At 43.4% G+C, this 144,179-nt stretch overlaps 1 protein-coding gene across 1 annotated transcript; it reads right to left on the bottom strand.

The window, feature by feature from the left end:
• Window positions 1–27,799: 27,799 nt before the first annotated feature.
• api5 (apoptosis inhibitor 5) lies at window positions 27,800–82,083 on the bottom strand. The gene is made up of 14 exons (XM_068046448.1): window positions 81,887–82,083; window positions 75,023–75,184; window positions 73,658–73,751; window positions 69,155–69,220; window positions 67,556–67,707; window positions 63,960–64,166; window positions 62,456–62,560; window positions 61,624–61,713; window positions 61,019–61,200; window positions 57,208–57,301; window positions 56,955–57,011; window positions 56,503–56,579; window positions 41,392–41,525; window positions 27,800–40,807 (listed from the first exon to the last, which is right to left on the bottom strand). Exons 1-14 carry the CDS (start codon window positions 81,953–81,955, stop codon window positions 40,728–40,730), a joined length of 1,569 nt encoding a protein of 522 aa, XP_067902549.1. The 5' UTR covers window positions 81,956–82,083; the 3' UTR covers window positions 27,800–40,727.
• Window positions 82,084–144,179: the final 62,096 nt, after the last annotated feature.

Raw genomic sequence — 144,179 nt, 5'->3', positions numbered from 1 at the left:
CACACTTTGCTCTGCCACTCATCTTAGTGTCATCTGCAAACTTTGACACCTTACACGTGGTCCCCAACTCCAAATCATCTGCATAAATTGTAAATAATTGCGGTCCCAACACCAATCCCTGAGGCACACCACTAGTGACTGATTGCCAACCAGAATAGCACTCATTTATCCCCACTCTCTGCTTCCTGTTAGTCAACCAATCCTCTATCCATGCTAATACTTTACCCCTAACGCCATGCATCCTTATCTTATGCAGCAGCCTCTTGTGCGGCACCTTGTCGAAGGCCTTTTGGAAATCTAGGTACACCACATCCACTGGGTCCCCATTGTCCACCTTGCTTGTAATGTCATCATAGAATTCCAAAAGATTTGTCAAACATGACCTGCCCTTCATGAACCCATGCTGCGTCTGCCCAACGGGACAATTTCTATCGAGATGCCCTGCTATTTCTTCCTTGATAATAGACTCAAGAATCTTCCCCACTACAGAGGTTAAGCTAACTGGTCTATAATTCCCCATCTTTTGTCTACCTCCCTTTTTAAACAGTGGCGTCACATCTGCTGTTTTCCAATCAGCTGGGACTACCCCAGAGTTCAGCAAATTTTGGAAAATTTCCGCCAGTGCACCTGCTATTTCTCCCGCCATCTCTTTTAGTACCCTGGGATGCATTCCATCAGGGCCAGGAGACTTATCAATCCTTAGCTCCATTAGCTTGCCCAACACTACCTCTTCCGTAATAATGATTGTTTCCAAGTCCTCACCTACGTTTGTCTCTTTGTCAATTACTGGCATGTTATTAATGTCCTCCACTGTGAAGACCGATACAAAATACCCATTCAATGCCTCGGCCATTTCATCATATCCCATAACTAAATTCCCCTTCTCATCCTCTAAAGGACCAACGTTTACTTTAGCCACTCTTTTTCGTTTTATATATTTATAGAAACTTTTGCTATCTGTCTTTATATTCTGTGCTAATTTTTTCTCATGTTCTATCTTACTTTTCTTTATAGCTCTTTTTTTGTGGCTTTCTGTTGACCTTTAAAGTTTTCCCAATCTTCTAGTTTCATGCTGCTTTTGGCCACTTTGTATGCCTTCTCTTTCAATTTGATAGCCTCTCTTATTTCCTTAGACACCCATGGCAGATTACCCCTTTTTTTTTAGATTTAGAGATACAGCACTGAAACAGGCCCTTCGGCCCACCGAGTCTGTGCCGACCATTAACCACCCATTTACACTAATCCTACACTAATCCCATATCCCTACCACATCCTCACCTGTCCCTATATTCCCCTACCACCTACCTATACTAGGGGCAATTTATAATGGCCAATTTACCTATCAACTTGCAAGTCTTTTGGCTGTGGGAGGAAACCGGAGCACCCGGAGGAAACCCACGCAGACACAGGGAGAATTTGCAAACTCCACACAGGCAGTACCCAGAATTGAACCCGGGTCGCTGGAGCTGTGAGGCTGCGGTGCTAACCACTGCGCCACTCAGTCCTTTTCTTCCAGTCCTTCCTTTTCACTGGAATATACTTTTGCTGAGCACTTTGAAAAATTGCTTTGAAAGTCCTCCACTGCTCGTCAACTGTCCCACCATAAAATCTTTGTTTCCAGTCCACTCTAGCCAAGTCCTCCCTCATTCTATTGTAGTCCCCCTTGTTCAAGCGCAGGACCCTGGTATTGGATTTTATCTTCACACTCTCCATCTATATTCTAAATTCAACCATACTGTGATCACTCCTTCCAAGAGGATCCCTAACTATGAGGTCATTAATTATTCCTCTCTCATTACACAGGACTAGATCTAGGATAGCTTGCTCCCTCGTCGGTTCCATTACATACTGTTCAAGAAAACTATCACGGATACACTCAACGAACGCCTCCTCAAGGCTACCCTGACTGAGCTGGTTCGACCAATTTACATGTAGAGTAAAATCCCCCATGATAATTGCCGTACCATTTTTACAGGCATTAGTTATTTCTTTGTTTATTGCCCGCCCCAATGTGATATTATTTGGTGGCCTATAGACTACGCCTATCAATGACTTTTTCTTCTTAGAGTTTCTAATTTCCACCCAAATGGATTCAACCTCATTCTCCATAGAACCTATATCATCTCTCAGCACTGCCCTGATGTCGTCCTTGAATATCAGAGCTACACCACCTCCCTTACCTTCCTGTCTGTCCTTCCGAATAGTCTGGTACCCCTGGATATTTAACTCCCAGTCATGACCAACCTGTAACCATGTCTCCGTAATGGCTACCAAATCATATTTATTCGCGATGATTTGTGCCGTTAACTCATCAACCTTGTTACGAATGCTACGAGCATTCAGGTAAAGTGCCTTTATGCTAGCTTTCTTACCCTCATGATTCCCAACATCTCTCATAATAACTCCTGAGTTATCCTTCCTTTCTGCTTCTTTCATAGTCTGCCTTGAACTTAAACCCTCCTGCACACGTTAACCTGCTGCTTACCTTTTTATTTACCATCATACTCCCTGTCGTTTTCCCTTTCCCTTCCCCCCCGAGTCACTAATTTAAAGTCCTAGAGACCACCCTATTTATCCGTTTCGCCAGAACACTGGTTCCAGATCAGTTCAGGTGGAGACCGTCCCATCGGTACAGATCCCCCCGGTTCCAAAACTGATGCCAATGCCCCATGAAATGGAACCCCTCTTTCCCACACCACTCCCTTAGCCATGTGTTTACTTCCCTAATATTCTTATCCCTAAGCCAATTTGCACGTGGCTTGGGCAGTAATCTGGAGATTATGACCCTCGAGGACCTGTTCCTTAATTTTGTTCCTAGTGCTTTATAATCCCCAAACAGGTCCTCCATCCTAGCCTTGCCTATGTTGTTAGTCCCAACGTGGACCACAACAACTGGATCCTCCCCCTCCCGCTCCAATATCCTTTCAAGCCGGTCAGAGATGTCCTGCACCCTGGCACCGGGCAGGCAACACACCATGCGGGACTCCCGATCCGGCTTGCAAAGGATACTATCTATCCCCCTATTATAGAATCCCCTATAACTACCACTTGTCTTTTTGCTCCCCCCTCTTGAATGGCCTTCTGCACCATGGTGCCACGGTCAGTTGGCTCATCCTCCCCGCAGCCCTTTTCCTCATCCACACAGGGAGCAAGTATCTCGTACCTGTTGGATAAGGTCAAAGGCTGAGGCTCCTCCACTCCTGAACTCAGGATCCCCCTACCTGCCTCACTTGCAATCGCACCCTGTTGTCCCTGATCACTAACTGAATTTGAATTACTTAATCTACCAGGTGTGACTGCCTCCTGAAACAAAACGTCCAGGTAACTCTCCCCCCTCCCGGATGTGCCGCAGTGTTTGAAGCTCAGATTCCAGATCATAAACTCTGAGCCGGAGTTGTTCCAGCAACCAACACTTGCTGCAGACGTGGTCCCTGCCGTTCACAATGGGGACAGCCAGCTCCCACATCATACAGCTACAGCACATCACCTGCCCAGCCATCTCTACTTAGTTAATTACTTTATTACTTTATATAAATTTATGAGTTAAATACTTTGATACTTCTCTGCTATAGTCTTTTTCAAATAACCAATTAATAGATAAATCAAAAAAAGTAAAAAAAAAAGTAAATTTTTAACCAATCACACGATACAGAAGAAATAAAAAAGCTTACCTTATCAACACACCAGAGTCCTTTTTTTTGGTTAGAGGAGGAGGGCGGGTGGGAGACACTACACGTGTAGTGTCTCGGGTTCAGCCACTGCCAAAATATATAAGTTTTTACTTACCCAGCAGTCCTCTGGTCCACCGAAACAAACGGTAATCTACTTTAAGTTGAAACTGACTTCCCAGCTGATCACTCGCTCGCACTATCTCTGCTTCCGAAAAAGCTGCCAGCAGTCCCCGGGTCCACTGAAACAAACGATAATCTACTTTAAGCTGAAACTGACTTCCCAGCTGATCACTCGCTCGCACTACCTCTGCTTCCGAAAAAGCCGCCAGCAGTCCCCTGGTCCACCGAAACAAACGGTAATCTACTTTAAGCTGAAACTGACTTCCCAGCTGGGGGAGGTTATTGGGTGTAGGCGGTATTGTGGAGTTGAGGTTACAATCAGATCAGCCATGATCTTGTTGAATGGCGAAGCAGGTTCGAGGGACCGAGGGCTTACTTCTGCTCTTAATTCGTATGGAACATCTGATCTCTTCAGTACTTTGGAGATAGACATCGGGTTCAGCTAACCAGTCCTCTGACCACTGACGGAAAAAGTACCCACACAAAAAAAATGAAAAACGCATTTGAAACTGTGGTTGTTTTCGGTTTGTAATTAAATACAATCGCTGGTTAATATTATTGACAGAATTTGGGGGGCTGTTCACATAACCAAAAGTCACTTGATCAAACCTCCAAGAATATGGCCAATGGGAGTTGGCAGCCTCTTGTTAGGGTGGTTGTGAAGAAAATGTTTTCACTTGTGGATGGTTCCAGAACAATGGGGCAAAATAGAAGAAAACTACAACAAATCAAATGAAGAGCTTTAGAGCAATTTCTTCACACAGAGTGGTGACAATGTGGAACTCGCTGCCAGATAGTTTTGCTGCATTGAAGACTTGATGTGCATACGAGGGCTACGTGGCAGTATCGGAATTGGTAATTAGAGTAGGAGAAGGCTTCTGTATCACAGAATCGTTACAGTGCAGAAGGAGGCCATTCGGCCCATCATGTCTGCACCGGTTCTCCAAATGAGCAATTCACCTAATGTCATTCCCCGCCTTCTCCCAATAACCCTGCACATTCTTCCTTTTCAGATAACAGTCTAATTCCCTTTGGAATGCTTCAATTGAATCAGCTCCACCACACTCTCAGGCAGTGCATTCCAGATCCTAACTACTCGCTGCATGAAGTTTTTCCTCATGTTGCTTTTGCTTCTTTTGCCAATCACTTCAAATCTATACCCTCTTGTTCTTGATCCTTTCATGAATGCTAACAGTTTTTCCCTATCCACTCTGTCCAGACCCTCATGATTTTGAATACCTCTATTAAATCTCCTCTCAGCCTTCTCCTCTCCAAGGAAACAGTCCCAACTTCTCCAATCTGCCTTCATAACCAAAGTTCCTCATCCCTAGAACCATTCTCGTGAATCTTTTCTATACTCTCGCCAATGCCTTCACATCTTTCCCAAAGTGCAGTGCCCAGAACTGGATGGAATACTCCAGCTGAGGCCGAACTAGTGTCTTATACAAGTTTAACATAACCTCCTTACTCTTGTACTCTATGCCCCTATTAAAGCCCAGGATACTGTATGCGTTATTAACTGCTCTCTCGATCTATCCTGCCACCTTCAATGACTTATGCACATACACCCCAGGACCCTCTGCTCTTGCACTCCCTTTAGAGTTGTACCCTTTGTTATATTGTCTCCATGTTCTTCCTAACAAAATGAATGACTTGACATTTCTCCGCACTGGACTTCATCTGCCACTTGTCCGCCCATTCCACCAACCTGTTTGTGTCCTTTTGAGGTTCTACACTATCCTCCTCACAGTTCACAATTGTTCCAAGTTTCGTATCATCCACAAATTTTGAAATTGTGCCCTGTACACCAAGGTCTAGGTCATTAATATGTATCAGGAAGAACAAAGGTCCCAACATTGATCCCTGGGAACTCCACAACAAATCTTCCTCCAGCCCAAAGAACATCCATTAACCATTACTCTGTTTCCTGTCACTCAACCAATTTCATATCCATGTTGCTACTGTCCCTTTTATTCCATGAGTTATAATTTTGCTCACAAGTCTGTTGTGTGGCACTTTATCAAATGTCTTTTATATAAAACACTGGTATAGATCATTTGGGTCAAATAGCCTGTTTCTGCATGGTAAATGGTATGCAACTCGGTGTAATCACTATTTACTGCTGCAAATTTTAAATAAACTGCTTAACTTCCCTGGGTGTGAAGAAAGGATGAATAAAGAAGGTTGGGAGTGGTGGAGCATAGAAAACATGGAATGAGAAAAGGCCATTCCTTTCAGGGTTGACACTTGCTCAGAGCCATTGAGATGCAAGAGTAGAATTTCACCTTCATTGCCTGGACAGTAATCCAGTCAAATTTTCATTCCATTGAAATATTCAACCCAACAACAAAAAACAACTTGCATTCTATAGCATCTTTAAAAGGTGGGTACATAAAAGATTCAAGGCAACTCAGAGTCACAAGGAAGAATGGATGCCAAACAAGGAGATATTAACAGCAATAACCAAAAGCTGAGTCAAAGAGATGGGTTTTAACTAGGACATTAGGAGGATAGAGAATTGGAGATACAGAAAGTAGATCGTTTGCATTAATAAATTTGTACAATTTGGCTTGCTATACACATGTGACCTCTGACATGTAAATAAAGGCTTTTGGCAGTAGCCATTTTATGCACTGCATGGAATATGGTGACAGAAGTGTGTAGCTGGGATGAGAGGATTTTGATAACTTAAGACAGACAGTGATGTGGAAAACCTCAGAGTTTAAAATAACTCCTTACTGCAACTTTGCACAGGGCATTGACAGCTGGGTAAGTCATTATGGGTTAGAATTTTCCAGTACCTGCTGCTATGGACATGAAGGGAAATTTGAGAGGGAGTCAACAATTCTGCCATTGAGACTGGAAGAATTATGATATTGCCATGGAGTTGGACAAAAAAAAAAGAGTAGCAACTTTATCAGTGATGGGGAAGGAGTGTTACAAGCTGTATTGCATTCTAGATCTCACTGAGAAGAAAAGCAAGACTTGGGAGATTTTGGAGACCTTGAAGACCCACTTTGAATCCTCTCTATACTAATATTATTTATAAACACTGTGTGTTTAACACTGGAGCTCAGGAAGAGAGGGAGAACATTGATCAGTATGCGACTGTACTGAGACGTCGAGTTGAGTCTTCAGAGTTTGGGCAACTGAAGGATGATCTCATCAGAGATAGGTTTGTCTTAGGAATAACAGATCCCACTGTGAGAGCAGTCTGCTGAGAAAAGCTTACTCTCAAGAAAGCTATTGACACGTGCAGAAGCTCTGAGGTGTATAATTAATGGATGAAGAGTGTTGATGGGAGAACCAATGAGGCTGTACACTATGCTGAGGTAATCCAAATCTTCCAAGCAAAAGTCAATAATGTAAAGGACGGACAACTTTCAGAGGGCCAGCAAAAAGATCAAGGCCAGAATACTGGATACAAGTACTGTGGGGGACACCACAAGGAGGAAAAGGAAGCATGTCTAGGGTGAGGAAAGCAGTGCTCTAACTGCAAGAAACCGAACCACTTTTCATGCAAATGGTTTGCTATAAAGCATGTAAAGATGGTTGATGAAGAGATGATGATTCTAACAAATCACTCGACAACCTAGATGTTGAAAGGTCAGGGGCCTGAAATGTTAACTGTTTCTCTCTCCATAGATGCTGTCAGACCTGCTGAGTGTTTCCAGCAACTTGTCACTTTAATAAAACTGCCAAATCATTGCCAGAGCTAAGAGTTGGAGAGTCAGAGTGCAAAGATTCAATGCACTCAAGAAAAATGTGCCCACTTGGCAACTTAGGACTTGCAGGAAGTCATCGTCACCTGGATCATACCAGGTGAAGGTGAATGACCAGATCTATTGTCGCAACTGCAGATATCTATGCTCAAACAGAGAAACTGCTCCTTCATAGCAAACGGCTGATGAGACAGGTCTGAGTTCACCAACTGAACAAGGAACTGAATGACCATCAGTCCTAGAGGTCAACCCTACTCCAACCAGCACAACAGATGAGCAGCAACAATCACCACAGCAGCAGCACTCACTGCAGCAACAACATTCCTCAGAGAAGGAACATCAGCAACATCACTCAAGGAACCAGCAGACACCAAATGAATAGCCAACAACTCGCATGAGTACCATAAAATGACCTGTCAAGACAGAAATTTGAAGGGGCAAAAATGAACAGACGTTTTATGAAAAGGAGAATGTTTGGATACTTTTGTACACTTGTGACCTCTGATGTCATGATATTTAAATAAAGGCTTTTGGCAGTAGCCATTTTATGCACCACATGGAACACAGATGAAGCATGGAAATGGCAAAATGTGATCTTGTATCCAAGGCTAGAACACAGCATTTATCATTTGCATTCCTTTTCAGTCTAATATCCAAGACATATTTCTTTAAAAAGGAAATTGTGATATATATTAAAAGTTGCAAAAAACAAGTGAACAAACTTCATCTTTATTATAGATACAAGAACAGCAGTTAGCTATTCAGCCCATTGAACCTGCTGCAGAATGTGTATTAGCTATGACCAATCTATCTTTTTCATCTCAATTTCCAGCCTCTTTGTTTTTACATATTCCTTACTTCCCAATTAAGTCTCTCTTCTAAACATTTCAATGACTTTACATCTATGATCTGGGCAAAGTGTTTTACACACTGACAACAATGTGTGAAGATGTGTTTTGCACATTCACTTTTAAGCATCTTAACTAAAATACTAATATCGCAAAGTTACATACAGATGGGAGAAGCCATTTGACAAATCTAGCTCATCCTTCATAAAAACAATAATTTCCCCCACTCTGTTCAGTCATGGTATTTAACTGCGTCTTAAAGAATGCACTAATTTGTCTCTACTATCCTACACAGATAATTATTCCAAGATTTAATCAGCATCAAATTTGCCATTCACAGTTTTTACTTATTTCTACTTGCATTTCAATTTTGTTTAACTTGAAATAGTACTCAAGATTAACTCTCTTCCACTTGGGAGCTAATTATACATCCACAATGTCCCGTCTCATTCATTTCCTTAAGTTTGAAGTTTTAATAACATTCTCCTTACAGAGGAATTGAAACTCAAGAACTAAGAGCAGTGAAGCCCAAAGATCCAAGAAAGGGGAAAAGGTAAATCTCTGGGATCAGTGCAGATGAGGGAACTGGTTGGAAAAACAGTTTGAGAGGTGAGCAGCATAGTAGATTGGGAGCAACAGGAGTTCGAGGAGCTGGTCCAACCCAACCAAGTGAAGAGTGATGGAGGAGTTCTGAAGGTTGAGTGGAGTAAAGAAGAATCTGCAGCCACAGGAAGCAAGCAGATTTCAACAAAAGTAGAAATCATTCAGCAGTATGGCAGCAGAATCCAGAGCAGGATGGGAACCAGCAGGAATGGATCATAGTTAGTCAGTGTCGAGTGAAAAAGTCCTAGTGTGCAGGAAACTGAACGCACAAAGCAAGCCTGGCACTGCAAAGGGAAGCGAGATAACTAAATGAGGGAGAAGGGAATAGTGATGCTGATGGGTTAGATGAAGTGGTGGTGGTGGGGGGGGCACGTGGGTCGGTGGAGGTGGCGTGGGGAAGCTCACCTGGCGCATAAACACTGGCATCGACCAACTGGGCTGAATGGCCTGCTTCTATGCTGTAGATTCTATGTCATTGAGGTAATCCAGAGAATAGTCTCAGTTAAAAATGGTGGTGAATGTGACTGGCACAGTAAAGCCCAGGAGACAGCAAAAGAACAGAATCCAGGAGGAAGTGGAATTCTGGGTGAGATGCAATACACAGCAATAGAGTAATGGCAAGAAGCCAGCAAGTACAGTCCTGAAGCTCAGCAGGTAACAACAGCAGGCAGGGAATGGGCACTGTAAGCTGGAACAGGTTACCTTAGTCATAGAGTTATACAGCACAGAAACAGGCCCTTTGGCCCATCGTGTCTGTGCCGGCCATCAAGCATCTAACTATTCTAATCCCATTTTCCAGCACTTGGCCCGTAGCCTTGTATGCTATGGTGTTTCAAGTGCTCATCTAAACACCTCTTAAACGTTGAGGGTTCCTGCTCTACCACCTCTTCAGGCAGTGCGTTCCAGATTCCAACCACCCTCTGAGTGAATTTTTTTTCCTCAAATCCCCTCTAAACCTCCTGCCCCTTACCTTAAATCTATGCCCCCTGGTTATTGACCCCTCTGCTAAGGGAAAATGTTTCTTCCTATCTAACCTATCAATGCCCCTCATAATTTTGTATACCTCAATCATGTCCCCCCTCAGCCTTCTCTGCTCTAAGGAAAACAACCCGAGCCTTTTCAGTCTCTCTTCATAGCTGAAATGCTCCAGCCCAGGCAACATCCTGGTGAATCTCCACTGCACCCTCTCCAGGGCAATCACATCCTTCCTATAGTGTGGTGCCTAGAACTATACACAGCACTCCAGCTGTGGCCTAACTAGCATTTTATACAGCTCCACCATAACCTCCCTGCTCTTATATTCTATGCCTCGGCTAATAAAGGCAAGTATCCCATATGCCTTCCTAACCACCTTTTCCACATGTACTGCTGCCTTCAGTGATCTATGGACAAGTACACCAAGGTCCCTCTGTACTTCTTAGGGTCCTACCATCCATTGTATATTCCCTTGCCAGTCCTCCCAAAATGCATCACCTCACACTTCTCAGGATTAAATTCCATTTGTCACTGCTCCGCCCATCTTACCAGCCCATCTATATCGTCCTGTAATCTAAGGCTTTCCTCCTCACTATTTATGACATTACCAGTTTTCGTGTCACCTGCGAACTTACTGATCATACCTCCCATATTCACGTCTAAATCATTAATGCTTAATAACCTTAAACTTAGAGATTGAGTGGCAGAGCAGCGACCCAAGCAATGTAGTCTAGCAGAGCAGTGGACTCCTGGGCCATAAACTTTGGCCCAATAGCACCCCTGGTACTGGCACTATGGAAGTCGGAAACTCATAAAAATGTCGGCTGGAACGCTTCTTGCACAGCGCACCCTGACTGTAAGGACACTTGCACAAGTGTGCTGTACATGTGCTGGAAACATGCAGAATGGGTAGATCGAGACATTAAACAGCATCTAATGTTGATTTAGCACCTGATCTGCCATTTTGGTAGGTCCTGTTAATACCCCCTCAATCACTCCCAGCTGAACACGTGCTCAGTTGCACGAGGGACCACCCATCTGCCCGAGAGCTATTTAAAGGGACCAGCATTTAACTTTCAGGTGAGGTGCATTTGAATTTCTTCTGCTGCTGCGGAGTTAGTGGAAAAACTGTGTTGAGTGTTGTCGGAGGAGTTGACAGAAGCTTTTGGATTCACAGGGGAGTGGTGCTGGAAGGCCTGTCAGGAGATAAGTTCCTTTCAGTGATGGGACTATGGTTGCAATCCCTCTTTGGCTGCAGCATGACTTGAGATGCAGCACAGGTAGCAGAGAGGGAAAGCTGTGCAAAAAGGAGGAAGGCATTCAATAGAAAGCCCTACCTACCAAGAGTCTTCAGAGAGCACTTCTACCTCCATCTCAGCCAGCAGCAAAGCACCTAAGTTTCACCAAGGAGGAGGTGACTGAACAGTATCACCTCCTGCAACCGAACCTGCAGCCACACAGCAGGGTGAGGACTGCATTGCCAGTGACAGTGAAGATAACCTTAGTTCTCAATTTCTATGCCAGCTGATCCTTCTAGGCAGGAGCAGTGACATTTCCAAAATTTCACAGTTTGCAGTACAACGCTGCATCAGGGAGGCGGTCAAAGGCCCTGAAGGAGAAGAGACTTCATTGCCTTCTCTCCTGCTGGAGAGAAGCAGGAGGAGGGAGCATGTGGCTTTGCCAGGCTTGCAGGATACCCGATGGTGCAGAGCACCATTGACTGCACTCAGGTGGCTCTGCAGACCCCGCATATCAATGGGAAGATGTATTGCAACCGCAGAGGCCATCACTCCATGAACGAGCAGCTGGTATGCAACCATGCTCAGAAGATCGTGTTGGTGAATGCCCACCATCCTGGCAGCAGTCATGATGCAGACTGCACCAGTCAGCCGTGCCTGCCATCTTTGAGCCGCCATTAAAAAACAGACACTGGCTGCAGGGTGACGAAAGATACCTGATCTACACCTGGTTCATGGCTCCGTCACCATGTGACCTTGCATGGACAGAGCCTACAATGAGAGCCACATTGCAACAAGAAAGGCCATGGAGCAAACCATCGGGGTCCTGAAACAACAATTCTGCTGCGTGGACTGCTTGGGACCCCTCCAGGACTTTCCAAGATCGTGACAGTCTGCTGTGTCCTCCACAAGCTCGCCCTCATGAGGCCACAGGAATTGCCACCAGGCCTTTGGAGACCACCTTGTGAAGAGGAGGATGAAGGGAGGAGGCATCTGGGGCCTCTTCACTCCAGACGAATCATCAGTGAGTGGATACTCAGATGCCAGTTGCTCCAACATCTCATTACCACATCACCATTGCTCCATAATTCCCACCGTTCTATCCACCTGATATGTATCATTACAGCATCTTTTTAGCCAAAATCCTGAAATAAAAGCCACCACCAAAAAAACATTCCATATCAAATTATCCAACATTTCCAATAATACTTATGAAACTGAACTATTCACACCCTTGTGCATTGCCTTAAGTGCCTGTCTTGCAAATACCTTGGCCTAGCTGAGCAGTCCTACGCAGTGTTACCCCAGTAGTTGGAGGAAGGCTTCAGTCTTTCAGTGGGGGTGGGGTGGGGTGGGGGGCAGGAGGCAGCAGATGATCTTGCAGTAAAAACAAGAAACGCTGGAAATACTCAGCAGGTCTCACAGCATCTGTGGAGAGAGAAGCAGAGTTAACGTTTCAGGTCAGTGACCCTTTTTCAAAACTGGTGACCTTGCAGATGTCGAGTAGCTCTGGCTCTAAAAGGCACAACTTCAGACTGCACCTCCTCAGCTTGGGCTGCAGCAGTCTGGGCTGACTGGCTGAGAGGCATCAGCAGGGGCACTGGCAGAGTGTCAATGGTGGGAGCACAAATGCTGTCATCTAGAGACAGGACAGCAGATTCACACACCACAGAAACAGTACCACTCCCCAGAGGTGGTGCCTCAGCAATCCTAGCAAGCTACTGAAGGACAGATTGCTGTTCAGTGTCTACATGCCACTTTGAGCACTGTTATCCACTTGATGGCAACATTCTGAGTCTGTATGGCACCAAGCTGGACTTGCATGACAAGAAGTAGTTATCTCATGACTTCAGTCTGAGCTTCCACTGTAGCATTGAGACATTGGATGATTTCTGTCCCTGCTGAAATGGACACTGCATTACCCTACTGCATAAGGGTGGGTCCACAATACTGTTATTAAGTTAGCTACCACTTCCATGTTGGAAAGGATAGGCTTCAAACTCTGCGAGAAGCCCTGTGCAAAGTTGAAGCTGGACTCCTCCATGCATCTTGATAGTGATACGTGGCTCTGTGGCAGGCCTGCCAATGCCCCAAGCATCTGTGCGCATGCCCACCAGCATTCTTTTGTATGCCACCCCATCGAAGTCCTCATCGGAGTTCTCTGCAGCACAGAGGAGGCGGTGGCATAGTGGTATTGTCAATGAACTACTAACTCAGACCCAGGGTATTTCTCTGGGAACATGGGTTCAAATCCCACCACAGCAGAAGGTGGAATTTGAATTCGATTAATAAATCTGGAATTAAAAAGCTAGTCCAATGATGGCCATGAAACCATTGTCGATTGTTGTCAAAACCCATCTGGTTCACTAATTTCCTTTCGGGAAGTGAATCTGCTGTCCTTACCTGGTCTGGCCTACATGTGACTCCAGACCCACGGCAATGTGGTTAACTCTTACATGCCCTTTGAAATGGCATAGCAAGCCATATCTAACCACTACAAAGTCAATAAAAAGGAATGACACCGGACGGACCACTCGGCATCGACCTAGGCACCGGAAACGAAAACAGCAAACCCAGCCCTGAAAAGTCCTCCTTACTAACATCTGGGGGCTTGTGCCAAAGTTGGGAGAGCTGTCCCACAGACTAGTCAAGCAACAGCTTGACATAGTCATACTCACGGAATCATACCTGACAGACAATGTCCCAGACATTGCCATCACCATCCCTGAGTATGCCCTGTCCCACCCGCAGGACAGATACAGCAGAGGTGGCGGTGCAGTGGTATACAGTTGGGAGGGAGTTGCTATGGGAGTCCTCAACATTGACTCTGGACCCCATGAAGTCTCAAGGCATCAGGTCAAACATGGGCAAGGAAACCTCCTGATTACCACCTACCGCCCTCTCTCAGCTGATGAGTCAGTACTCCTCCATGTTGAACAGCACTTGGAGGAAGCATTGAGGGTGACAAGGGCACAGAATGTACTCTGGGTGGGGGACTTCAATGTCCATCACCAAGGGTGGCTTGGTAGCACCACTACTGACTGAGCTGGCCGAGTCCTAAAGGACATAGCTGCTAGACTGGGTATGTGGCAGGTGGTGAGGGAACCAAAAGAGGAAAACATACTTGACCTCGTCCTCACCAATCTGCCTGCCACAGATGCATCTGTCCATGACAGTATTGGTAGGAGTGACCACTGCACAGTCGTTATGGAGACGAAGTCCCGCCTTCACATTGAGGATACCCTCCTTCGTGTTGTGTGGCACTATCACCGTGCTAAATGGGATAGATTTCGAACACATCTAGCAATGCAAAACTGGGCATCCATGAGGCGCTGTGGGCCATCAGCAGCAGCAGAATTGTAATCGACCACAATCTGTAACCTCATGGCCCAGCATTTCCCCCACTCTACCATTACGATCAAGCCAGGAGACCAACCCTGGTTCAATGAAGAGTGCAGGAGAGCATGCCAGGAGCAACACCAGGCATACCTCAAAATGAGGTGTCAACCTGGTGAAACTACAACACAGGACTATCTGCATGCAAAACTGCGTATGCAGCATGCCATAGACAGAACTAAGCGATCCCATAACCAACGGATCAGATCGAAGCTCTGCAGTCCGGCCACATCCAGCTGTGAATGGTGGACAATTAAACAACTAACTGAGGAGGTGTCTCCACAAATATCCCCATCCTCAATGATGGGGGAGCCCAGCACATCAGTGTGAAAGATAAGGCTGAAGCATTTGCAACAATCTTCAGCCAGAAGTGCCGGGTTGATGACCTGTCTTTCACAGATGCCAGACTTCAGCCAATTCGATTCATTCCGCATGATATCAAGAAACGACTGAAGGCACTGGATACTACAAAGGCTATGGGCCCTGACAATATTCCAGCAATAGTACTGAAGACCTGTGCTCCAGAACTTGCCACGCCCCTAGCCAAGCTGTTCCACTACAGCTACAACACTGGCATCTACCCGGCAATGTGGAAAATTTCCCAGGTATGTCCTGTACACAAAAAGCATACAAGTCCAACCCAGCCAATTACCGCCCCATCAGCCTACTCTCAATCATCAGTAAAGTGATGGAAGGTATCAACAGTGCCATCAAGCAGCACTTGCTTAGCAATAACCTGCTCAGTGACGCTCAGTTTGGGTTCTGCCAGGGCCACCCAGCTCCTGACTTCATTACAGCCTTGGTTCAAACATGGACAAAAGAGCTGAACTCAAGAAATGAGGTGAGAGTGACTGCCCTTGACATTAAGGCAGCATTTGACTGAGTATGGCATCAAGGAGCCCCAGCAAAACTGAGGTCAATGGGAATCAGGGGGAAAACCCTCTGCTAGTTGGAGTCATACCTAGCGCAAAAGGAAGATGGTTGTGGTTGTTGGAGGTCAATCATCTGAGCTCCAGGACATCACTGCAGGAGCTCCTCAGGGTAGTGTCCTAGGCTCAACCATCTTCAGCTGCTTCATCAATGACCTTCCTTCAAACATCAGGTCAGAAGTGGGGATGTTCCCTGATGATTGCACAATGTTCAGCACCATTTGTGACTCCTCAGATACTGAAGCAGTCCGTGTAGAAATGCAGCAAGACTTGGACAATATCCAGGCTTGGGCTGATAAGTGGCAAGTAACATTTGTGGCACACAAGTGCCAGGCAATGACCATCTCCAACAAGAGAGATTCTAACCATCTCCCCTTGACATTCAATGGCATTACTATCGCTGAATCCCCCACTATCAACATCCTAGGGACTACCATTGACCAGAAACTGAACTGGAGTAGCCATATAGATACTGTGGCTACAAGAGCAGGTCAGAGGCTAGAAATCCTGTGGCGAGTAACCCACCCCCAAAGCCTGTCCACCATCTACAAGGCACAAGTCAGGAGTGTGATGGAATACTCTCCACTTGCCTGGATGAGTGCAGCTCCAACAACACTCAAGAAGCTCTACATCATTCAGGACAAAGCAGCCCGCTTGATTGGCACCCCATTTACAAACATTCACTCCCTCCACCACCGACGCACAGTGGCAGCAATGTGTATCATCTACAAGATGCACTGCAGCAACGCACCAAGGCTCCTTAGACAGCACCTTCCAAACCCGTGACCTCTACCAACTAGAAGGACAAGGGCAGCAAATGCATGGGAACACCACCATCTGCAGGTTCCCCTCCAAGCCACACACCATCCTGACTTGGAACTATATCACCATTCCTTCACTGTCGCTAGGTCAAAATCCTGGAACTCCCTTCCTAACAGCACTGTGGATGTACCCATGGACTGCAGCGGTTCAAGAAGGCAGCTCACCACCACCTTCTCAAGGGCAATTAGGGATGGGAAATAAATGCTGGCCTAGCCAGCAATGCCCACATCCCATGAATGAACAAAAAAAAATTAATCTGTGACCCCACTCCACAATGAGCTGGTGCACGTGCTATCCTTTCCCCCAGTCTTGCTGCAGCCCACTCATGCCCAGTGACTCATTACATGCTGATCCTGACTCTACTATTTGCTAAGGTATGCACAGCGCCAGTATGAGCTGGTGGCTGAGAGTGTCAGATCAAATGATGGCACTTCATCAGGGGTTCGGTGTTGCCCTTGCCCTTCATGGTTCGGATGCACTAGTTGACCAGACTGCAAACCTTGGGTATCTGAAAGCAAAAGTGCAGAAAGGAGGATTAGACCAAGGGAAGAGTGGGAGGGGTGGAAAGCAAGAGGTCCTTGGTCACACCACTTGCAGCTTGCACTTCATACCAGCTAGCAGGATAGGGTGAGAAGAGGTATAAGGCAGGCACATACCATCATCCTGAATGTTCTTGGCGATGCCAGATGCAACGGCTTCAGTCACAGCCAGTCTCATGCTGTGGAGCACCGTCTCCTCCAAAGGGCTCAGGTGATGCGGGCGTGCCTGCCCACCATCAGTTCTCTGCTGCTCCCTGTGGTTATGTGTGACCTTGTCCTGTGAGAGAGGGGGTAGGTGGTCAGTGAATGTGTTGCAATGTGTTTGCACAATTTGTCTGTCATAGCTGAAGGTACATGGAAATTGAAAGGTAATAGAGGCTGGCAGCATTGGCAAGTGTGCAAGGGTGAGGTGGAGCGTCTCACTGTTTAGGCATGAGTCCTGATTGCTGATGGGTAAGTGATGAGGCTGTGGTGCATCAAGCAGCATCAGATATTGGTGGTGTGAATGGGTAGATCTCGTCATTTGAAGATGCATTTATCGATATTGACTACACTGTGAGGCCATTGAACTGCAGCAAGTTCCTCAGGGCCAGCCTCTGGAAATTGACCACCCTGGCCACCTGCTCCCAGAATGTGTTTTGAGGGTCCCCTACAGGAATATGATCGCTCTCTCCTTTTTCACCTCCATCAGCACATCCAAGAACCTGAAAACCTCTCTGCTACTCCATTACTTGTCCTTTCCCTTCCACCAAAGCCTTTCTGACAGTGTTCCAGTAGCTGTTGTAGCCTGAGTGCACCTCCCCTTTAAGAGGGGCAGACTGAATTTAAGAAGTGCACGCTAGCTGTGTTGTGCAAGCCTGCTGGGCCCCCTGCTGAGTGTGTAGCCAGTCAGCAGCACATTTCACACTGGGCTGTATGCTACATCACATCGATGAGCAGCAGGACATGGTGTGGGTAATCGCACATTGCGATCCCCATGCCCGACATCCTGCCTAATTGCATTTCCTCCCCACCCCCCCCAATGGCAGTGTCATCCAGGGGTCTGGGGAATCAATCATAAGTGGACTCTTAGCTGCTAAAAAGATTGCAGGTAACAAGCAGGGTTGAGTGATTCGCAATATGTTCTGTATAGATAGGTGCACTTTGTAGCTTGAACTTTAAATCGAGCTGAAGAGTATCCATAATAGGCTGCAGGCTGACTTAAGCAGCAAATAATAGGAGACTGGGGGGGAAAGGGGTAAAGGATGGGTATGGATAGAGTTAAAAGGGATGAGCTCAGTTACAAAGTGGCCAGTCTGGAAGCTATCTCCACCTAATAATTTCTATTCTGAATTCCTATGTATATTTATAATGGAAATTGCAGCATCTCTATCAGGAGATTTTAATTGCAGAATTATAAGCTTACATTTGCAGTTTCATTTATAAATGCAGACATAAGAAAGCAGCGAAAAAGCTCAGATGAGATGCGCACAGAATGTACAGAACAGACAGGAAGGAAACAACCAGCTGTTCCATGAAGACTAGATAGCATCACCCCCACCCTGTCCAAAATCAGAAAAAAACCAATGCCAAAAAGGTCAAAATTTAGAAAATTTCTCTCCAACCCTACCAGGTGATCAAAATCAGTCCAGGAAACCAAATTGACTATGAAATAGCTAATTGGTAAATAACTTACCATTTATAACATGTAACATCTGCATCAGCCAAGTAGTCCAGCTCTCTTTTGTAGGTGTGCCAAGAGTCAGTACACAAGCAGTCAACTTATTCCAAAGGTCCACTACTCTCTGGAAAAAGAACCACCTAATATCTGGCCTATTCCTACTTGAGTAGTTTAAATGCATGACTCCATGTCCTTCCAATCTGTCAAATTGAAATAATCTATCAGTGGATACAAAATTCAGCCCTTTTATTATTTACTGGGCAATTCCTGGGATCTGCAGTAGTAAAAGGAGGGGGGAGACTTCCAGGATTTGGCAAAGGTGTGGGGAGGATCCTATTGTATGGCAATTGTGACTGTACACGTATATGTGCATTCAGGAAGAATTGGATATGGTGGCATGCTCTGTCAGCATTAAGCAGAAAAGGTCCCAAAATGTGGCAGCACTAAGTAGTGCCCAGGTCTGGAGCACTAACAAAGGGCTGCTTTAACTGGAGATCTGAGTCTCTGGGGAATCTGGTTGCATGATTTGGGAGTATTAGGGAGAAGTAGTGGATTGTCTGGAAATAATAGGTCTGGTAGCGCTAGGGAGGAAAGGGTCTCTGGTTGTAGGAGAATTGAGATGGGCACAAAAGTCTGGGTAGCATTGGCACTGGGCAGATATGGAAGAATGTAACCCAATCTGCAACCAGTTTTGAAGTGCAAAATATGCTGTTACTGTATTCAACTGTTTCCTAGCACAACAAATTCAGAGTTCTCTGTGCTTAAAACCAGCTTCAGGTTGGTTCCAAGTGGATGGCCCAGGACATAATGGCAGCAACTGGTCAGAAACTGGGAGGTGTGGAGTGCAAAAGGAGACATGGGCATGGTGGGGGCGGGGGGGAGGGGGCGTGGTGGTGTCAGAGGGCAGGATGGTTGGGAAGGACAGGATGGTTGGGGAGGGCCCATACCTGGGAACGCATCACCTGTGACAGACATAGTGGCTGAAACTTGTCTGGGGTGAGATAGTTGACCTGAGATCCAGGAATAAGTCACTATAGGCTTTCTCCATTACATTGCCACTCTTCCAATTTTGCTCACAGTCACACATGAATCTATTTGTATTTCTCTCCATTTCTTCTTTTATCATTTCCTCTTAGTTGTTTTCTGCTTTTCTCTCTCCCCTTCCCCCATACAAAATTACTGACCAAGGCTAAAGCATGGTATAGAGGGGACTCCCTACTAGTCACTTTGTGAATCGTTATAAAAAAAAATGTCAAAATAGCAAACTGGACTGAGGTATCACTGGACGGAGTAAGGAGAAGAGGTCGACTTCAGTAAGTCAGTGAGTGCCCTGGCCAGCAAAGCGCCCCCTACATTGGACATGCAAACTGCGACAGAATTAAGCTCAAAAGTGTTACAGGAAGTGTTACAAGTGTTATACATGAAAAAAAAAACAAAGTGATTATCGACAACGCATCCGGCAGCTGACTTCATCAGACTGCGCCAATCTGCGCACATGCGCAGATTAGCTCCTACTCTCTGCGCATGCGCTGCGTTCCGCATGCCAAGACTGGTTGGCGCATGCGCAGATTACGTCATCGAGTAACGCGTGCAGAGAGCCGGGTTGGGGCAAGCGGGGAGAGAGCCGGGGTGAGGGAAGCGGAGAGAGCGCAGCCGAAGACCTTGGTGGTGGCGGCGGGTGCACTCTCCTCCTCCATCCCCGCAGGCCCGCCCGCTACCCCCTCTTGCCAATGTGTAGGTTCCCTCAGTGTGATTATTTGAGCAGTGCCATCTTTAGTCCTGGCAGCTGCTGACGTCGCACACTTTGACGTTTTAGTGGCACAGGCTGCATTTGTGCATGTGCCACTGCAGCGCCACCTAGTGGTAGCGTTGTCAGCAAACGCAGCCAAAAAAAAAGTTAAATTCTTGACATTGGCATGACATCGATGCTATACATTAAACAACTTTTTAGTGACACCCAAAGTCTGGGACAACTAAATAGTGCAAAAGGACTTTTGCTTGTAATCCCCAGTTGCTGTTTCACATTTGGTTCCAGAGTGTAATGCAGAATTATCTGAAGTTGGAGTATAAATACATCCGTAAAAATCTTGAAGAACGAAAGGTATTTAGACAGGAGATCAAATTTCAATCTGATCACAAAATGACAACAGAATATCATGAATTGCACAGCAATCAATAGCCATTTTTAAAGTGTTGTCATAGAGTCGTAGAGTTATACTGCACAGAAACAGGCCCTTCAGCCCATCGTGTCCATGCCAGCCATCAAACACCTATCTGTTCTAATCCCATTTTTGAGCACATGGCCCATAGCCTTGTATGTTATGACGTTTCAAGTGCTCATCTAGATACTTCTTAAATGTTGTGAGGGTGTCTGCCTCTACCACCCCTTCAGGCAGTGTGTTCCAGATTCCAACCCTGGCCTATCCAGTCTTTCTTCATAGCTGAAATGCTCTAGCCCATGCAACATCCTGGTGTATCTCCCCTGCACCCTCTCCAGTGCAATCACATCTTTCCTATAGTGTGGCGACCAGAACTGTACACAGTACTCCAGCTGTGGCCCAAATAGCATTTTATACAGCTCCATCATAACCTCCCTGCTCTTATATTCTATGCCTTGGCTAATAAAGGCAAGTATCCCATTGTGAAACTTAAGAATAATTTCTAAGCTATACACGAACCTGATCAGAACAATTATACTTAAATAATTACTAGTCGATCATCTGTAATGCAGCACAGGAGTCAAAAACAAGTTCAGTCTTCAGGTGAAGCAAGGAATAATTGGACCATGTATTTGAATAGAATTCAGTTCCATTTTTAAAGTCAGGCATTCTGTTCTTTCTTGATATATTTTGGTTTTATACTTGGTTAAATAGCAAAACATGTAGCAATTTGGGAAGCAGTGTTATGAGCTCACAGGGCAACAGTCTTGTTTGTACTGCGCCTTTATTGAACTGCCATCTGATGGATGCCTGCAGTGAGTGCCTCATGGTAGAGGTCACATGACTACAGCAGGCCAGGAGGCACATTAGTATGGTATTGCATTTCTATCCCAAACATCCCCCCTTTCATACAAAAAAAATGCCTGCATCATTTACACTGAGTTGCCCAAGTTACTCACTATGCACACAACTGTTGTCATGCATTAGCAGTTCATTATTCTCAGTCTCTGCACATGCTTTGCACACACAGTCTTTAAATCATGCCAGTCTCTTAATGGTTCGCATGTGTGGGGCCATTGGCTGTTCATCTAGATGATTTTCCTTCTCTGGCAAGTGTCGTTCCTGTGTCACTTGTTGCCATGGTAACTGTTCTATTTCCACTGTTGAGGTGCTGTGGACCTCTGGGACTGATAGTTGATCTGTGGTCTGTGCAGATGGTGAGTTCTCATCGTCCTGATTTTCCGACTGCAGCGAAGGAACAGCTTCTCCAGTTGTGTGTATGTGCCTGCAGTTGCGACGGTATATCTGGTCGTTCGCTATCACCACGTACAATCGAGGTGACAACAGTTCTGTGCAGGTCTCAAGTTGCCACTTGGGCTGACGCTTGTTGAGAGCTTTGAAGGTTTGTACCCCAACTGGCTTTCCAATGCTCAATTCTGGCAATGTTTTGGCAATTTTGTCAAAATGAAATTTGGCTGCCATTTTACCTGTTACTATTTCTGACTCTACTCTTCCAATAGCAAAAAAGCTCCTAGTTTGGGTGCAGCGTGACATTAGTCTTTGTACTGGAGTACTTTCCATGCATTCAGTAGGTGTCTTTCTCCACTCAAGGATAGCCTTGCATACATCTGTGCTGGATTTGCTCGATTTCTTCGATTCCTTTGGCGATTTTCACCGCCCCCTCAGCCTTTCTATTTGACTGGGGATAGTGTGGAGATGAAGTATGGTGTTGAATTTCCCAATCCTTTATGAAGTGGCTGAATTCTTCACTCGTGAACTGAGGGCCATTATTGCTCATCACAATGTCTAGATTCCTGTAATGACCAAAGTGTGCTTTCAGGCATTCTACAATCTCACCGGTAGTCATTGACGTTAGCTGGTCTACCTCCCAGTCGTCAGAATAGTAGTCTACGGTGACAAGATAATCAGTTCCTGTGAGAGTGAAGAGGTCTACTCCCAGCTTTATCCATGGTCTGTCTGGGATGTCATGTGTCATCAGCAGCTCTTTATTTTGCTTAGCTTGGTACTCGTTACATGCACTGCATTGGCTGATGTGGTCCTTCATTTCATTGCTCATGTGTTGCCAGTAGAGCACTTCTCTTGCCTTCCTCAGTGGCTTGCATGGATATACTTTAGCATCTCTCTTCTCAACTTCTTAGGGATAATGACTCAATTGCCTTTGCACATGATGCCATCTTGGGCTGTCAATTCATCATTGTATGCCCAATACGCTCTTGTGACCACAGGAGTGCCCTTGATGTTTTCAGGCCATCATTTCATCACTAATTCGTGCAACACTTGAAGAGTTGCAACTTGTTGGGTAGTTCGCTTGATTTGAGCAATGCACTTGTCTGTCAGATTCAATGTCTCTGCTGGGTTGATGACTTCCAGAGCATGTCGAGCTGCAGCTTCACTTTGGATCTGAAAGATTGCATACACTGTCATAACATCCTCTATTTTCTTCATAGGGAACGCTGCTCTCGACAGCTTGTCAGCGATGTACATGTTTCTTCTGCTTGTATGTCATGTCCAGATGATATCTCTGTAACCGGAGTAACATTCTTTGCAGACGCTTCGGAGCAGGTAGTAGCGGTTTGAGGAAAATACTTTGAAGTGGCTTGTGGTCGGACTCGACTGTCACTTTATCTCTTCCAAGTAGGTATTGATGAAAATGTTCACAAGCAAAGACAATGGACGGGCACTCTTTCTCGATCTGACAGTAGTATTGTTAAGTTTGCATCAATGCCCTGGATGCAAATGCAACCAGTTGTTCTTGCTGCATTAGGATTGCTCCAAGTCCTGTCTCACTGGTGTCACACTGCAGGGTGACTTCATCATTTACATCACGGTATTTTAGCACCGGCATCACCGTCACTAGTTGCTTGATTTTAGTGAACACTGCCGAGGACATGCAGTGGTATTGGGCACAGACAAGAAGCAGTGAGTTGGCATAATGGTTCACTGTCCGATGACAAATTGGGCAAGAATTTTGCTAAATAGTTGATGAATCCAACAAATTGTTGCAGTGCTTTTACATCTGTTGGTCGCCACATCACTGCTACGGCTCTCACCCTTTTGGGATCCGGGCAAAGACCTTTTGCAGTCAGTACATGACTTATGTACTTTACTTCGGGCATCTTTAATTGCAATTTTTTCTTGTTCAGCTTCAGGTGCAGGTTCACTGGTGAGCTCCGTCTAGCAGTCGCACTAGATTTTGATCGTGGTCAGTAATGGCTTCTTCCATTGTATCTCTACATCCATAAACTAGACCATCCACTATAGCTTCCTGTTATGACCAAGTGAGAAAGGGGTCTGGGGTGCCCTCTCAACCTTTGCCTGGTTTAGCCGTAACAGGGTTTAATTTTAAAAACACCATGCTTTTAGCTCCCCCTCAGTGAATCCTCGTTACTGCTTTTCAATTGTAAGGCAAAGAAATCAGACAGGTTTTCTTAGATTTAAACAAGAAAGGTGGAAGTTTATTAATCATGAACTTAATTCGGTTAACGACTATGAATAGACAAAATTTGGTTGCCACCAAGTTTTGCCATTCCACTGGGGCCCAGTGCACGCTTTAAAACTTGTTCCAATGTAGGAGTCTTTTCCCTCGAGGTTTAAGTGACTTCAGTGGATCCGGAGATTAGTGAGAGAGAGAGAAAAAGCCCGACAGGAGAGAGGCTCTCTTCCAAGTTCAGTTGCAATCCGCAGTCTCTGTCTTCAAATTATCCTGTGAGCACAATTCAAAACTCCAAGTTGGCCAGCAGGTTAGTCATGTGACTAACCTCTTATTTGGGAACAACCGCTCCTGCAGTTTGTGGATTTCAAAGCTCTCGGTGGTGGGGTGTAGTGATGTCTCTTACACCAAGATGTAGATCACTATTGCCCAGACCAATCTCTGTTAATTGAATCAGTGAGCAGTTCCCCTCGTCTTTTCCTGATGGCTGTCTCTTAGAATGCAATTTTTTTACAGCCACTGCTGATCTACTTGAACAAGTCACCTGTCCACTCCAGCAGCAGTTTAAAATGAATGCTTGTGATAAAATTAATATGCCTCATTCTTGGCAGGTGGGGGTCTTCATGACATTTCCACTCCAGGAAGATCATTAACTATCTCATGCTGTCTGCATTGATACTCCTCTGGAACCATGGAAATGCCAAATGGCATGCGCAACCATCTGTATTTCCTGAATGGAGTTAGCTGCTGCTTTCATCCAGCTTCACTTGCCAGTAACCATCCTTCGCATCTAGGTTAGTGATTTGTGCCTTTGCAAGTTGTGGCAAAATTCCTTCGATGGTTGGCATGGGGTAGTGAGATCTCTTCAGAGCTTTATTTAGATCCTTTGCGTCAATACATACTTTCAGCTTTCCAGGTTGTTTCTCTGCTACCATGCTGCTAATCCATTCTGTAGGAGTTGTCACTTTGATTACTCCTTTCTTTTCCAGCTCTTCTACTTTGTCTTTCAGGCTGGCCTTGAGGGCAGCTGGAACTTTCCTTGGCAGATGCTGAATTGGTCTTACCCTCTCATCTACTTCAAGATGATGTTCTCCAGGAAGCTATCCTAAACCTGTAAGTACATAGTTGTACTTGTCTAGGATCTGTTCTGTGGTCAATGGTTTAGTGTGCTGCTACACGTTGCAAATCTCTTTTGGCTTGTTGAGGATTACTAGTCCAAGCTTTAGACTTGCTCCGGCTTAAATAAGTGGTTTTTGCCTTCTGTTGCTACGACCAGGTGAGAAAGGTGTCCAGGGGTCCCTCTCAGCCTTTACCTGGTCTTACTGTAACAAGGTTTAATTTTAAACACAGCTTGTTTTTTTAGCTCTCCCTTGGTGAATCCTTGTTCACCGCTTTCCAATTATAAGGAAAATAAACCAGAACAAACAGGCTTTCTTAGGTTTAAAGAAAAGTTGAAATTTATTAAACTTAAACTCTAATTCGGTTGACGTCTATGGATACACGGCACACCCACGCTAGCATGCATACACGATACACACATGCAATAGAGACGGAAGAGAGAAGAAAAATAAAGTGGAAAGGTTTGAGGCAATATCTGAAGAGTTTTTGTTAAGGTTCTTTGAGCTCACTGTAGAGTCCTTGATTGTAGGCAGAACTTGCTTTTCGTTGAGGCCCAGTATTCTTCTTCAACCTTGTTCGCTGTAGGAGACTTTTATCTCTTGGGGTTCAGCGGATTCAGAGGATTGAGAGAAAGAGATGGGAGAAGGCAGACAGGAGAGGCTGTGGAAAGCCAGCTAGGAGAGATCTTCTCAGTCCAGAAGCATTCTGCTTTTTTGCCCAAACTGTTTGTACAAATTAAAATTCAGGTTGCCCAGGTTAGTCATGTTACTAGCTGGTTTGACCATGTCCTTTTGTGTAGACATCTTAGCAGTCAACCTGGAATGCGAGCTCCCCCACCTTCAACGTCTGGTGATCAAAAGTCCATTGTGGGTTGAATGTGTCGGGGAATGGCTGCTTTGCCCTTCCAAACTGTCTGTTAATATGCAAATATATTTTCCAGCCACGGCCGATCTGTTTAGCAAGTCCTTTCTTTACTCCAGTAACAGTTTAAAATCAATGTTCATGACAAAATTTATGTGCCTCATTCTTGGCAGGTGGGGGCCTAGCATGACATTATGTATCAACTGGAACTCCAGCTCTTTGTTTGTCATTGCATTGGGCTCTCAGAGTAATTTTCCCTCTCGACACAAGTATGGTGCCATCATATAGCCTCAACCTTACTTTCGCGGGCTTCAATTTTGGATTGCCATGTTGAGCCACTTCGCACAGATCTGTGAAGGTCATGATGTTGCATGATACACCAGTGCCTGACATTTTATGGTGACTTGCTGTTCTCCTTCTGCACTCATCATTCTAACAGACACCACCCATTTATCACCTATCGACCTGACTGAACCAACCTGTTGCATGGCACTTAGCAATTCGTCCGAATCTTCGGATGACATCTCGCCAGTGTACCTGTTTGTTATGCTTCCTTCTAGCCTTCTGCTTTCCCCACACTGGACATGCCATCTTTTCCTTTGTGTGATGTCCTCCGCAGCATTTGCATCCTGCCCTTTGTTCATGATCTTTCTGCCCTTTCAGCCTGGAATGTATCAGTATAATGCAATGCCTGGTCTGTTCTGCCATGAATATGTTCCAGCTGCTGATTTACCACCTCAGCACTTCTGCATGCCAAATCACTTTTGAGAGTAAGTTTCTCCTCTCAGATGTGCTCTTACTGCTGAATCTCTTAAGCCTAATACAATCCTGTCTTTAATTAAATTATGTTTTAGTTGCAAATTCACAGGATTCTGAGAGCTGTGTTAATGCAGTCACATATTGATCACCTTGGGCCCAGATATTGAACACATACCCTTCATAAGTTACGTTTACTTGAGGTTCGAAGTGTGCCTTCAAGGCTTTCAAAACTTCTGCTGCCAATTTTTTTTGTTCTTTGGAGAGATTTAGGGTGGAATACAGTTTGTAACAGACTCTCCCCAACAGTGATAAAAGTGTAGCTACTCTGGTTTGTTAATTAAATCTGTCACTTTCCTAATTTTGCCATTAAGTAGAAAAACTGCCAGTTCTGCTTCATTTCAACCGGCGCCGGGAGAGGAAGATTTGCAGCCACTGTGTCTTACACAGTGATTTCAGCACTTCTTTGTTCCTTTTCTGTGGTTTTTAGCAGCTCTGAACATTCCTATCTTCCTCTTAGTAGTTGCACTTCTACACAGCTCCACTCTGGAACCATATTACTAGCTCATAGTACAAGCAAGACTTGTTCTGTGTCTTTATTGAACTACCATCTGATGGATGTCTGCAGCGAGTACCTCATGGTAGAGGTCACATGACTACAGCAAGCCAAGAGGCACATTAGTACAGTATTGCATTTCTATGCCAAACACAGAGTACAGCTGGTTGGAACAGATGAGTTTCTCTGCAGTAAAAGCAGAAATGCAAAACTGTGGTACTATGTCACCACTACTGTCACGGTGGTGTAATTACAGTGGGACACATTTGCATAGGCAGTTGATTATAAATGTGGATTCGGGAAATTCTAATGGCAAAAGTTGACAAATGTGAAAAGTAACCTTTTGCAGACAGGAAGTGTGCGCAGACACATGGTTAATATAGTAAAGATATATGGATAGTTTATTTTTTGTACATCAATAATTCAATTGCACATTGCATAGAAGATTAAACTCCACACAATATGAAATCTGCGCAACCATGGAAACAGCTTATGTTCACCTTGCAATTCCTACACAAGAAAACAATTTTCTTACTACAGGTTTTAAAATTTTCAAAAATAATAAAAGAAAAACTACTTTTATCCAAGACATAGCAAACTATAGATAATTTACATTGTTTGATGTCCTGTTCTCATTTGGCTCAATGGAATGAATTTCTGAAGTCTAAAAAGTAAAAGCAACTTTGTACAAATTATTTTTAAAAAATAAACATACCTTCATTGATTTTCTGAATGTTCTTTTACAATTATATTGTAATAATTACTAGCCCATTCTGAGCAACTGCTTATTTCAGGGGATACACATTTTGGGTTGACTCATTAATGGGGTAGCATTAACTTTGTATGAGTGTAGAACAGATGATAGCGAGTTGCCAGCCCGTTTACATATCTCCTTTAATTATTTTCATTGCAGACTTGCTGTTGCCCCTTCTACACTTGCAAGGTCAATATCTAGCCTGCTGAGTACTACCCACTTATCCTCAAATATCCTCACTTTTATCTACTCGTGGAAGATTTGTACTTTCCTTACTAGCTATAATTTTCCTTTAAGCTTTTTGATCAGATAATGTTTGTATATTTTCACCTTCGTTCTGCCATGATCTCTGAATTGTAAACATCTCATAGCCTGCATTTTAATTTGGATTCTTTTGATTGCTTCCTTAAGTTTATTTCCTATAGATGACTCTTTGCAGGTGCTTCCTTTATAATTTCAGCTTTCCCTTTTAGTTTCTTGTATGCATTCCCTTTTATTTTCCTTCTTGCAGGCACTCTTCATTGGTTCAGGTTTAGAGTTTATAGATGAAAAACATGACTGCTTCAGTGTGTCAGAATTCATTCACATCTTGACCTGATGTACATAAATGACCCAAAGTACTAAAAACACCAGCCATGGCATGCGCATGAGATAGCAACCACCGAATGATTAAATTCAATATGATTTGAAATTCTGAAAATAAGGAGCCAGGTGTACAATCGAGAAAGGGCTAACTTCAGGTAAAAGGAAATTGGTTGGGTGTGGTTGTTCCACAACTGGTTGATGAGTGGAACATCTTTAAGGAACAACGCAAGGCATGTGGGATCCATACATGCCGAGAATCAACAAGCACAAACTAGAAGAGTATAAAACTAAATGGAATAAACAGCAAGTGAAAGAGGAAAAATGACCACAAATTCTGCCAGGAGAAAATCAAAGGTGTTTAATTGGATTAAAATATGAACATGCAGCAAAACATGAAAATGATCAGAAGGCAAAAGAAATCCTGGAACAGAAACATAACTGCAGGGGCAAAATGTAACCCTAAGGGAATCTTTCATTATGTCAACAGCAAGAGTGCAGCCAGGGAATAAGTGAGAACCAGGAAGTATGTTAACTGACTGGAAGAGGATAAGCATGGGGTAATAAACACCATGAATGATCATTTCATCCAATTATTCACAAGGGAAGATGCTAGCAATATTCCACTCTGAAATAATTCAGACAAAATTAATGATTCTGATCTGTAGGAAATGGAAGTACAGAACAAACTAAAAGGGCTTCAAAAACAGTAAATCCTCAGTGATAGTGCTCTTGGGTAAATACCATCCAAGAGAAACCAGGGAGATTTTTGAGGTATTGACATGAAGTCAATGATGTTGGAGATGGAAATTGGAAACAGGCCATATTCCAAAAAAGGCAAAAACAGACACAGGAAACTACAGGCCCATTTATCTTCAATTCTGTGTAAGACTGAAGTTTATCTGTGTAAGAAGAATAAAACAGCAGTCAACATAGGCTCAGAATGAGAGTTTCTGCCTGACCAAGCTCCTTGATATCTTTGAGGAAGTAACATTCCGGATTAGACCAGAAGTCACTAAAACATTTTCATTCCCAGCCTCCCAAAGGGTGTTTGATAAAGTCTCACATGAAAAGCCATTTGTTCAGCTCAAAGCTGCAGAGATCAAGGAAAATTGCATGAAGGGTAGAAAACAATGGATACTTGTTAAGATGAAAAATGTTGGGATGGGGGTGGGGAGATTAAGTAGAGTGCTTTAGGGATCCTAGCTGGGTTGGGACCATTAACATTTCAAATTTTCAATGAATAATTTTGATTCAGGAACTCAAGAGAATGCAGCCAGAACAAAGTCCATGGCACCACAGGTGGCTCAGCTGCACGGGAGGGGAGGAGGAAGAGTGCAGGAGCACCAGTGATAGGGGATTCGATAGTCAGGGGATCAGACAGGCATTTCTGCGGCAGTAAACGTGGCTCCAGAATGCTGTGTTGCCTCCCTGGTGCCAGGGTCAAGGATGTCACGGAGCGGCTGCAGGCCATCCTTCTGGGGGAGGGTGAACAGCCAAAGGTCATGGTTTACATTGGTACCAATGACATAGGTAGGAAGAGGGATGAGGTCCTGAAAGCAGATTTTAGGGAATTAGGAAGGAAATTAAAAAACAGGACCTCCAAAGCAATAATCTCAGGATTATTTCCAGTGCCACTTGCTAGTGAGCATAGGAATTGCAAGATTGATCGATTGAACACGTGGCTAGAGAATTGGAGGGAGGGCAGATTTCTGATGCATTGGGACTGGTTCTGGGACAGGTGGGATCTGTACAAGATGGACAGGCTACACCTCGACAGGACTGGAACGAATATCCTCACAGGGAGATTTGCTAGTGCTGTTGTGGAGGGTTTAAACTAGCTTGTCAGGAGGATGGGAACCTGAGGGGTAGCTCAAATTGGAAAGTAAAGCTGGTAACAGGAGGTAGAAAAGTAGCAAGTGACATTAGAAGGCAAGCAAAACAAAGGCAAGCATCAACTAGGCTTAGAATGCAGAATATCAAGATGACAATGTTAAGGGCACTCTACCTGAATGCATGCAGCATTAGCAACAAGGTTAGATGATTTAAAGGCCCAAAAAGGTAAATGGGTATGATCTAATTGCCATAACAGAAACATGGTTACCAAGACTGGGAACTGAATATTCAAGGTTATTTGACATTTAGGAAGGACAGGCAAGAAGGAAAAAGGTGGTGTTGTTGCACTGATAAGGGATGGGATCAGTACATTAGAGAGGATCTCAGATCGGAAGAACAAAATGTGGAATCTGTTTGGGTGGAGCTAAGAAACAGCAATGGGCAGCAAACATTGGTAGTTGTTTATAGGCCACCAAACAATAGTGGTAGTGTGGGACATGGTATGAGTCAGGAGATTGACTGGGTAAACCTAATGAGCACTAATTCTGTGGAGGACAAGTTTCTGCAGTGTGTTAGGGATGGTTTTCTAGAGCAGTATGTTGAGGAACCGACTAGAGAACAGGCTATTTTAGATCTAGTTTTATGTAATGGGAAAGAGATAATTAATAATCTTGTTGTAAAAGAACCTTTAGGGATGAGTGACCATAATATGATAGAATTTGTTTGAAAGTGAGGTAGTTCAATCTGAAGCCAGGGTGTTAAATTTGAACAAAGGAAATTATGAAGGTATGAGGGGCAAATTGACTGAGGTGGATTGGGAAAATACATTAAAAGGTATGACAGTACATATGCAATGGATAGTCTTTAAAGAAATATTACATAGTTTATAGCAAATATTTTATTTTTATTTAGAGATACAGCACTGAAACAGGCCCTTCTGCCCACCGAGTCTGTGCCGACCAACAACCACCCATTTATACTAACCCTGCAGTAATCCCACATTCCCCATCACCTACCTACACTAGGGGCAATTTACAATGGCCAATTTACCTATCAACCTGCAAGTCTTTGGCTGTGGGAGGAAACTGGAGCACCCGGCGAAAACCTACGCGGTCACAGGGAGAACTTGCAAACTCCGCACAGGCAGTACTCAATCAAACCCAGGTCCCTGGAGCCGAGCCTGCAGTGCTAACCACTGCGCCACTCATATATGCATATATATTGCATCAAGGCACAAAAATCCCAAAAGTAAAGGCAGTCAACGGTGGATAACAAAGGAAGTTAAGGATTGTACAAGATTAAAAGAAAAGGCCTACAAAGTTGTCAGGAATAGTAGCACATCTGAGGATTGGGAGGATTTTAGAATACAGCAAAGGAGGATGAAGAAACTGATAAAGGGAGAATAGAATATGAATGTAAGCTAGCAAAAAAAAAAAAACGGACTGTAAAAGCTTCTACAGTTTCGTAGAAAGGAAATGTTTGGCCAAGACAAATGTGGGTCCATTTTAGGCAGTCAGGAGAATTTATAATGGGGAATAGAGAAAAGGCAGAGAAGCTCAATGATTACTTTGTGTCTGTCTTCAGAGGAAGATACAAGAAATCTCCCAGAATTAGAGATCCAAGGGATTAGGGGAAACAAGAAATTGAAGGAAATTATTAGTAGGAAGGTTGTATTGGAGAAATTAATGGGGCTGAAAGTTAAGTTGCCAGGACCTGATATTCTACATCCAAGACTGTTGGAAGAGGTAGCTATGGAGATAGTGGATGCATTGATCATCTTCCAAAATTCAGCGGTTCCTGCAGATTGGAAGATTGCAAATGTCACCCCTCTATTTAAGAAGGGAGAGCGAAAACAGGGAATTACAGACCTGCTAGCCTTACATCAGTCATTGGGAAAATGCTAGAATCTATTCTAAAGGATGTGATAAATGGGCACTTGGATAATAATGATCTGATTGGGCATAGTCAACATGGATTTATGAATGGGAAATCATGTTTGATGAACTCTTGGGAGTTTTTTTTTTGAGGATGTTACTAACAGAATTGATAAAGGTGGTCGTGGTATACTTGGATTTTCAGAAGGTTTTTGATAAATTCCCCCACAGAAGATTTTAGCAAAATTAAAGCACATGGCATAGGAAGTAATATTAAAGCACATGGCATGGATTAAGGATTGGTTAACAGGTAGAAAGCAGAGAGTAGGAATAAATGGATCATTTTCACATTGGCAGGCTGTGACTAGTGGGGTTCCACAAGGATCAGTGCTTGGGCCCCAGATGTTCACAATATATATCAATGATTTGGATGTGGGGACCAAATGTAGTATTCCCAAGTTCGCGGATGACACAAAACTAGGTGGGAATGTGTGTTCTGAGGAAGATGCAAAACAGCTTCAAGGGGATTTGGACAGAGTGAGTGGGCAAGAACATGGCAGGTGGAACATAATGTGGAAAAATGTGAGGTTATCCACTTTGGTAGGAGGAACAGATGTAAGAGATTAGCAAGTGTAGATGCACAAAGGGACCTGGGTGTTCTTGTCAATAAGTCACTGAAAGCTAACATGCAGGTGCAACAAGCAATTAGGAAGGCGAATGGTATGTTAACCTTCATCACAAGAGGATTTGAGTACAGGAGTAGTGAAGTCTTGCTTCAATTGTATAAAACCTTTGTTAGAGCGCACCTGGAGTACTGTGTGCAGTTTTGGTCCCCTTACCTTAGGAAGGATATTATTGCCATTGAGGGAGTGCAACCAAGGTTCTGCCCTGGTTGGGGAGTCTGGAATCAGGGGACACAATTTCCAACTATGGGGGAAGCCGCTTAGGACAGAGATGAGAAATTTCTTTACTCAGAGGATTGTGAATCTTTGGAATTCTCTACCCTAGAGAGCTGTGGAAGCTCAGTCGTTGAGTATGTTTAAAGCAGAGATTGACAGATTTCTAAATACAAATGACATGAGGGGATATGGGGGATAGTGTGAGGAAAAAGGCATTGAAGTGGATGATCAGCCATGATCATATTGAATGGTGGGGCAGACTTAATGGGCTGAATGGTCTACTCCTGCTCCTATGTTCCTAAAGCAAATTGGCAAAATTTTCAGATGAAACCAAATTTGATGGGAAATTGAAATTAAAGGAGGCAGCTCAGAACTTACAAAATTGAATGAAATGTTAAGTGGGCAGAAAAATTGTAGTTGAAATTTAATGCAGAGAAGTGTAAGGTACTACACCTAGGAAGGAAAAGTGGGCAAAACAAACAATTCATGAATGGTTTTGAAGCAGCCAAGGATGATGTTGAAAGAGATATTTGTGTCTTAATATTCAACATATCCAATCAGAGCAGTGACCAATAAAGTCAGTCAAATGTTGAACTAAATAGCCACAACATTAGAACACAAGTCAGAGGAAATCAAACTATTGTTCCCTGGTCCGACTACACCTTGAATGCTGTGTCCAGTTCTGGTTACCGAAACACAAGAGGACATTCAAACACTTCCATAAAGCTTTTGCTTTTTCAGAAAAAAGTCGGCTCTTTTTCACAAGCACCAGGAACTCAACATTTAGAGAAATCACAGGCACTAACATATCCTAATATAGGAAATCACTGTGCCAAACAATTTTGCGTGTCATCACCATCAGGCTAGGATATTTAAATATCTAAATAAATAGTAGACATTTAGTAGTCTGGAGGCAGTTGCAACTTACCTAAGCAGCAAAAAATGCAAATCTTTCTAAAGCAGACAGGACTATTGCTTTGTCCAGAAACCCATGAAGCTTCACTTACCAACCTTGCCTACATAAAAAAAAGTTTCTGCTTCCACAGTAAAGGTGCAGCTAGTAGGGTTTACTTTGTACTGCTAATCTATGTTCCTCTTTGCCACCCCCTAATGATTCACAGGTACTGAGAGTACAGAACATGGTTTGATGCAAGGCAGTGTGGGAGGGTAATATGGTGAAGTGGCTGTGATTGGAATGAAGCTTTGAAAAGGAACACTTTCCCCACTTTTCCATTAAATGTAAATTGCCAGTTCATGTTTAGAATTTAACTTAGGAAATAATTTTGTGAATGATCAGATCAAATTGCGCACAGCCAAAAAGGTATGCAGTACATATACTGCAACTAAATGAACTTAATGTTTTAGTATTATTCAGGAAGTTGCTGAAGCCACACTGGAGTATTACAGCAAGGCACTAGAGTTTCAAGTAGCTTTAATGCAAAGAAAAAAAATTCTGAAGTAGTTTTTCAGGTGAAATATATGCTCAATTTCTTTTGTACAATTACTGTACTTGCATATTATTACATTCCAATTAACCATTCATGGCTAAGGGGTAAGCTAATTGCATTTTAAATAACAATCATATTGGATTTAACTTTGTAATTGCACAAATGAGATTAAGACTTGATGAACCTACCCTCAAGTACCACAGATTTTGATTCTTCACTCATGTAAAAGTTAGAATGACTTTAAGCAATATATGATACAATGCATGTTATATGGGACAAGGAAAATATTGCAATTTTCAGAATCAGAACCGTCACAGAATAGGAGGCCATTTGGCCTGCTGTGTCTGCGCTGGCTCTCTGAAAGAGCAATTTATCTAGTACTACTCCCCTGCCTTCTCCCCGTAACCCTGCACATTCTTCCTTTTCAGATAACAATCCAATTTCTTCTTGAATGCCTCGATTGAACCTCCCCTCCACCAAACTCTCAAGCAATGCATTCCAGATCTGAAACACTTGCTGCGCGAAAATCTTTTTCATATCGCTATTACTTTTGCCTATTATCTTAAATCTGTGCCCTCTTGTTCTCAATAGCTCCACCAATGGGAACAGTTTCTCCCTACCCCTCATGATTTTGAATACCTCTATCCAATGTCCTCTCAACCTTCTCTTCTCCAAAGAAAACAGTCCTAATTTCTCCAAAATATCCACGTTAACTGAACTTCCTCATCCCTCGAACCATTCGAGAGTACCTTTTCTGCACTCTCTAATGCTTTCATATCTTTCCTAAAGTGTGGCATCCAGAACTGGACACAATACCCCAGGTGAGGCTGAACCAGTGTTCTATACAAGTTTAACATAACTTCCTTACTTTTGTACTTTATGCCCCTATTCATGAAGCCTAGGATGCTGTATGTTCTATTAACCACTCTCAACCTGCCACCTTCAATGATTTATGCACATATACGCCCAGGTCCCTTTGCTCCTGCAGCCCCTTTGGAATTGTACCCCTTACTTTATATTGTCTCTCCTCATTCTTCCTATCAAAATTAATCACTTCACATTTTTTTGAATTAATGGTCATCTGCCACTTGGCCGCCCATTCCACCAACTTGCCCATGTCCTTTTGAAGTTCTACGCTATCCTCCTCACAGTTCTCGATGTTTACAAGTTTTGTATTAGTTTAGTTTAGAGATACAGCACTGAAACAGGCCCTTCGGCCCACCAAGTCTGTGCCGACCATCAACCACCCATATATACTAATCTTACATTAATCCCATATTCCTACAACATCCCCACCTGTCCCTATATTTCCCTACCACCTACCTATACTAGGGGCAATTTATAATGGCCAATTTACCTACCAACCTGCAAGTCTTTTGGCTTGTGGGAGGAAACCAGAGCACCCGGAGAAAACCCACGCAGACACAGGGAGAACTTGCAAACTCCACACAGGCAGTACCCAGAATTGAACCCGGGTCACTGGAGCTGTGAGGCTGCGGTGCTAACCACTGCGCCGCCCTGTACACCAAGATCTAGGTCATTAATATACATCAGGAAGAGCAAGGGTCCTAACACTGACCCTTGGGGAACTGCACAAAAACCTTCCTCCAGTCTGAAAAACATCCATTAACCTCTACTCTCCGTTTCCTGACAATCAGCCAATTTCGTATCCATGTTATTACTACTGTCTCTTTTATTCCATGAGCTATAATTTTGCTCACAAGTCTGTTGTGTGGCACTTTATCAAATGCTTTTTGGAAGTCCATGTACACTACATCAACAGCATTGCCCTGATCAACCTTCTCTGTACATCAGAAAACACCAGCAAGTTAGTCAAATACTATTTGCCCTTCACAAATCCATGCTGGCTTTCCCTAACTATCCCCTATTTGCCCAAGTAACTATTAATTTTATTCAGAATTATTGTTTCTAGATTACCACCAAGATTAAACTGGCTGGCCTGTAGTTGCTGGGCTATCTTTACACTTTTTTTTTGAACAAGCGTGTAACATTTGCAATTCTCTAGTCCTCTGGCACCACCCCTGAATCTAAGGAAGACTGAAAAATTATGGCCAGTGCCTCTGCAATTTCCACTCTCACTTACTTCAGTATCCTTGGATGCATGTCATCCGGTCCTAGTGCCTTCTTAACTTTAAGTACAGCTAGCCTACCCTATACCTCATCAGCAAATTTAAACCCTTCAAGTGTCTGAATTTCCTCTTTCACCATGACCTGTGTGGCATTTTCTTGCTTGGTAAAGTCAGATGTAAAGTATTCATTTAATACCTCAGCCATGCCCCCTGCCTCCATGTGTAAATCCCCTTTTAGGTCTCTAATCAGCCCCACTCCTCCTTTCATCACCATTTTACTATTAATATGTCTCCTTGTTTTCTCCTTTGTTTTAAGTGAATTACAGTAGCTTTCTGATCTACTTTGTCTGTTCCTCACATGGCTTATTACATAATTTTCCAGATCAAGATATTGTTAAATTTGTGGAAGTAATGCAAGTAAAAGGAAAAAAGTTTAATGTAAGGCAACAAAACCTGTAGGAATGAGACACATGCTAATTCCTGATGAGATTTACTGTCAATATATTTTTGGAAACTACAAAGGGAGCCATTTTCTCTTCAAATTTTGATACAAGTTCACACATGACTCACCATCTTTTGACAACACATCTTAGCACACCTATCTTCACAGTTAGAAATATTTGCCCTCCCCATGTACAATGTTCACAATTTGAAATCCTGTACTAATATGCAAATTAACATCTGATTTTCTTTGTCAGTCATCTAGTGTCAATGTCTACATTTTGATTGAATAGTTCAGTATTCGGCAACAATTTGTTGGGAACCTGCACTGCAGACTCATTTTCCAGATCACGAATTCCTGTAATTCCTGCCACTATCAAAGGTGATTTCAATACTGTTGTGGGTTTAAAAAAAAAACTTTGAAAAACTCTATATACCCAGGTCAAATACGCCTATAAAAATACTTAAATCTTTTCAATAGTTATTGGTTAAGTTAAATTCTTGAAAACCTGATTAACAATGTAGCTTCTATTTTTCATCACAGTTTACTAACTGATTATAGGTGCACAATACAAAAATACTCAGTATGCACCATTACTGTACAAAATGTTTTATTCCAAAAGGATGGGGCAATGCTTACATTTCCTTCCACTGAAATAAAATGAGGCTGTGAACAATTAACTTTGTTGCATTTCTAAACAGAAGCTGCAATGACATTGATAAAACTAAAAACACCTACAAAAAAAGTGTTCTCTAAATAAGTACGGACATCCCTATAAAAAGTCACACGCAGTTACAGCTTTTGTAAATAAAATTTGACCAATGTGCTTCACCTACAGCCTCAGAGCGTATATTAAGACTTTCAACTTCTGACTTTGCATTCATTCAATCCAAGTGTTGTGATAAATCTTTCTGCACAATAGAAAGACAATTGGAACCTTTTACACGCTGCTAAAAAAAATTGGTTTGACATTGTTATATTGCAAACCAAAGACTAAATAAAGGATAAGATTCTATTGTATAATTTACAAAATGAAAAATTATCTTTCCCCCAAATACCTTCCTTATAGGTAGTGTATTAGGTAGCTTCCCAAGAAAAACTGTACAATGACTGGATTTTAGAAAATGAATACGGAATTATTCATGCTGATACCCGCTGCATAAAGTATTCATTCACCTCCAACAGCAAGCTTCCAAAATACAGCTTATATTATGTAATTATGCACTATGGTAAATTTAAGATCTCGGTAGTTAAACAGCAATAGTTAAATGGCTCAGCATTACTCATATTCTGATACACTTTTAACACTGACAGCTGGTATTAAAGAACCAACATACTTAGATCTGAATGTCACTTCAAGACCATTTTGCTTCTGCCACTTAAGATTTTTGTCCATCGTTCAAATTTTGACACCAACTTTTAACAATTCCACTGTGGCCCTCAAAATCACAGTGCTCACATTCACTGAAGGCACTCTCCCAAATTTTGGTACATGGGTGAACGGATATACAACCATTTCGCCAATAATAGGCTTATAATCCACAACAGCAATTGCCTTGAATTGACTGTTGCTTCCCCAATTTAGATTAATAGAACTTTTAAAGCTGGACTCACCAATAACACCAATGAAAGTGACACACCCACTTTTTCTGCAAGACGATGATACAATAACACATGACAACTTGCAGTTTATTCAGTCATACAGATATTTGTAGTCTTCCTGTAACAATAACTCGAACCATAATTCTGTGTAAGTGTACAACAATTCCCACAATCTAAACCTAATCCAGAACTGAAGTGATATATAATTACTGAATATATTTGAAGGCTACAGTGGAAATACATTAATAAGGGTCAAGCTACTGCTGGATGGAATCATACAGCATATAAGTTCTTTACATAGATTTGGTGTTCAGCCCAATAGCACAATGATCTTCATACTAAATTTAAAACGCAGATAACGATCAGCTAAAGCATTAACTTGCGTACGTTTACTATTGTTTTATTGGGGAAGAGGGATACAAGTTCAGGAAGTAACAGGGTATATAGTTTAGAAAACTTACCTCATGACTGTTGACTTCTGACATCAAAATGAAGCCCACTGTACAACGTAAAGGCACAATGAGATAATATTTGATATCATAAGATTATTGGCCATGCATATAGGCAATGAAGTAGGGATCAAAGCACAAATGTAGACAAAGCTTTGGAATCAAGCAAATCATTCTTTTTTAACTACAAGTACTTCAGTACTATATAGCACTCAACAGTTAATCTATACAGATCATAAAAATGCAACAGGTTACATAAATACTGCACATCACTAAAAAGATTTATCACAGCATGTAGCTTTATGTTCATCCATAGGGATGGTGTCATTAGTTTGAAGGACACATGTTGAATTGAGATTGGGTTGCAACTGCCTAACTTCAGAAATAAGGGACTTCTGACCTTCCCAGTAGCACACTGTGCATCAATACACCACGACATAAGTGTATTTCTATCCACAATTTCCACACAATTAAATCCACCAATCTCAATTGGGAAATCATGAACTACTGGGCAGAGACAAAATATTATCCAGAGAGGGAAATGCAGGAACTAAGTTGAGGCCCCTGTCAGTTATTAGTAATAAGATGCTACACAAAGAGGCCTTGAAAAACATTTATCTGGTATCAGAGTAGGACTGGTGTAGGAATCTATTGGAAGAGAATGACAAGGTTAGGCATTTCCATTAGGGAAGTATGAAATCCAAATTTTAGAAGTGCCAGTGCTGTAGGAGTCTTCTCATAAACAGCGTTACAGTAGTTACTTTTTCTGGTGGCACATTTGCATTTGGAAATAATTCACTGGTGCTAGAGAACACAGAGTAGTGTGAAACTTCCCACGGTGGCCACAGATCACAAAAGGACCATTTTAATTGTTACCTTGAATGCATCACATTTGTGGGAAACAGTCAGCTGGAGAATATGTAGCATCAAATGCGTGCTGTTCACAAATTTCTCTACCATATTCTAATTTTACCTTGGTGCTTTGCAAAGATGAATTTTAGAATGTCAATTGTCGCTGTGCTTTTTGTTTTGAAAAATTCTCCCAGCCTATAATTATTATAAATGTCTGAACAGTATAAAACAAAGAAAAGGAAATAAAAAGCACATTTCGGAACAAGAGTGTGGGTTTGGGAAAACAGCTTCACGTTCCCACATATAAACGTAGGTTGAAATGTACAAAGGTATCTTCTAGAAATTAGGTTTGCTTAAATACAGAATTCTCCTTTGAAGGCTACTAGCAGTTCTTGCAGGGACTCTGTAGCAATCCCGAGATTATAATACACAGTAACTACTGCACAATGGACAACGGTGAAGGAGCCTTTAGTTCTAATAGAGGCGTCCCCTGCTACGATTTCCTCGGCCGCCCCAGCCTCGACCTCTGCCTCCACGGAAACCTCCTCTCTGTTCTGTAAAGAAAGAAAATTATGCTCGATGGGTTTTCTGATGTACTAGTAAATTTAAGGACATTAAAGATACAGAACTTGATTATACAGAATTATGCAGGCATCTACTTGTAATACGAGCATGCAATTTAAAATTTGACACAAAATTTGATCTTGCAACCAAAAACTTCACTTATCCTATCAAGCTCTTCCTTTCCCAAATGAACTAGCCATGGTAATCAAAATTCAAAAGGATAAGGTGTTACTCACTGTTCCTTCCTCCTCCAAGGATATAGACTTTTTTCCCCCAAGTTATTTTCTCCTCTTGTGTGGTACATGTACCAACTGAGGAGACAACTAGATCCCAAACCCGATCAATGTCGCTTTGACCCAGTTACCAAGTGGTGGGTGAGCACTACGCAGTGTTGCCTTCCCCTGCCACAATGATGAAACACTTTTTTTCCCCACAGCAACAACACAGATAAGAAACTTAATAGCACTGTGGATTACAGACAAACCCATATTCTATCATTGGTACTGTTCAACCTGTTACATCACCACAGAAAAATTAAATTGCCCAAATCTCCAATTTGCTTTACATAGCTTACCATATGAGAAGTTACCAAGATTACTGCTGTATTTGCCACTAGGTGGATTGTAAATCTGCCGGGTATCCCGCTTTTGTGCTGGAGGTTGTTTCTTGGGAGGGGATGAAGTGTTTTCCTCAGCCATTCGCTTTTGACTATTAAAATCAGAGAGATTATCTTTAAAGTTACTTCTACTAAATAAAGCTACTCAATTACATAAAGAAACATTAGGTTAAGACAGAAACTATGAAGTGCTTTGCTATCAGAGTCACCTATCTTTTACCCTTGGACTACCTGCAGCTCTAGGGAAGTTCCTGCTCTTGTCAGCTCATATTGTACAGTTCAAAAAACAATCAAGTTATTAATCTTGAAGTACTAAATTAAACTAAATATAATTTTAATATAAAAATTTTGTACATAAGTTCATATCCATAGGGTGTTACATTTCAAAGTGAACGTAGGGTAAGAAAAATAGTTGGCTGAAGTACCTATCAGCATACTGTCTAGTTTAAATATTAAACTAAAGGCACGGCAAACAAAAATGGCTTCCATTCACCAGCCAGGAAGGAAAGCTGCTAAATCAACAACATAGCCCTCCATACTGAAGAAAAATGATCAAAAGCCATCTTAAAATCACTGTATAAAACTAAAAATAACATTCATAAATTACACAATTCTGAAGATCACTGCAAACCTACTCAAAATAACTTAAAATGTTGCAAATGCCTGCAACAACTTCTCTCCTGCACATGCTTGCCTTTCTTTTTGCAGACTGGGTCTATTCTTGATGCCAAATTTTGTGCATGCAAGAGATGCAATAACTGAGGCAGAGGTATTTTGGAGGGGGATTGGTGTGGAGAACAAACTTATTTGCATCTTAAGCAAGTTGTTGCAATGTGATGGATAGGTATCAGAAATAGATGTCTGTAAGTTGTGCCTTTTTTAACCTTGTACAAGTCAGATGCAAAGAGTTCAGTACATTTGCCATTTTAAGCATCAGTTTTGCTGAGTTGGTAGCAGTCTTGCCTATGAGTCAGAAGATTGTGGGTTCAAGTCCCACTCCAGGACTTGAGCAGAAAAATCTAAGGTTGACACTCCAGTGCAGTACTAAGGGTGAATTGCACTGTTGGAGGTGCCATTGTTCAGATGAGACATTAAACCAAAGTTCAATCTGTCCTCTCAGGTGGACATAAAAGATCCCATGGCATTATTTTGAACAGCAGGGCAATTACCCCTGGTGGCCTGGTCAGTATTTACCCCTCAATCAACATCACAAAAACAGACCATTTGGTCGTCATTTTTTAAAAACCTCCCAGTTACCTCTCCCTATTTTGTAAACAATCAAAATTTTGTATAATGTTACGACCAAGGCTGGAGAAGTGCACTGTCTTTCTCTAGTTCCACTTCTCCATGGGTCACAACATATATTTAAATGTTTTACCCAGTTACTGATATGGCCAATTATATACTTTATCTATTTTAGTTTAAGAATAAAATCCACCAACCAGGTTTCTTTAATAAACAAAATTATTAATTTATTATAAAACAAGACTTATCCAATAAAGATGCAAAGCTTATTATCACAGGTTGAAATATGAAAGTTCCCTTCTAAATTAACACACACACGCACGCACACCAACAGCAGTTAAGGAAAAAATAAAGAAGTTTTCTCTGCAGAGAGATCCCTACAAAAAAGTTAAAAAAAATACTTTGGCCAAATACTTGTTAATTCTTGAAGGAAAAGGAGAAGAGACAGTATGTTCCCAGTTGGTGCTTTATTCTGGCATCCAAATAAGTGTAGATCGCTATCACTGGGATCTTTTTGGAGCAGTTCTTTTCAGGTGACTTCGAGGATTAATCTGGCAGGCTTTTCAGGGGAATCACTGCATCAGGGGTTTCAGCTATCAGTGGATCCTCAGGGTTTCTCAAAGAGGTGGAAAAAGGATGAACTGGTGGTTTCTCTCTTAGCAGGCATACCACCCCCCCCCCCACCCCCCCCCAACTGATTCAAAACATTTTCCAAAAATGAAACTAACTCTTAGACCACCATAAATCTTGACATGTCACTTCTCTGTAAACAACTCCCATAGTCATCAAGGCTCCTGTTTACTTAGCTAAAGACATGTGACTTCCAGTAAGGGTTTGTTTTTTTTAAACAAAGTCCCAAGTCCTTTCAGTGAACCTTTTGAAAATAAAAGTCCAGCATCTATGGAATCTCATCAGTCTTTCAAATGAACCAATTTCCACAATTTTTAAACATGAGTCCTCAAAAAATGCTTCAACAAATGGAAGCATTTTCATAACACCTCCATTCTTGGAGGAATCAAACACCATTTTTAAATGCATTACATTACAAAGAGTGGAAAAAAAAACACATTTACACACTTATTTCCATTCACTCTTTACATGTAACTAACAACGTTATGCCCTGCATCATCTTTGTATTCAGTTAACTCAGAGGAAGGTTATATTCTAGACAAAGCGTCAGCAATTACACTGTTTCTTCCCTCAATATGGATAATATTTAAGTGATAGGGCTGCAATAGTAAACTCCATCGAAATAGTCTGGCATTCTGGTTTTTGAATTTTTCCACAAAGGCTAGGGGATTATGATCAGTATATAAGTGTCTTTTTGAAGTCGTGGCTGACATATACTTCAAAATGTTTAAGAGCTCGTAGTAAGCCCAGGGTTTCTTTTTCTACCTGTAGAGTATCTGTTTTGGTGTCGATTTAGCTTCCTGGAAAAGTACCCCACTGACCTTTTTATGCCTGATTCATCTTCTTGTAACAGGACTGCACCGACCCCAAGTCACTAGCATCAATTGCTAACTGGAAGGGATTAGTGAAATTTGGGGCAGCCCCATTGATCGAAATGGATTTCAGCCTCTCAAAAGATACTTGGCACTGTACTGACCACACTACCTTGGCTTTCTTTTTGTGCATCAAATCCGCCACTGGAGCAGCTATAGCGCTTAAATTTGGTACAAACTTACACTGGAAACCACACATCCCAAAAACCTCATGGTTTCTCATTTAGTCTTAGGGGCAGGGAACTCCATTAATGCTTGTACTTTTACTGTTCTTGGCAACACTTGTCTTTGCCCTACTATACGCCCTAGGTAGGTTACCTACGCTTTTGCAAATTCACTTTTGGCAAGTTTTATCACCAAATCAGCCAACAGTAATTTTGAAAATAGAGCTTCTAATTATTCCAATTGGTCCTTCCAAGTGTCACTGTATACCAGCTCATCAAGGTAAACCACAGAGTTAGGAACACTGGCTACCACTTGGCTCATTCGTCTCTGGAAAGTTGCTGGGGCATTTTTTAAGCCTGAATGGCATCACTCGGCATTGGAAAAGACCAACATTTCTTTAGCTCGTGGTGTTGAAGGAAGCTGCCAGTATCCGTTTAACAAATCTATTTTGGTAAGAAATGTGGCACTGCCCACTCTGTCAATACTATCTTCCAAGCGAGGAATTGGGTAGGAGTCTGCCTTTGTTTCTGCATTAACCTTTCTGTAGTCTAAGTAAAATCTAGTTGAACCATCAGGCTTAGGCCACACCACCACTGGGGACCTCCAACTGCTTTGACTGGGTTCAATTAGGTGGTTTTCCAACATGTATTGGATTTCTGCTTTCACCTTGACCTGTTCCTCTGGACCTAAACGATAAGATTGCTGTTTTATAGGATAGGATTCTCCTACAGCCACATCATGTATGGCTAAGGTTGTACATCCTGGTTTGTCCCAACAGACTCCTTTAAATGCTGCGAATAGCCTTGTTAGGTCTTCTCGTTGTTCTGCATCTAAATACGAAGTCATAGTGTCTAATCTCCCTAACAATTCAATATCAAAATGGCAGCCATAAAGACAGGGCTAAATTGTGGCGAGTCGAAGAGACTTAGTAGTTGGCAGGAAAAAAGACAGAGGCGCAAGGGGAGAGCCAACTGTGCAACAGCCCCGACAAACAAATTTCTCTGCAGCACCTGTGGAAGAGCCTGTCACTCCAGAATTGGCCTTTATAGCCACTCCAGGCGCTGCTTCACAAACCACTGACCACCTCCAGGCGCGTATCCATTGTCTCTCGAGATAAGGAGGCCCAAAAGAAAAGAAAAAGTGTCTAATCTCCCTAACAATTCAATATCAGCTAACCAGATAGTAGGAGGTTCAGTCTGAGAATTGCCTAAGCTTCCTTCTGCCTCATCCTTACTATCCCTTTCATCCTACACTGTCCCTATTACCTGACGTACCTGTTCTTGCTCATTTTCCTCCTGGCGGTGATATACATCAACACATTGATGTGACATAGCCGATTAGTTTTGCGGCGACCTGGGGTGTCAAATAATTTACTTTACCAATCCTTTTGACTACTCTATATGGTCCACTGAAACGTGCTTTCAGGGGTTTAGCCTATAAAGACAGTAATTCTTGGCATTTCTTGACGGAGGAAAATTTTGAAAAGGTTGTAGTCATCAGTTGCAGGCCCGCTAGTGGCGGGTCAGGCCTACCTGTGAACGGTAGATTCTCCCTCAGCAGGTACAAGTGAAGGTGTAGTTGCTGCTGGGGGCAATTGGATCGATCCTTCTCCTCCTTTTCTCCTTCATGCTGGTTCTTTGCTCAGTCTCAAAGGTGTCCGTAGCACTCCTGATGTAGCATTTCCAGGCATCATTATCTATGGCCTGCATTTCCCACTGGCGATGGTCGATGTGGCACACAGAGGGACTTCTTCAGGGTGTCCTTGAAACGTTTGCTTGGGGCCCCTCTGCTCCTTTTAGCAGCGGTCAGCTCACCATACAACACGATCTTGGGCAGGTGACTGTTGTCCATCTGGGCAATGTGACCCGCCCACGCAGTTGGTTTTGCAGGAGGATGGCCTCGATGCTGGTGATGTTGGCTGATTCCAGGACTTCGATTTTTGTGATGTGGCCCTGCCAGTGGATCTTGAGGATGCTGCGGAGGCAGCATTGATGGAAGCACTCTAGAAGGCATACATGATGGTGGAAAAGGATCTATGACTCGACGCCATAGAGGGGTGGTGAAGACTGCGGCTTTGTACATTGAGTTTGGTCTATACTCTGAGGCTGTGGTTGCTCCACATACGTTTATACAGTCTGCCGAATGTTCTGTTTGCTTCTGAAAGCCTAATGTCCACTTTCTTGTCTATGGTGGCAAACAAGATGACGCTCCCCAAACACCTGTAAGTAAATTGCTTGACAGCATTCAGCTCAGTTCCCTTGATGGCAAAGCTTGGTGATCTATCTTTCTCTTAGAGTGCAGGCTGATGCAGGACTTCAATTTTCTTTAAACTGGTTTTTAGTCCGAAGAGTTGTGCTGCCTCGGAAAAATGTGTTATACGTTGCAGGTCTGACTGACTGTAGGCCAGGAGAGCACAGTCATTGGCAAAAAGAAATTCACGGACGCGTTTTTCTTGCGTCTTTGTGTGACCCTGAAAATGCCTGAGGTTGAAAAAGTCTCCATCAATCCGGAAGCATACGTAAACTCCCTCAAGGTCTTCCATTGCCTGCTGCAGCATCATGCTGAAAAAGATGGTGAATAAGGTCGGAGCCAGCACACATCCCGGTTTCAGACCACTGGAAATACAGAAGGCACTCAAGGTGTCGCTGTTTTGCTTGACTTGTTCGTACTGATTTTCATGAAACTGCTTCACCATGGCCAAGAGCCTGGTTGGGCATCTAAGTTTTTCAAGGATTTTCCAAAGTCCATCTCTGCTCAGTGTCGAATGCCTTGATGAGGTCTACGAAAGTGACATACAGGCCTTTGTTTTGCTCAGAACACTTTCCTTGTAATTGCCTGAATGCAAATACCATGTCTGTGGTACCTCGGTTTGCTCTGAAACCATACTAGCTTTCTGGGAGGTTTTCTTCCGCAATGGTAGGCACAAGCCTGTTCAGAAGTATTCTAGCCAGGATCCTCCCAGCAATAGAAAGGAGGGTGATCCCACGGTTGTTGGAGCAGTCTGATTTTCCTCCTTTGTTTTTGTACAAGGTGATAACGAAGATCCCGTGGAATCCTGCCTTGTTCCCAGAAGGCAGTGAAAAACTCATGGAGCTCAGTGTATAGGGTAGGGCCACCATGCTATACAGGCTTCGGGTGGAATTTCACCAGCTCTGGGGGCTTTGTTGTTCTTTATCCTCCAGAGTTGGGCTCTCATCCAGTTCTTCTTTGACAGGCTGTTGTTGGATGCGATTGATGGCAGTATCATGCACTGTGCACTTGGCGCTGAAGAGTTTCAAAGTGATCCAGGAATGACTCCTTGTCGGCGCTCCTCAGGGGGTTTTGGGTTTGATGTGCTGGTCCATAGACAGATTTTAGTGCTTCATAGAAACTCATGTCACCAGCGTACAGTTGAGTTTTTTTCCGCAAGTGCGGTCCACCTGTCATTTTGGATGTTCCTCAGTTTACACTGAAGGGAGCTGCATGCTTGACAGTAGGCTGTCTTTTTCTCTTGGCTGGACGGCTGAGCCAGGTGAGCCTGATGAGCTGACCTTTTATTTTTTTTTTTTAGCAGATCTTGAATTTCCTTGTCATTTTCATCAAACCAGTCCCTATTTTTCTTGGTGCTGGGTCTGATGATCTCGTTGGAAGTATCCAGCACTGCAGCTTTGCAGTGTTCCCAGAGTTGTTCTGGAGTGGAATCAGCAGTGACATCAGGATGTTCCAGTCCAGTCTGTAAGGTTGCTTGCTATCTATCTCTACAAGATGAGGTTTGCAGGTTGCTGTCTCGAAATTTCTTTGATGGGTCCTCTCTAGGCCTGTTCTTGGGCTTAGGCTTGAAGTGGAAGTTCAGCTTTGAACGAACGAGCCGGTGGTCTGTAGGTCAACCAGCACTGGGCATGACCCCAGTATGCAGGACGTCCTTTAGGTCACACTGGCGCACCAAGATTGTAACCGATCGGGTGCCAGTGTTTAGAGTGGGGATGCTTCCATGTGGTCTTGAAACGGTCTTTTTGTTGAAAGAAGGTGTTGGTTATGGACAGCTGCTTTTCTGCAGAGCTCCAAGAGTAAATGTCTGTTTTCATTAGTTTCCAACTCCATGGTTTCCGAGCACGCCTTTCCATTGCCAGGCTGTCATGGCCCACTCTGGCATTGAAATCGGCAAGGATGACAATTTTGTCCTTGGGAGGTGCATTCTAGATGAGTTCACGGAGATCTGTGTAGAACTTATCTAGTCAGTTGGGTTACCCTTCAGGGTTGGAGCATAAACGCTGATTAGAGTTGTATGCTGCTGGTCTTGGAGGGGAAGGTGCAGGGACATGATGCGTTCAGAATGGCCTATTGGCAGGCTTGAAAGTTTAGTGGTAATAGTCTTCTTCACCAGGAAGCTGACACCGAACAGGCGTTGTTCACCTTGAGGTCTACCTGGCCAATAGAGGATGTAGCCAGCGCTGCGTTCTGTTCGGCTGCCTTGCTCTGAGATGCAGACCTCATTCATAGCCGCTATATTAATGTCTAGTCTGGCTAACTTATGGGCCACCAGAGCTGAGCATCATTGGAGTTGGCAATTATCACCAGACTCGAGCATTGTTCTCACGTTCCAGCAGGCGAGTTTCAGAATTTTTCTTCTTTTCCCACCTTTTGAAGCGAGGTTAGAAGTTCGCGTTTCCTTCGCTGTTGTAGCTTGATCGCATTATGAGATGCCAATTGACCGCGGAAAGCCAACTGGGTGGTAGGGAGACAAGCATTTGTTTCGGCCACCTTTTCTAGGCCCCTCTCCAATTTCGGAGCAAGCCGTGCGCTGTCCTTCAAAAAGGCTGCTTGGTTGCTCAGGGTGCTACCGGGTGATGTCGTCTCTAGGTCAGCATCAAAACAAACAATATCCTGAGCTGCCTGCATGCAGGATTGGAACTGCGGCTGCCAGTGTGCCATCGTGCACCTGCCGTTTTCGCCCTTTTCCTGTCGCTCCAGGACTTACTTGTGGAGTTATAGTTGGGGTGGATGCATTTCCTTCCTGTCTGTGCAGTGGTGCTTTAAGGTGGAGTACAGTTTGCGCTGACTGACCCCACCCTTAAAGGCAGTAATACTATCTGAGACACTTTGCAGGCTCTTATGAGTCGCTCCCAGAACACTGATACAAAACCTAACACGGAAGATTCGTCCCTCTGTTCTAAAAACCTTTCTTTGATTAGTTTCAGAGGACTGGGGCAAGTGGGGGCTATACCGTTGGGACGGTCTGCACCTGAACTGTGCTGGGACCAGTGTTCTAGCAAACGGTATAACTAGGGAAGTACAGAGGGCTTTAAACTAAACGGCTGGGGGGGGGGGGGGGGGGGAAGGGAGGTGAGGGATCAAGCTTGAATAGCTGCAGCAAATCAAGGGGTAGAGTCAAGGCAGGAGAGCAGAATATAATATGGGAAATGACGGTCGGAGAATGGCAGTAAGGGATAGAGAGAAAAAAAACCCTAAGAACATACCAGTCAAAACTAGATGTTACAAAGATAACAAAAAGACAGAACTTATGGGCGGCACAGTGGCGCAGTGGTTAGCACCGCAGCCTCACAGCTCCAGGGACCCGGGTTCGATTCCGGGTACTGTCTGTGTGGAGTTTGCAAGTTCTCCCTGTGTCTGCGTGGGTTTTCTCCGGGTGCTCCGGTTTCCTCCCACAAGCCAAAAGACTTGCAGGTTGATAGGTAAATTGGCCATTATAAATTGTCACTAGTATAGGTAGGTGGTAGGGAAATATAGGGACAGGTGGGGATGTTTGGTAGGAATATGGGATTAGTGTAGGATTAGTATAAATGGGTGGTTGATGTTCGGCACAGACTCGGTGGGCTGAAGGGCCTGTTTCAGTGCTGTATCTCTAAAAACTAAAGGCTCTGTATCTGAATGCATGTAGCATTCATAACAAAGTAGACAAACTGAAGTACATTGAAGTAAATAAATATGATCTGATAGCCATTACGGAGACGTGGCTGCAGAATGACAAGGATTGGTCCTGAATATTGAGGGGTATGTGGCATTCAAGAAGAATAGGAAGCTAGGTAAATGTGGAGGGGTAGCACTATTAATCAAGGATAGCACTGGTGCAATAGTTAGAGATGACCTTGGTTCGGGAGATCAGGATTTGGAAATCGGTTTGGGCGGGGATGAGGAAGAGTAGGGGAAAGAAGTCACTAGCGGGAGTCATCTACAGGCCCCCGAACAGTAATCACAATGTAGGACAAAGTATACGAGAAATATTGGGTGCTTGTGATAAAGGGACGGCAACAATCATGGGTGATTTTAATCTACACATAAACTGGGAAAAATCAGACTGGCAATAGTAGCTTGAATGAGTTCATAGAATGCTTTCGAGATAGTTTCTTAGAGCAGCATGTTCTGGAACCAACCAGTGAGCTGGTTACATGCGACTTGGTATTGTGTAATGTGACAGGATTAATTAATGACCTCAGAGTACAGGCACCTCTAGGTAGCAGCGACCATAATATGATTGAATTTTACATCCAGTTTGAAAGAGAGAAGAGTGGGTCTAAGACTAGTATTTTACATTTAAAAAAGGGCAGCTATGTGGGCATGAAAGCTGAGCTAGCTGAAGTGAACTGGGTTACTAGGCTTGGAGAGAGATCAATAGAGAAGCAGTGGCAGACATTTAGGATGATATTTCAGAATACTCAAAGTATATTCTTACTACAAAAGTAAATTCTAAGGGGAGGACCCACCATCCGTGGTTAACTCAAGAAGCTAAGGAAAGCATCAAACTTAAGGAAAAGGCCTAAAATTGCGCAAAGATGAGTGGCAGTTCAGATGATTGGTCAGAATACCAAGACACGAATTAGGAGAAGTAGGCCATTCAGCCCCTCTAGCCTGCTCCATCATTCAATAAGATCATGGTGATCTGTTTGTGCCTCAAATGCCACACTCCCATCCATCCCTGATAACCTTTGACTCCCTTGCCCAACAAGAATCCATCTACCCCCGGCTTAAAATTATTCAATGACCCCGCCTCCACCTTCTGAGGCAGAGCTCCAAAGTCGCACAACCCTCAAAAGATTTCTCGTCTCTGTCCTAAAAGGGTGACCTCTAATTTTAAAGCAGTGCCCCTTATTTCTGGACTCACTCACAAAAGGAAACATCCTATCCACATCCACCTTGTCAAGACCGTTCAGGATCTTAGAAACTTCAATCAAGTCTCCCCTCACGCTTCTAAACTCCAGTGAAAACAAGCCCAGTCTGTCCAACCTTTCCTCATAAGACAATCCACGCATTCCAGTTATCAATCTGGTCAACTTCCCGTGAACCACCAATGCAATCACATCCTTCATTAAATATAAATATGAATATAAAGAATGGCAGAAAATGACTAAAAGGTTAATCAGGAGAAAGAAATTAAGAGTATGAGAGGAAGCTAGCTAGAAATATAAAAACGGATAGCAAGAGCTTTTACAGGTATTTAGAAAGGAAAAGAGTAAGTTAAGTGAGTGTTGGTTTTCCAGAGAGTGAGAATGGGGAGCTAATAATAGATGATGAGGAAATGGCACTTGCAATGAACAAATACTGTGCTTCTATCTTCACTATAGAGGATACAAAAAACCATTCCGGCAATAGCTGTAAATTAGGAGGTGGAAGAGAGGAACTTGGTGAAATTACAATCACCAGGGAAGCGATACTGACCAAACTGCTGGCTGACAAGTCCCTGGGTCCTGATGGACTTCATCCTAGGGCTTTAAAAGAGGTGGCTAATGAGGTAGATGTGTTGGTGCTAATTTTTCAAAATTTGCCAGATTCTGGCAAGGTTCCATCAGACTGGAAAGTAGCAAATATAACCCTTCTATTCAAGAAGTGGGGGGAGGCAGAAAACAGGTAACTATAGGCCAGTTAGCTTGACGTCGGTCATGGGGAGGTGTTAGAATCGATTGAGGAGGTTGTAGCTGGACACTTGGAAAAACTCAAGGTAATCGGTAATAGAATGATTTTGTGAACAGGAAATCATGTTTAACCAATTTTTAAAAAATTTTTTCATGGGATGTGGGCATCGCTGGCTAGGACAGCATTTATTGCCCAACCTTAATTGCCCTCGAGAAGGTGGCAGTGAGCTGCTTTCTTGAACCGCTGCAGTTCATGTGAGGTAGACACACCCACAGTGCTATTAGGAAGGGAGTTCCAGGATTTTGACCCAGCGACAGTGAAGTAATGGCGATATAGTTCCAAGTCAGGATGGTTTGTGACTTGGAGGGAATTTGCAGGTGGTGGTGTTCCCATGCATTTGCTGCCTTTGTCCTTCCAGTTGGTAGAAGTCACAGGTTTAGAAGGTGCTGTTTAAGGAGCCTTGGTGTGTTGCTGCAGTGCATCTTGTAGATGGTACACACTGCTGCCACTGTGCGTCGGTGGAGGATGGAGTGAATGTTTGTAGATGGGGTGCCAATCAAGCAGGCTGCTTTGTCCTGGATGGTATCGAACTTATTGATTGTTGTTGGAGCTGCGCTCATCCAGGCAAGTGGAGAGTATTCCATCACACTCCTGACTTGTGCCTTCCAGATGGTGGACAGGCTTTGGGGAGTCAGGAGGTGTGTTACTCACCACAGGATTCCTAGCCTCTGACTTGCTCTTGTAGCCACGGTATTTATATGGCTACTCCAGTTCAGTATCTGGTCAATGGTAACCCCTAGGATGTTGATAGCGGGGGATTTAGTGATCGTAATGCTATTGAATGTCAAGAGGAGATGGTTAGATCCTTGCTTGTTGGAGATAGTCATTGCCTGGCACCTGGGCAGCATGAATGTTACTTGCCACTTATCAGTCCAAGCCTGGATATTTTCCAGGTCTTGCTGCATTTCTACACGGACTGCTTCAGTATCTGAGGCGTTGCAAATGGTGCTGAACATTGTGCAATCATCAGCGAACATCCCCACTTCTGACCTTATGACTGAAGGAAGGTCATTGATGAAGCAGCTGAAGATGGTTGGGCCTAGGACACTACCCTGAGGAACTCCTGCCGTGATGTCCTGGAGCTCAGATGATTGACCTCCAACAACCACAACCACCTTCCTTTGTGCTAGGTATGACTCCAACCAGCTCCCCCGCCGGCACTGTTTTAAAATTAGGCGTCGCCCTTTTAGGACAGAGATGAAGAGAAATTTTTTCTCTGAGGGTTGTGCGACTTTGGAACTCTCTGCCTCAGTAGGTGGAGAAGACGGGGTCATTGAATATTAAGGCGGAGATAGATTCTGGTTAGGCAAGGGAACCAAGGGTTATTGGGAATAGATGGGAATATGGAATTCGAAACACAAACAGATCAGCCATGATGTTATTGAATGGCGAATCAGGCTCGAGGGGCTGAATGGCCTGCTTCTGCTCCTAATTTGTATGTTCTTACCACATGTCCACAAACCAATTCAAAAGGACTAAAACCAGTAGACTCATTAAAGTGAATCCCTGGTGACAAACAAAAGAAATTCCATCCCTTTGTCCCAATCATGGGGATATTTATGACAATATGCCTGATCATCGTTTTGAGGGTCTGATGGTACTATTTTAAAGTCCCTTGTGTCTGTGGGTGGTATGCTGAGGACTTCAACTGTATTATACACAGATTACTCATAACTTCCTGAAAAATTTTAGAGATAAAATTGGAACCTTGATCCAAGTGAAACTCAAATCGGTAATCCATATCGAGTGAAGGACTGGGTCATCTTCTCTACCACTACCTTAGTAGAAATTGTTTTCAAGGGAATTGGCCTCTGGTAAAGGTCCCACACAGTCCTCAAAAAATATTTTTAAAAATGGAAGCACATTCATAACAAGAATCAGTGCAGCATTTGGCTCATTGCATCTGGGTTGGTTTTCTCCATTTAGTCCGCTTACAATACCCTTTCCCTATACCCTCTGAAATTTCCTACACAGGTTTAACATCTTCCTTTGTTCTTCTATTACCTGCTCTTATCCTTCTCTGTTCCAGAGAAAAAGCCTCAGGTTCTCTACTTTCCCCTCATTAACAAGTCTCTCATCCCCACTTTTAGCTTAGTAAATCTCTTCCGTACTCTCTCTATGGCCTTGAAATCCTTTCCAGTAGGGTGCCCAAAACTCCCTAACCATCGATTTATCATTACTACTTTCCATTTATAGTCTATGTCTCTTTTATAAAACCTAGGATCCGATATATGCTTTTTTATAAAGAAAAACAGCATTAACTTGTTCTCTCACTTTAAAAGATGTGTATCTGACTTCTCAAATCATTTGCTCTTCCTACTTTTTGAAGTTTTATTTGGTCTATTTCCTCTCCCTATTCCCTCCCAAAATGTATTGCCTCATATCTCTCCTGACATTTTCTCAATCTACCAACTTTTCTATGTTGTCGTAAAGTCACTCAATGCCCTTAGATTAATTTTACTTCCAGTATGTGCCATTTGCAAAGTTTGATATTTTGTTGTCTAGACCAGAGTACAGACCATGTAAAAAACCCAAGGCTCCAACACTGAGAAATCATGGTTTATATCTCGCCTGTTCTTTAGCCAGGTTCTTATTCAGACCGCCACATTCCCTTCAACAGTATGTGCCATAATTTAAGCAAGAACAAAAAGAACATTTCTTATGTTCTTATACTAGTGGGGGAATCTCAAACCAAGGGACACAGTTACAGAATAAGGGGACACTCATTTAAAATTGAGATGCAAAGGAATTTCTTCTCTCAGAGGGTAGTGAATGTCTGGAATTCTCTACCCCAGGGAGTTGTGGAGGCTAGATCACTGAAAGTATTTAAAGAGGAGGTAGATAGATTTTTGAAATATCAGAGTGTCGAGGCCTATGAGGAGCTGGCACGCAAGAGAAGTCGAGGTCTGCAGCTGATCAGCCATGATCTTACTGAACGGCGGGACAAGCTTGAGGGGCCGAATGGCCTACCCTTGCTCCTATTTATGTTCTTTATGCCAATTTTGCTAAGTCATGATATTCTAAGATCATGAAATTAAAGCACCCATCTAATTTGCAATCTTGGTACCCCAAATTATCAGAAAAGTCCTTACATAACAGTTTTATTCAGATAAATATTCAATTCTTTTTTTAAAAAAAATAAAAAAGTTAAGCAAGTTAGCTAAGAAAGCCACACAGGACAGTGAAAACAAGTAATTGGAAACACTGCAGGTACACTTCAGGGCTATATGGTCAGTATAAACAAAAAAAAGTTGGAAATCCGAAAAAGTTGGAAACATCTCAGGCCAAACAATATCTGCAGGAAGAATAGACATGACAACGCTTCAGATGTGGACCCTTATGAGGCGACCATGTCTGATGGATCAACTTGTCTGTTCGCTTCACAGGTGCTTCCTAGCCTGGAGTACTTCCAGCATTTTCTGTTATAATTGCCAGCTTGGCTCAGTTAATAGTACTTTTGCCTTTAGGTCAAAGGTTTTTGGTTCAAGTCACATTTCGAAATCTAAAATCAACCCTCCGATACATAGTAAACGAGGGCTGCATTGTTGAAAGTGCCATTCTTTGAGCGAAACATCAGGTGAACATGAAAGAACCAATAGTACTATTCAAAAGGGAAATTGGCAAGTTCTCCAGTGTTCTATTCAAAATTTCTCAATTAACACCACCAAAATAGACTAGCTGGATATTAATGTTTTCAGAAATCTAGTTATGCTTATAATGGCTGCTGGGTTTATGTTAACACACACCATCTTGAAAACTAATTCATTGTATGTGAAGTCTGAGAAATACTAGAAGGCGCTTTATAAATGCAAATCTCTTTCTTTAGTAGATTGATATGGAATGGAAGTGGTTTGGTATATGAATTCTACATGTGGACCTTGAACAAAGTTACAAGAGCACAACTGTTGATAATTTTAAGAACATTAAAAAAAAAGTCAGCCTCTTTGGTCATGATCACTTCCGTAAAAATATCTAACTCAGGAAATGAGTATACCAAGCTTTGAAAGGGAATGAAAGGAAAGTTTGGGCTGACTTGTACTAGTTGCTTTCTTTCCCTTCAGGTTCTCAAAGGCATGCAACAGAATGTTAATGGTAATAATCAATGACCATTCAAGTTTTAGGGCTCAGGACCTCAGCAGTGATATGAAAGATTTTTTCAAATCCTGAGTTATCACTGCAGTTTCTTAGGATTAGCTTATCAGTGAGAACTGATAGTATACAATATTAGAAGATACAGGGATAAACTTACCCTCCTTCAACCTTCTGTACAGGCTTCCAAGAAAGGGTGACTGTGCTTTTATAAGAGGGAGGATTGTGGAACAGATCCTAACAAAAAAAAATGTGTAGGTTATACAATGCTTTCAGCCCAGCTTTCTCCACCTGAGTCTCTGTCATCCAGATATTTGGCTAACTATACAAAAGTATATATGTTTCCAAGTATTAAGTAACAGCATTTAAAATTTTCCATCTATACTAGACAGATATTTGCACATTATAGTACAACGCTGTAGCTTCTGTCAGTCACATTTTTTTTTATAAACAGGGGTCATTTGTGGGAATTGCATGATATGACAGCATTTTAAATAGGACCAAACTTTGTAGGTAACCATGATGGCATACATTTTTGGCTGCACAAAATCCCAAAATAACAAACAATTGCCCCTTGTGCAGAAGTCACAATCAATAGTTAAAAATGATTACCTTGATGAGAACATTAATGTTATTAGTTATCTTCAATGCAACAACTTTAATTTTGTTCTGTGGAAAAGAAACAGCACTATGTATAAAATATGAAAGTCTCATTTGGATATATATCCCAAAACACGGATAAAAATGTCACAATTCTGCCCCCAAGAGGCACTTTCAGTAACTATACAGTGTTAAATTATGTAACTTGTTCCCAGCTGCCTCATTATTTAAGTCTGAAAGACCACCAATATGCTGGGATACATACCTCTTCTGTTTTCAAAGCTTCACCTGTTTTTCCTTGCAGAGCAAGACGTAGCTGTCTGATGTAAACTTGTAAACCTCTTGCAAAATACTGCAATCTAAACATAAAATTACACAATTAAACTTAGAGGGGACTGGGTAACACAATATATTCTGGACTGTTCTTTCAGCTCAGACCAAAATTCAAACCCACCCCTTTGTGTTTTAGTCAACATTGAGGAGGATTGCAACAAATTACAAGATGACAAATAAACTTGCAGAATGGGCGTATGAATTTCAACATAGATTAGCGTGATCTATGTTGAAATTCATACGCCCATTCTGCAAGTTTATTTGTCATCTTGTCCATGGAGAGGCCGCATTGCAGCCGCCCCATCATTCGGCGACAGGACCTGCATTATTATATGCTAATTGGTACTTAGTATGCAGGCCGCAGCGATGCAGGAAGCAGGTTCCAATCTTCATTCAGATGTGCGGTACTCACATGCCATCACATCCACATTTGTAAAAAGCAGGCAGCCTCGAAACAGGCGAATGGAGGTGGGTGGGGGTCTCCAATGGATGGGACCTTACTCTGCATGAGGGGAGGGAGGGATCCTGTGCCCTTCTACTATAAAGGTGTTGATTGTGCGCAAGTGAGCGTTTGGTGTGGTGGTGAAAGGAGTTGACCCTGCCAACACTGTTTGAGGGAGGGGGGAGCAATAGCACTACATGACCCCTCCAGTGTGGAGTATGGGCTAATAATGATCTTGGGTCAGTCATGAGGCTGATGGTTGCATCCTCGCAACTTCAGTAACATGCGTGTTCATGCTGTCCCGCTGACATTCCAAGCTAGTATGGGCGATGTCATGTCATACCATATAGGTGATGCTGGAAAGCAGCTGAAGCAACAGTGAACATCACTGTGTGCCCTGATAGATGCCATTGATCTAGTGAATGCAGAGAGTTCACCTGCAGCGTTCAGATGGGGCTGGTCCATCCTGTATCTCTTGACGCAAGTGCCGTGAGGAGACATATCTGCCGGAGGCACAGCCCACGTGGAACCTCATGAAAGTGAACAGCAGCCACCAAGGCGCTTTCAAAGTCAGAAGACAGCGACTCTACAGGCCCCGCATGACATGCCTGCACATGTCGGATCGCCAGTGTTAGAGGTGGCTGCAAATGTCCAGAGAGGCGTGAGCGCCTCTCTGTGCCCCGCTGAATGATGAGCTGCAATGGGGTTGGATGGAAACCCTCTGCATGTTGCCCTCAAAGTAACTGCGGCTCTTACCTTCTGTGCCTCAGCATCATTCCAGGAACCCACCAGCTAACTGTGTGGCGTTTCAGTCGCCTGTGCACATCAGGGAAGTCAGCGATGCCTTGTACAGGAGGGTTGCTGGATGTGTGCGCTTCGGCACACACCCTGAGGGTCAGTCGCAAAGGGCCATCGAGGGAGTCCCACAGGTGCATGGGTTCACTGACTGAACGGATGTGGTTATCAAGGTTCCAATCGGATAATCAGCCTCATTCCTGAATAGACAGGGTGTATACACACTTACCATGCAGCTAGTATGTAACCAGAGTAAACGCTTCCTGCAAATGTGAGACTGCTTTAGAGGCAGCTGCCATGACTCATTCATGTTGCGCCACGGCTCTTCACTGCAGTCTCAGATCCAGGGGTGGCGTCTTGGGGAGAAGGGCAACCCCTTGCAGACATGGCGCCTGACGCCAGTGAGAAACAACGCAGCGATGCAGGAGACATACAGCGCCTGCCAGGGCTTGTCACGAGCTACCATCGAGCAGGCCATTGGCAAGCTCAAGAAGTGATTCCGCTGCCTACACGTCAGGTGGGGCCCTACACTACTCACCAGAAAGGGTAGTAAGCATCATCGCTGTGATGTGCTACTCACTACTTGGCAATACAGAGGGGGGGGGGGGGGGGAGGCCATGCAGAAAAAGTAGAGACATGAGCAGAAGACATGCTTGCACGATGGAAACAGAGGAGGTGCAGCAACATATGCACATGGGAGGACTGAGATAATGGAGGCATTGCAGATATGGCGAGCAAAGACCAAGGGATGCCGGTCAACACCTTATTGTTGAGCACTTCCACTATCCATAAGGAGGTCAAATGCTCCCCATCTCATACATCACTGTGAAGCATCCAGGCAGTCTCCTGCATCTGAGACATCTGTGTCACCACTATTAGTGGCAGCATATGACCGTGCCATTGTCCATCTGACGGCACCCATCACTGCGTTTGCAATTGCGGCGACTCCATGACACAGTGCCCGTGCGGGTGGGCCGCAATTTTTTACGTCTGCCGCCTATTTCGGCAGCCAACTCTTAAAATACAGCCCAAAGAGAGTGTTTTCACTTGTGGGGAAGAGGCCATCAATATAAGATAATCACAAAAAAAAAAAATCAGGAGGGTGGTGTGAATGTGGAAATCACTACCACAGGGAGAAATTGAGGGAAATAGTATAGATACATTCAAGGAAAGGCTAGATAAGCATTTGCAGGAGAAGGGAACAGAGAGTTATATGCTGATAGTTAGGTAAGGAAAGATAGCAGGAAGCTCGAGTGGAGCAAAACCGCCGACACAGACTGGTTGGACCAAATGACTTGATCCTATGCTATATATTCTATGTAATTAGCTATAATTATCTTGCTGAATGGGATGCAAGCAAAATAAATTTTGGTAATAAACTGGGTTTGAGAGAGCAGGGCACTGAACTACCACAATCCAAAAATGTTTTAATTTACAATAAACTGGAAATTTCCGAAAAGTTGCAAGGACAGCTGGTATAGGATTGCATTATATCGTCAGTTTGCGAAAAAAATGGAAACGGTACAACTTCTATCCCACATTGTTTTGACCAGAAATAGAATGATAATCTGTCAACTGTGAAAAACTATTTGCATTTATTAGTGCCTTTAATATAGGAATCAACTCAACTTCACAAACAGATGCAAGAAAAATGAAAGCCAAACTAGAAAGGAGAAACAAGGAGGTGGCTGAAAGCTTGATCAAAATGATGGCTCTTGAAGTTTTTCTTTAAAAAGTAGAGGTGTAGAAAGGGAATTCCAAAGAACAGGACCGAGGCAGTTGAACACCAATGGTGCTACGAACGGAGAGAACAGGCCCGAAGAGACTTCAGATAGGGTGCCACAAACCCAAGCTGAAACAGATAATCCTATGAGTGACATGCATGCATACATATAGAATCAGAACAATACGGCACAGGAGGCCATACAGCTCATCGTGCCTATGCTGACTCTTTGGTAGCGCTATGACTTGACTCACTCACCTGCCCTTTCACCATAACCCTGCAAGTTTTCCCTTCAAGTATTCATCCAATTTCCTTTCGAGTTACAACTGAAACTGCTTCTACCACCCTGTTAGGCAGTATATTTCAGATCATCAACAACTTTATGTGTGGCAAAATATTTCCTCATGTTATTTATAGTTCTTTAGCAATTAACTTAAATCTGTGTCCTGTGGCTACTGATTCTTCTGTCAGTGGAAAAAGTTGATCTTTATTTACTCTATCAAAGCCTTTATGATTTTGAATACCTGTCAAATCTCTTACTCTGGTCTACTCTAAGGAGAGCAACCCCAGCTTCTCCAGGCTCTCCACATATACACATGCAGTTAGAGCTTGAACTATCTTCCTCATTAGAACTTAAGAAAAGCAACTAATTCTAATCAAATCAAACGTTTTGAAATGACTAGACACTAAAACAAAGGAATACAAATCAAGTCTGTTTACTATTACAGATTAGAAGAGAAACAGCTTTTAGTATAAGAAGTCATCAAATAACATTCATCTCACCTGATTTTGAAGTCCTTTAGTCGATCTGCATTGAGTTTTGCTGTAAGGAAATCAGGAAGCTTCTTTCCAAGTTGATGAAAGCCAAATAATAAACATTCAACATAACTAAACTGTAGTTTGGGCTCCTCATTGCCTGCATTTTCACCATTTTCTGCTTCTTCTGGGGGCAATGGCATATATTCCTAGGTTTTCAGAAATTCTAGATTATTTACAAGACCTTTTCAAGGTTTTGGTGGTGAGCATTTATAAGATGGCTGTACAAACATTTCAGTACACATGTGCAACACAGCACATCTGACCCATGCCAGTGAAACCAACAATTCAAATCAGATAAATATTTCAGGAAGTGTTTGACAAAGTCATCTGCTTTGAAAGAAATCAGCAAAAGTCACATTTGGTGAGGTTTCTCTCACTGCATTGTAAAATAACTTAGTTCTGAATAAAAAAAGTGATGTTAGAACTATTTAAAACATTACAAAATAAAAATTATGAAAAGGAACATAAATGTGCTTTGCACAATACAAGGAGAAATTCAAATAAACATATATTCTTCTAAAATATATATTGAATAGAAAAAAAAATCCCAGAGAAAGTTTCATGCTTACCAGCAATTTTTCAAACAACTGTTTCAAGTTACTTTCTAACTTTTCCATATCACCACAGAAAGGTGTCATTTCTCCCAGCAACTTTAAAACCTGCAAAATTAAATAGCACAACTTTCACTCAAGCACTATACAAAAACATTTCAACACACAACACTAATATACAGTTAAACAAACATAGCTTTAAATACAAATCTACAATGAATTCTGTAGTGGCCCTAGCTTTGAAATTAATTTGTGAATTCAGGTCAACATTTTGACGAACAATAACCAAAGATCTTCCTACAGCTGGATGCACTTCAAAGCAGTGATAAAGTATACATGCCCACCCCCAGTAGTTCTCAAATCGGAGTTTATAGTAAGGAAGACATTGCTCACAAGAACCAGAATCCTAAAAACTCTTGACATCGTACCACTGCATTGCGAAACTCACTGAAATTTCCAAATATTACTTTATTAAAAAGTTGCATTTTTAGCTCAGTGGCCATGTCCAATTAAGGCAGCCATTGTTTATAGGGCCAGTTTGGAATCAAGTGTGTAATCAAAGGACCATTAATTATGCATCATGATGGAAAAGAATGATACAGTTGGCAGATCATGCAGATTTTAAAAACAAATATTTCACAACGGATTTTACATTAATAATGCAGTCAATTGTTTACAAGCGATTTCCCATGTCTCTTGCCTCAGTTGACATATCGACAATTTAAAATAGCTTTATCCTCAATACATACAACAAATTTGACAAGCAAAACTTGCATTTTGATGAAACAAGTCAAGCTATCAAAGTTACTTATTTTGCAAAAACAGTAAATCAAGCTGGTCCACCCTTTACCTCCAACTGAATGTCAAGTCCTTCCACTGGACTAGTAAGGGAGCTTAGGTTTGGCAATACTTGCTCACAAAAGTATGTGACAAACCTAGTTGAATGCACATTTTTCTGAAAGATAAGCACAAAGAAAATTGAATGCACAAAGCACAGGCAAAATATCACTTCTTTTTGCTAATTTAGTACTTTTTCATGATTCTAGTTTTTATCAGTTAATGTATGATCCAAGACATTATTTTGAACACATTTTCTAAATTTATAAATTACCAACCAATTAAGCAGTAGCACATGCTTGCAGGGTTAAGGAAAAGGCTTTTAATACTGCAACACCTGTCACATGATGCATTTTAACTTGGTTGCAAGGTGCTTTCTAAAGCTAGAAAATCTGTCAGTCTTAAAATATCTTGAAAACTTAAACAAATGTACGACTGTGCTATTGTTTTCAGAATGACAGTTCCACTATTCTTGTCGCCTGCATTACAGTCAAACTCTGCTCTCAACACTCTTGGCAAAACATCTGCAATTCAAACACTGGATAATATACACATAGACAATACTCAGCTTTACCTCTCTACCACCTTCCTTAACTTTGTAACTGTCACTGTCTTACAATTTGTCATCATAAATTACTGATAAGCTAGAACTTTCTCCAACTACTCAACACCAAATTTTCTTCTGTTCAGTTTGAGAGAAGTTTGACACTCTAGTCTGAAATCTATTCCCCTTATTTGGCTACTGCTCAGGCTAAACGTAACATTGCACAATGTTGCTGTCCTGCTAACCCGAGCCTCAACAAATGCTGGCCTTGCCAGCGATGCTCACATCCCATGGAAAAAATTAAAAACCCACACCAAGTCCATCACCACCTCCATAACAATATCTCATTCGTACTACAGCTGAAACCCTCATCCACATCCTTTTCAACGCTCCTTTTGACCACCTGGGCTCCCCACACAAACCTCTATCATTTCATAACAAGTCCTAAGTACAGCCCTAAAGTAAATCTGACATTTCATAATCATTCTTGCTATCACTGAAATTGAACTCAAGAGCATATGAAATACTCAAATCAACATATTAAAAGTCCCGATGCACACAAACTATAACTGAAGAGTTAGGTCACATGAGCCATTATAAATCAAATTACTATGAGACTATTAAAATCTACATTAGCTACGGTAAGCCCACTTCTCAAAAACAAAATAGATTTAGTGGATAGAAAATAATTTTTTTGGATGCTACATCCATTTTTTTTTTAAGACTCTGGCTAAGGTTCACAGGTAACTAGAACTAAAAGGATATGCCCACCTTCAAACAGCACAAATGGCTATTTGAAACAACAGATTCCGAGACATCTTATTTTATTGCAGATATTACTGGAAATCCCTCTGCAAAAACTCAGGGTTCTTCCAAGTGTCTGGCCAAGAAAATAGTTATACTGCAGAGGGCAAGCCAGAAATTAATCTGGGTTAGCAACTCTGAAATATATTGAAATTAAGTTCAGCCTTACCGAGAAAAGTGGAACTGCCTGTCTTGTGCACTGTAGTAGTCTGTCCACGGAATCTGGATCCGCAGGATTAAACACCTGCTCCAAATCTGCCTGTTCAGCCACCAACTCGACCAGCTGTTGTCGACCACTTACTGTCTGAAGGTTCTTCAGGCTAGACAGAATCTTCATGAATAAAACAAACTCCTCTCCTGTTACATCATCCAGTACCTAAAAACAAATGAATGCACATATATATCGAATAAATTTTGCTCCCTATAAATGATATTCCTGTACTAAAAACTTTGGAAGAGGAGGCAGGGAGACAGGTGCAAACTTGCTCATCATTGGATATTTAAAATTTTGATTTCCTAGATTTGATGTAGTCCTGAGTTCTGTACAGTCCAAAATAAAACAAGTAACAACCTGAATAAATTTATCTGGGTTATTTCCAGAAAGTGAATTAACAAGCATACTTTGGCTAGATTGTTTTTGAATTTTGTGTTTTAAACACTAATTTACAGCTAGTTGTAAACATTATGGGCTGGATTTTATTCAGCCAATGGGCTGCAAGACAGGGGAAGGTGGGGGGGGGGGGGGGGTTAGGTGAGGATGGGGAAATGGGGATGTTCCTGGGGGAATGGTGATCATTGCTGGGAAGGAGGGGCAGGCGCTTCTGGGGGCTCTAGATTGCCCCCAAAAGAGGGAACCCCCCCACCCAGTTAGGAGGCCGCCAGCTTATCTACACATCGGTGGGCAGTTCCGCCTTTAATGACATTGCGGTACAGGTGAAAATAGGCCCTTAAGTGGTCATTAATTGACGAATTGAGGGCCGCCTCAATTGACCTGGGGCAAATAGGCTGTCCTAGGCCTTCCCCTCCCCTCCGCAGACAAAATGACAGGGGGCCTGGGCAACGTCAGAAATGGTGCCCTCTGCCATTTTTTTGCACCTGCCCCCCACCCTGCCTCCGTGCCCACTTCCAAGGGCAGAACAAAATTCAGTCCTATATGGTCAATATGGAAAACTTTTAGTGCTCAACTACTTGGGCACTTCTGGTTGGAGCTAAGTGAATGTCATGGGGCTGCAAGTGTAAATGGTGCACATCAGGAAATGGGCTTGATGGGACAAATTATCTTTTTCCACTTTTGCTAACAAATTTTTGCTTGCTATCAAAAAACAAAATTCTGCAATCCTTCTCAAAGTACAGTTCTGCAGATGAGTAATTAAGTGCAAGTGCCGATCTATTCTCACTGGCAACTGCTGGTGGCATTTCTAATGTTAGAAAATAAAATGCCATGTTTGCTTTGTCAAAATATTGGTAACTTAATATGCTGCACATCACACCAGTTGGGATTATACTGTATCTCAAGTTGAACTAAAGCAGTGGAATATCACTCTTTAGGGTCATCTCATGTCTTTTACTAAGTGTCAAGCTGGCAGCAGTTCAGTTGACAGTGGGGAAGTTTACAGTATATTTGAGAGAAATTTCATAACTAGAACGAGTTCTAAGGAAAGGTCATCAATCCGAAACGTTAACTGTTTCTCTCTCCACAGAGGTTGCCTGACCTCCTGAGTAAAATCCAGCCACAATTTTCAGTTTAAAAAAAAAGAATTCCAGCATCCACAATATTTTGCCTTTGTACTTTCACAAGAAATCAGGACCAGGAAATTCTCAGAGCAGTTCCTGCTTCGCTGACATACCTTTGCCAGAAGTGCAGCAGAAACCCTGATTACATACATAAACAGGCTTTCAGCTACACTTAGGTAGCAAAATGGGACCAGTTCCAAGGAATTTCCCAGCCTTTGTGACCATATCTTACTGCAATTCTGACTCAACCATTACAATAGCTAATTTTTAGACAGCTTTTTCCCCCAAAGACAGCTTTCCCTCAGATGGGAATAGTAAGAGACAGCTGGACCGAATGCACAAAATGACATTACCAGCATTGAATCCCCCATGGTCAACATACTGAGGGTCACCATTGACCAGAAACCCAAATACCATGGTTACAAAAGGTCACAGGCTGGGTATTTTGCAGCGAGTAACTCACCTCCTAACTCCCCAAAACCTTTCCACCAACTACAAGGCACAAGTCAGGACTCTAATAGAATACTTGCCACTTAACTGGATGAGTGCAGCTTCAACACTCAAGAAGCTCGACGTCATCCAGGACAAAGCAGTCCACTTTATTGGCACCCCATCAACCTCAAAACATTCACTCTCTCCATTATTGGCACACAGTGGCCACAGTGCGAACCATCTAGGGTAGATGGTGGCATAGTGGTAATGTCACTGGACTAGTAATCCAGAGGCCCAAGCATATGCCCTGGAGACATGGGTTCAAATCCCACCATGGCAGCTGGTGGAATTTAAAGCTAGTCCAAGGAATGGTACCATGAAACTAGCACCGATTGTCAGAAAAACTCATCTGGTTCGCTAATGCCCTTGAGGGAAGGAAATCTGCAGTCCTTATCTGATCTAGACTACATGCGACTTCAGACCCACAGCAATGTGGTTGACTCTTAATTGCCCTCGGAAACGGCCTAGCAAGCCACTCAATTTTCAAGGCTAATTAGGGATGGGCAACAAATGCTAGCCTCGACAGCGATGCCCACACTCCATGAAAGAATAAAAAAGATCTAAAATATCCTGCCAAATTCCTTCGACAGCAACCTTTCAAACCAGCGACCTCTACCTCCTTGAAAAACAAGGGCAGCAGGAGCATGGGATCAGCACCTGCAAGTTCCCCTTCAAGTCACATAGCACCCTGACTTGGAAATATATCACTGTTCTTTCATTGACGCTGGGTCAAAATCCTGGAACTCCGTAACTAACAGTGCTGTGGGTGTATCTACATCCATATGGACTACAGCGGCTCAAGAAAGTGACTCGTCACCACCTTCTCAAGGACAACTAGGGACGGACGATAAATGCTGGCCTTGTCAGCGCACCAACATCCTATGAATGAATTTAAAAAAAAACTTTGGCAGCAGTACAAAAAAAGCCATCCCCACAAAACTAAAAAGCCCCAAACAAATGCTGACTAGCTCTGAAACCAGTGGTTCCAGGTTGTAAATCAAATCCATTCCATAATATTGTTTTATATTCAGTTCTCATAAATGCCCTATGCCATCTCCTCCCTTCACATCAATACCTGTGCCTGTATCCATATAATTCTATTTACACTGTGCTTTCACAGTAAATAACTATCGGAGCACTCAAGTGACCAACTTCAAAGTGTTGAGACTCTAAAGACAGAGCCCTGTGATTTCTAATACCAGATAATCCAGCTCACAACAATTTAGGTTAATAACTTTATTGAACAGCATTGAAAAATGCAGAAAGGGCATATTACTACAGGTTTCAATACACTATTTTTTGGAGTCTGTTCTGTTGTAAACTGTATTAGCCAAATAGCTTCACTTCAACCAGAACCGTAAAACCATCTAGTTAGCACAGAAATCTGGATCCCCTGTCACACTCGGATCTTCTTTGAATAGTGCCTTGGAATCTTTTACATACATTAGAGACAAATTACAGAGAGCACTTAAGTCAATCTTTTAAATATAAAAAAAGGCTGGAATGTTCCCAAAAATTCATAAATGTTACTTGACTTACCTTTTTCGACTCCACAAAGATGTATTCTTCTACTTCTTTGGTCATCACTTCCTCTGGTAGTGCCTTCAGTTTTGTGGAAAGGAACTTTATGGCACGCTCTCGCACAATGTCCTCCCCTTGTATTATCTGTGTGAAAAGACCACCTAAGGTTCCTTTTGGTAAAGAGGAAAATTAAAAAAGAAACTAATTTCAAATTTGGTGTGCACATACTAGTATGAAGGTTTGTAAGAGGCAGAATGTTGGTTCATGATAACCATGTGATTCAAAAACTCACTCATGCATCTGGCATTTTAGAACATACTCAACTTTCTATACTGTTCCATTGGGTAGTAACAACTTTTGATAATCAGGTATAAAATGACCCAAATTTACACACATGCTGACATTACACTTAAAAGTCAACTTATGCCAATAGTCACAACTTGTTTATGCATAATTAAGACCTTTTTTAAAAAAAGGTATCTCTTTCTCTACCCTTCCCAGCTTTAAGTTTCTCAAGTGTTATTATCCATTAGAGCCATTTCAATTTTTTTCACTTTTGTTGGGTTTTGCTTTTCCTTCTCTCCGTCATGTCAATTTCCCAGAGTTTTCTATAATTTTTCCTACCCCCCCCCCCACCTCAAGTCCTATATTTCTCATTTATCTCCCACTCTACATCTTATCACAGGTAGATAATTTGACAGTCTTTACAATAATTACTATTGTACAACATTTCACTGTGACAAACACAAGCTAAATGACAGAAAATATATGTATACTCCTCTAATTTTAAACATTATTTTAGAAAAAGTACACACACTATGTTTTTCAATTTTGTTCGCCATCTCAAAATTAACTGCATGTTCAGCAGTTAGTACGTCAAATGAATAATACAAAATTAAAATGAAGTTCATTTAAAAAAAATAATTTATCAGCCCAAGTGTGCTTCAAAACAGCTGTCCCTCTTTCACATATACATCAGGCTAAGTTTATCAAAATAAGGGGCTGAATGTTGTTCTGCTCTTGGAGATGGGCATGGAGACGGCGGGTAAATAAAGTGGCAGGCGGTGCCGTTCCCAATGTTGCTGGGGCGCCCTGCCATTTTGTCCAGGGTGGGAAAGGCAAAGGACAGCCTTCCCACCCCAGGGTCCGTTGCGGGGTTTGGGGGACTCTCTTTTTGGGGCAATTCAAGGCACCCCCGGCTGTAATTGTCACCACCCTGCACCCCCCAGCCACCAATCCCGTCGCTGGGACCTGCCTGAATGGTCCCGGCGACCCCGACCCCTTACGTCTCCCAGTCTTCACTTTTTCCCTCTTCGGTACTGCACGGCACTACTGGCAGCGGCCACCGCTTCCGATAACGCTGCCGGTACGACACAGCTGCCAACCTTCCGACTGGCCAGTAGCTCTAGAGGCGGCAGCTTGTCCCTTAAAGGGACAGTACCCCTAACGGCAGGCAGTTAATTGGCTGCCTGCCGTTAAATAGCCACAGGGGTCCGGAGGGCTGACTTGGGTTCTCCCCACCTTCTAGCCCACCGCCAGGATCCACATTGCCAGAATAAAATGCAGCCAAACATGTCTACTCTTGACAAAATAGATTAGGAAGTAAATGGCAGTTACCTTTGGCATCGATCTTGAATATACATATTAATGCATTATTAACCAAGTTGAACTCCGCACTATCATCTGAAAAAAAGGTGGAAGTTCTTGTAATTCAGAGCTGAAAGTAACTAAGGTAACTACAACCAGAGTTAGCAGTCATCACTTAGCGTATACTACACTGCAGTAAGATAGGCTTGGTCTGACTGCCTTCAATTGCTACCGGTTTAAAAAAAAAATCCTAGATTAGAAATTGAGTTTATGGATCAAAATTATCAATCCCATATTCTTCAAAATGCGAAGCAGTTAGGCCATGAATAACTTCCAAAGTGCTCAAAAAGTTTGAGATACATAAAATTATCTATGACACTGCACTGAGTACAGAAAAGGACAAGGCTGAGAGTGGAGCAGTAAAAAAGGGCTGTTTGCAAGCAGCATGGCAGAAAAAATACCAAATTAAGTCACAGTACAAGGATGGGTGACAGGGGTAAGGTACAGGTAAATATTTAATTTATAGCTACCTGTAACAAACTAGATCAAATAAAAAGCTAAATTGATCAAATACATAAAAATTAAATAAATAAAACAAGGTTAGATAGAGATGACAATGCAAGTGCTGTGTGCTGCAGCATGTGGGAGTTTGTGGACAGCATTGGCAACTCCGGACCACCATGCAGTGTGCCTGCATCTCAAAGAACTTCAGCACAGGTTGTTGAGCTGGAGTCCGAGGCACAGGCATTGCGGGGCATTAGGGAGGGGTAAGAGCTACCTGGACACTTTGATCCAGGAGGCAGTCACACCCCTTAGGTTAAGTACCGATATTGGTCTGGTTAGTGGTCAGGGAGAGGAGGGTGTGACTAAGACAGGAGAGAACACCAGTTAGCACTGAAGCAGCCTCAGCCTTTGCCCTTCTCCATCAGGTACAAGGTTCGTGCTGCTCATGTGGATGAGGGCAAAGTCTACAAGGTGTATGAGCAAACTGACCATGGCATCATGGTACTGGAAGACATTCAAGTGGGCAGAGTGAAAAAGAATGTCAAAATGGTAGGGAACAACATATTTGGCAGATACTGTCCTCCACAAGATGAACTGGGAGGTCCAAATGTTTTGTTCCTATCCGATGCCAGTGTTAAGGACTTCTCCTCGTGGTTGAAGAACTTGGAACAGGAGGAACACAACATGAGATGCAATAAATTGTGAATTGTAACCTAAGCCACACGCAAATTGGCAAAAGGACCAAGAGATTAGAACGGTGACTGAAAGAGTGGTGTGGGAGAGGTTTATAATGTTGCCAAAAAGAGTAGCAAGCCTGAGAAATGGGACAATTTTAGGATTTAGCAAAGGAGGACCAAAATATTGCTAAAGAGAAAACACATCGACAGTAAACTAACGAGACATAAAAACAGATTATAAAAGCTTCAAAGTGTGAGAGAAGAGAGATTAGCAAAAGTAAACGTGGGTCCCTTAGAGGCTGGGGCAGAGAAATTATATTGAGGAACAAAGAAATGGTAGTAACATTAAACGAGTACTCTGTTGTCATGACAGAGATACAAAAAAAATTCCAGAAATAGTTAGGAATCAAGGGTCTAGTGAGATTGAGGAACTTAAAGAAATTAGTACTGGTAAAGAAATAGTACAGGAGAAATTAATGGGACTAAAAGCCAACAAAATCCTTGGACCTAGTGTTAGAGAAATATCCAAGCCTGTTTGTGAAGACACTCGAGACTAGGATGCTTTGGCGGAGATTGTTTATGGCTTGTCACAGAGCTTACTTCTGCTCTCCAAACAACACTTCCAGCCAGTGCTGGCTGGCTCATTTTTACATTTATTTATATATCTATATATCTCTATACACACACATACATATATATACACACACACACACGAATACAGTTAACACCCAACACCTGTTCACCCTATTACCCTGAACTACCAGGTATTTATCATCCATTAACAGAACTTCAGACCCTAACACCTAGCGTTTTAAAAGAGGTGGCTGCAGGGATAGTGGATGCATTGGTTTTGATCTTCCAAAATGGGGCGGCGCAGTGGTTAGCGACCCGGGTTCGGCTCTGGGTACTACCTGTGCGGAGTTTGCAAGTTTTCCCTGTGACTGCGTGGGTCTCCGCCCGGTGCTCCGGTTTCCTCCCACAGCCAAAGACTTGCAGTTTGATAGGTAAATTGGCTATTGTAAATTGCCCCTAGTGTAGGTAGGTGGTAGGAGAATTGAGAGAAGGTGGGAATGTGGTAGGGAATATGGGATAGTATAAATGGGTGGTTGATGGTCGGCACAGACCTGGTGGGCCAAAGAGCCTGCTTCAGTGCTGTATGACTCTAATCTAAAAATTCTCTAGATTTTAGAATAGTCCTCTTGGATTCTGAGATTGTCTGTTACAACAGAATCAGAGCTCCAGGCGTGTGTCAGCAACTACAACTGATTATCATCTCTTTCCCATGATCAAATTTTACTTGTGATCAACACCTGCATTGACTGCAAGCCTTTTGTCACTTGTTGATCTGTGGGTAATACAAGTTTTCACTTCACTAGCTGGGCTCTGATCTTGTATGTCCTCAATGTAATCATGGGCGCAGAAAATAAAAGAATCCATAACTGTGTATGTTAGTGCAGTGGTGATAGTTTTGGACTATTGTGAATTCAAATCAAATCAAATTAATAAATCGAGTCATTTGTGAACTGGCACCAAAGAAAAACTACCATTAAAACTCTGGTTGTGATAAAAACCCAATTTATTCACTGATGTTCTTCGGGAAGGTGACCTGCCATGCTACTCACTCTGGCCTACGCGACTCCAATTCAGCAATGTGTGGTTCATTTTCGATGCCCTCTAATGTGTCCTCATGAGCCACTCAATTGCAAGATCACTGCAAAGGTCCATCTTCTCAGTGCAGCAGGCACAGCCTTGCCTCAATTCCCCACATCCCAATAAATAAAAATCCGCAGGTTGTGGGAATCTAAGTTCAGACTATTCAAATATTTCCATCAGCTCACTATATACAAAGTCAACAGTAACCAAACTGATGACTAATATATATTAAAAATCAATAGGTAATGAACGAAATCTTTATATGATTTGAAATGTTACAAATTTCCCTCTCTGTTGAACACGGACTATCAGTTTTTGTTGCTTATTTGAAATGCCACTGTATGCCATGCTGACTTAAACAATGTTAAGAGTGCCTCACTTTTATGATTGTTTACTGGCCTCCAAGATGTATTGCCTACTCACCATGTAAACAGAAATCACATTTGAGAAATAATCTGACAATACTCATTCAACTGGTGGAATACTGTTACGTATGTGTAGCAACAAATGCTGCCATGTACCCTCTAAACCAGGGTTGTCCAACCTTTTCGGGCGGAGGGCCACATTATGATCTTTGCTCGGCCCGGGGGGCCTGTGAGCAAATTTTGAAAGATCAAGGCATGAAAAATTTATCTTACTGATAAAAACAAAAAATGTGCATTTTTGTGAAGAAGCTTTAGACGAGAAGATTAATCTATTGACTTACTTTCTCGTCACTGAAAACTGATTTAGTGACACACCTGGCATTGTTTTTGCTTGCATAAGCAGTCAATCCCTGCCCACACACTTGATGTAGCGATAGAGTATTCTGGATAGATGTCCATCTGTCAGGGGACACCTTGACCTCTCTCCCCCTCTCCCTGCGCTGTGTGTCTCTCGTTCTCTCTTCACCCCTAGCTCCAGGACTAGGGGACACAGATTGAACGTTTTGTGCAAAAGATGCAGGTGGAATACAAGGAAGCACTTTTTTACGTAGCGGGTGGTAATGACCTAGAACCCGCTGCCTACAAGGGTGGTGGAAGTGGAGACGATCAATGGTTTCAAGAGGAAGCTGGATATGGCCACCTTAGAGAAATAGACTTCCAGGGCTACAGGGATCGAGCCAGGGAGTAGGACTGATTGCATAGCTCCGTGGAGAGCCGGCATGGACATAATGGGCCGAATAGCCTCCTTCTGTGCTGTAAGTAAATGACTATGAATCTCTCTGTCCCCTCTCGCCACAGCCCCCTCTGTGAGCAAAATAGGTGGAAAACGGATACTTGGCTGTAGGCTGTTTTTACCAATCATTTGCTCTTTTCCTATCTTTCAACCTCTGATTACTTTTCTTCATTATTTTCCTCTACTTTTTATCTATCATGTTTAGATTATTCTGATTCACACTGACATGGAGTCAGTCAAAATTTTGTTTCCCAAAGAAATAAGTCACTAATTAACCATTTTCCATCCACTTCCCTCACTTTCACAGGCTAAAAAAAAGGGAAAGCCAACTACTGTAGAAAAGTAATTTCATACAATATTAAGGATATTTTTACATCATTTTCTTGTGGGAAATAATACAGTAAACAAAATTATTTACTTAAAGATCCACTTCAACAGCAGGATGCCTTTAGTCACTAAAGTGAGAAACCTGAACAGCAGTATAGGAAGAATTAAAGTTCAACTGAGAGTAAAAATCCTACATTACAAAATAAACACATACCGGTTTGTAAAAGCTGTGTTAATATATCTGCCACTCTTGGTAGGTTTTCACCTGTTGCAAACTGAGGCAGCTCTTTAATGGCTTGACGGCGAATCTAAAAAATATTCAATATCAAGTTTTACATGCTCGGTTTACAATTTTGTCAAAAAGTTTATTAAATCACATGCTGCAGGCATTCTTACATGCTCTTTTGACAAATCTTAAAATATTTCAGCATTAATTACTAAGTGTTATGAACGCTGGACTTTGTAACATGATGTTTAAAAATAGTGATTTTTAATGTTTAAGATGGAGTCTGGAAGGTCAGGTGACACTCACATCCACTCTGCAAAAGGACAAGACAGAAATCTTGGTCACCAGGATAGCAGAGAACACTGACTAAAGACTTTTATTTTGGAAAAAACAGAAAGACAGCAGGGTTAACACCTGAAGAACAATGTGTTTTACCCTCCCAGACTTTCGGGTCATTGCCAAGGGGTCAGCGATTCTAAAGATGAAAATGTACCAAGCAGCTAACATCTGAACAAAGGAAGTCCCACGCTGCTCTGTGAAATCGGACTTTTGGACTTCACATATTGGAACAGGTCAATAAACTGTTGCCATTTGAGGCCAGATAAAATTAATAGATTTTCTGAAGGCAGACAGGCTGTAAGACCACCACCAGTGGTGGCAACCTTGAGAAGGAGAGAGGGAACACCTACTCTTAGAAGCCTGAGACAGCGAAAGGCTACAAAAACTCTGTTTATGCTTGTGGAGGAGAAAATAACTAACAGGATCACCAGGAATCGCCTTATTCACAGATGTACAGGTCAGAAGTGCTCGGAGAAGTAAACGAAGAGGACACTGATTTTTGAAAAAGTTGGGGAGATCCAACCCATTGCAAATGGGAGGAGTTTGAGACTTTTTACTGCAAAGGATTTTGCCAAAGAGGACTGTATAACGTATAAGTGCAGTGAGGTTTCCAAGTATTTTAATAACATATCTTTCTCTGTAATTTGGGATATCAACTACTTGCAAAGTACTGTTTAGTTAATGGAGATTTCATTTAGTTTAGTTGTTATAATAGAAACCTGAAAATGTGAAATCTTGTCGTGTAATTCTTTAAATTGGTCTGGAGGGTTCACACCTTGTACTTTAATGTTAATGGTCTCATGGAGGTCGTAACACTGAGCATTGAGCATACAACTTTCAATGCATTGCTTTTTGTAAGTTATTAAACCAAACTGAATAAACCTAAACTTGCCAACTAGGACTATTGAAAATCGGGAAGAAAATACGGCCATCTCCTTCCTTCTTTCTCCCTGCCTCCCCCCACCCCCATTAATAAAAGTTCAGATTACAATAGAAACTGAAGATAATCCTTACAGAAAGATCTTCATCCTCACAGAGGTCCAACTGAGCATTGATAGCACTATCTGCCAACTCAGGAAAATTTTTGAAGAACTTTGGAATAAACTGCGCTGCCAATCTTTTCTCCTTGGCTCCGCTCTTCACACCATCCAGAATGGCCTGGTATGCATCTTTGTACTGCAAAAAAAAATGTCAGAATTTGATCTAAACCCTTATAAGATATTCAAATCATTCAGTTCTGTAAAGATCACTTTTGTTTCAAAGCTTAGGATGCTCCCCACATGCAACCATAAACTTTCAGAAGCCTTTGAATTGAGAGGTGGAAAATCAAACGGAATGCCTAAATACAACTAGTGCCAACACAAAGATGTGACTGATACTGTACTGGAAAAATAACAATCAAAACCATGGTTCAAAGTTCTGACATATAACTACATCATAATTCTGTACAGTTGAAGATAGATAAGCACAATTTACTTTCCAAAGAAATATACGACGCATTGGACTAAGTTCAAACAAAAGTCACCTGAACACATCCATTTTAAAAAAAACTTTGAATTGAAAATCATTTAATAATTCAGCAAAATCAATCTAACACTTTTAAGTGTTAATACTAAGAAGTAAATGATAATATTTAGTGAATGCTCAAAAATATCACTGGGGAGAATTTTATGCATAGCAAATTTTAACTGACTACTATGCTGTGCGTACTAATGTACACAAGAAAATGTTTTTCAAACTATCGCAATTATTTCTCAAAACAAGCATGTTAATATTTCAAGTAGCTTATCGGCATCTTCACAAAAAAGTATTCATTTTAGATGCTACATGACAAGTTAATATCTTCTGAAAAATATCTCCATCTGTTGACACATTATACACCTACTGCCATATATACACACCACACTATTGGCTGAGAAAACAATGGTCCAACAGGAGCCACTGGTCATATAACTTGCTGATTAATTGATCAGTATGGAAAAGGCTCCACTGCCCAATCAACTTGGCTGAGCTAAGACATTTGAAGCTTTACCTCCTACAGCAAGCTGAAAGTAACTGCTGTTAAAGACTACAACTGGAATTCATGCCTTCCAGTAACTACAGAACCTAACAATTTTATTACTTAACTAGGTCTGATAATCAGCTTTAGAAAAGTCAGAAGCTCTAAAGACAAATTTTCAGAAATTGAAATGAAACATTACATCTACCCCAAAGAAGAGGGGCGATCCCAATGCTCCTCACACTATAGTACCTAACCACTTCCTAATTAACATCTCAAAATTGGCTAACTCTAAAATGCAAAGAACTCCAGTGACTAACTCTAAAAGTCTCTTCATGCCTATATATTTTGCTGTACCAAATCACAAGTCAGACAGTTATAAGATCTTCCATACTAATTATTAGTATTTTAACTCATTGACATGTATGCATCGATAGGGTTTTCCCTTATAATATATATATTCAAATTTCATTAAATAAAAGTCAATGCAGAAGTCAGTTGGAGATTTGTAATGATGTCCCGGTCCAGGAGCTCCTTCTTTCACTTTCTTTTAAACTTAGTTGCTACCAATCTATCAAAAATGAACAGTTTCAATATTTTTCTTCCATCTGTTCATTTTAGACTTTAAATGACAAAGTCCCAAACATGTTGGCATGGAAAATAAAGCAGTTTGTTATTATATAAATCACATTTTGGTGCAAAATTAAGTTAAATAGAAATACTTTTAAATTTAATGGGAATTTTCTGCATTACCTAAATTTCATGTATTGGGGTTCAGAAGTCAATAATTACATTATTGCATGGTTGGGAAGCATAAACATTAGTACAATCTTGAAACTAGTTTATAGTATAGTATTGTGAAAGGCATGACCCAACATCCTTAAAATGACAAAAGACCCTCAAACTTTTGTTGCACCCCCAATGCATCTGGTGGGAATCGGTCTAGTTTGGATCGTAATTACTTCCTGTTTGAAAGCTCCCCATTGTTTGTCCACTATCCTACCTTTCATTTCTTTATTCTTTTTCATCTGGGCTGGCTCTTTTTCCACAGTCAAATACCTGTATCTTCTGTCTTTTTCTTTTGTGAATATGGGAGTAGTGAGGATGTAAGGGGAGGGAGTACTGGGGATGGAGGATGTTAGGAGATTGGAGAGTTGATACTTTGAGGATGGAAATAGTTGTGAGTTGGGAAACAGACATTGTGAATGAATGAACAGGAGATGGCATTCAATGATGAGAGCTTGAGGGGAGGCGAAGTCAAATTTTTCTCCCCTAAAAATAGTTTCCTTACACAATTACACAATGATAAAATATAAACTTTCAAATTCATCAATTAACAGGTATTGGCACTGAATGCATTTGTTTTATCAAAACTTGGAAGAATAACATGACTAATAGGTACAACGAGCCTCACTTAGGTTGACCTTGTTTGTAACCACTGTCTCTCCAGTTCGTTGCCTTTGAACTAAAAATTAAACCATAGGTATTGTCAAACTTTAGCTGAAAAAAAGTCATTCAACAATTTGTTTTTAAGTCACTTTCAAAAACACCCTTTAGAGCAAGAAGAGATAGATCCTTTCACGTGTGGGCCAGGTTGTTAATTTCACTGAGGCAATCCTACTGATGGATGCACTGTAGGAAAATTCTGCAATGCTCAGATTGAGACATCGGATTCAAACTAGCAGTAACAGCTCTGGGTCAAAATTTCAGTTTCAAGCCCAAAGGCCTACTCCTTCACACTAGATGAAGCTGCCGAAATTCATAGCTTTATAGTCAAGTTTAATCATATTGTTTTGAAATATGAAACTTTAAAAAAGAGTCAGCCAGAAACCTATTTTAGGTCATATCCACCAGCTCAACTCAAAACAATGCATGGTTCTCACTGCTCCCTCCCACACTGCACCTCCAAAAAATTGTTGAGGTTTTGAATGGCTCACCGGTGTTCTTTTATTGGTAGATTTTCCAGGTGATTTAGTATTATAAAGGTCATTTGAAGTCAGCTTTTATTGCTGTTGAAGAACCTAAGCTTTTGAGTACTTTTCAGTAATTATTTATCAGAAACTGGGAGAAATCAAGGGAAAAAATTTGAGCCATAAAAACCAAGGTAAATTCAGCAAAAAACAGTAAGCCCCAAGAGAACCACCACAAGACTAACTGACAATTATTACACAATTCATACACAGCACTTTTTATGGCATCATTGGCAGTTCCAGTATCAATACAACATACATTTCAAAGGTCATTAAATTTGATAAGCTACTTCTCACACCTGCAGTAGAATGAATGAAAAATACATAACAGACAGACACACACACCAGTGATCTCCCATGGCATTGCTCATAGTAAACCAGATGATATGCCTTTTGATAATAATAGGAATATTACAGCATAAAATGCAGAATCCATTAATCTAGTTCTAAGGTGGAGCTGTATTAATACTAAAATAAAAGCAAAATACTGCGAATGCTGGAAATCTGAAATAAAAACATCGGTTTCCGATGAAGAGTCACTGACCCGAAACGTTAACTCTGCTTCTCTTTCCACAGATGCTGCCAGACCTGCTGAGTGATTCCAGCATTTCTTGTTTTTATTTCTGCATTAATACTAGTCTGTTTCTTTAAGGCCAGAAAATGTAACAGCTGTAGTAAACAGACTGATCTCTCAGAACTGGTTGTTTAGGCAGAGAACTTTGCAGATTAGATAATGCTAGTCAGTTTTAGGGTGCAACTCAAAAGCAGCAAGCATTAAGACTGCTTTGTATCTGCAAATGTGATGCCTGAAATGGGCAGATGCACATTTCTTTAAATATATCAATGGGACCATGTTCTATAAGGAAAGAATTATGCCACATAATGTAAAATATGTTATTGTTAAGATGGAGGCGTGACATTTTAAGGCATCAGAAGCTCAGGGCAGGGACATTTGTAAAGTGCTGGTCGAGCTGAGCTCCAGATCAGAGCACCCAGCATAAAAGCATACATTCTCTTTTATTAAAAAGCTTTACCCCTGTAAGCAAATGCAATGTCTGCCATGCCAATATATCATCTTCAATTTGTTGTTCACAGTAAGTTATAGTGATGTTTTCTAAGGAAAGGAGCACTACAGCCTCTGAAGCACCTTACCTTATTCAATTGCTAAACTATATAATGTATGTCATCGAATCTACAAGGTGCACATTGTACTCTTGAAATTAATCGCTGAGTCAAAGATAGATTAGACTGATTTTGCGTTTCTTTAAAAAAAAATTAAGGCCACTAAATCTAATTGTTAAATAAAAATGCCAAACTGAATCAAAGTTCAGTCAAGGCATTGTGAATATTGGAAAGCACAGGTCAGAAGCACTCAGCATTAATTCACCAGCCTTTTCTAATTGTTTAAAGAAATATTGCTGTACAAAGTGTGATATCCAGTTATCACATATATAAAAATACATTTATAATGGCCCAGATTTCAGAGTTAGTAGTGAAGCGATAGGCGCTGACCTCAAAGAAAGCTGCTCACAAAGACCTAGCAACCTCAGGCATGATTTCTCCTTTCCCAGATTTAATTTGGAACTGGCTCTAAGGCAAGGGGATCTCCAGTCATCTAACTACAGTGATGTAATTAAACAGTGTAAGCAGAGGTAAAATTGAAGTATCCTCAGACAGAAAACCAGGAAGTAAAGTGCATTGACTATCCTTCACTTTTTAGTAAATTTTAGTGAGAGAGAAATAATTGGGGCATACACATGGGATTGAGGTAGAAGCTGAAAAATCAAACAAACTTGATTAAAAAAAATATGTATTTTATCATAATGGAGAAATTTAACATGCCACAAAGATAAGCTAAAATTATTTTTTTCAGGGCCAGAGAGGTTTTGTAGCAGTAATTATGAACTTAGCATGCCATTTAAACCCCAGTTACTCTTCATTCACAAGGTATAACTTTCTACAAGGGTTTTTACAGTGAGGCTAACAGTGTAAAAGGGCAAGTTCTCATCAGCTCAATGATTGCTCTATGATTTCCATCCATGGGGACTTCAACTATGCACCTTAAATATAGAATCAATCACAGCAACTTCTATATTTCTGCGTTTGCACACGCGTGGACTCCAAAAGTTAGTCAGTTTCAGTGAAGTAATATGGCGAATGCTGACAATTTTGCCATGACTACAACAAAATCCAAGCCAATATATTGAATTTTAAATTTAATGTGACTCTTGTCTACAAAATCTTACTTCACTGTGACATTGACAATTGTGTCAACTTTTTCCTATTACAAATTTGCACGTCCACGTTTAACAACACCTGTTAAAGGACTGTATTTAAATATTGGGATCTACATAATAGAAAGGCTATTGAGGTTTTAGAGAAGGTACAACACAGATTCACCAAGATGTTAAAAGCAAAATACTACAGATGCTGGAAATCTGAAATAAAAACAAGAAATGCTGGAAATACTCAGCCGGTCTGGCAGCATCTGTGGAGAGAGAAGCAGAGTTAATGTTTCAGGCCAGTGACCCTTCTTCAGTTCTGACCTGCTGAGTATTTCCAGCATTTCTTGTTTTTATTTCACCAAGATGTTGCCTGACATGGGTAAATAAAAATACCAAAAAATATTAGATCACCACAAATGACAAGGCGATATAATATACAAAATTATGAAAGTATGGGACAAGGTAGACAGAAGCAGAGTGTTTCTAGTAGTTGAGATGTCCAAGAACAAGTAACTCCTTCTTTGGCCTCCTCGTCTCGGGAGACAATGGGTAAGCGCCTGAAGGTGGTCAGTGGTTTGTGGAGCAGCGTCTGGAGTGGCTATAAAGACCAATTCTAGAGTGACAGACTCTTCCACAAATAACAATAGATAGAAAATAAATGCAAGATTGAGAATAAACATTTCTTAAGAGATGTAAGGTGTGAAATTCACTTCTAGTGTTAGCAGCTGAGGCAGAAACTATGGCAAAATCAAGGTTAGATTAGATGGATAGATGAAGCAAAACAGGTTGACAGGATATCAAAACAGGGTGGATGGCTGTGAGTAGAATTATTTGCTTACATGCAGGATAAAATATCCACATGGATTGGTTGGCCTGTATCCATATTATGGCTTCTATGTATTTACAATGGAAATCACTTATGTAAACTTAGTTGTCAGGATAGTTAAGTTCTCTCTCTATTTGGAGCAAATTAAGTCGGCACACCGTTCCAACGTTGCTGCTCATGGGCGATGATCAACTTCAGGTCGAAGGAGCTGCAACAAGGGCCTCTCTAATCCCAGCCAGTAAATTTATCAGTTCATTGCATGCAGCACAATTAAGTCACATATTTGCTGTAGTATCTTAACATAATTTAAAGACAACAATTTTTCATAATCATTTTGTTACAGCAAATGACGGTTGAGTTTGAGTATGCATATTTTTAAAAAACAAACTGAAGAAACCTGCTAGGTTTGGAAAATTGCTGAATTCGTTTCCTGAAGGGTTACACGAAGAAAGCTTTCCAATATGTCGTTTCATCCGATACATTTCAAACCTTATATGTCACATAAAATATTTTTTGAAATTACTATCACCAAACCACTGACGGAGCAACCTGACCCACCTCAGCCTCTGTGCAACGGAACCACCTCACTAGACCGGGGGGGGGGGGGGGGGACGCGTGGATGGAACTGGGGAGTTGGGCCTGGTCCTAACCTGAAGCCCGACCCGGCAGAATTTCGCACCGAGCCCGGCTAGAATCCAAGGCGACACTGCCAGTCCATTTGGCCAACAACCCCGTCACCTCCCCCACCCCAGTGTCCGAAGCCAAGTGCGCAGCTGAGCCGCACAGAGGGCCTGCTGCCCGACCCGGCCTAAGCAGGCGCATTTGCCGCTTCATTTCCACTTCCGCCCGCGTACTCACTTGGCCCACATTGTCCGTGGCATCCGCCAGTATCCCGTAGTTACGGTACAACTCCTCCACCGTGGTCATTTTCCGTCGAGAGCGAGTCGCCGTTAACGTAGCAACGAATATCCAGCCGCTATTCCTCGGGGTCACTACCGCCTCACTTCTCTGCTTCACCGCCTGTCAATCAACGCAAAGCCTCGCGACACCACCGCCCCCTCCCAAGCAGGAATCTCCCACTCCTCCACAACAGCGCCACCTGCTGGCCCGGAGGACTGAAGACAAACAACAAACTCAAGCTCATCAACCTGATACTCTAACTCTTGCCTTTCCCTGGCAAGAGCTGCTGAGTATTTCCACAATTTTCTGTTCTTTCTGCAGGTAACCTTGGCAACAACAACAGCTTTCATTTATGTAGAATAAAAGCAAAATACTGCAGATGCTGGAAATCTGAAATAAAAACAGAAAGTGCTGGAGAAAAGTTCTGATGAAAGGTCACAGACCTGAAACGTTAACTCTGTTTCACAGATGTTGCCAAACCTGCTGAGTATTTCCAGCACTTTCTGTTTTTGTTTACATTTGCTTTAATGTGCTAAAAACAGCCCAAGGCACTTAATAGGGGGCTTATCAAACAAAATTTTGCATTGAGCTATATAAGGATAGGCAATGAGGCAGGTTTTAAGGACCGTCATGAAGGAGGTAAAAGAGGCAGAGAAGTTTAGGGAGGCAGTTCCAGAGCTTAGAATCTGGACAGCTGAAGACATGGCTGAAAGTGATGTGGCAAATTATACCAGGGATTCACAAGAGATATGTAATGGCAATATAAGCAAAAAAGCTGCTAATCCTGAAAGACTGGAAAATGCAGAATCATGAAATTGACCAAGAGGTTTTTCCCTACCCAAATTCTTGTGCAAACTTTTGCCTTCGGGACCATGTAGTCTCAGTTTGGCTCAACTTTGGCAGTTTCATCTCTGAGCAACTGCAGTACTTCAGCATCTAATCCAGGTTGACATTGCAGTGCAGTATTGAGAGACTGCAGCAATGGCGTAGGCACTATCTTTTTTAATGAGCCATTAAATTGAGTTTACGCCTGTTCATGTGTAAAATATGCAATGCCACCATTCAAAGAAAAGCAGGGGAGTTTTCCCAATATCGAGCCCCACATTTTCCCGTTAACCAACACCACCAAAACAGATTGACTGGTCCTTCGTCTCATTTGCTGTTTTTTTGGGATCTTGCTGTGTCTAAATTGGCTGTGCATTTTCCTCCATAACAAAAGAGTGATTACACAATGAAGTGCTTTAGTTCATACTGAAGAATTGAAAGGTGCTATATAAATGCAAGCCTTTCTATTTTTATTTAATTTTCCTCTTCCATGATGACAGAAACATAGAAAATAGGAGCAAGAGTAGGCCATTCGGCCCTTCGAGCCTGCTCCGCCGTTCATTATGATCATGGCTGATCATCCAACTCAGTAACCTGTTCCCTCTTTCTCCCCATATCCTTTGATCCCTTTCGCCCCAAGTGCTATATCTAACTCCTTCTTGAAAACATACAATGTTTTGGCCTCAACTGCTTTCTGTGGTAGCGAATTCCACAGGCTCACCACTCTCTGGGTGAAGTAATTTCTCATCATCTCAGTCCTGAAAGGTTTGCCCCGTATCCTTAGACTATGACCCATGGTTCTGGACTCCCCCACCATCGGGAACATCCTTCCTGCATCTACCCTGTCAAGTCCTGTTAGAATTTTATAGGTTTCTATGAGATCCCCCCCTCACTCTTCTGAATTCCATCGAATATAATCCTAACCGACTCAATCTCTCCTCATATGTCAGTCCCGCAATCCCAGGAATCAGTCTGGTAAACCTTCGCTGCACTCCCTCTATAGCAAGAACATCCTTCCTCAGATAAGGAGAACAAAACTGCTCACAAATATTCCAGGTGTGTCCTCACCAAGGCCCTGTATAATTGCAGCAAGACATCCCTACTCCTGTACTCGAATCCTCTCACTATGAAGGCCAACATGCCATTTGACTTTTTTACCGTCTGTTGGACCTGCTTACCTTCAGCGACTGGTGTATGAGAACACCCAGGTCTCGTTGCATATTCCCCTCTCTCAGTTTATAGCCATTCAGATAATAATCTGCCTTCCTGTTTTTGCTACCAAAGTGGATAACCTCACATTTATCCACATTTTACTGCATCATTAGATTCTCTACTGGAAGAAAATAAAATAATTTACATTATTGTGTCTTATCACATAAGTGTAGTGGACTTAAATCTATTAATTGGGATTATCCACTGGAAGATACAGCGACTCCCTGGTGCAATTTCAACAGGTAAGGGAAGAAATTGGCTGGGGACCATTTCCACAAGTTTTCTAAGGGGTCTGATCACTTCTCAGATTTTCCACTAGAAGTGACAGGGAACATAGAACATGTTTGTCCAATATGGGTTGACCTATTCAATAGATATGCAAATGACAAGAATAGATCATATGACATATTTTCCATCATTTGCATGAAAGTAACACAGAACCCACAGATTTCTCCAAGAGGGCCTGCTTCTAGTCAGGAGCTCCTTAATGGCTAGAAATCTTTTGTTCAAAATTTCTTTCATGATATGTAGGAGCTCTGCAGACGTGAGTCAGTCTACTCCACCCACTGATGCTTGCACTTACTTGAATATTGCAGTGGGATCCTACAGCTGGCATAGGATACCAATTTAAATATGTTAATCAGACTCTTGCCTGATTTGGGTATGAGTGTTACCCACCCATTTCAAAGCCCACTTGAAAGTCGAGTTGGGTGGACTTTGGGCAACCAATGGGTATGACTTTTTTTTAGTTTTCAACTGCCTGCTGCCCTGATTTCTAGTGTGAATGGGATGGGTGAGAGTTGACAATCACTCTGAACTTCTCTTGAAAAGTCTGAAAATTTAGATTAAAATTTGTCTTTAGATATTCAATTTGTCTTCAATCCCAACTCGAAAACTTAAACAAGGAATCTGAACATTGGATGTGTAATCTGGATGTGTGAAAGTAAGTGCTAGTCAGAACATGTGCAAAGTCTTAATTGTGCTGGTTTATAGCTTGCAAGCATATTGATGTCCTGAGATACACACATTTAGTTGTAGGCAGTTTTTTTGTTCTCACTGGCCAATTCCACATAATAGAATTCCACTCTAATTCACATTGCAGGAAACAAACTGAAAGTAAAGTGCTCCCAAATTCATTTCAAGTTTGAAGAACTAATTTTTCCTGGCATCTCCAAAGCTCAGTGCTACTTTCTGGGCCCTGAAGACTGTTGCTGTTATTGCAACATGATGTGTATGTGATGTCTTCAGCAAACATGTGCACAGGAAAGCTCGTAAAATTTATGAGCAATTTAAAATATTTTTTATACCATCTCCACGAAGAGTAACCAATTCCAGAAAGGTTTTTCCTTCATTTTTAAGTTTTCCTGCTTTGCTGGCAAAGTTCTGGGCCTGAATTTTTGCCATGGAGGCGGGAGACAGCAGCCAGGTCTGTTTGTGGATCAGAAACCTGCTTCTGGTGTAAAAGTGATTCAAGTTCAGATTTTCACGGGGATAAGCTCTTAATTCATATAGAGATGGGTCTCCTGTACACTTAGAGCCAGTGGGGGCAGAAATGAAGGTGGGTCAGATGAGGTGTGGGACTCATTTAGACATCTCACGGCAGCCTTCATTGAGGCTGCTGGTTGTTCTGAGGGAGAGAGTTGTGGTTTGCGCCAAAGCTTTTCACTGCACCAGAGGGAAGTGAGATGTCACAGGGGAACCGGAGGCCTGGCACCCACATCAATGCTGGCCTAGGTTTAATAATGGAGGCCATGAGGGAGAGGAGGAAGTTCCTCTTCCAGGTGGGTGGCAGGAGGAGGCTACCTAGTCATGTAGCAGGGGCACCTCTGTTCAGCATCATCTCCCTCGGCCTCCAATTTCTGCTCTCTTACCTCCTGCTCTTGTTCCCCCTGCAATGAGCTGTCTCCTTCCAGGGACTCACTGTCCTCAAGGTTCTCACCTGTCTAGATGACCGTGTAAAGGAGAGCGCAGCAGACCACCACAATGACTGAGACCCTTGCAGGAGGGCATTGGTGGGCACCACCTGACCAGTCCAGGCACCAGAATAGCATCTTCAGAAGCCCAATGGCTTGCTCAATGGTTGCCCTGCTGAGCAGGTGGCATTGGGTGTATCACCTCTGTGCCTCTCTGTGGCTCCCGTAGAGGGGTCAGTAACCATCTCTTCAAGGGATATCCCTTGTCCCCTAGGATCCATTCACACACTTTGGAGTGATGATCTGAGGCAGCCTGGACTTGTGGAGGATGACGAAGTCATGGCAGATGCCAGGAAAGCGAGTGCACACATGGAGGAAGCTCTTGTTGTGGTTGCAGACCTGTTGGACCTTGAGGGACTGGAAACCCTTCCTGCTGATGGATCTCACTAGCCAGTCACTGGGTGCCTTGATGGCCATATGGGTCCTACACCTGGAGCAATCCAGCAATGGAGGTGGAACCCAATGCCCCTGTGAGGTCGTGTCTCATTAAATGAATGTGCTGTCCAGCTCTGGCAAAGAAGGCATCAGTGACCAGTGAGCCACAGTGGTGCGCAGCTGTTTTTGAATTGCCACTAAGGTCCACAGCAGATCCTTGGAAACAGCCAGAAGTGAAGAAGTTCAAGGCCACAGTGACTTTGATGGCCAATGGTAGGGCATGATAACCAGTGCTGCGAGGTCTTCAGCAATGAGGGCCCAGATGTCTGTGGCCATCTACCTGGAGAGTCGCAGTCTCTTGCAAGAATCTTGCAAATGATTCTTGATCATTTCCAGGAAGTTCTGTCTTTGGTGGTCTATCCTGTATCGTGGGTTTGGCCTCCGTTGCCATCCTGCCCTTCTTTCCTCACCCATGCCCTCCTGATACTCGTGGTTCTGCCCTTTCTGCCCCCTCATCGCCACTGGACTCAAAATCTGACAGTCATGGCCCCTTTACCAGCTGGAGCCTCCTTTTGGGCAGGTGGCTGCTCATTTGTTCTCGACAGCCTTGCCCCTGCTCTTCTACCCTGCAATGCCAGGGGGTGCCAACCCCATTCAAAGCCTGGGCACTGAGTGCCCACTCACCCTGCCACCTGTTCAGTGCCAAGGCCACCTGTTTGCCACATGCCCAGTCCCCCTTTGCCCCACTGACCCTGTTATGAGGCCTGGGTGATGTCCTGGCTCCCCACTATGTACCCGCCTCCACTCGGCTGTTCAGAAACGGATAGCTTCTGAAACCCATTCACCCCTTTAAATATTCTACCCTCCCACTTCCTGTCCCACTCTCTCCATCATTGATTGTTGCCGGCGCAGGGATCAGCACCTTAAAATTGACACGCCGCCCAGTGCGGGTACTTTAGGGGCCTCCCTGCCTCTGTTCCCGACTTTGGGGGGCCCTGAAAATTCAGCCCCCATAAGCCCTCCCTCTACACGTCTGAAGCAAAACTGCAGAAGACCACATTCTGTGTTCTGCATATTGGAGCTCAAGCTATTAATTGGCTTTCACTTTGGTTCCTGAAGTCTAATGTAATCTGACATTATTATTATTTATACACCGGTTTTAGCATTGCAGCAAAGTAGAAATTGCTTTGCTGTGGCCGTAAAGACGGTTGTGATTGCACCTTTAGTGTTATTAATATGAATTAGCTTAATCTGTAACCACGCAGGATAACTACAAGATGACAAATAATTGATAGGCACAAAGCAAGCTGGACTCAGTTTGTTTATTTTGGTACAGTCATTACTTGTCAGATGTGATGTAGCATCCCCTGATCTCCTTTGCTCCCTTGTCATATTTGTACCTACCAGAGAAATTCTATCCCAACTGAGGGTGTCATGATGATACAGTTGTTCATCACAACAGTTCAGAATTTCTATTGACCATTCAATAGAATTCTATTGACTTTTTGATGAATGTGTCTTTCCCATCATTTGTCTATGTCTAAGATGTACCTGGGTTGCCAGAGGCATCTAATGTGTGATAACACCATTAATCGGACAGCTGTTGCTCCTCAAATGCACTTTTCAAGTCAAGATTAAATCATTCCTGTACATGCCCAGCAGGTAGAGGATATGCTGGACATGGAATTAGTTAATCCGGCTTCCTCACCATGAACTCTGATAAATGATAAAGCACCAGGTCACAGAATATATCTGGACAAGGGCCAACCCCTTCCAATTCCTAAATGATGAGTTACCAGTTACTGCAGGGCAGTATCATGGGTGGTGGAAAGGAAACAGGAAGGAGAGTGAATTTAGCAGATTTTTTTTGTTCCTCTCCCCTAAATTGTCAATAATATGTAGCTGAGTGGGGAAATGTCTAAAAGAGCTGGGAAAATAAAAATAATGTATAGTATTATTGGCATCAAAAGAAAGCCCACAGTGCAAAACATAAATCTAGAACAGAATTGTCCACCTTTTTGTGTGGGGGACCACATTACAATTTTTGTCTTACATGGGGGGGGGGGCCGATGAGACAATTCCAGAAAGATAAAGGCATTAAAATTTATCCTACTATTAATCAAAACAACAACAAAAGTACATCTTTGTGAAGAAGCTTTAAATGAGAAGACTAATTTATTGACTTACTTTCTGGTCACTATGTTGGACACTGATTTAGTGAGATAACTAGCATTTTTTTGCTTGCACAAGTATTTGCCCGCACACTTGTTTATGGAGTATTCTGGATAGATGTCAGGAGTGATCTTGATCACTCTCTCTTGCTCTCTCTGCCCCATCTCTCTCTCTCTGTCCCCCTCTCACTCTGCTCTCCCCTCTCTCTCTGTCCCCTTTTCTGTTTCTCTCTGTCCCCCCTCTCTCTGTCGCACTCTCTCTCTGCCCAGCCTTTCTGTCCGACCACCTTTCTCTCTGTCTCTCTCTGCCCCCTCTCTCTGTCCCTCTATCTCTCTCTGTCCCCCTTTCTCTCTCTCTTTCTCTCTCTGCCCCCCTCTTTCTCTCTATCTCTTCTGATAGTTGCAGAGAGCGGGAACGCTCAGCAGATGGTTGATCAGGTTTTTTAAGTCAGTTTCACATCTGACAGATCCTAATATCAGGAACAGCAGTTTCTGAACATCGGACAGATTCGGGGTTTTCCGGTGGGCTTTAAATAATCCCAAATCTGTCCGAAGTTCAGAAACTGCTGTTCCTGATGTCAGGATCTGTCAGCTGCGATTTTAAAAAAAGCAGTCTGCAAGAGGAAGACAAAGGGAAATTTCTCATCTCGTCACGGATCACGATTGAGGAAGAGGAATGGCCCGGGTACAGTTTACACCCGCTGGCCGGAGAAAACCTTTGGTGGGCCGGATGCTGGCCCGTGGGCTGTATGCTTGACAACCCTGATCTAGAATTATATGTGTGGTAAAGATTTCATTTATTTCACTAATGTCCAGTTTGGCTGGGATTGGTCATCAAGTCTAATCAAATGAAAAATAAAAGTACTGCAGATGCTGGAAACCGGAAATTAAAAAGAAAAAAGATGGAAATACACTGCAGTTCAGGCAGCACACATGGAAAAACCAAAGGTCAATGTTTCAGGTCTTAGATATTACAGATATTATAGGTGAACAACATTTCAAAAGGAGCAGAACAAAGCAATGGCAGAAAAGGTGAAAACAAAGCGCAAAGCAGAAGAAGTAGGATGATCTGTGAAGTGCTTGGATGGAGAACAGCAGATATTTAAATAACAGAAATTATTTTTATTTTATTCGTTCCTGGGATGTGGGTGTCGCTGGCTAGGACAGCGTTTATTGTCCATCCCTAATTGCCCTTGAGAAGGTGGTGGTGAGCTGCCTTCTTGAACTGCTGCAGTCAATGTGAGGTAGGTACACCCACAGTGCTGTTACGAAGGGAGTTCCAGGAATCTGACCCAGCAATAGTGAAAGAATGGCGGCGTAGTTCCAAGTCAGGATGGTGTGTGGCTTGGAGGGGAACTTGCAGGTGGTGATGTTCCCCTGCAACTGCTCCCCTTGTCCTTCTAGGTGGTAGAGACCGCGGGTTTAGAAGGTGCTGTCTAAGGAGCCTTGGTGCGTTGCTGCATTGCATCTTGTAGATGGTACACACTGCTGCAACTGTGCATCGGTGGTGGAGGGAGTGAATGTTTATGGATGGGATTCCATAGTGGGCTCCTTTGTCCTGGAGGATGTCGAGCTTCTTGAGTGTTGTTGAAGCTGCACCCATCTAGGCAAGTGGTGAGTATTCCATCACACTAAAATAAAAGCAAAATACTGCAGATGCTGGAAATCTGAAAGAAAAATAATAAATGCTGGAAATACTCAGCAGGTTTGGCAGCGTCTGTGGAGAGAGAAGCAGAGTTAACTTTTCAGGTCAGTGACACTTCATCAGAACTGGCAAAGGTTAGAAATGTCATAGGTTTTAAGCAAATAAATTGGGGGGGGGGGGGTGGTGCAAGAGATAACAAAAGTAAAGGTGTTGATAGGACAAGGTCACAGAGAAAGACTGACAAGAAGGTCATGGAGCAAAGTTAATGGTGTGTTAAAAGACAAAGCGTTAGTGCAGAGAGAGTGTCCTGTAAGGACTCCATTCCATTCTCCCAGTTTCTCTGACACATCTGCTCTGAAAATAAGAGGGTTATAATAGTAGGGGATTTCAACTGCCGCAATATCAACTGGGATAGTTTTAGGGCAAAAGGCTTAAAGGGGGCAGAATTCTTAAAATACATACAGGAGAGCTTTTTGAGCCAGTATCTAGAAAGTCCTACAAGAGAAGGGGCAGTACTGACCTGATCCTAGAGAATGAAGCCGGACAAGTGGTAGAAGTGTCAGTGGGGGAGCATTTCGGGGATAGTGACCATAACTCTGTAAGATCTAAGGTAGTTATGGAAAAGGACAAAGATGGACCGGAAATAAAGGTACTGAATTTGAGGATGGCCGATTTCAATATGATAAAACAGGATCTGGCCAAAGTGGATTGGGAGCAGCTACTTGTAGGAAAGTTTACATCACACCAGTGGGAGCCATTCAAAGAGGAAATAGTGAGAGTTCAGAGCCAACATGTACCCGTAGGGTAGGACCAACAAGTCCAGGGAACCCTGGATGTCAAGGGATATAGAGGATTGGATCAAGAAAAAAAAGGAGGCTTATGGCAGATTCAGAACACTGAAAACAGCAGAGGCACTAGAGCAGTGTAGAAAATGTAGGGGGGTAGTTAAAAAACTAATTAAGAGAGTGAAGAGGGGACATGAAAAACATTAGCGGGCAAGATAAAGGAAATTCCTAAGGTGTTTTATAAGTATTTTAAGGGCAAGGGGATAACCAGGGAAAGAGTAGGGCCCATTAGGGACCAAAGTGGCAATCTGTGTGTCGAGCTGGAAGACATAGGTGAGGTTTTAAATGATTACTTTTCATTTGTATTCACTATGGAGAAGGACGATGTAGATGTAGAGATCAGGGAGGGGGATTGTGATATACTTGAACATATTAGCATATTAGCATATTAGCTGTTTTAGCAGGCTTAAAAGTGGATAAATCCCCAGGCCCAGATGAGATGTATCCCAGGCTGTTATGTGAGGCAAGGGAGGAGATAGCAGGGGCTCTGACACAAATTTTCAAATCCGCTCTGGCCAAAGGAGAGATACCAGAGGATTGGAGGACAGCGAATGTGGTACCATTATTCAAGAAGGGTAGCAGGAATAAACCAGGTAATTACAGGTTCGTGAGTCTAACATCAGTGGTTGGGAAACTATTGGAAAAAATTCTGAGGTATAGGATTAATCTTCACTTGGAGAGGCAGGGATTAATCAGGGATAGTCAGCATGGCTTTGTCAGGGAGAGATCATGTCTAACTTAATTGATTGAATTTTCCGAGGCAGTGACTAGATGTGTAGATGAGGGTAAAGCAGTTGATGCAGTCTACATAGACTTCAGTAAGGCATTTGATAAGATCCCACATGGGAGATTGGTTAAGAAGGTAAGAGCCCATGGGATCCAGGACAATTTGGCAAATTGGATCCAAAATTGGCTTAGTGGCAGGAGGCAGAGGGTGATGGTCGAGGGTTGTTTTTGTGAGTGGAAGCCTGTGACCAGTGGTATACCACAGGGATTGGTGCTGGGACCCTTGCTGTTTGTAGTGTACATTAATGATTTAGACGCGAATATAGGAGGTATGATCAGTAAGTTGGCAGATGACATGAAAATTGGTGGTGTTGTAGTGAGGAGGAAAGCCTTAGATTACAGGACGGGCTGGTAAGATGGGTGGAGCAGTGTCAAATGGAATTTAATCCTGAGAAGTGTGAGGTGATGCATTTTGGGAGGACTAACAAGGCAAGGGAATTTACAATGGATGGTAGGACCCTAGGAAGTACAGAAGGTCCGAGGGACCTTGGTGTACTTGTCCATAGATCACTGAAGGCAGCAGCACAGGTAGATAAGGTGATTAGGAAGGCATATGGAATACTTGCCTTTATTAGCTGAGGCATAGAATATTACAGCAGGGAGGTTATGATGGAGCTGTATAAAATGCTAGTTAGGCCACAGCTGGAGTACTGTGTACAGTTCTGGGCACCACACTATAGGAAGGATGTGATTGCACTGGAGAGGGTGCAGTGGAGATTCACCAGGCTGTTGCCTGGGCTGGAGCATTTCAGCTACGAAGAGAGGATAGTGTGGGAAAAAGCAATTGAAGTGGATGATCAGCCATGATCGTATTGAATGGCAGGGCAGGCTCGATGGGCTGAATGGCCTACTCCTGCTCCTGTGTTCCTATGTATCCTATATATGTTAGAGCAGAGAAGGCTGAAGGGGGACATGATTGTATACAAAATTATGAGGGGCTTTGATAGGTTAGATAGGAAGAAGCTTTTTCCCTTAGCGGAGGGGTCAATAACCAGGGGGCATAGATTTAAGGTAAGGGGCAAGAGGTTTAGAGGGGATTTGAGGAAAAAACTTTTCACTCAGAGGATGGTTGGAATCTGGAACGCACTGCTTGAAGAGGTGGTAGAGGCAGGAACCCTCACAACATTTAAGAAGTATTTAGATGAACACTTGAAACACCATCGCATACAAGGCTATGGGCCAAGTGCTGGTAAATGGGATTAAAATAGTTAGGTGCTTGATGGCCAGCACTGACACGATGGGCCAAAGGGCCTGTTTCTGTGCTGTATAACTCTATGACTCTATGATGATGCCACCTTCCATGACAGCGCTTCTGATATGTCTTCAGTTTTCCTCAAGCGAGGATTTCCCCGCCCCCCCCATTGTGGTTGACAAGGCACTCAAACGTGTCCGGCCCATTTCGTGCACCTCTACCGTCACCCCTTCCCCTCCCGCCCAGAACCGCGACAGGGTTCCCCTTGTCCTCACTTTCCACCCCGCCAGCCTCCACATCCAAAGGATCATCCTTCACAATTTCTGCCACGTACAGCATGATGCCACGACCAAATGCATCTACCCCTCCCCTTCCCTGTCAGCATTCCGAAGAGATCGTTCCCTCCGTGACACCCTGGGCCACACCTCCATTACTTCAACACCTCGTCCCTTTCCCATGCAATCGCAGGAGGTGTAATACCTGCACTTTTACCTCCGGTCTTCTCACTATCCAAGGCCCCAAACACTCCTTTCAGGTGAAGCAGGGATTTACTTGTACTTCTTTCAATGTAGTATACTGTATTCGCTGCTCACAATGTGGTCTTCTCTACATTGGGGAGACCAAATGCATATTGGGTGACCGCTTTGCGGAACACCTCCGCTCAGTCCGAAAGCATAACCCTGAGCTTCCGGTTGCTGGCCATTTCAATACATCCCCCTGCTCTCATGCTCACATCTCTGTCCTGGGATTGCTGCAGTATTCCAGTGAACATCAACGCAAGCTCGACGAACAGCATCTCATTTACCAATTAGGCACGCTACAGCCTGCCAGATTGAACATTGAGTTCAATAATTTCATGCATGACGGGCCCCCCTTTTTATTTTCAGTTACTTTTTTTCTTTTTTCTTTTTATTTTATTTTCATTTGTTTCATCATTCATTTTTCTTACCATGTGCCTGCCCATTGTTTTTTCATGTTTGTGCTTTGGGCAAGGGCTGTTCATTTTTCTGTCCATTAACACCCTCTCTGCAGTAACGCTTTGTCTTTCAACACACCATTAACATACCGTTTGCCTTTGCTTCATGATCTTCTGGTCAGTTATTCTCTGTGACCCTGTCCTATCAATACTTTTACTTTTGTTATCTCTTGCCCCACCCCTGCTTTATTTGCTTAAAGGCTGCGTTTGTTGAAAACACTACCACTAGGTGGCGCTGCAGTGGCACATGCAAATGCAGCATGTTCCACTAAAACATCACAGTCTGCGACTTCAGGCAGCTGTCAGGACTAAAGATGGCGCTGCTCAAATAATCACACAAAGGCAACCTAACCTAAACACATGGCAGCACACAATGGCGGGAGGGAGAGCGAGCGAGCGGAGTGGGCCGGAGGGGAGGCAAGTGGGCCGGGAGGGGCGGGGGGAGTCGAGCGGGCCAGGGGTGGGGTGGGGGGAGCCGAGCTGGACGGGGACGGGGTGGGAAGCGGAGCGGACTGGCGACTTGGAGGCGGGGGGGGGGGGGAAGCGGGCCGGGGTCGGGGGGGGGAGCGGAGCGGCTGAAAGAGCAGAGCGGCCAGAGAGAGCAGCGTGGGGGGAGGGGAGTGGAGTGGCCGAAAGAGTGGAGTGGCTGGAGAGAGCAGCGAAGGAGTGGGGGGGGGATGGAGCGGCCGGTGAGAGCAGTGAGGGGGGTGGGGGGGGGGGGAGCGGAGCGGCCAGAGAGAGAAGCGAGGTGGTGGGTGGGGTGGGGTGGGAGCGGAGCGACCAGAGAGAGCAGCGAGGTGGATGGGGGGCGGGGGGGAGCGGAGCGGCCGGAGACAGCAGCGACGGGGGCAGCGGAGCGGCCGAAAGAGCGGAGGGGGAGGAGCGGTGCTTGACGCATGCGTGAATTTCAGTTGGCGTTGCAGTGCTGTACGCATAAAGCACATGTGCAGAGGCCAACCAGGCGCGTTGCCCAAAACTGCACATGTCACGCGATGACGTCATCGGCGCATGCGCTAACCAGTCCTGGCAAGTTGGAACGCAGCGCACGCGCAGAGACCAGGAGCCCGTCTGCACATGTGCGCACCTCGGCGCAGCCTGATGACGTCAGTGGCCGGCTGCATTGTCAGGAATCACTTTGTAGGATTTAAGCAACAAAGTGATTCCTGACAACGCAGCCGGCCACTGACGTCATCAGGCTGCGCAGAGGTGCGCACATGCGCAGATGGGCTCCTGCTCTCTGCGCGTGCGCTGCGTTCCGACTTGCCAGGACTGGTTAGCGCATGCGCCGATGACATCATCGCATGACGTGTGCATCTTTGGGCAATGCGCATGGTCTGCCTCTGCACATGCGCTTTATGTGTACAGCAATGCAACGCCAACGGGTATTCACCCATGCGTCAAGCTCCGCTCCCCCCCCCCCGCCTCGCTGCTCTCTCTGGCCGCTACGCTCTTTCAGCCGCTCCCCACCCCCCCACCCGTCCCCAGCCCACTCCGCTACCCCCCCCCCCGACCCCGGCCCGCTCCGCTCCCCCCCACCCCGTCCCGGCCCGCTCCGCTTCCCCCACTGGCCCGCTCCCCTCCCCCCTCCCCCCCCCCCTGTCCCCGCCCCGTCCGCCCGCTCGCTCGCTCTCTCCCTCCCGCCATTGTGTGCTGCCATGTGTTTAGCTTAGGTTGCCTTCGTGTGATTATTTGAGCAGCACCATCTTTAGTCCTGGCAGCTGCCTGAAGTTCCAGACTGTGATGTTTTAGTGGCACAGGCTGCATTTGCGCCTGTGCCACTGCACCGCCACCTAGTGGTAACGTTGTCAAAAAACGCAGCCTTCAAATATTTCACTCTGCTTTCCATGTTTTTAAAACTATAATACAACACACTGCAGTGTTTTCAATTATATTAACACCGGAGCAGACACTATGGTGGAAATTTTAACCCCCACGTTGGGTGGGAGAGGGTGAGGGGTGTTTAAATTCTTGAAAATGGGAAACCCAAACTCAAGCTACCACGAGCATGCCTACTTCCAGTTTAACCAGGGCGGGTTGGGGGTGGGTAAGTAACCTGCTTGCAAGAGGTGCGCCATACATTTTAATTGAGGAACATGGCTCAGCTTTTAGTAGCCATTTGAATTTAACGGCTGCGGGTCAAGTTTCCCAGGGCTTGCCAAACCCGGAAGCTGTGATCAGGTAAGTACTTTTCCAGAACTCCCTGTGGGTCAGTAGGAACAGGAGCGCTTGCCTCCAGCCCCTAAAGTTAAACTTCAATGATTCGATCCCTCGAGACCTGAACTCCTCTGTTATCTTGCCCCACATTGATCTACATGCAAACCCCTCCCCTAGATTTCCTCCTTTCCTCCTCTCAGGTCTCTGGCTGCCGCCGTCAACTGCAGCCCTTTCCACCTAACAGCTGGCCAGTCTCTTAATCTGGCCGGCTGCTGGGCAGAAATCAGAGAAAATGCAAATGAGCTTCCCTGCTGTGAAAAGTTGCCTCTGCTCCCTCCCCACCTCAGGGCTCACTTTGAGCAATAAAATTTTTCTTTCTTAAGATGCTGTGAAATTAATTCTGCTTTCAGTATTGTTCAAATTGCAGGATAAACATTATGAGCTAAAATTGGGGAGAGAAGAAGACACCTCTACTTCTTCCTCCTTTGCTTTCTCCTTTTGTTTCACCTATAATGGGCCTCCTCTTCATCCTGCTATGTGCTACCCCACATTTTATTGTGAAGTTATGCAGCACTGCAGCAGACCACTATTTTGGACACATTTGCTGTGCAGTCCAAGCAACAGAATCTTTGCTTTAGCATCCCAATGGTGTGCTCCACAGTAATTCTGTGCCTCATTGTATCTATGTTGCATTATTATTCAGGAGTTTCTCAGTAGGATTATTAACTATGCCTGCAAAGTATAGCCCTGGCTTTCCAGCAACCAGCTGTTCAGTCTGTCTGATCCTTTAAATAATGTAGGCACTGTGGACTGCTGCATAATGAAAGCATCATGGTTGTCTCCTTGATAATGGGCATTTACAGGCATTATTATGTTTCTGTAGTCAAGCACCAGCTGAACATTTATTGAATGGAGGTCCTTCTGCTCATGTAGGCGAAGGAGTTGATGTGTGGAAACTTGATACCCACATGGTGCCAGTGATATTCCCTGTACTTTTGGCAACTCAGCCGTTCAATGCAAGTTCTGTGACCTGTCCTTCTGGCCCTCAAGGAATGCATTGCCCCAAACCAATATATCAGGATAGAGTTTCTGCTTTGGGTGCAATCGATGATCCAGATGCAAATTATGCCCAAAATTGCACTAGTTTTGAGAAGTTGTTTTTGCCTCGATTTTCTGTTCAAACTAATTTGCATATTGCACTGTGAATGAGCTAAGTGGATCTCCGTGCTCAATTTCACACTCATTCCTGCTGGCAGGGTTTTGTAAGATCGAGTCTGGATACTCAGCCAAACAGTATGAAATTAGACATAAAAAGCTTTTATTACCAAAATGGTAAGAATTGTGAATTGGGGGGTGGGGGTTGTGGTGGGGCAACGAGCTTCACAAATTGTTTAATAATCTTTGGTCACATGGCAGTTGTAAATTTTGAATGCTTGTTTTATATCATCCAAAAAGCAAGCTCTTTTAGATGAATAATATAGTATTCACAGATGGCAGGGGTGATCCAATAGACAAACTGTTAGCCAATGCTATTCTATATTCAGACTAGGAGATGCTTAAGAGCTGCCTGAGCTGACCAATGCATACCACTCTCCTGCTTTGTATGTCATAGCAGACAAGATTAATTTCATACAGCACTAATGTATTCTTGAACAGTCTGGAAGTGATCAAAAGCATTTTTCACCTTTTAAAGTATTTTAAAATTCTTAAGCCTTTGTCCCTCAAACTCTTTCAGATGGAAGAGTAACAAGATAGATTAATTAATGACACAAATTAGAGGTAAATGGGTTTGATCTAACAGAGATGTGGTTGCACCATGACCAAGGCTGGGAACTAAATATCCCAGGGTACTTGACATTTCAAAAAGACAGACAAAAGGGGAGGGCGGTGGGGAGAGCAGTAGCCCTGATAATAAATGATGATATAAGGGGCTGGATTTTTTGCTGGAGACAGGGCTCCCAGCACCGGGCTGAAAAGGCAGGGGGAACCCCACCTCTATATTTTTTCAGCTCCCCCTCCCAGACCGATCCTCCAGTCTTATGGGGTCAAAGTTTTAGGAGGTGGGATCCCCATCCCTTTAAAGACTTTATAGGGACGGGGATCCTGCCTCCAAGAGCTGCTAGCCAATCACAGGACCAGCAGCTCAGCAGTATTGGCAATGCCACTGGGAGCGGTGGCCACTGCCGGTAATGCAGAGGACTTGGACCCAGGCTCAATGGTGGAACCCCGGAATACAGGTAGGTGAGGCAGGGTCAGTCTGGAAGGCCCCAGTGGGGGGCAGGGGCGATGTGGTCATTCAGTGCAGGGGGAGGTGTGGGGGTGGGGGGGGGTCCCAGAGTGGGGGATCTCTGTAGGCCACAAATTGCCCATGAAGGAGGGACTCCCCCACCCACCCCCCAAAGCCTGCAGGGAGGGTGCCTCGTTTTACAAGGCGTCGTCCTCGCATGGTGGGGACCCCACCCCCACTCCCGCTGGAAAGGTCACAGTGGCGGTGGGAAGAGGCACTTAATTGGCCATTAATAAGCTACTTAAGGGCCTCAATTGGCCGCTGGGGAAAAAGGTCATTATTGGCCTATCCCGCCCCTGGGAAGATTGGAACCAGGGATCCTGGCATTGGGTACAGTGGCAGGCGGGTCCATTCCGATTCTCCGGCACCTCCACCCGCCATGAAACCTGCCTTCCGGATGAGCACAGGATCCGGCCCAAGGACAGTAGTGAGGAAGGAGCTTGCCTTGGAGGAGCAGGAAGACGAATCAGTATGGGTGAGGAGCTATACTGTTGGACAGAGTATTAATCAAGAAACAAAAGGAGCATGTAACAAAGGTAATGCAGTAATCATGGGAGACTTTATCTTCATATATGGACAGTGAAGTAGTTTGGAGGACAAGCTCATGGAATACATTCAAGACAGTTTCCAAGAACGCATTTTGGAATCAACCTTAGAAAGAGGCTCTTTTAGATCTTGTCTTATGTAATGAGACAAGGTTAATTAGTAATCCCATAGTAAGGAATCCTCTGGGCAAGTCAGAGAGTCATTTATGGCACAGAAGGAGACCCTTCAGCCCATTGAATCCATGCCTGCTCTCCATGGAGCTATGTGATCATAATTTGATTAAAAAATCACATTGAATTCAAAAGTGACATTCTTAAGTCCAAAACGAGAATATTAAACTTCAATAAAGCCAATTACATTGATATGAGAAGTGAGTTGTTTCAGGTAGATTGGGAAACTTGATTGAAGAGTTTGATGCTAGATAAGCAATGGTGAACATATAAAGAAATCTTTCATAATTCTCAACGAATATACATTTCATTGAGAAATAAAAACTCCATGGGAAAAATGATCCATCCATGGCTAGCTAAAGAGGCTAAAGACAGCATTAAATTAAAAGAAGAGGCTTCTAATCTTGCAGAGTAGAGTTGTAAGCCCGAGGATTGGGAGAGTTTTAGAAACCAGCAAAGGATGATCAAAAAACTCATAAAGTGAGAGAAAAATTAGCATATGAGAGTCAATTAGCAAGAAATATAAAAACAGATTGTAAGAGCTTCCACAAGTATGTAAAAGGGAGGAGGATAAAGTAAATGCGGGTTCCTTAGGGGCAGTGACAGGAGGAATTATAATGGGAAATAAGGAAATAGCAGAGATAAAAATATTTTATATTTGTCTTCACAGTGGAAGACACAAAAAGATATCAGAAATAGTGGGGAACCAAGGGAGGACCTTAAAGCAATGATTATCAATAAAGAAAAGGTACTGGAGACATTAATGGGGCTAAAAGCCAACAAATCCCCTGGACTGGATGACCTACATCCTAGGTGAAAGAGGTGACTGCAGAGATATAGATGCATTGGTTTTGAGCTTAAAAAATTACCTAGATTATGGAAAGGCCTCAGTGGATTCAAAGGTAGCAAATGTAACATCGCTATTCAAGTAAGGAGGAGAGATAAATAGGAAACTACAGGCCATTATTGAGGAATTGGTAACAGGACACTTAGAAAATCATAGTATGGTTAGGCAGAGTCAACATGGTTTTACAAAAGAGAAATTGTGTTTGACAAATCTATTAGAGTTTTAGAGAATGTAACTAGCAGGGTGGATAAAGGGGAATCAGTGGATGTAGTATATTTGGACTTTCAAAAGGCATTCAATAAGGTCCCACATGAAAGGTTGTTGATATAAGGGATAAATGGGCTGTGGAGTGGATAGAGGATTGGTTAAAGGACAGAAAACAGAAGAGGAATAAATGGTTTGCACACTGTTACTAGTGGAGTGCCGCAAAGATCAATGCTGGGGCTTCAGCTATTTACAATCTATATTAATGACAGATGAAGGTACTGAGTGTCATGTCTCCAAGTTTGCTGATGGGAAACAGCTGACGGATCAAAGCTAAATGGGAAAGTAAGCTGTGAAGAGTCATAGAGTCATAGAGAGATACAGCACTGAAACAGGCCCTTCGGCCCACTGAGTCTCTACCGACCATCAACCACCCATTTATACTAATCCTACATTAATCCCAAGAAGATGCAAAGAGTCTGTCAAAGAGAATAGATAGGTTAAGTGAGTGGGCAAGAAGATGGCAGATGGGGAAATGCCAAGTTATTTTGGTATGAAGAACAGAAAAACAATATTTTTTACATGGTGACGAACTATTAAGTGTTGGTGTTCAGATGGATTTGGGTGTCCTCGTACAGGAAATACATAAAGTTAACGTATAGGTACAGCAAGCAATTCGGAAGCTAATGGTATGTTGGCCTTTATTGCAAAAGGTTTCACTACAAGAGTAAGGAAGTCTCGCTGCAATTGTCCTGGTCTCTGTACCCAAGGAAGGATATACTCATCTCAGACGGGGTGCCATGAAACTTCATTTGATTGATTTTTGGGATGAGAGTGTTGTCCTGAGGATATTGTCAGGCAAGCCCCCCACCTGCCAAAACTGAAGCACACATTATTTCGCCACATGAACATTAAAACTTAAAATTGCAAGCCCCTGACTGGAAAGACATTTTCATAGTAACAGACAGTGTTGGAACAAGGGGACCCAGTCGTTGCTTCCCCAATACACAGAATAAGTGATCAGACCAGTTTTAGTCACATGACTGACTGACTGTTGGAGTTTTTTTGAATTTGTACTTCCAACAGGGAAAGAGATCAGAAAAGCACTTTTCTCCTGGACTAAGAAGACCTGTCTCCTCTCATCTCACTCTCACCAGCTTCGGAAACCGTTGAAGACACGTGAACCTCAAAGAGAGAAAAGTCTCCGACAGTGAACAAGGTTTAAGAAGAATACTGGGCCCCAACAAAAAGTAAGAGCTGTCTACAATCCAGGACTTTACGGCGAGCTGGAAACACAGAAACAGTAACAAGAAACACCCTTATAGAGACTGCCTCAAACCTCTCCATTTTATTTTTCTTCTCTTTCCTGTCCCTATTTGCATGTGTGTATCGCGTGTACATGCTAGCATGGGCGCATCCTCTATCCGTAGGCATTAACCGCATTAGAGTTTAAGGTTTAATAAATTTCACTTTTCTCCTTTAAACCGAAGAAAGCCTTTTTATACTCATTTCTTTGCCTTATAATTGGAAATCTGTGAACAAGGATTCACAAAGGGGGAGCTCAAAACACTGTTTAAAAATAATACTCTGTTACAATAAGACCAAGTGAAGACAGTAACAGACCCCTAAACACCTTTCTCGCCAGGTTGTAACAATATATTGAGTAGAATGGGCCTATACTCTATGGTGTTTAGAAGAATGAGAGGTGATCTCATTGAAACATATGATTCTGAGAGGGCTTGACAGACTATATGCTGCGAGACTGTCTCCCTAGGTGGAGAGTCTCGAACTCGGTGCCATAGTCTCAGAGTAAGAGAACACCAATTTAGGACTGAGATGAGGATAAATTTCTTCACTCAGAGGGTTGTGAATCTTTGGAACTCTCTACCCTAGAGAGCTGTGGAATGTCAGTTGAGCATCTTCATGACAGAGGTAGACAAATACTTAAGGAATCAAGTGATACAGGGATAAGGCTGGAAAGTGAAAATGTAATTCAGCCATGATCTTATTGAATGGCGGAGCAGGTTCCAGGGGCTGTATGGCCTACTCCTGCTCCTATTTCTTATGTTCTTATGAAGTATAGGTAAAAGTTTCACAGACGACCTGACAATGTCACTGCTGCTGAATGCTCAGTGAACAGGAGGCAGCTTGCTGTGGGAATAGCTGAGGCAGATTTGTGCCAGGTTTTCTTCCTGAAGATATCCCAAACAACAGCTTGGCTGAGAAGTAAATAAAACTTAAGTGCAGTTGCAGGATTTGAGAAACAGTTACTGCCAAGACTCAAATTTATGAAAGCAGCTTCAGAGCTTATGCAACCAGGTCAACCAAAAAAGCAATATTTTCGTATTCTAATATATGTTTAAACTATTATTTTCAAATATAGTGAGCTGGATTTATGGAATAAACAGTAACCTGACTAGAAACATAAAATGGTACTGACATCTAATAGTAGTTTCCTAACACAGCCATACAGAAAGACTTAAGGGGCTAAATTGGAGAGCTCCCGAAAACAGGGATGGGGAGCGCAATGCGCCTGATTGATGTGATGCAAACTTTGTGTTGTCTGCTCATTTCCATGATTGTGGCATGCAGCCCAGTGCTGAACATGCTACTGAGTGCTGTACGCCTCAGCAGAGTGCCCAAGTTCATGTGAGGTAAGTACCACTTAAAGCTAGCCTGAGCTACTTAAAACCACCTGCATCTCCTAACGGGGAGATACATTTTGACTGCAACAGGGCCTAAAACTGCTTGGGAAACTTTTGAAGACCTACAGGAAGGACCCGAAATGGCGCCATAGACAAGAGAGCATGTACCCAGGTTTTTAGATGGTGTGTTGGAGTTGCTGGTGCAGGAGATGGACCAGAGGAGAAAGGTTCTGTTCCCACAGGGGGCCAGGAGGCCTTCCAGACGAGTGCTCAGAAGACAGTGGGAGCAAGTGGCCGTGGCTGTCAATGCCATCAGTCTGGCTCCGAGAACCTGGATGCTGTGCAGCAAGAAGTTTAATGAGCTCACATGAGTGATCAAGGTCAGTGAATGCATCCTCACATGCCAAATCCTACCGACTGCACCACTAGACTCGCACATTACTCCATTCACCACTGTCCCTTCACTTGCCTACCAACAATCTATATCAACCATGTCTCAAACCTCACATTCATATGCCTCACCTCGCCCTCACACACTTAGCACTGCTGGAATCTGCACACTCACGTCTCACAGCTTGCCCACACTGCCAGCTATACAACTATGGCAGGCACATTACCCAAACACATTGCAACACACTCAATAACTTGCTTTCCTCTCTTTTGCAGGACAAGCCGATCCATAGTAGATGGCACAGCAGCAAAGTAGTGGGGGCAGGCAAGGCTGCATGTGTTAATTCCCATGGAGGAGATGGTGCCTGGGATAATTGGGGCAGATGTAACAAAGGCCCTGGCCAGAGGCATTGCTGAAGCCATTGAGGATGATGGCATGTTCCTGCCTAATGCACTTTCTCAAATCCTACTTCACCCTCATCCCACAATCTGGTATGATGTACAAGCTGCAGATGGCGTAACCAAGCACCTCTTGCTTCCGCACAACCCACCAGCCTCCCTCACCCAAACCTCCCCTTGTGTATTTATGCTTTCAGATACCCAAGAACTGCTGCCTGGCCAACCAGTTGTGCTTTTGGTTGAAGACTTAGAGGGAGAGCAGACCCATGAGGAGGAAGAAACACCATCACTTGATCTGATACTTGTAGTCACCCGCTATACTGAGCATAGTTTAGAGGGAAGTATAGAGGTGGAATCCACATGTAGTGAATCACTGGGCATGTGTGAGCTGCAGCCAGGCCAGGGGAAAGGATAGCTTGTTTGCCAGCTCCCTGAAGGACGAGATCGCACATGAGCTTTGCTGCAGAGGACTCAGATGAAAACCTTGACAGGAATGCTTTGGCAGGCCTGCCAGAAAGCCTGTTCCACTGTCGGGGAGCATGGAGGAGTCCAGTTCCAACTTGGCACAGGGCTTCACGCAAAGCTGGGAGCCCATCAGTCCCAGCGTGGAAGTGGTGGAAAACTCCATGAGATCACTTGCGGACCAGACTGTGATGCAGCGACTGAGGGCCGATGTCGCAGCTTCCATTGCAGCACATGTAGAAGCCACCCAACATTTGAGTGCTGCAGTGGAAGTTCAGACTGTGGTCATGAAATTTCTGTTTGCTGCCATTCAGGCTCAGACTGCTGCCATCATAGCTACAGATACCAGTGCTCAGAGAGGCTTGCACAGTCTCCAAGCAGTCCATCAATTTGTGCTCCAGCAGATTACTGATTGCTGAGGCGCTGCTCTGGGGTAGTGGCAGTGGCTCCATGATGCACAGACCTCTGACTTCTCTCAGCATGATAGCATTCGTGCCCCTACCACTGTCTCTCTGCTGTTGCCTCTCAGCCAGCCAACCCACTTAGCCAGCTAACCCAAACTGCTGCTGACCATGCTCAGGTGATGCAGGGCCTTCAAGGCTCAGAGTTGCTCAAAGGCATCCTACAAGACCACCCTGCAGTCTCCACCTATGAAAGTCAGCAGCCTTCCACCAGCCATGCTGCAGTCACTGGGGTAGCACTGTGCCAGGCAAAGGCACCAGCAAGAAAGGCACTAAGAGAATGTACAAGGGTGATTAGTTGAATATTATCTGGAGTGTTGGACGTGCTGTTGGATAAAGTTGATGTGGTGATGGTCTGTAACAGAGGGATGGTCAGGTGGAGAAGTCTTGAGCAATGGGGAGCTGGACTTTCAATCCGGGAACCAGAATCTGATGATCTGTTCACAGACAGCCTTTCCAGAATGTGGATGTGTCAGCTGCGTTGCCCCTTCTTGCTCCTCCTCCTCTTCCTCCAACTCCTCCTGAGGTGGTCGCCGAATCCATGATGGCAAGGGTTATATCCTCATGATGGCCAAGTTGTGGACGATGCAGCAGACCACCACAAATTGCAACCCCTGCTCCAGCGAGTACTGGAGGGCTCCTCCCAGCAGTCAAGGAAGTGGAACTGTTGCTTCAGCAACGTTCCTTGTTCAGTGACGTTCCTTGTTGCAGCACGGCTCTCATTGTAGCAACACTGGCCATGAGTGGTGGGGTTGTGGAAGGGAGTCTTTAGTCACATGTACAGCAGATAGTCTTCGTTGTCAAGCAACCAGTGTCAGGTTCTATGTGACTGGAAGATTGGCACAGTGGACTGGCACAGGATGAAAGCATCATGACTGCTGCCAGGATAATGAGCATTCACCAGCACGATGTGATGAGTGTGGTCGCGCACCAACTGCATATTAAGTGAGTAGTGATGCTTTGCATTACGATACATCTCACCATTGAGATGTTCTGCTCTCAAAGCCACATGTGTGCAGTCAATGGCATCCTGCACCCTGGGTAAGCCTGCTAACCTAGCAAAGCCATATGCACATCTCATGATTCTCTCTGTTTAGAGAGAAGATAATGAAGTTTCTCCTGGCAAACAGAGCTACTGTGATCTCCGAGATGTATTGATAGATGGTGAATGTGACATGTTTGCTATGTCACCTGTTATGGCCTGGAAGGATCCACTGGCGTAAAAATTCAGCGCCATGGTCTCCTTGACTGCTACTGGCAGTACCATCCATATCCTGCTCTGAGGCTGCAGATCTGGTTCCAAGAGATGGCACAGTTCTGTGATCACCTCCTTCATGAAGTCTAGCTGCCAAACACATTGCTCCTAGCTTAGATGCAGGTCGGAGAGGTGCTCCCTGAAGACCCTACATGGGTAAGTCCTCCTGCTGAGAGCCCTTCTCCTCCACTCTCTGCAGGCAGTTTGTCGTCTTTGCTGTCTGTGCTTCATCACCCTCTGATGCTGCCGCACAAGGGGGATTACAACTCGGATTGACTGGGATTAAGTGGTGTATTCAGAGGCCATCCAATAGGAGGCAACACTTTGCCAACTTTTCAGAACTCTTCCAACAATCCAGTACTCCTACAAACTCAGCAAGAGCCAGTAGATAGTAAAGAAAGAAAAGAAAGACTTGAATTTATATAGCACCTTTCATGACCACAGGATGTCCCAAAGCACTTTACAGCCAATGAAGTACTTTTGAAGTGTAGTCTATGTTGTAATATAAGAAATGTGACAGCCAATTTGTGTACAGCAAACACCCACAACCTGCAACGTGATTATGACCAGATAATCTGTTTTTGTGTTGCTGAGCGACGGATAAATATTGACCAAGGCACTGGGGATAACCCCTGTTATTCTTCGAAATAGTGCCATGAGATATTTCTTCTCCACCTGAAAGGAGAGACAGGGCCTTGGTTTAATATCTCATCCGAAGAACAGTACAGCCCTTCCCTCATTGCTGCACTGGAGTATCAGCCTTGAGTATTGTGCTCAAGTCCTGGAGTGGGACTTGAGCCCAAAATCTTGTGACTTAGAAGCAAAACTGCTATCAACTGAGCCACAGCTGACACCTAATAAGCAACTAACCTGCAAGTTGAATGGATGGTGGTGGGGGTGTGATCCTTCGTGCAGCTGAGCACATGTTTAGCTATGCATGTTTAAGAGAGGGCATCAACTAGGGTGGCAAGATCAAAAACGGAAGGTTGTGCATCAAATCAGCGTCAGATGCTGACTGATGTCATGATCTGCCTACTCTGCATACTTCTGGCACATGCATGTAACACCCGCACTTTCAACCTCATCAACATAGAGATCAGTGTGGGCTGTGCCGGAAGTGGATGGGAGTAGGCCCCTTCCAGTTTGCACCTCATTGTGCCAGTAACTACTGGAATTAAAGACTTAAATTCCAGAATCCCTGCTACATCACTGGAGGTGTGGAAGGGTAGAACGTCCACCCGCTACTATGCCCTGGAGTTGACCCAGTCCCAAATCGTGGGGATTCAGTGGTTAGAGAGAGTGACCTATGTTTTTAGCAGAGCAACAAAGACACCTACCCCAAATGCAAAAGTGAAAACTGGAGTCAGAGGCCTTATCAGGGTGAAGAGTAAAATTATTTTTTTCAAGAAAACAAAGTTAGCCATTATTAATTGGTGCTTTCTGGGATCAATTACTTACAGAACAATTATTGTAATTCATTGTCTGTGAAGTGATTGGGATGTCCCGAAAATTGATAAGGTGCTACAGAAATGTAAATTCTTTAGTTTATGAACTTTCATGCTTAAAACGTGCAGAATAACAGTCTTATCACCATTACAGTACTGTACATAGGAGAATGTAACAAATTGGTGTGAGTATTTTGAATGCAGCTGAGATATTTGCCCAATTATTTGGGCAGATATATCAAACAATTTAGATGCACTCCACAGCCTCACTTTTCATTCTTTTAAAAATAAAATATTGCATTCCCTTTAATTCACTCGTGACTAACGGCATCCCAGTCATTTTTCAGCACTGCTCTTGATCTAGTTTGACATAGGTGGGGCAGTAATTTTGACTGGGTGATGGTGTAAGACGGGTGATATCAATTCACTACCCCCACCCCTACACCATTATATATTTTTCCTGATTTTCATTTTGCGAGAAATGTATAAAGGGTTGCTGAATTGACATTGCCTGTTTTACACTATCATCCATAGTCACGATGACCACCACTCTCTGATATTCTCTGCCTCCTTCACAGAAAGTCCATTGCTGCTGCATGCACTTTCCCCACATGTCCAGCTAAGACCAGGCATCAGTTATGGTGGAGGCATGAGGCAGAACTTACATCCTTCCACACTGTGACCAATACATTACATCGTATTGTTTAATTTTTCATTGCATACATCTTTATTTCATTTTAATTCTCATTGATTAGTTATAACTACTACAATTTTTGGTCCAACAATAACAATTTCTCTTTTGTTTTACAGCCAAAGAACTAATAACCTTTTCCAGAAGCACTGGACTTCCAGCAGTTACTAATGTGCTTCTGCACTACAACACCTTTTTGGATAAAATGATTACCAAGACTCTGTCTACTCTAACAGGTGGATGTAAACGATCTCGGGGCAGTATTTTGAAAAGGAAACTGTACTCGACCAGCTACATAAATACTGTGGCTACCACAGCAGGTCAGAGGCTAGGAATTCTGCAGCAAGTAACTCACCTCCTATCTCCCCAAAGCCTGTCCACCATCTACAAGGCATAAGCCAGGAGAGCGATGGAATAAGCTCCACTTGCCTGGATGGGTGCAGCTCCAACAACACTCAAGTAGCTCGACATCATCTAGGACAAAGCAGCCCACTTGATTGGCATCCCACCCGCCACCTTCAACATTTCAATATTCACTCCCTTTACCACTGACGCACAGTGACAGCACTGTGTACCATCTACAAGATGCACGACAACAACTCACCAAGGCTCCTTTGACAGCACCTTCCAAACCAGTGATCTCTACCGCCTAGAAGGACAAGGGCAGTAGATGCATGGGAATACCACCACATCGCCATTCCTTCACTGTCGCTGGGTCAAAATTTTGGAAGTCCTTTGCTAACAGCACTGTGGGTGCACCTACCCCACATGGACTGCAGCGCTTCAAGAAGGCAGCTCACCACCACCTTCTCAAGGACAATTAGGGATGGGCAATAAATGCTGGCTTAGTCAGCGATGCCCACATCCCATGAAATAATTTAAAAATTGCAGAGGAGTTGTCCCGGTCTCCTGTTCAATATTTACCCCTCAATCAACACCTAAACAACAGATGATCTGGCCATTATCATATTGCTGTTTGTGGGACCTTGCTGTGCACAAACTGGCTGTTGCATTTCCCTACATTACAACAGAGACTGTGCTTCAAAAGTACTTATTGGCTGTAAAACGCTTTTGGATGCACTGAGGTTGTGAAAGATGCTACATAATTGGGAGTCTTTTCCAGACTGGATCTGCAGAATAATCTGATGCAATGATTATTCTATACAGCAGGTGTCAGTAGAAAACAATCTAACTAACTTAATGTCCACGTGTATGGAAGAAAATGGAGTTTTGAAAAACCAAAAAAAAATTTTTCCCCCGTACCAGCTAAAATTAAGACAGACAACAAAAAAAAGTTTGAACAAAATAGCTCAAAATACATCCAATTACTATAGTGGATGCTATAGTCTACTTTAGACGTCTGGTAAAGGAGAGTTCACATCGAAAATTAAAGATATATGTAGCTGACTAACTGATATAATACCATTTTCATTATGGTTTTTGCAGTTAATAGCTCGTATAGGAGAGACAAGAGCGACACTGAAATTGAGACTTGTAAGGAACGTTGAAACAGATGTTGAGATTTGTTTAAATTAGATGGAGGATGAACAGGAAGAAGCATAATTGATAGAAGAGGGGATGATATCCAACAAATACGCCTGTGTATAGTAACCTGGGAGAAATGTTGGAATTAGCTATGAGCGATAGGCAGACACTGAATCCTAAAAGAAAAGAATGCCAGAAGCCTAATTAATAAGATGCTTAAAATTGAGGTGGTTGCAGCAGCAGGGAAGCAGCATGTAGTAAGGATATCAGAACATGCCTCATTGTAATGAAAACAAGATACAATAGTACGAAATGCTGAGGAAAGATCAGATAGGAAAGGAATCAGGATAGATGTATATGTCAGAGACACGTGGGAGGTTAAAAATGTTGATCATATGGGAGGTGGAAAAGTGCATAAACTATTCTGGTAGGATATTTTTAACATGAAAACAACAAAGCAAACATCAGGGGTCTGTTACAGACTGTCAGAGTAAGAAAGATAATAGCTTGCTGTATGAAGAAAAAAGAAAGTTGCGTGACAAAAGGGAAGGTTATTTTAAATCAAGACTTCAATCAACCAAATATAAACAGGGAATAGCTGAGAGGTTTAGAGTTGGAGTTAGGAAATGGAATGTTAGTAAATCACTGCTTCATTACCCAATGCATCAGAGAAGCTGCTAGAGGCAGTGTAATCCATGTCCCTGACTCTCTTAACAGACAATATAGTCTGTCTCTATTCACTATCAAAACCTTCCATAGCATTAAAATCCTCTACTAAATCTCTCAAATCCTTTTCGGCTTCAGTGGAAATAATAACCTGCTAGCTATCCTCCTTACGGTTTGTATGCCATCAACAAATTTTGAGATTGTGTTCTTGATACCTAAGTTGGAATCTGGTATATTGATGATTGCATCAGTGCAGTTTCCTACTGTCACCAGACTGCAACATTTCATCAACTTTGCTTCCAATTTTTACCTTTCCCTTGCCTTCTTGTGGTCCGTCTCCGACTCTTCCGTTCCATGACTTCTCTATCTTCATTTATAGGGATAGACTGTCGACTGCTATCTACCATACGACCACCGACTCCCATAGCTACCTTGACTACACTTCCTTCCACCCCTCTTCCTCTAAGTCTCTATTCTATTTTTCCAGTTTCTCCATCTTCATCACATCTGTTTTGATGATGCCTGCCAATATACCAGTGCTTTTGATATGTCCTCCTTTCTCAAATGAGTATTCTCCTCCACCCTGGTTGACAGGGTCCTTGACTGCTTCTGTCCCATTTCTCACACATTTAATGGATCATCCTCCACCATTTCCACCACTTCCAGCAAAATACCACCACCAAACACATCCTTCTTCTTTCAGGATTCCAAAGGGATTGTTCCCTCTGTGCAGGAGATGCAACAGCTGCCCTTTAGACTCCTCCCTTCCCACCATCCAGGGTCCCAGACACTCATTCCAGGTGAAAGTGATTTTCTTTACTTCTTTCGATTTAGTACACTGTATTCGCTGCTTGCAATGGAGTCTCCTCTGCAATGGGGAGACCAAAAGTAAATCGGGTGATCGATTTGCAGAACACCTCTATTCAGTCCATAAGTGTGACCCTGAGCTTCTGGTCACCTGTCATTTTAATTCTCTGCCCCACTTCCACTCTGACCTCTCCATCCTCAGCCTCCTTTACTGTTCTAATGAACCTTAATGGAAGGTCGAGGAATCTCCATCTTTTGGTTAGGCACTTCACAGTCTTTGGTGTTGAACTGAACAACTTCAAATTGTGAACCATGGTCCAATTTTTTTCAGGCAGCAGCTGTTGATAATGATTCTGTTAATGCAATTTACACCTCCTCTAGATCCATCTTTTGTTTCTTTACTTGTCCCCTTTTGCCTTGTGCCATCATCCCTTTTGTCATTTAATCTCTCCTGCCTTTTACCCTATTACAGGCCTTCCCTGTTGTTCTGTTTCCTGTCCCTTTCCTTACCTCTGTTTAAAACCCGTTACATCTCTAACTTTTTCCAGTTCTAATGAAACGTCATCGACGTGAAACACAAACTCTGTTTCTCTCTCTACGATGCTGCTTGACCTGCTGAGTATTTCCAGCATTTTTTATTTTCATTATATATATAATATATACTGAGAACAAAGTGGTGCATCACTTTCAACCTTTCTCCAATCTGAGCAACATCGATTTACCCGAAGTCTTTGCTCCCTGTCTGTTAACCAACTTCCAATCAATGCTGCTGCATTTCTTCTTACACCATATACCTGAACTTTTATTACAAGCCTCTTCTGAGACACATTATTGAACAACACCTAAACTCCTATGTGCACAACACCTCCTGTTGTTCCCTTTATTGATCCAATTAGTCGCATCACATTATACGAAAGCATTTTGCTTTAACTGAAGAACACGATGGTGTTTAATCGGCATGAACACTGCAGCACTGGCTGTGTAACCAGGAAATCGAAACTCCTTAAATCAAAACCCCTTAAATAGAAACAGAAAATGGTGGAAATTCTCAGTAGGTCTGGCAGCATCTACAGAGAGATAAACAGTGTTAACATTTCAGATCAATGACCTTCCATCTGCCTCTTCTGACACACCTTATTGAACAACACCTAAACTTCTATGTGCACAACACCTCCTGTTGTTCCCTTTATTGATTCAATTAGTCACATCGCAATACTTGAATCTAAAACGCTTTCCCAAGTCAAAAAGGCCATGTTTGAAATCATTGGCAGCAAGAGCATAGAGGCTTCCACCAAGTTCCTAGATCATGCGGGAGAAATTAACCACTGCTGCAAATCCCTGAACTCTCTCATATTGATTGTTGAGGACAATGGGGAAGGTGATGTACTGTTCAGGCCTTGTGGACCAGGGCATTGGTGACCTGCTTCATGCAGCTATGTGCTGCAGACTGGGAGATGCAGCTGATGTTCCCTGAACATGGGCAGTGAAGTTAAGGGCTATTGTGACTTTGACAGCCCATGAAAACCATGACTCCCTTGTCCACCATGCAGCAAGTCCTGTTGCAGGAGGTTGCAGATGTCTGCAACAGCCTGCCAGGAACAGTGCAGCTTCCTAGAGCATTGCTCTTCAAATAGATCCAACAAAGTGACTTTGGTTTGTACATCCTGTGTGCTGGGTATGGTCTCCTATGCGCAGATAGGCCCAGCTGTTCTGGTGCTAGTTGCTGAGACCACTGCTGCTGTTGCTCCTCTTCATTCAAATGTTTAACACATAGAGCTTACTGAAGGTGATGAGGCAAAATAAAGTGCAAAAAAAAAGAATTTTAAAGATGGGCACTCTCCTGAGAAACGAGGCAGCAAAAAGATCCTATGATCCAATTACCTGTAGCTTTTGTGCCATTTAAAAACTGCTTCAATAACTCTGAGACACCAATCTCCCAGGGTCTATTGGTGGATCAGGCACTGGGCAGTACGTCCATGATTTTTAGTTAAAATGATGTTAGGGTCCTAATTCCTTCACAGTACCCCAATTTTAAGCTGTTCATGCAGCTTGAAGTGAGTGCCTGTCCCGAATCCAAACACTATACACTTAAAATAATGGCCTGCGGGAGCACATTGAGAATGAAGTGGTCAATACGCAACCGCTGTTTTAACCACTCACCCATTGTTTCCTGTCAGGCAGGCATGGTTAGGATTAGGCCTACATTGTCAGTATGGTCGCAACTGTTCCTGACTGCAGTACAGAATAAACTTGATAGCTAACCTTAAATCCTTTACAGTAAAATCAGAAGTTGTGTTGCTGCTGGTGGGTAGATAGGAGTGGTAGCACTGCCATGGTAACAGCTATCTTTCCTCCTCAACTTCTCAATACGATAATACATTGATCTAGAATTTCTAGTGTTATTTTATTGTCAATATTAACCCATTCAAAATAAGGTTTAAGGCTGATTGGAAAATCTAGGCTATTTCCTTTAAAATATACTTCAGCATTTATTATCGTTTTTGTAATGATAGACCTCAATTTGGTTTTACCTTTGAAGTACTGTAACAATAAGAAAAATATTGAAATTTACTGCACGCAATATTGATCCAGCTGGACTTAATTAGATTAGGCATATTTAATAGTTCATGCAGGGGTCTGGGAGTATAGTGCTTATGTTACTGGACTGGCAATCCAAAGGCTGGATGAGTAATCCAGAGACATAAATTCAAATCCCAGCATGGCAGCTGGGAATTTAAATTCAGTTAATTAAATAAATCTGAGCCAGAATTTTACGAGGTGGCGGTGGCACTGCCCACTGGCTGAAAAGTTGGAGGAGAGCCTGCTTCCGTCAGGCCTGGAAGCCATGCTGCAATTTTGTTTGGCCCAGCCCCTTAATTGGCCTAGTTGGGACTTCCACCCCTCGGAGGCCGGAAGTCCTGCCTCAAGAGCTGTTGGCTAATCGGAGGGCTGGCAGCTTTTCAATCCCAGCAGCGCCACTGGGAGGGGTGGTCACTGCTGGGACTGCACCCAGCAAGATGAGGATGATGGACATCGCTGTTCAGAAAGGTAAGTGGGGTTTGGGCCTTGCCGGGACAATCGTCGGGCCCTGGCGAGAGGGTGGGAGTCAAAAAGTAGGGCAGGGGGGTAGTTTTAGCGGGGGCAGCCTATGCTGCTGAGGGAGCCTTCTTTGGAGCAAGGGCGACTGATCAGGAAGGCCGCCCCCCCCCCCCCCACTAACTCACAAGGTGGCTGCCAGGTATGACTGGGAGACCTTCTCAGGTGTTGAAGTGCCCATCCGGCTCTGGTAAAATACAGTGGCGGCAGGAGGAGGGCCTTAAGTGGCAATTAATTGGCTACTGAAGGGTCTCAATTCGTCTGGGGCGGGCAGGCCCTTTGCCATTCACTACCTGCCCCCCCACCGCTGGTGAAAGAGCAGTGGGGATGAGTAGGCATCGGGCATGGCACCCCCCTGCCTTCCACTCGATTTTATACAGCGCCTGACTCCCAGCCCACTCCCAGGGGCACATAAAATCTGACCCTGGAATAAAAAGTTAGTATGAATCTACTAGGTTGTCATAAAAACCTATCTGGTTCACGAATCCCTTTTATGAAAAGGAATCTTCTGTCTTACCTGATCTAGCCTATATGTGACTCCAGACCCACAGCAATGTGGTTGACTCTTAACTGCCCTCTGAAATGGCCTAGCAAGCCACTTGGTTGTATCAAACTACCATAATAAGGCTTAATATAAAACTGGATGGACCACTCAGCATTGACTTAAGCACTGGATTCGGACATGACAAAGGCATGTCCAATCCAGTAGACCCTGCAAAGTTCTCCTCATGAACATCGAGGAACTTGTGGTTGGACCACACCTGGAGTGGTCTGAGCAGTTCTCGACACCACACCTTAGGACGGATATATTGGCCTTGGAGGGAGTGCAGTGTAGATTTACTAGAAGGATACCTGCACTCCAAGGGTTAAATTACAAGAAGAGATGATGCAAACCAGGGTTGTATTCCCAAGAATTTTTGAAGTTAAGGGGCTCACCATCACCTTCTCAAGGGCAACTAGGAATGGACAACAAATGTTGGCCTTGCCAGCGATGCCCACATTCCATGAAAGAATAAAAATTTTTTTTATGGTAAGCCTTCAGGAAGCTGATTTTGTATCTAGAAAATCTGCAGATTTACAAATATGAATGCACAATATTTTAAACCAAACATTGAATTACTGACTTGAAACAAACTGGTAGCTGCCTGTGATTCTTAACTATGCAATTCAATTTGTTATTACATCTAAATGAGGCCACTGACCTACAGTGCAAAGGAGCTGAATTAACCATCAAAGTTAAAATGACAAGGCTATTGAAGTACCCTGGGTTAATGGCTATACATCTAGTAATGTTAACTTAGTTTCATCATGCTGTCAGACTCAGCAATAGCTCCAAGCTAATATATAAAATAGCATTCTTTTTGTTGTATTTTCAAGAGTTTATATCCACGTGCATTTTTTATGTATTGCCGTGCATTTTAACTGTGCAGTGCTTGTGTGAGGAATATGTTTACACAGGAAAGTTTCTAGGCATGATTGTGGTTGGGTTGGAAGAAATGTAGGTTCAACGATTGAAGCCATTTATTTGTTCTTGGTCGCTGAGCTTAGATTGGGTGGATACCACAGGTGTCCACTTACTAGTAGTCTTTTTGTTTGGGATTACTGTCCTTGCTTGTCTATTGAAGGGTTACTGTGGCTAACTTATTTCTCTTCTTGTACTGTTCTTTTCCTCTTCGTCCCACCATTCAACCACCCCTTCCAGGAGGTGGCTTTGGTATTGGAAGAGAAATTAGGGGAAATTGAGTTGCGTGAGTCTCCAAGTATAGGCCACAGACTTTGTAACATTTCAGTTCTTGGTGAAGGATAGATATCACTTGTTGGTAAACACCAACCTCATAGATACTTCAGCCATACTTCTGTTACAGGAATGGCTGCACTCAACCATGGTGGGAAGGTGTACATTTTTGCAGCCAGAAGTGAGAGCTGTACTACTTTTGTGTCGTCAGGATCCCTTGCTGTCCAAATTATGAGACATGCATTAAAGGGAATGTGACAACATGAATGCAAAGTTGGCTAAAGGAAGAGGTCAAATGATGCAGTGGATGATGATATTCTGCAATATGTGTCTGATGTTTTCTGAGGGCAGGTTCTTTTGGAACAAAATACATCTAGCCATAAGTGGGAAAGCTTTGGGTAGCTTCATACAAGTGAGGGAAACAGTGCCTTTGCTGTGTTTTCCACTATTTGCACTGCCTGAATGCTGAACACAGGGAGTTCTTTGAGTTCAGGGTCCAGCATTCAGTGGTCAGCGGAAGCGAACCTGAAAATCTATGTGCAGCGAGGGTCTGTGCAGGTGATCGGGGATAAGGTAGAATCTGAGCTAGTGCTTTAAGTGAATTGTTATGATGGAGTTCGTGATGCTGGTGCATGAATTGTTGCTGTGGAGCTGCCAGGATACTGGCCGTCTTCTATGACTGCAGCACCTCGGAGGATTACAAAAAGAATAATATCAGGAGGGTGACCTCTTGCATGCAACTGAGAAGAAATGACTGAGCAATGATAGGAGACATCATAATTAAGGTTAAGTCAATCATAACTTTACCGTACATGAACCATTCTGTTGCCAACCAGTTCTATGCAACCCTCTTCCAACTTCTTATTTTACCATTGGAATGGATTAAAAAGGCAAATCTTTCAGAAATATCCTTTTTGAAATGAGAAAGACAATAAATGTTAAATTCATTCTCCGAGGACTAAATTCCCCATTTGGTTGCAATTTACAGGTATATTTGCTTTCATAATTCATCATCTGCACTCTATATCTTCTTCTCTGGCCTCCTTGTCTCGATAGACAATGGGTAAGCGCCTGGAGGTGGTCAGTGGTTTGTGAAGCAGTGCCTGGAGTGGCTATAAAGTCCAATTCTAGAGTGACAGACTCTTCCACAGGCGCAGCAGATAAAATTGGTTGTTGGGGCTGTTACACAGTTGGCTCTTGCCTTGCGCTTCTGTCTTTTTTCCTGCCAACGGCCAAGTCTCTTCGACTCGCCACACTTTAGCCCCGCCTTTATGGCTGTTCGCCAGCTCTGGCGATCACTGGCAACTGACTCCCACGACTTGTGATCAATGTCACAGGACTTCATATCGCATTTGCAGACATCTTTAAAGCGGAGACATGGATGGCCGGTGGTTCTGAAACCAGTGATGAGCTCGCTGTACAATGTGTCCTTGGGGATCCTGCCATCTGCCATGTGGCTCACATGGCCAAGCCATCTCAAGCGCCGCTGGCTCAGTAGGGTGTATATGCTGGGATGTTGGCTGCCTCGAGGACTTCTGTGTTGGAGATATGGTCCTGCCACCTGATGCCAAGTATTCTCCGGAGGTAGCGAAGATGGAATGAATTGAGACGTCGCTCTTGGCTGACATACGTTGTCCAGGCCTCACTGCCGTAGAGCAAGGTACTGAGGACACAGACTTGATACACTCGGACTTTTGTGTTCCATGTCAGTGTGCCATTTTCGCACACCCTCTTGGCCAGTCTGGACATAGCAGCGGATGCCTTTCCCATGCGCTTGTTGATTTCTGCATCGAGAGACAGGTTACTGATGATAGATGAGCCTAGGTAGGTGAACTCTTGAACCACTTCCAGAGCGTGGTTGCCGATCTTGATGGATGAAGCACTTCTGACGTCCTGTCCCATGATGTTTGTTTTCTTGAGGCTGATGGTTAGGCCAAATTCGTTGCAGGCAGCCACAATCCTGTCGATGAGTCTCTGCAGACACTCTTCAGTGTGGGATGTTAATGCAGCATTGTCAGCAAAGAGGAGTTCCCTGATGAGGACTTTCTGTACTTTGGTCTTCGGTCTTAGACGGGCAAGGTTGAACAATCTGTCATCTGATCTTGTGTGGAGGAAAATTCCTTCTTCTGAAGACTTAAACGCATGTGAGAGCAGCAGTGAGAAGAAGATCCCACACAGTGTAGGTGCGAGAACACAGCCCTGTTTCACACCACTCAGGATAGGAAAGGGGTCTGATGAAGTGCCGCTATGTTGAATTGTGCCTTTCATATTGTCATGGAATGAGGTTATGATACTTAGTAGCTTCGGTGGACATCTGATCTTTGCTAGTAGTCTGAAGAGACCACGTCTGCTGACGAGGTCAAAGGCTTTGGTGAGATCAATGAAAGCAACGTAGAGGGGCATCTGTTGTTCTCGGCATTTCTCCTGTAGCTGGCGAAGGGAGAACAGCATGTCAATGGTCGGATCTCTCTGCTCGAAAGCCACACTTTGCCTCAGGGTAGACACGCTCAGCCAGCTTCTGGAGCCTGTTTAAAGTGACTCGAGCGAAGACTTTCCCCACTATGCTGAGCAGGGAGATTCCACGGTAGTTGTTGCAGTCACCACGGTCACCCTTGTTCTTATAGAGGGTGATGATACTGGCATCGCGCATGTCCTGTGTCTCCCTTGTCCCTGCACAGGCAAAGCAGCTCGTAGAGTGCTGAAAGTATAGCAGGCTTGGCACTCTTGATTATTTCAGGGGTAATGCCGTCCTTCCCAGGGGCTTTTCCACTGGCTAGAGAATCAATGGCATCACTGAGTTCCGATTTTGTTGGCTGTTCGTCCAGCTCATCCTTGACAGGCAGAGCCTGGGCTGCATTGAGGGCGGTCTCAGTCACAACATTTTCCCTGGAGTACAGTTCTAGGTAATGCTCCACCCAGTGGTCCATTTGCTTGTGTTGGTCAGTGATTGTGTCCCCTGATTTAGACTTGAGGGGGGCGATCTTCCTGAAGGTTGGCCCAAATGCTCTCTTAATACCATCATACGCATTCTATATGCTTTTTGAATTATCAGCATTCATTGGAAAATCACATCCAAGGTTAAAATGTTTATTTCTGAACATCAGCCAACATGGTAAGAAAGAAGATAGTAAAGATTTAATTTGATAACTAGTGAATTGCTGGATAATGTAGTGCTGCATATTTACTATGCTTGTGAAAGTTAATCTTCTTGTTTCTGGTTACTTGATATTTTCAGTCATCATTAGAACAGTGTACAGAAAACAAAACTTTTGAAATACTCCACTATACTGTTTATAATGATATAACAGTAAATATACAAGGGTCTGCAGTGCCGATGGTTGAAATATTCTATCACTGTTCCGTTGGCTTCAACAAAAGAACATAAAATACAAAGGAATCCAACTGGAAGCCTTTAACAATCTGATCAAATTTGCCTCAATCCTATTCCCCCAGAAATTCTTGTGACCGTTGAATGTTTCCAGTGATCTGTTGCTTCAAAAAAATGATGAAAGTTAATGTCCCGCTGCTTTAATATTGAAACTTTTCTAGCGGACTGTACAACCTGACTCTCAAGCATCGAATGCCCAAGAAGATGATTTTCAATTTTGACAGCTGTGGTTCTTCCTCAAGATGAGCCATTGAGAGTGTGTTGCAATTAAGAAATTGTCATGCTTCGAGAAATCCTTGCAAGTTGATGGTTATTATCTCAGTGCATTCAGCATTTCCTAACCGTTCCCATAATCATGAAAATGCAATCTGCCTTCTTGGATGTTGCCACAAATTCTTAGTTTATGTCACGAGTCACATTAATATTCAAGATCTGATACTATTTGAGAGATGGAAGCAAGATCATTATTTATGTTTTGGCAAATGAGTGAAATACTACATTTGTGTTTGTATCATCCAACCAACACAATGGCCCAGATTTTGGCGTTGTGATGAAGGCAAAACTGTTAGCGTTCACTGTCATTATTCTGTAAAACTGACAACTTCTGGCATCGCATATGTGCAGTTAAACACAGAAATTGGGAAGGTGCTGTCAGTGATACCCTGCTCCTCCACAGGGTGCACTGTTTCAGGCTTTGCAGATGTAATCCGCACAGAAATCAGTGCTTTGACGTGAACTTCAACTTTTTACACACTATTCTTACTGTAAAAACTATTGAAACTGTTATACCTTGTTGAATGAGATGGAACTGAGTTTTTAATAGTGTTCTAAACCATAATTACTGAATAACTTCTCTGGCCCTGAAAAGCTAATTTTAGAAGTTGGGAGTGTCATTCCATACATTCCATGATAAATATTCCATAGATATTTTTAAATAATAAAAATTAGATTTTATTCTTATAAATTTGTTTGATATTTCAGCTTCTACCCTTTCCCGTGTGTATGTCCCAATCTTTATTTCACTCTCTGTAAAATCATTAAAAAGTGAATGTTAATCACGAGCGCCTTTTACATCCTGGTTTGCTGCCTGAGAATTTTCCAATTTGATTAGCTACTCAGACTGCTTGATGACTTCAGTGTTCCTGGATGCCAAAGATCCCCTATAGCTTGTGCCAGAATGAAATTAACATTGTAATGAAGGAAATTGATGCCACAGAGCTTGCTCGATCTTTCTGGGCAGCTTTCTCAAGGTCAGTGTCGAGTGTAGTCCCTTTGCCAGTGGCTGCAAAATTGGGTCGTTAAATCCCATAAGATAATGACGATAGCTTTAAATCATGCTAATTTCCTTCTGTAACAATAATTAAAACAGAGTATTTATAAATTTATATTTTTCCTTTTTGTTGAGTATAATGAGGTAGAAATTACTCTAGACTATTTTCCACATGCCTTAAGAGAGAGTCTTGAGGATCAATAGAAATTGGACTTCAGGCCTCATCTACATGCTCGGGGTGAATTGTTAGCACCTGTTGTGCTTCCACAGGCATCTCGCTCTATGAAGATACCAATTTTGGTCTGTGTCCCTTGCCAGTAGTGACCCTCAGTTAAGTCTCAGATGGGGGGCTGGAATGGGGCACAGAGAGGGGCATTAATGACTCCTGTGGAGATGGAGGAGTATTCTTACTCCTTCTAGCTTCGTAGAAACATGTTTTCAAAAAATAATTTTTCAAAAATTTAAAAGCGGGCCCAAAACTTGCTGATGAAATGACCAAGTTGTCAGAGGGGTCTAATTTAGGCACCTAATTTACATATTCAAGGGGCTTAATGCCTGTTTTAGACATCTGACCTGGGTGTCTAAAACATTTGCCCCACAACTTAGGTCGTGGGATCAATGTGCATTTTGGTATTCTTTGTACCCATTTTAAGCCCAACGCATACCAATTTCTACTCTGATATCTGCAACTAATCTTTTGGTTGCTACTGTCCATCTATAGGCTCTATGGGGAGATTTCCTTTGTGCACTAGGTGATGTGAAATCATAAACAGCTTATGCACAGAAGAAACATTCTACCCCTATTGCATCCTAGTCTAATATTTGAAATTTCAAACTTTGAATACGAATTCTGCACACTTATTTAACTTAATAAAAAGAGGATTGTGAAGAATTGAAGCCTAAAATGTGTTATCAAAACCTGCTATGAAGCATAGCGATCTCTCCATACCCCGCTTAAATATTATTTCTAGTGAAAATCTCTATTTTAAAATAAATATGGCTAATTTTCTTTATTATGCATTTCCTTCTGTTTATAACCATTGTCCAAATACATGGTAATTCAAGCCTTCAATTTCAAAATATTTAGCATTTGATTAATTCCTATGTGAGGATCACAAAGTGACAATAATCTTTGTATCTCCTGTTTAACTGTACAAATAATGGAGTGGTGATTATTACACATTTATACAATTAATGGGAATAAGATGCACTAATTGTTTCATCACTTGACTTTCATAGAACTTTATTTGCACTTAGGCACTGCAATTCAAAGAAAAAACTATTTTTAAAAACACAAGGGTATTTCATTTGCTCTGTATGTTAGAGATAGTACATGCACTTATTATGTTTCAAGGGGTTGTAACTTTGTGGCATGATATGATTAGACCGTAAATTCTGATGATGCTTCTGAAGATACCCTTGGGAGTAAATACTTTTAATGCTCATTAATGCACAGATTGATGCGTTAATGCTTTTATTTTTGCTGTTAGCAATAATTGATGCAGAAAGGAGAAATTAACTTGGGTTTACTTCATGTCCTATTAATTTCTTCTATTTAAAGGTGGCAGTAAAGTAATGGAAAGAGTGGCAGTGTTGCACCACTGAGCAGGGCTGGAAATATTACCTACAGTACTCTTGTGCTGATGCTGGATACTTTGGAGAAGGAAGAGAGGAAAAATGAACAGCAGGACCCTGTTGCAGGAAGTTTGAGGCCATGGGAGTGGACTTACAGGCCCTTCTACTGCCCAAATGCAGTGTGAATACTGCTAACACACCATGTGACCAAATTTACAGAGGAACATTGTGTGAGAAGGCTGAGTATCAGTAGAAGTGTGATCTCAGACCTGCTTCAGTTGCTTGAACCTAACCTGCAGGCACAGCATAAGGTCCGGAAGGCACACAGTGAAAGTGAAAGCGAGCACTAGGTGTTTCCAAGCTGCATCACTGAAGCAACACTGATGCCCTCTTTCATCACAAATTGAATCAAGTTCAACAGCAGCACATGGCACCAGATGGAGAGGCCGACCCAATTTTCTTTAATTTGTGCCATTTTCTGAATACAAGACCACTACTGATCTCATCATCATTCATTCACATGCAGGCATTGCCTCAGCTTATTTTTAGATGGCATGTGACCAACAAAAACTTTGCAAGTTAACATTTGCTTCCAGGTAATGGCCAGGATACATGCATTCTGAGAGAATCAATGGCGTGGGCCTCATTTAAAGCCCAGCCCCACTGAGAGCTTGCTGCCAACCCCCCTTCCATCTGCGACCCCCACCACGTGAGACCCCTCCCGCCCTTACCTACCTGAGGCCTAGTTCCAGCGATGCTTCTCAGCCTCCGGCAGGTGCTCCTCCAGCAGCCAACGCCTTTGCAGTGGCGCTGCAGTTGCTGGCCTCTGATTGGTCAGCAGTTCTCCAGGGTGGGACTTCCGGTGATGTGGTCCTTGATCCTATGGAAGACCTGCCGCTGTCCACTTAAGTGCCTGATTGGGACTAGATTCGCCAGGCCTTCCGGAGAAGAGGCGACGTGGGATCTTGACGTCGCTTTTCTAGACATCGAGCCACCCCCCCACCCCCCGCCGCCAGGATAAAATTCCCCCCACTGTTGTAACTTCCAAAAAACATTGCCAGCTACCCAAAAGAAAAGTGATATTATTAGAGGAAATGTGTTTCTTCTTTGGTGACTCACTTAAGCCTTTGGGTTGCCCTGAGATAGCTGCAGATGTCCCAGCAGCAGGAGACCGACCACACCCTGGGTGACTAATTAAAGCAGGAAGAGCAAAACTGGGGGGAGCCTGAGGAAATTCTGGAGCCGCACACTGGAGTTAATGTTACTGTTAGAATCAGCTGTGGCTCAGTTGGTAGCATTGTTGATACTAAGTGGGCTCAAATCCCACTCCAGAGATTTGAGCACAGAAGTCTAGGCTGGCACTCCAGTGCAGAACTGAGGGAGTGCTGCAATATTATTCGCATGAGATGATAAACTGAAGCCCCATCTGCTTCCTCAAAGATCTTATGGCACTACTTCGAAGAAGAGAAGGGGAGTTATCCCTGGTGTCCTGGGCAATATTTATCCCTCAAACAGCATCATGAAAACAGATTTCACATTGTTGTTTGTGGTAGCTTGCTGTGTGCAATTGACTGCTGTGTTTCCTACATTACAATAGTGACTATACTTCACTTTGCGATGTCCTGAGGTTGTGAAAGGGGCTATATAAATGCAAGTCTTCCTGTTCTTTTTTGCGAACAGAGACATTTTCCTATTTACTGTGCCTGAGGAATAACAGTTTCATAGGTGCAGCACAGAACAAAATCTACCTTAACACTCCAAAAAATGTAGAAAAATACAGAATTTTTGATGATAAATGAACAGAAATATATGACCATTAGGATCCCCATGCAGACCCATTAAGGCCAAAGGAATCAGATTTGAAAACCTATGCCATGCAGTGAAATGGACTATGCAGTAAGTACTGAGTGGTGACTTCACTTCTTTTGAGTCACTTTATAATATTGCTTCAATTAAACAAAATATGTAACTAAACCCAAGTTCATAGAAAGACACCAATAAGATATAGTACTGGAGTAAGAAATAGTAAGGTATTAGGTGGGGTCAGACAAACAGGGAATACAGTAAGGCCTAAATTGGATTTACAGTGTATGTATATGAAAGCACAGAATGTGATAAATAAAGTTGGTGAGCTGCGGGTGCAGGTGGCCTAGTGGGAATATGATATTTTGGCGATAACGGAGACCTGGCTCAAAAAAGGCAGGACTGGGTACTAAATATTCCTGCATAAAAGGTGTTCAGAAAAGATAGGGAAGCAAAGAAAGGAGGAGAGGTGGCAGTATTGATTAAGGTAATATTACAGTGCTTGAGATTTGATAGAGGTTTTCAAAATAATGAGGGGTCTGGACAAAGTAGATAGGAAGAAACTGTTCTCACTCGTGAAAGGATCAAGAATGAGAGGGCACAGATTTAAGGTAATTGGCAAAAGAAGCAAAGGCATCCTAGGCCGAACCATCTTCAGCTGCTTCATCAATGACCTTCCTTCAATCATAAAGGTCCGAAGTGGGGATGTTCACTGATGATTGCACAATGTTCAGCACCATTCGCAACTCCTCAGATACTGAAGCTGTCCATGTCCATATGCAGCAAGACCTGGACAACATCCAGACTTGGGCTGATAAGTGGCAAGTAACATTCACACCACAAACGTGACAGGCAATGACTATCTCAAACAAGAGAGAATCTAACCATCTCCCCTTGACATTCAATTGCATTATGATCGCTGAATCCCTCACAACCAACATCCTGGGGGTTACCATTGACCAGAAACTGAACTGGAGCAGTCATAGAAATACAATGGCTACAAGAGCAGGTCAGAGACTAGGAATCCTGCAGCGAGTAACTCACCTCCTGACTTTCCTAATGCCTGTCCACCATCTACAAGGCACATGTCAGGTGTGTGATGGAATACTCTCCACTTGCCTGGATGGGTGCAGCTCCAACAACACTCAAGAGGCTCGACACCATCCAGGACAAAGCAGTCCGCTTGATTGGCACCCCATCCACAAACATTCACTCCCTCCAGCACCAACACATAGTGGCAGCAGTGTGTACATCTACAAGATGCACTGCCACAACACACCAAGGCTCCTTCGATAGCACCTTCCAAACCCGCGATCTCTACCACCTAGAAGTCAAGGGCAGCAGTTGCATGGGAACACCACCACCTGCAAGTTCCCCTCCAAGCCACACACCATCCTGTGAGGAGGATAGTGAAAGACTTTAAGAGGACTTAGACGGACTAGTGGAATGGGCAGATGCAGGGCAGATGAAATTTAATACATAGAAATGTGAAGTGATACATTTTGGTAGAAAGAGCAAAAAAAGGTAATAAATAAAAGGATACAATTCTAAAGGGGGTGCAGAAGCAGGAGATTTTTCAGGTACAGGTTAGGTACATTCCAACAAAGGCAAAGGGTAGGGGAACCAAAGCCAGGGCTTCTTGGATGATGAGCAAGATAGAGAATATGATGAAACAAAAAAAAAGAATGTATGATGGATGTCAAGTGAATTCTTCAAGCGAGAACCAAGCTAAGTACAACAAGTTGAGAGGGGAAGTGCAGAGGAAAATAAGACTGGCAAAGAGAATGAAAATAGAATGGCAATTAACATTTCTACCAGCATGTAAATAGTAAGTGGGTAGTAAGAGACAGGTCCTCTTTGAGATAAAGAGGGTGATATATATTAGAGCCACAGGGCAAGGCTAGAATACTTAATGATACTTTGTATCGGTGCTTACTAAGGAAGAGGATGATGACAAAATATCGGTAGAAGTAGAGATGGTAGAGTTAATGGATGGGTTGAAAATTGATAGGCAGGATGTACTGGAAAGGCTGGCTGTGCTCAGAGTGAATAAGTCACTTGGCCTGGGTGGCTTGCATCCCAGGTTGCTAAAGGAAGTACGGGTGGAGATAATGGAAGGGCTTGCCATAATCTTCCAATCTTCCCTAGATATGGGGGAGGTGCCAGAGGATTGGAAAGTGTATAAAGACATTCCTTGCAGCTACAGGCCAATCAGTTTAATATTACTGGTGGATAAGGTTTATGAAACAATAATCTGTAACAAAATTAACAGTCACTTGGACAAATGTGTATTAATTAAGGAAAAATCAACAGGCAGTTGGAGAGGTTTGAGTTAGTTAAGGAGAGCCAGCACAGATTTGTAAAAGGCAGATCGTGTTGACGAATCTAATTTAATTTTTTGATGAACAGAGAAGATTGATGAAGGGAATGCAATGGATATTGTTTATATGCATTTTAAGAAAGCCAAGAACCACATAAAAGGCTGATAAACAACATTGATGCTCATGGAATAGGAAGGTCAGTGTCAGCTTGGATGAAAAATTGGCTTAAGGACAGAAAACAGTAAGTCATAGCAAATGGTTGTTTTCCAGATTGGAGGATGGTAGACAGTGGAGTTCCCCAAGGGTCAGTGCTAGGACCTCTGCTTTTGATATTGGAATACAGAGTAAAATTTCAAAATTTGCTGATGATACCAAACTTGGAGGTTTGACAAACAGTGAGGATGATACAAATCAACTGCAACAGGACATAGATAGGCTAGCAGAATGGGCAGACAAGGGGCATATGGAATTTAATACATAGAATTGTGAGGAGATGAATTTTGGCAGAAGGGATAGGGAGAGGCAATATAGACTTAATGACACAGTTCCAAAGAGTGTAAAGGGACAGAGGGATCTGGAAGTTCATATGAATAGATCTTTGAAGGTGGCAGGACATATTAAGAGGGTAGTTAGCAAAGCATATGTGATCTTGGGCTTCACGAATAGAGGTATTGAGTATAAAAAACAGGGAAGTTATGCTGAACCTTTATAAAACACTGGTTAGGCCACAACTAGACTATTGCATTCAGTTCTGGTCACCACACTTTAGGAAGGATGTGAGGGTTCTTCAGAGGGAGCAGAGGACATTTACCAGAATGGTTCCAAGGATGGAAGATTTTAGCTACAAGGTTATGTTGGAGAAGCTGGGGTGTTTTCCTTGGAGCAAAGAAGATTGAGGGGAGATTTGATAGATAGGGTACAAGATTATGACAGGTGTAGATAAGGTAGGCAAAGAAAAGCTGTTTCCATTGGCTGATGGCACACAGATTTAAGATTTTGGGCAAGAGACGTGGGGGGATGTGAGGAAGAACTTTTTTACGCAGTGAGTGGTAATGACCTGAAGTCACTGCCTGCGAGGATGGTGGAAATGGAGATAATGATTTCAAAAGGAAATTGGATGGACACATGAGGGATATAAACTTGAGGGCTATGGGGGCTAGAGCAGGGAAGTGGGACTAACTGGGTTGCTCTATCGATAGCCGGCATGAACTTGATGGGCCAAATAGCCTCCTTCTGTGCCATTATGACTTTAGGAATAGAGGGACCTGGGACTATATGTGCACAAATCATTGAAGGTGGCAAGACAGGTTGAGAAAGCGATCAATAAGTCATATGGGATCCTGGGCTTTATAGATAGAAACATGGAATACAAAAGCAAGGAAGTTATGCTGAACTTTATAAATCAATAGTTTGGCCTCAACTGGAGTATTGTATTCAATTCTGGGCACAAAACTTTTGGAAGGATGTGAAGGCATTGGAGAGGGTGCAGCAAAGATTTACGAGAATGGTTCCGGGGATGAGAAACTTCAGTTACGTGGATAAATTGGCGAAGCTGGCACTGTTCTCCTTAGAGAAGGTTGAGAGGAGATTTGAAAGAGGTGTTCAAAATCAGGAGGGGTCTGAACAGAATAGGTAAGGAGAAACTGTTTCCATTGGCAGAAGTGTGGAGAATTGGAGGACACCGATTTAAGGTGATTGGCAAAAGAACCAGAAGCAACATGAGGAAAATCTTTTTTAAGCACTGTGCGTTTAGGATCTGGAATGCACTGCCTGAGAATGTGGTGGGGGCAGATTTAATCTTGGCTTTCAAAAAGGAATTGGATTATTATCTGAAGAGAAAAAAATTGCAGGGTTACGGGGAAAAAAGCGGGGGAGTGGGACTGTCATCCTTCTGTGCTTTAACCATTCTATGATTCTATTCAATGAAAATATCTCTATTCTCCTCTGTATGGAGAAGGATTCATACACAGAAGAGATTCAATGGATAGTGAGTTGTAAGAAAAGCCTCACAAATGGAATAAATTAAGGACTAATTTTAACCCTGACTGATTTTGTATGAGGTCCCATGTTTCCTCTGAATGTCCATTTTACACTGCATTAAAGATCACAGTTTTTAAAACATAAGCACACTTCAAAGTCCAAGGTTCATAACACTTCCTTTTTTGATATACTGTGAAAAACATCCAAGGCACCTCCCATCCTGCTGCTTTGTGTGTAATATACTCCAAACTTGTCCAAAAACTCTACGGTCAAGAACTGATGCTCAATATTTGCGAGAAGGAACTGACAAAGCAGCTGTAAAAACTGAGCCTTTATTGAGTTCGGGAAATCTGAAGTTGATATTCGCTCATAAAGTGCACCTGAAACTCACCGGTCTGAACTTTATGCCACAGCGGGGCTCCCGACACCAGGCCAAAAGGTCAGGGGGAATTCTGCCTCAGCCAGCTGGAGCCCCCCCCCCACCCCCCACCTGCCAGCACAATTATACCCTTTAAAGACGGGAATCCCGCCTCCAAGAGCTGCCAATCACAGGGGGAGGGTGATTCCAGGAGGTGCAGGTTTTCTCAGTGGGGCGCTCTGTGGGCCACAGATTGCCCACAGAGTAGGGCCTCCCTGAAGCCCGCAGGGAGGTCACCTCGTTTTACTGAGCAACTTTCCAGTGGGGGGAAGGCCCTAATATCAGTGGCAGGATGAGGCCATTATGTGGCCGTTAATAGGCCACTTAAGGGCCTCAATTGGCCTCAGGTCAGGAAAGCTGTCTTCGGCCTATCCTGCCCCCGACAAAATTGCATTGTGATTGGGAGGCGATAGCGCCCCACCCCCCTCGCCCTCCCGTTGCAATTCTATGGACTGCCCCACTTCCAAACCCGTCTTGGGGGGGGGAGCGCATAGAATTCAGCCCACCTTTTTTTCCCTGGTCAGTTTCCTGAGCCTCAGGAAACCTATGCTGGAGGAGTTAAATCTGAAGGAAAGTCAAATTCATGTGAAAAGGCTCTCATTTGCATGCTTCAATGATGTGTCAATTGCCCACCCTCTTGTACTAATGATCACGTTGAGTTCCATGAGCAGGTTGCTTGCAAGCAGCCAAACACCCCCCCCCACACCCCCTCCTGCCCCTTAGTTAAACCTATAAGCTGACGCGTTGGAGCCAGGTTGTGATTGTGCTTCATTTTTCTCTAAATTCAACCATGCTCCTGATTCCAACCCACCCATTCTTGCCTGCTAAATTCCCCTTGCCTACCTATTTCTCTCTGCAGAGGTCCGTCTATAGTAATTTGAGCCTGAAAATGCCAGAGTGAGCCAGGAAGATCCATTTTCTGAGGTTAGTACAATTAATACAGGGACTGCTAAGTTATGAAACAAAAACAAGAAATGCTGGAATCACTCAGCAGGTCTGGCAGCATCTGTGGAAAGAGAAGCAGAGTTAACGTTTCGGGTCAGCGACCCTTCTTCGGAACTGACAAATATTAGAAAAGTCACAGATTATAAACAAGTGAGGTGGGGGTTGGGCAAGAGATAACAAAGGAGAAGGTGCAGATTGGACCAGGCCACATAGCTGACCAAAAGGTCATGGAGCAAAGGCAAACAATATGTTAATGGTGTGTTGAAAGACAAAGCATTAGTACAGATTAGGTGTGAATATACTGAATATTGAACAGCAGCAAGTGCAAACCTGAAGAAAAACAACCTGAAAAAAACAGTGGGTAAGCAAACTGAACAAACTAAGATGAAATGAAATAAATGCAAAAAAAGATTGTAAAAAATGTAAAAAGGAATGTAAAAAAAAAGAAGAAAAAATAACTAAAAATGACTAAAAATGAAAGTAAAGTGGGGGGCTGTCATGCTCTGAAATTATTGAACTCAATGTTCAGTCCGGCAGGCTGTAGTGTGCCTGATCGGTAGATGAGATGCTGTTCCTCGAGCTTGCGTTGATGTTCACTGGAACACTGCAGCAATCCCAGGACAGAGATGTGAGCATGAGAGCAGGGGGGAGTGTTGAAATGGCAAGCAACCGGAAGCTCAGGGTCCTGCTTGCGGACTGAGCGGAGATGTTCCGCAAAGCGGTCACCCAGTCTGCGCTTGGTCTCCCCAATGTAGAGGAGACCACACTGTGAGCAGCGAATACAGTATACTACTTTGAAAGAAGTACAAGTAAATCGCTGCTTCACCTGAAAGGAGTGTTTGGGGCCTGGGATAGTGAGGAGAGAGGAGGTAAATGGGCAGGTATTACACCTCCTGCGATTGCAAGGGAAGGTGCCCTGGGACGGGGACGAGGTGGTGGGGGTAATGGAGGAGTGGACCAGGGTGTCGCGGAGGGAACGATCCCTTCGGAATGCTGACAGGGGAAGGGAGGGGAAGATGCGACTGGTAGTGGCATCACGCTGGAGGTGGCGAAAATGGCGGAGGATGATCCTTTGGATATGGAGGCTGGTGGGATGAAAAGTGAGGACAAGGGGAACCCTGTCACGGTTCTGGGAGGGAGGGGAAGGGGTGAGGGTAGAGGTGCGGGGAATGGGTCGGACACGGTTGAGGGCAATGGGTTTTGAGCAAGTACAAAGGCAGGGAAAGAGGGGAGGGAAGGAAAGAAAAAAAGGGAAGGTTTGTGATTGGGTGGAAGACAGGAGAGATTAAGGCCGAAATTTTACGCCCCCCCCTCGCCATCCTGCAGGAGTGGGCTGGTGGTGTTGGGCGGGTGGTGGTCGTAAAATTGAGTGGGAGGCGGGGGGGTGCCATTCCCGCGCCTTCCCGCCCCCACTGCAATTTTATGAGGGGTGGTGGTGGCGAGAAACCACTCGCCCGCCCCATATCAATTAGGGCCCTTAAGTGGCCAATTAACTGCCACTTAAGGGCCTCCTCCTACCGCTGCTGGTATTTTACCAGCGACCGGCAGACGTCTGAGGTTCCCCAGGAGGCTGCACAGTAAAACCGGGCTGCCTCTTTGCGGGTTGGGGGAGGTCCTCCTGCTCGGGCACCCTGTGACCCATGGAAGGCTACCCCATGGCCTAACCGCCCCCACTACACTACACACCCTCCCACCCCCTCCCAACTGATACCAGAGGCCCCAGACACTTGCCTTGTTTCCAGACTGACGTCCGTCTTGCTGCAGTGGCTGGGTGCAGTCCCAGCAGTGGGCACTGCTCCTGGTGGTGCTGCTGGGACTGAGAGCTGCCAGCTCGCTGATTGGCTGACAGCTCTTGGAGGCGGGACTTCCTGCCTCAGAAGGGTAGAAGTCCCGCCCAAGGCCAATCCTGGCGTGGCTCCGAGGCCTGGCGGAGTGGGTTCGTCACCGACTTTTTGGCCAGTGGGTGGCCAACATAAAATTCCAACCAAAGTGACAAAAAAATGATAATGCAAGGCGTAAGGAGATGGTGATGGGACAAGGGAAAAAATAGAAGTTGCATCTGGAGGAGGTGTAAATGGCAGAATCATCACTAACAGGTGTCATCTGAAACAATGGGCACAGAGGTTACGATCTGAAATTGTTGAACTCAATGTTGAGTCCGGAAGGCTTTAAAGTGCCTAACTGAAAGATGAGGTGCTGTACCTCAAGCTTACATTGGGTTTCATTGGGATAATGTAGAAGACCTAGGTGAGAGACGTCAGAGTGGGAGTGGGATGGAGAATTAAAATGACAGGCACTGTAAGCTCAGGGTTACGCTTGCAGACTGAATGGAAATATTTCACAGTTACCCAACCTGCTTTTGGGTCAATGTAGAAAAGACTGCATCATGAGCAGTATTCTAATTTGAAACAAAAACAAGAAATGCTGGAATCACTGAGCAGGTCTGGCAGCATCTGTGGAAAGAGAAGCAGAGTTAACGTTTCGGGTCAGTGACCCTTCTTCGGAACTGAAGAAAGATGTACAAGCAAATCACTATTTCACCTAGAAGGAGTGTTTGGGATCCTGGACCTTGGGAATGGAGGAGGTGAAAGGGCAGGTGTTGCATCTCCTGCGGTTGCATGGAAGATGCCATGAGAAGAGGAGCACATATGGGGGGGAGGTGGGGGGATGATCAAAGAGTCGACCAGGAGGTTGCAGAGGGAATGACCCCTTTGGAATGGTGAAAGGGGAGGGATGGGAAGGTGCATTTGCTGGTAGTTTTACACTAGAGGTCGTGGCAATGGTGAATGAATGTGGAGGCTGGTGTGCTGTAAGGTGGGGACAGGGGGAACTGTATCACGGTTCTGGGAGAGAAGGGAAGGGGTGAGAGCAGAATTGTGGGAAATGTGATACATACGGTCGACGACCTGGGCCATCCTGGTGGCGGGAAATCCTCAGCTAAGGAAACAGGAAAACATATTGGATGAATTGAAGGTGACATCATCAGAACAGATGAGATAGAGATGGAGAACCAAGAAGAATGGACAAGAGTCCTTCCAGGAAATGGGGTGGGAGAAAGTGTAGTCAGTGGGCTTATAGTGGATATTGGATGATAACCTATCCCCAGAAATGGAGGTAGAAAAGTTGAGGAAGGGAAGAGTGAGAGATGGATCATGTGAAGGCAAGTGAAGGGTGGAAATTGGAGGCAAAGTTTATGAAATTTTTCAGTCTTGGGTGACAGCAGGAAACAACACTGATACAGTCATCATTGTACCAGGAAAAGAGGTGAGAGTGTGGACCGGAGTAGGACTGGAACAGAGAATGTTCCACATATCCCATGAAAAGGCAGGCATAGCTAGGACCCATACGCATTCCTAGAACAATAGCTTTATTTGCAGGAAGTGGTTGGAACATACAAACATACGTACAGACGAATGTACAAATTAGGAGCAGGAGTAGGCCACTCGGCCCCTCGAGTCTGCTCTGCCATACAATAAGCTGAACTGATTTCTCCACATTACCACTAAACCCCGATAATCTTTCACCCCCTTGCTTATCAAAAATCTATCTACTTCTGCCTTAAAGATATTCAAAGACTCTGCTTCCACTGCCTTTTGAGGAAGAGATTTCCAAATACTCACGACCCTCTGAGAGAAACAATTTCTCCTCATCTCTGTCTTAAATGGGCGACCCCTTATTTTTAAACAGTGACCCCTAGTTCTAAATTCTCCCACAAGGGGAAACAACCTTTCCACATCCACCCTGTCAAGATCCCTCAGGATCTTATATGTTTCAATCAAGTCGTCTCTTACTCTTCTAAATTCCAGCGGATACAAGCCTAGCCTGTCCAATCTTTCCTCATAAGATAGCCTGCCCATTCCGGCTATCAGCCCAGTAAACCTTCTTTGAACTGCCTCTAACACATTTACATCCTTCCTCAAATAAGGAGACCAATACTGTACATGGTACTCTTCAATGTGAGAACAGGTTCAGCCAGGCAGAGGGTGTGGTGTTAGATGGGGACTGGTTTGGTCTCTTACCACCTACATCAATGACACTTCCAACATCCTCTGCCAGTTCAACAGTTTCCTGGCTCTAACCATTTCCTTTTCACTATGGATGCCCAGTTCCCCTAAACCTCCCTCCCTCACCAAGACAGCCTGGAACAGGAGAGAAACAAATAGAGTCAAATTGGGATGAAATGAGTTCTGTGGGGCAAGAACAGGCTGTAACAATGGGTCTACCAGGGCAATCCTGTTTGTGGATCTTGTGAAGGAGGTAGAAGCGGGCTATTCGGGGTTGGGGGACTATGAGGTTGGAGGCTGTGGAGGGAAGATCTCCAGAGGAGAGGAAATCAGTGACTGTTGGGAAATGACATTTTGATGTTTGTTGGTGGTGTCATGGTCTGGGGGGAGAGGGGAGCTAGGAGGAGGTGTTAGAGAGTTGGCACTCAACTTCTGCAAGGTAGAGGTCAGTTTGTTAAACAACAACAGCACTACCCTTGTCAGCAGGTTTAATGACAATGTTAGGGTTAGACCTGAGACAACAGTGTGTTGCAAACTCAGAGGGAGGTAGGTTAGAGTGAATGAGTGGAACTGAAAAATTGAAATGGCCGATGTTACGCTGGCAGTTCCCAATAAGAGGATCTAGAGAGCCAGAGGGAGGGGTCCATGTGGAACGTGAATTCTGAAGACAGGAGAAAGGGTCTGCTGTGCGGGAGAAAACTTCTAGCCAAAGAAGTGGGTGCAGAGGTGAAGGCAATGGAACAGCTCACTGTCATGCCGAGCTCGAAAATCATTGAGGTGGGGGCATAAGGGGACGAAGCTGAGGCCTTTGCTGAAGGCTGATCCTTTGGCATCAGAGAGCTGAAGATCAAAGGGGATTGTGAAAACACGACAAAGAGTGTGATTGGAAGGAGGGAAAATCCTTTTTAGTCTGCCTTCCAAAATATAGAATGCATGCAGTGGCACATATGAGAATACAGTATCCAGTACCCGCAGTGGGTCTGATTGTTATGGCCTCCAAGTCAACTTAACTAGATGCACAACAGTAAGGATTCTTTCAAGTGCATAGGGGAAACATTTTCGCTTTCCAGAGTGACCTGTGATGTTGAATCTGAAAGAGTAATTACTGTATGAAGAGTCGGGGAGGTATCTTGTTCTATCCCCAGCGATTTTAAAGCAATATAAAGGATTTATTATTCACCTCAAGCATGCTACATTATCAGAACACTTTGCATATAAGGTTACACTTTGGTTCAAAGCCGTAAGGATTTAATATAAGAACAGATTTCTTTGCCAGGCAGATGAAAAAGTATCTGTTGAATGCTGGAATCATGATATATATATGCAGCCCTTTTTTTATCAGAAAATGAGATTGATTATAGATCTATATTGTTTTATACTGCTTATACCTGATGTGATCTTAAATTGCCACTTTTATTTCCAAAGAATGCACTGATAATTGTATAATAATGTCATCATGTACGTGTCTGTCACATTTCCCTTATTTGCATCGGTATGGACTGTATCAATAAAGTCTAAATTCGAGGAGAAAAAGTCTCTCCTGCAGAGTTGAGATAACACTGTGAACTAAAAATCATTTGTAGCATTGCCGATATGGTTTGTAACCAGGCAATATTTCTGCACGAATGTAATAAGATAACCCCAAAGTTTTTTTTTTATTTGACTCTATTTTCAAATAGTTTCAATAATGAATCAGTAAATAAAATATAGTTTGAACTAGGGATTACATGGAGACATTGATTAACCAAAATGAAAAATATTGATAGATAGAATGCAGTTGCATTTATGTAGCAACTACATCGCTAAAGCTGTTTGCATAGAACAAATTCAATTGCGCAGTTACAGTTGCTATGTGGGTAAATGTGACAGCCATTCCGTGCACAGCAAGGTCCCAAAAACAGCAATGAGCTGATGTTTTATCGGGACAGTTTCTAACTCAACTCTTCTATGGCACCATTTTGTAACCAAATGATACACATATTATTCCATTTGAGTGCAAGTTTGGTTTAAGCTTAAGTTTTGTTATGTACAGCTTTCCTTCTCTGCTTCCAAATTAATTCACTAACACTAAATTCCTAAGAGCAAGAAAAATCGCTGGCATATTAGTTTTTGTATTAGTTTCTTTTTGACATAAGAAATAGGAGCAGAAGTAGACCATTTGGTCCCTTGAACCTGCTCCACCATTTAATAAGATCATAGCTGATATTCTACCTCATCTCCACCTTCCCAATCTGTCCACATATCCCTTGATTCCCTTAGTGTCCAAAAATCTATCGATCTTAGACTTGAATATACTCAATGACTGAGCCCTCTGTGGTAGAGAATTCCAAAAATTCACAACCCTCTGAGAGAAGAAGGCTCTTATCACAGCCCTAATGGCCATTCCCTGTCCTGAGACTATACCCTCTATTTCCAGACTCTCCAGCTGGTGAAACAGCCTCTCAACATCTACCCTCTAAGCCGTTTATACATTTCAATGAGATCACTTCTCATTCTTCTTAAGTCCAGAGAGTATAGACCCATTCTATTCAATCTCTCCTCATAGGACAGCCCTCTCATCCCAGAATCAATGTAGTGAACCTTCATTGCACTCCTTCAAAGCAAGTATATCCTTCCTTAGGTAAAATGACTAAAAATGTATGCGGTACTCCAGTTGTGGTCTTACCAAAGCTCTATATAGGACACAGGCCAGTGTCCTCAGTACCTTGCTCTATGGCAGCGAGGCCTGGACAACGTATGCCAGCCAAGAGCGACGTCTCAATTCATTCCATCTTCGATGCCTCCGGAGAATACTTGGCATCAGGTGGCAGGACCGTATCTCCAACACAGAAGTCCTCGAAGCGGCCAACATCCCCAACTTGTACACACTACTGAGTCAGCGGCGCTTGAGATGGCTTGGCCATGTGAGCCGCATGGAGGATGGCAGGATCCCCAAAGACACATTGTACAGCGAGCTCGCCACTGGTATCAGACCCACCGGCAGTCCATGTCTCCGCTATAAAGACGTCTGCAAACGCGACATGAAATCCTGTGACATTGATCACAAGTCGTGGGAGTCAGTTGCCAGCGTTCGCCAGAGCTGGCCGGCAGCCATAAAGACAGGGCTAAAATGTGGCGAGTCGATGAGACTTAGTAGTTGGCAGGAAAAAAGACAGAGGCGCAAGGGGAGAGCCAATTGTGCAACAGCTCCGACAAACAAATTTCTCTGCAGCACCTGTGGAAGAGCCTGTCACTCTAGAATTGGCCTTTATAGCCACTCCAGGCGCTGCTTCACAAACCACTGACTACCTCCAGGCGCGTATCCATTGTCTCTCGAGATAAGGAGGCCCAAAAGAAAAAGAAAAAAAGAAATATAATTCCAGCAAGACTTCCTTACTCTTATACTGCAACCCCTTTGCAATAAAGGCTAACATGATTTGCCTTCCTAACTGTTTACTGCAGCTGCATGTTAACTTTCTGTGAATTGTGTGCAAGGACATCCAAATAAAAAATTAAAAAATGGAGAAATACAGTGTTGAACTATGGATTACAGTACAGGTCACAACTTTTTTTTAACCATTTAACATGAGTAGGATTAAGTGTCCTGAATTTATTAAAATCTAAACGGAAATTAGTAAAATAGGGACACGGGGAATACGTGATTACATTACATATGATTACATAGGATATATGGCACAGAAACAGGCTATTCAGCACAACCAGTCCATGCCGGCCTTTAGACTTCATTCAAGTCTCCTCCCATCTTTCCTCATCTAAATCTATCATTGCAACCCTCTCTTCCCTTCTCTCTCTTACTTGTCTGGCACTCCCATAAATGCATCTATACTATTCACGTCAACCATTCCCTGTGGTAGCAAGTTCCACATTCTCACCACTCTTGGGGTAAAGAAGTTTCTTCTGAATTCCCTATTGGATTTCTTGGTGACTATCTTATTTTGATGGCTTCTAGTTATGTTCTTCCCGCAAGAGGAAACATAATTTTAAAGACCTCTATTAGGTCACCCCTCAGCCTGCTTTGTTTCAAGAGAAAAGAGATCCAGCCTGCCAATCCTTTCCTGATATGTATACCCACGCATTTCTGGTATCATTCTTATAAATCTACTCCACACGCTCTCTAGTGCTTCTCTATTCTCTTAATAATATGGCGACCAAAAATGCATGCAGTACTCTAACCAAGGTTTGATATAAATTTAGCATAACCTCCCTACTTTTCAGTGCTTAGTTTGCTTTTAAATGGCCTTGCCAACCTGTGGTGCAACGTTTAGTGGTTGGTGTATTTGTACTCTGAGATCCCTTTGTTTCTCTACCCCACCTAGACTCACATTTCCCAAGTAATAAATGACCCCTCTATTCTTCCTACCAAAATATACTATCTCACATTTATCTGTGTTGAACTTCATTTGCCAGTTATTTGCCCATTCTGCAAGTTTATTAATGTCCTCCTGTAATTTATTGCAGTCCTCCTCAATATTGACTACCCCACCGCCCCCAATTTTTTGTCATCCGCAAATTTAGAAATTGTGTCTTTGATTCCAAAGTCCTTTATTATTAGTGTAAATCATTAGTGTAAATTGTGAACAGCAATGGCCCCAGGACCGATCCTTGTGGAACACCACTTCCCAACTTTTGTCACTCCGAATAACTATCTGTTACTCCCACTCGCTGCTTTCTGTCTTGAAGCCAGCTTGCAATCCATTCTGCCACTTGTCCCCTGACTGCAGTCTCTGACCTTTTTCATCAGTGTTTTATGGGGTACATTATTGAAGGTCTTTTGAAAAGTCAGATAAATTACATCTACTGCATTACCATTGTCTACTCACTCTTTTACCTCCTAAAAAAATTCAGTAAGATTGGTCAAGCAAGATTTTTCCTTTTGAAATCCATACTGAGTATTCATTATTATATTTTTCTTTTCTAGATGTTCTTCTATTCTCTCCTTTAGTAGGGATTCAATTTTTTTTCCTACCACCGATGATAAGCTAACTGGTCTATAATTCCTCGGGCATGTTCTGTCCCCCTTCTTAAATAAAGGAATTATGTTAGCTATCTTGCTAGTCCTCTGGTTCTACACCTTTTTCAAACAAATTATGAAATATGTGTAGTAATGCCTCTACTATCTGTTCCCTAAATTCTTTTAAAATGCGTGGATGCGATCCATCCAAACCAGGGGCTTTATCCTCTGAGTTTGATTAGTTTATTTAATACATACATACATACAAGTGGGGTGATGGTCTTCTGCACTGTATTATAAAAGAACACCTGTACCTTTTCATCGTCACCATTTGACAGATGACCATTAACTAATCCTATCTCCAAAAAATACATGTGAAAGGCACCGCCTTTTTTCTTAACTGTGACTTATTTTATACATTGCCAACTACATTTAACACAGCGGCACAGTGGCTAGCACTGCAGCCTCACAGCTCCAGTGACCCGGGTTCAGTTCTGGGTACTGCCTGTGTGGAGTTTGCAAGTTCTCCCTGTGACTGCGTGGGTTTCTGCCGGGTGCTCCGGTTTCCTCCCACAGCCAAAGACTTGCAGGTTGATAGGTAAATTGTCCATTGTAAATTGCCCCTAGTGTAGGTAGGTGGTAGGAGAATTGAGGGAAGGTGGGGATGTGGTAGGGAATATGGGATTAATGTAGAATTAGTATAAATGGGTGGTTGATGGTCGGCACAGATTCGGTGGGCCGAAGGGCCTGTTTCAGTGCTATATCTCTCTCTTTGACTCTAAATGATAAACTGTTCTTGAAACTTCCTGACATATGCCATATTTTTCAACAATATTTACCAGGTAGGATTCTTCCAACTGTCTTTGAATCAAGTATGGTCGAAAATGGTTTTCAGCTTTTTCTTCTGCAGGCAGGAAATTAGGAAAACTATACACAGCAGGGCAGATGCCACCCAGGGGGCCAAATCCTGAAACTGCAAACTGCATCACGCCATGCAAAGCACACACCTCAATTACTCTGGGGATACCTCATCGCTCTAAAAATGCAGTGTTTGTCAACTATGTAATAGCGTTTACCACCAATTTATTTGTGCTGCCAGATGGAGGTGTTACTGGGCCATAATCCGACTCCCAGTTGTCGGTGTAAACAGTCTGATCTTTGCATTCCCAAATCAGTACACACACAAACTGAATCTGCTGCAGAATTTTGCAGAGTGAAAATTCACATATCAATTAGGACTACTTGACTTTGCAAAATCATTGAGCCCACTGTCATTTTCATAGAAATGATAGTTTTGTTACAAGTTCAAAGACATGTCTTCGATCATACCTTTAAAACATATAGCAAAAGATGATGGCAAACCAACCATACACCGACTGACTTCATGGATACCATTAATTTAGTCCTGTGGAATTTTTGTCTTGCAAGACATTTTTGCTGCTGGATAGCTTCTTTCAAAGTGCTCTTAGCAAGCTGTTTTTTGGGGCTGTAATAGTTTAATAGATGTTTTATATATTTTATGATCACTGTAATACACTTGATGGCTATTTGGCTGAGCATGATCAGTAATGTGATTGCACCTCTAGACAAATGACAGCATTCAGTTTACAGCTCAAAGAATGATTGCCCTTACCTTCCTTACAGGCATTTTCTTCTAACGAACAGGCTCTTATTCAGAGAAAGAAAATTGATATAATACAATGTGTTTATTTTGGCCAGTCAGATAATTCCAGTGTTTTGTCTCCGGGCACATGTTCCAATTCTAGCAATGTTAGAAAGGTACACTGCAAATTTGAGCAAAACTAAACCACACACATAGGATTCATGTCATAGGATGTTGGAGGAATGGATCCAAAAGATTTTTGTAAATTGTACTGAATTGATATTGAATAAGTTGAAGTTCATGATTGCCATTCCAGATAACACAGCCATTTATCTTTATCTGATCCACAATTAACATTTATAGATTAGGACATGGATCATATAACTGTGGGCTTTTAAGAAAACTGCATTGTAGCTCAAAGAGTAACTTAAAGACTGTCTGAATCTAAGCACGACTTTTTATAAGGAAAGGAAAAATCTATTATTCTGTCATCGTGCTAATTCATCTCTTTTACAAAATTAGCCTGCAAGATCTCAGCAAATATATTTTCTGTTAATCTTGGAATGTTCCTTCCCTTGCTGATACATTATGGGATTTATGAGAAAGATCTTCACTGAATAGTGGCAGATGTGAGCTTATTTGATTATGGAGTACAGGAAGTCAATGGTCGGATTTTCTGGGTCCTTTGGGGATGGCTTGCAAAATAGTGCACAAAGGCGTTTTGGGGGGAGCTGTCTGACATCTTCCGCTGCCATGCTATTTTGCCAGTGGCAGGCAAATTGGGGGCTCAGATGCCACCAGTAAGCCAATTGAGCCACTTAAGTGGGCAATTAAGGCCCAGTTCCTGCCTCTGTAGGCATTTTACCTGCGCGGGGGTGGGGGGGGGGGGTGCCCGCCGCCACATGGGGAGACCGCCCAGTAAAATCTGGCAACGTCCCAGCATCCCAGGGCTCCGGGGACTGGGGGGCCCTCCTTTAGGGTCACTGCATGGCACACGGAGGGTCCCCCCGGCGGTACTGGCCGCCCTTGCAGCAATGGCGCTACTGGTGTTTCATGACCCCCACACCCCCGATCATTGGGGCCTGGCTGCCAGGCTCCGGCTACCCCCAACCCGACTCACCTGTCTCTGAGGGCACCCGGCCCTTGTGGCGCCCTCTCCCTGCAGCTGTAGCCTCAGCAATGGCCATCGCCAGCAGTGGCGCATCTGAGGCTGATGAGCTGCTGGCCCTCTGATTGGACCGGCCACTCTTGGGGGCGAGTCACCGTCCTTAATTGGACGGCAAACCCGGCGGCAGCCTCTTAATTGGCCGCCGCTGGCAATATGCTGCCCCGGGTCCCGCTGCCCACTGAAGCGAGGTTGCCTCCCACTTTTGGTCCTAGTGGCAGGACTTCTGCATCTGCAGAAAATTCAGCCCAATTGCCCTGGAGGCAGAGGTGATAATGCCAAGCAATAAGGATAGCATTTTTGTGGAGTTGCATTGGACTTATGGTGGTTGTGGCTTGAGGTAATTTTTATAGAGTAGAGAAGTACTCTGTGTTTAATATCGTCGTCCAGTTAATGTGTCCAATTAAATGTTGGAAAGCTCGAAGCCATTACCTTCGGTCCCTGCCACAAACTCTATTTCTAAGCCACCGACTCCCTCCACCTCCCGCTACTGTCTGAGGCTGAACACAGCTGTTTGCAACCTTGGCATCCTATCTGACCCTGAGCTGAGCTTTCAACCCCTTCTTGTCTCCATTATCAATATCATCTGCTTCCATCTCTGTAATATATCCTGGCTCGTCCCTGCTTGGCTACTACTGAAACCCACATCCATGCCTTGGTTACCTCCAGTCTCAACTATTCCAATGCTTTCCTGGCATCTCCCAAATTCCACCCTCCATGAAACAGCCAGGCACTGTGCAAATGACTACTGGCAACACCTATGCAGTCATATTCAGCTGGCCTCCGACACTGGAAACATCAGAGGAATGTATGATGGCATTAAGAGAGCTTTTGGGCCAACCATCAGGAAGATTGCCCCCCCTCAAGTCTAAATCAGGGGAAACAATCACTGACCAATACAAGCAAATGGACCGCTGGGTGGAGCTCTACCTAGAACTGTACACCAGGGAAAATGTTGTCACTGAGACCACCCTCAATGCAACCCAGTCTCTGGATGAGCTGGACGAACAGCCAACAAAATCAGAACTCAGTGATGCCATTGATTCTCTAGCCAGTGGAAAAGCCCCTGGAAAGGACGGCATTAACCCTGAAATAATCAAGAGTGCCAAGCCTGCTATGCTCTCAGCACTTCATGAACTGCTTTGCCTGTGCTGGAATGAGGGAACAGTACCACAGGACATGTGCGATGCCATATCATCACCCTCTATAAGAACAAAAGTGACCGTGGTGACTGCAACAACTACTGTGGAATCTCCCTGCTCAGCATAGTGGGGAAAGTCTTCGCTCGAGTCGTTTTAAACAGACTCCAGAAGCTGGCTGAGCATGTCTACCCTGAGGCACAGTGCGGCTTTCGAGCACAGAGATCCACCATTGACATGCTGTTCTCCCTTTGCCAGCTACAGGAGAAATGCCGCGAACAACAGATGCCCCTCAATGTTGCTTTCTTAGATCTCAGCAAAGCCTTTGACCTCGTCAGCAGACGTGGTCTCTTCAGACTACTAGCAAAGATCGGATGTCCACCAAAGCTACTCAGTATCATCACCTCATTCCATGACAATATGAAAGGCAATATTCAGCACAGCGGTGCCTCATCAGACCCCTTTCCTATCCTGAGTGGCGTGAAACAGGGCTGTGTTCTCGCACCTACACTGTTTGGGATCTTCTTCTCACTGCTGCTCTCACATGCGTTCAAGTCTTCAGAAGATGGAATTTTCCTCCACACAAGATCAGATGTCAGGTTGTTCAACCTTACCCATTTTAGAGCGAAGACCAGAGTACGGAAAGTCCTCATCAGGGAACTCCTCTTTGCTGACGATGCTGCATTAACATCCCACACTGAAGAGTGTCTGCAGAGTCTCATGGACAGGATTGCGGCTGCTTGCAATGAATTTGGCCTAACCATCAGCCTTAAGAAAACGAACATCATGGGACAGGACATCAGAAATGCTCCATCCATCAATATTGGCGACCACGCTCTGGAAGTGGTTCAAGAGTTCACCTACCTAGGCTCAACTATCACCAGTAACCTGTCTCTCGATGCAGAAATCAATAAGTGCATGGGAAAGGCGTCCGCTGCTATGTCCAGACTGGCCAAGAGGGTGTGGGAAAATGGCGCACTGACAGGGAACACAAAAGTCCGAATGTATCAAGCCTGTGTCCTCAGTACCTTGCTCTACAGCAGCGAGGCCTGGACAACGTATGTCAGCCAAGAGCGACGTCTCAACTCATTCCATCTTTGCTGCCTCCGGAAAATCCTTGGCACCAGGTGGCAGGACTGTATCTCCAACACAGAAGTCCTCGAGGCGGACAACATCCCCAGCTTATACACCCTACTGAGTCAGCAGCGCTTGAGATGGCTTGGCCATGTGAGCCGCATGGAAGATGGCAGGATCCCCAAGGATGCATTGTACAGTGAGCTCGTCACTGGTATCAGACCCACCGGCCATCCATGTCTCCGCTTTAAAGACGTCTGCAAACGCGATATGAGGTCCTGTGACAAGTCGTGGGAGTCATTTGCCAGTGATCGCCAGAGCTGGCGGACAGCCACAAAGAGTGTCGAGTCGAAGAGACTTAGCAGTTGGCAGGAAAAAAGACAGAAGTGCAAGGAGGGAGCCAACTCTGTAACAGCCCTGACAACCAATTTTATCTGCAGTGCCTGTGGAAGAGTCTGTCACTCTAGAATTGGCCTTTATAGCCACTCCAGGCACTGCTCCACAAACCACTGACCACCTCTTGAGACAAGGAGGCCAAAGAAGAAGAAGAAAAAACATGATCTCATTCAAAACTCTGTTGCCCATATCCTATTTCTCATTAAGTCTCATTCACCCATCATCACTGTGCTTGCTGACCTACATTGGCACCAAGTCTAGCAACACCTCAATTTTAATATTCTTCACCTTGTGTTCAAATCATTCCATGGCCTCGTCCCGCTCTATGTCTGTAACCTCCTTCAGACCCATGACCCTCCAAAATCTCTGAGCTCTTCCAATTTTGGCGCCTTGTGCATACCTGGAATTCCTTCCCTAAACCTCTCTGCCTCTCTACTTCAGTCTCTTCTTTTGAAACTCCTTAAAATCTACCTC

The sequence above is a fragment of the Heterodontus francisci genome, chromosome 14 (genome assembly GCF_036365525.1).
Source record: "Heterodontus francisci isolate sHetFra1 chromosome 14, sHetFra1.hap1, whole genome shotgun sequence".
In the NCBI taxonomy this organism is placed as follows: domain Eukaryota; kingdom Metazoa; phylum Chordata; class Chondrichthyes; order Heterodontiformes; family Heterodontidae; genus Heterodontus; species Heterodontus francisci.
Note: the sequence above shows the minus strand (reverse complement) of the source record. Positions and strands in the feature narration are given on the sequence as shown.

What these genes read in the sequence shown, in the direction of transcription:
- api5 (XM_068046448.1), bottom strand. Translation starts at nt 81,955, where the DNA reads ATGACCACGGTGGAGGAGTTGTACCGTAACTACGGGATACTGGCGGAT. An exon ending in ATTCAAGATCGATGCCAAAG is followed by an intron (nt 67,708 to 69,154) that starts GTAACTGCCATT and finishes CTTTACCAAAAG; the next exon opens with GAACCTTAGGTGGTCTTTTC. An exon ending in TCTTTGTGGAGTCGAAAAAG is followed by an intron (nt 64,167 to 67,555) that starts GTAAGTCAAGTA and finishes ATTTGTTTTTAG; the next exon opens with GTACTGGATGATGTAACAGG.